The sequence below is a fragment of the Bos grunniens genome, chromosome 8 (assembly GCF_055505025.1).
Source record: "Bos grunniens cultivar Pamir isolate PY7600 chromosome 8, Bosgru_T2T1.0, whole genome shotgun sequence".
NCBI lineage: Eukaryota > Metazoa > Chordata > Mammalia > Artiodactyla > Bovidae > Bos > Bos grunniens.
This window is the reverse complement of record NC_141172.1, coordinates 6,979-151,157: the sequence shown is the minus strand read 5'-3', so window position 1 is coordinate 151,157 and position 144,179 is coordinate 6,979. Positions and strand designations below refer to the sequence as shown.

The 144,179-nt window shown below is 43.9% G+C and overlaps 3 protein-coding genes across 15 annotated transcripts in view; 2 read left to right on the top strand and 1 right to left on the bottom strand.

Moving 5' to 3' along the window:
• The first annotated feature begins 1,708 nt into the window (after positions 1-1,708).
• On the top strand, positions 1,709-27,914 carry HPF1 (histone PARylation factor 1). 3 transcript variants are annotated; one of them, XM_086414185.1, is made up of 9 exons: positions 2,822-2,899; positions 9,450-9,566; positions 13,326-13,485; positions 15,187-15,376; positions 16,670-16,768; positions 23,389-23,539; positions 25,206-25,293; positions 26,608-26,780; positions 27,674-27,914. In XM_086414185.1, exons 1-9 carry the CDS (start codon positions 2,837-2,839, stop codon positions 27,803-27,805), a joined length of 1,173 nt encoding a protein of 390 aa, XP_086270311.1. In that variant the 5' UTR covers positions 2,822-2,836; the 3' UTR covers positions 27,806-27,914. The 3 variants fall into 3 exon arrangements, with proteins under 3 accessions (XP_086270309.1, XP_086270311.1, XP_086270310.1); XM_086414183.1 differs by lacking the exons at positions 2,822-2,899; positions 9,450-9,566 and adding an exon at positions 1,709-1,811; XM_086414184.1 differs by lacking the exons at positions 2,822-2,899; positions 9,450-9,566; positions 13,326-13,485 and adding an exon at positions 14,864-15,003.
• A 2,842-nt stretch (positions 27,915-30,756) lies between these two features.
• CLCN3 (Cl-/H+ antiporter 3) lies at positions 30,757-119,823 on the bottom strand. Of its 11 annotated transcripts, none has more exons than XM_086414174.1 (14): positions 119,275-119,823; positions 108,804-108,979; positions 61,272-61,429; positions 58,181-58,280; positions 56,714-56,901; positions 55,507-55,629; positions 54,220-54,426; positions 52,124-52,204; positions 50,665-51,210; positions 49,044-49,230; positions 45,902-46,300; positions 41,211-41,427; positions 34,741-34,816; positions 30,757-33,389 (listed from the first exon to the last, which is right to left on the bottom strand). In XM_086414174.1, the coding sequence occupies exons 2-14, from the start codon at positions 108,961-108,963 to the stop codon at positions 33,231-33,233; spliced, it is 2,601 nt and encodes an 866-aa protein (XP_086270300.1). In that variant the 5' UTR covers positions 108,964-108,979; positions 119,275-119,823; the 3' UTR covers positions 30,757-33,230. The 11 variants fall into 11 exon arrangements, with proteins under 11 accessions (XP_086270300.1, XP_086270299.1, XP_086270298.1 ...); XM_086414173.1 differs by having other exon boundaries at positions 119,388-119,823; XM_086414172.1 differs by having other exon boundaries at positions 119,600-119,823.
• Positions 119,824-137,505: 17,682 nt separating this feature from the next.
• Positions 137,506-144,179, top strand: part of NEK1 (NIMA related kinase 1) — a 13,632-nt gene continuing 6,958 nt past the window's right edge. Inside the window, exons 1-3 of the mRNA XM_086414186.1 lie at positions 137,506-137,918; positions 141,298-141,446; positions 141,865-141,961. Of these exons, the coding sequence (XP_086270312.1) occupies positions 141,330-141,446; positions 141,865-141,961 (214 nt within the window). The 5' untranslated portion in view covers positions 137,506-137,918; positions 141,298-141,329. The remainder of the gene's footprint in view (positions 137,919-141,297; positions 141,447-141,864; positions 141,962-144,179) is intronic.

Sequence of the window (144,179 nt, the reverse complement as noted above, 5' to 3'; positions counted from 1 at the left end):
TTTGTGTTTGGAGTTAGATTCCCCGAAACTGTAGCAGAAGGAACAGTGGATTTGTGTATCATGCAGTGTAAATGTGAAGACTCAGGAACCTGTGGATTGCTGCAGACTTGTCTTCCAGTGTAAATGTGAAGATTTAGGAATCTGTGGAGCCTTCCTAAGAGGTGTTTGGATCCTCCCACTAGTGATGACTGAAGGTTAGTGGCCCCAGGGCTCCTGATCCTGATTAAGCATAGTTGGGTAGACCAGGCGGAGGTTGGTCACTGTTGAGTCAGGCAGTTTGCCAGGGTCCAGTGGTCACAGATGGGGGCAGGCAGCATGCAGCGTCAAAGGTTCACAGGACAGTGCATCTGCCGCCCATCAGTGTGGCTCCCGGGACCAGCTCTGTCTGAAGCTGCCTCTGACTTTCAGTCTGGAAACTTAGATGAAAGTGGACCCTGCCCACCTCTCCCTGTGCTCTGATGAAACAGAGTCACCTGACTTTCCCTAATTAGGTCCCTTACAATCAACAGATTCTACAAGAAGTCCTTTTTGCCAGGACACACCAGGAATCTGAGTGCCCTAGGGGCAGTGGGCCTTCTCAGCACTGGTGCTATCATCCAGGGTTGGGACATGCCTCGTCAGGGGCTCACTCCTGATTGCTGGAGTCAATAGTTCACACTTCCAGGGCCTCATTCTGCTTCAGTAGGAGTGTGGCGGCATCCCAGGACCTGGAATTCCAAGTACATCCTGTCTTGTCTTGTCTTTTTTATACTATTTATTTAGCTATTTACTTTGACTGCCCCAGGCCTTAGTTGCAGCACATGGATTCTTTGAACTTCTTTAAGACATGCAGGATCATGTTGTAGCATGTGAGGTCTAGTCCCCTGACCAGGTATGGATCCTGGACCCCCTGCATTGGACCACCAGGGAAGCGCCCCCTCCCCGTCTTTTGTCTGCAGCAGCTCAAATAATGGAGTGTTTATTTCAGAGGCTAGATGTGATATCTGTTGTCTTGAAAGCATGAAAAAGATTGGAAATAAATATCTTTTTTAAAATTGTATCTTGGATCAGGAGCTTAAAGTTAGGTGAATCCTAGAATCAATCACTCTCTTCAGGAGTACGTAGGAATTCTTGATCCCATTTCCATTGTCTTTTATTAATCTGTTTCATTAACAATCTATCCCCTAAATAGTAAACCCAGTGACTTTTCGTAACTATTGTTGTTGCAGTATGTGTTTTCTCAACCTGTACTGTGATCAGCTGTACTTTTCTATTGTACTTTTGTTTTCTGTTGTGCTTTTGTTTCTATTGTGCTTTTGTTTCTATTGTACAGGTTTTCTTGAGCTGTACTTTTCTATTGTAGCATTTTATTGGGTCTGAGAACCTTCAAGTATGCAACCCCAACTGCTACAACTGATTTTATGTGTCGCTATATGGTTCTGGTAGTTAATGTGTGAATTCTCATTCTTTAGAATACTACAGAATGAGGCCTATATATTTTCTTTTACATCTAATTTGATAGAAACGTTTTAAAATGCAGTAATTCTTTAAAGGAAAACCAGATGCTCAGGTGGGTCAGCCTGCGGAGGGCGCACCTGCCCGGCAGGCGGAGTAGGCGGGGCCTCGGCCACGCGCGGGCTTGGAGGCGGGCTGGGGGCGGTGCCTTTTCTCTGTTTGTGCGCGCGGCGGCCGGGGGAAACGATTGGTGGCCCTTGAACCGGAAGTGGTTGGCGGCGCGCGGGCTCTCGGCGGGACCGGCTGGCACTGCAGCTTCTTGTTGCAGGATGGTGGGCGGTGGCGCGAAGCGTAGACTCCGCGGAGAGGGGCCGCAGGTACCGCATTGAGGTCCGAGGGCGGCCGTGGGCCCGAGGATCGCGCGGCGCGTTTGTCCTCGGCTGGAGGGCAGGCCGCGCGCTGCGGTCGGAGCGGAGAGCGGCGCCGCGCCTCGTCTCCGGGTCCCTCGGGGGCGCGTTGACAGCTCAAGGCCGGTTACAGTCTCGGGGCCCAGCCCTGGGGCGGCCACAGCCCGGCGTCCTCGGGGTCAGGTTGGCGCGGCCTGGCGAACCTCCCCCGGGGCGCGGGCTGACTTAGCCCACTCCCCCTACACCACCCTCCTTGTCCCACCCGTAGGATGGCGTGTGGGGCCCCTCCCGTGGAGCCGTCCCCGAAGCGGGTGACTCGGGAGATTGGTGTCGGGGCGCAGCGCCGAGCTCGGTCCGGGGCGCTCGGGATAGGGAAGAGGGGCGCTCACTCGGAGGGGCCGTCTGCTTAGGCTTTCTTGCATCTCACGTGAGTCAGCACTGCAAGAACAGGAAAGAGTCCGGCTGTAAAGAGTAAAGGAGGGTTTCCAAAACTTCCTTCAGCCGCGCTGTCAGCTGGGGTGCAGGTGGTGGCGGGGTTGGGGTGAGACGGTGCCGGAGGGCCAAGTTCTGGGCGGCCTTTGCCCCCGTCGCGCTTTCTAGAAATACAAGGGTAAATAAAGGATAAGGGCAGCCCTGAGGGGGACAGGTACTGCATAGTCCTGAACTCTAGTTATTGAGAATTGGGGTATCCTGAACTAGCATGTGAGCTCAGGCAGCGCTGAAACGCTCGTTCCTCCTTTTAAAGGGGCAGTGAACTGCTCTGACAGAGTGTTAGTGTTAGGAAAAAAGTCTCAGAAATGAATAGGAGTCCACAGAGGCTACGGTTAACCTAATATAGGTAGCAGTTATGTATTCTGTGTTAGCACTGTTCTGTCTGTGTCTACAAATAATTTATTGTCACAGCCTTATGATATAGGTACTACATAGACCTTTTTTGTAGCTGAGAAAATAGGGCACAGAGGTTAGATAACTCACCCAAGGTGACAGAGCTGGAAATGGCAAGAGTCAAGAATCTCCCTGAGCAGCCTAACCAGTATGCAAAACTGCCTTTTATCGAGGTATATTTAAAGGCTCTTCTTTATAACATCTTAGATTTGCGCCTGTCTTTGAAAGTCTAACCAAAGGCTGTTACACAAACAGGAGGGACGGTGGATCAGGTCCTGATGAGTTCCTGCTGTTGCCTGTTTACAGTTGGAGAGGCAGCATGCAGTGGTTGAGCACCACCCCGCCCCCCCGCCCCAACCCCGGAGCTGGCCCACCTGGGGTTCAGTGCGGTTCTTCACTTTCTAGGTGGAGACCCAGGGCAAGTCACTTAACCTCGGTTTCCTCCTCTGTAGAGTGTGGCTAATCAGATCAGATCAGATCAGTCGCTCAGTCCTGTCCGACTCTTTGTGACCCCATGAATCGCAGCATGCCAGGCCTCCCTGTCCATCACCAACTCCCTGAGTTGACGGAGACTCACATCCATCGAGTCAGTGATGCCATCCAGCCATCTCATCCTCTGGCATCCCCTTCTCCTCTTGCCCCCAATCCCTCCCAGCATTAGAGTCTTTTCCAGTGAGTCAACTCTTCACATGAGGTGGCCAAAGTACTGGAGTTTCAGCTTTAGCATCACTCCTTCCAAAGAAATCCCAGGGCTGATCTCCTTCAGAATGGACTGGTTGGATTCCCTTGCAGTCCAAGGGACTCTCAAGAGTCTTCTCCAACACCACAGTTCAAAAGCAATTCTCCGACGCTCAGCCTTCTTCACAGTCCAACTCTCACATCCATACATGACCACAGGAAAAACCATAACCTTGACTAGATGAACCTTTGTTGGCAAAGTAATGTCTCTGCTTTTGAATATGCTGTCTAGGTTGGTCATAACTTTCCTTCCAAGGAGTGAGCGTCTTTTAATTTCATGGCTGCAGTCACCATCTGCAGTGATTTTGGACCTCCCCAAAATAAAGTCTGTCACTGTTTCCACTGTTTCCCCATCTATTTCCCATGAAGTGATGGGACCGGATGCCATGATATTCGTTTTCTGAATGTTGAGCTTTAAGCCAACTTTTTCACTCTCCACTTTTACTTTCATCAAGAGGCTTTTTAGTTCCTCTTCACTTTCTGCCATAAGGGTGGTGTCATCTGCATATCTGAGGTTATTGATATTTCTCCCAGCAATCTTGATTCCAGCTTGTGCTTCATCCAGCCCAGCATTTCTCATGATGTACTCTGCATCCTAGGTTAACATCATCATAAGTTAAATAAGCAGGGTGACAATATACAGCCTTGACGTACTCCTTTTCCTATTTGGAACCAGTCTGTTGTTCCATGTCCAGTTCTAACTGTTGCTTCCTGACCTGCATACAGGTTTCTCAAGAGGCAGATCAGGTGGCCTGGTATTCCCATCTCTTTCAGAATTTTCCACAGTTTATTGTGATCCACACAGTCAAAGGCTTTGTCATAGTCAATAAAGTGGAAATAGATGGTTTTCTGGAACTCTCTTGCTTTTTCCATGATCCAGTGGATGTTGGCAATTTGATCTCTGGTTCCTCTGCCTTTTCTAAAACCAGCTTGAACATCAGGAAGTTCACGGTTCACATATTGCTGAAGCCTGACTTGGAGAATTTTGAGCATTACTTTACTAGCATGTGAGATGAGTGCAATTGTGCAGTAGTTTGAGCATTCTTTGGCATTGCCTTTCTTTGGGATTGGAATGAAAACTGACCTTTTCCAGTCCTGTGGCCACTGCTGAGTTTTCCAAATTTGCTGGCATATTGAGTGCAGCACTTGTAGTACCTATTAATAGCTCATGAGGTACTTCTGGGGATTAGATGAGTTCCATCTATAGGTGTTTAGAACAGTGGCAGGCACTGTAGTAAGTGCATAACAAGTACTTATCACTAACAGTGTTTACTGTCATCTTTATTGCTGTTAGTATCACTATTGGGGCTTCCCAGGTGGTGCTAGTGATAAGGAACCAGCCTGCCAATGCAGGAGACTTAGATGCTTCTGGGTTGGGAAGATCCCCTGGAGGAGGAAATGGCAACCCTCTCCAGTGTTCTTGCCTGGAGAATCCCACGGACAGAAGAGCTTGGTGGGATACAGTCCACGGGGTCGCAAAGAGCAGAAACAGCTGAAGTGACTTAGCGTGCACGATGACACCATCAATTTTTTGATCCAATTTGAACAGCCTTTTTGTTCAGTTTAATTTTTTATGACCTATGACACATTGTAATCTTTGGCATAATCCACTGTTATCCTTGATCATGGCCCATTTTGACCTCATTTGTTTAGTTATAGAACAGACACCTGGGAAGCCATTGCCCAGCCCAGGGACTGAAAGGAGAACCACAGCTCTCCATCCTCATGGTCCTCACTTGTCCTTTCTGCCCAGCTCCTTCCTGTCGCCCTTATTCAGTGCAGCTACAATCCTCAACTGTCTGTTTTTCCTTTGTCTTCTTATTTTACCTTTATCACCCATGAGGTTATTATGTCTGTCTGAACTATATTTTGAACTTCATAAAATGGCTGTCATGCTGTATATAATCTTTGGGGATTTTTTTTCTTCATTTAATGTTGTTAACATTGATCCATATTGTGTGTGGCTGTTTCCTTTTCACTAAGTAATACTCCATTTTGAGCCCTCTGAACTCATAATCACAGAAAACTAACCAGTCTGATCACATGGACCACAGCCTTGTCTAACTCAATGAAACTATGAGCCATGCCATGTAGGGTCACCCAAGACGGACGGGTCATGGTAGAGAGTTCTAACAAAACGTGGTCCACTGAAGAAGGGAATGGCAAACCACTTCAGTTTTCTTGCCTTGAGAACCCCGTGAACTGTATGTAAAGACAAAAAGATAAGACATTGAAAGATGAATTCCCCAGGTTGGTAGGTGCCTAATATGCTACCGGACATCAGTGGAGAAATAACTCCAGAAAGAACGAAGAGACGAGGCCAAAGAAAAAACAACACCCAATTGTGGATGTGACTGGTGATGGAAGTAAAGTCCGATGCTGTAAAGAGCAATATTGCATAGGAACCTGGAATGTTAGGTCCGTGAATCGAGGCAAATTGGAAGTGGTCAAACAGGAGATGGCAAGAGTGAACGTCGACATTCTAGGAATCAGCAAACTAAAATGGACTGGAATGGATGAATTTCACTCAGATGACCATATTATCTACTACTGTGGGTAAGAATCCCTTAGAAGAAGTGGAGTGGCCATCATAGTCAACAAGAGTCTGAAATGCAGTACTTGGATGCAGTCTCAAAAATGACAGAATGATCTCTGTTCATTTAAAAGGCAAACCATTCAATATCACAGTAATCCAAATCTATGCCCCAACCAGTAATGCTGAAGAATCTGAACGGTTCTGTGAAGACCTACAAGACCTTCTAGAACTAACACTGAAAAAGGATGTCCTTTTCATTATAGGGGACTGGAATGCAAAAGTAGGAAGTCAAGAAACACCTGGGGTAACAGGCAAATTTGGCCTTGGAGTACAGAATGAAGCAGGACAAAGGCTTATAGAGTTTTGCCAAGAGAATGCACTGGTCATAGTAAACACCCTCTTCCATCAACACAAGAGAAGACTCTATACATGGACATCACCAGATGGTCAACACCGAAATCAGACTGATTATATTCTTTGCAGCCAAAGATGGAGAAGCTCTATACAGTCAGCAAAACAAGACCGGGAGCTGACTGGCACAGACCATGAACTCATTGCAAATTCAGATTTAAATTGAAGAAAGTAGGGAAAACCACTAGACCATTCAGGTATGACCTAAATCAAACCCCTTACGATTATACAGTAGAAGTGAGAAATAGATTTAAGGGTTTAGATCTGATAGACAGTGTGCCTGAAGAACTATGGGTGGATGTTCATGACATTGTACAGGAGGCAGAGATCAAGACCATCCCCAAGAAAAAGAAATGCACATAGGCAAAATGGTTGTCTGAGGAGGCCTTACAGATAGCTGTGAAAAGAAGAGAAGCAAAAGGCAAAGAACAAAAGGAAAGTTATAACCATTTGAATGCAGAGTTCCAAAGAGTAACAAGGAGAGATAAGAAAGCCTTCCTCAGTGATCAGTGCAAAGAAATAGAGGAAAACAATAGAATGGGAAATACTAGAGATCTCTTCAAGAAAATTAGAGATACCAAGGGGACATTTCATGCAAAGATGGGCACAAGAAAGGACAGAAATGATATGCACCTAACAGAAGCAGAAGATATTAAGAAGTGACAAGAATACACAGAAGAACGATACAAAAAAGATCTTCACAACCGAGATAAATCAGGATGGTATGATCACTCACCTAGAGCCAGACATCCTGGAATGCGAAGTCAGGTGGGCCTTAGGAAGCATCACTATGAACAAAGCTAGTGGAGGTGATGGAATTCCAGTTGAACTCTTTCAAATCTTAAAAGATGATGCTGTGAAAGTCCTGCACTTGATATGCCAGCAAATTTGGAAAACTCAGCAATGGCTGCAGTACTGGAAAAGGTCAGTCTTCATTCAAGTCTCAAAGAAAGGCAGTGCCAAAGAATGCTCAAACTACTGCACAGTTGCACTCATCTCACATGGTAGTAAAGTAGTGCTCAAAATTCTCCAAGCCAGGCTTCAACAGTACGTGAACTTCCAGATGTTGAAGCTGGATTTAGAAAAGGCAGAGGAGCCAGAGATCTAATTGCCAACATCTGTTTGATCATCGAAAAATTAAGAGAATTCCAGAAAAACATCTACTTCTGTTTTATTGACTATGCCAAAGCCTTTGACTATGTGGATCACAATAAACTGTGGAAAATTCTGAAAGAGATGGGAATACCAGACCACTTCACCTGCCTCTTGTGAAACCTGTATGCAGGTCAGGAAGCAACAGTTAGAACTGGACATGGAACGACAGACTGGATCCAAAGAGGGAAAGGAGTACGTCAAGGCTGTATATTGCGACCCTGCTTATTTAACTTATATGCAGAGTACATCATGATAAACACTGGGCTTGATGAAGCACAAGCTGGCATCAAGATTGCCAGGAGAAATAGCAATAACCTCAGATATATAAATGACACCACCCTTATGGCAGAAAGTGAAGAAGAACTAAAGAGCCTCTTGATGAAAGTAAAAGAGGAGAGTGAAAAAGTTGACTTAAAACATTCAGAAAACTAAGATCATGGCATCTGGTCACATCACTTCATGGCAAATAGATGGGAAAACAGTGGAAACAGTGAGAGACTTTATTTTGGGGAGCTCCAAAATCACTGCAGATGGTGACTGCAGCCATGAAATTAAAAGACTCTTGCTCTTTGGAAGAAAAGTTAAGCCAACCTAGACAGCATATTAAAAAGCAGAGACATTACTTTACCAACAAAGGTCCATCTAGGCAAGGCTATGGTTTTTCCAGTGGTCATGTATGGATGAGAGAGTTGGACTGAGTGCAGAAGAATTGATGCTTTTGAACTGTGGTGTTGGAGAAGACTCTTGAGAGTCCCTTGGACTGAAAGGAGATCCAACCAGTCCATCCTAAAGGAAATCAGTCCTGAGTATTGATTGGAAGGACTGATGCTGAAGCTGAAACTCCAATACTTTAGCGCTGATGAGGAGAACTTTGAAAAGACCCTGTTGCTGGAAAAGATTGAAGGCAGGAGAAGAAGAGACGATAGAAGATGAGATGGCTTGATGGCATCACCGACTCAATGGGCATGAGTTTGAGTAAACTCTGGGAGTTGGTGATGGACAGGGAGGCCTGGTGTGCTGCAGTTCACGGGGTCGCAAAGAGTTGGATACGACCGAGCAACTGAACTGAAAACTCCAATGTTTGAAAATCCTGTAACCATTCTCCTGTCAATAGGCATTTTCATTTGTCCTATTTTCAACTCATAAAACAGTACCTTTCTATGTATATCATCTGGTTCATAAATGCGCTTTGCAGACTTTAAATGATACCTAAAGTTACAAGGTCAAGTTGATCCTGAAGTTTAGGATTTCTCAGTGTTGGTTCTGTGGACATTTGAGCCAGTTAATTAAGCTTCTCTTAAAGGGCCTCTCCTGTGTTGTAGGACACTTAGCAGCGTCCCTGGCCTCCACCCACCAGAGTGGCAGTAGCACACGCTCCCTCCCAAATTTGTACAACCAACAACGTCTCCAGACACTGCTGAGTGTGTCCCCCTGGAGGCAGGATGGCTCAAGTGGAACAACCCTGATGTAGATGGGAATGGAAGGACAGGAAGGAAAGTTCCTACCACTTCTCAGAGACTGAAGATACGTAACCTTTGACCAGGAATTTTATCTCTGCAGAGATGGGCCGGGTATCTAAGGGGCATTGGAAAGCCTAGCCTACTTACAAAATACACTTATATTGCAGAGATGCTGGAGGGAGTTTTATAACCAATCTGGCATTAAAGGACCTTTTCTGAAATAATTTTTTAACTGTTTTAACCTCTCATATCCAGTTATATCTGACAATTTCCTCCGGTATGATTGCTTAGTCTGTTTAAACAAGAGGCATGATGGCATCCTGTTTACCCAAACAAGGCGAAACCTGCTCTTTTCTTTCTTTCTTTTTTTATTTCATTTTTTATTTTGTATTAGGGTATAGCCAATTAACAATGTTGTGATAGTTTCAGGTGGACAGTGAATGGACTCAGCCACACATATACGTGTATCCGTTCTTCCTGCAAACTCCCCTCCCATCCAGGCTGTCGTGTAACATTGAGCAGAGTTCCCTGTGCTCTACAGTAGGTGCTTGTTGGTTGTCCATTTTAAATGTAGCAGTGTGTTCATGTCCATCCCAAACTCTCTTATTATCCCTTCCCCTGCATCCTTCCCCACCTCAACCCCCCCCACCCCACGGCCAACCATAAGTTCATTCTCTCAAGTCTGTAAGTCTGTTTCTGTTTTGTAAATAAGTTCATTTGTATCATTTCTTTTTAGATTCCACATATAAGGGATGTCAAAGGATATTTCTCCTCTGTCTGACTTCAGTCAGTGTGACAATCTCTAGATCTACTTATGTTGCCACAAATGACATTATTTTATTCTTTTTAATGGTTGAGTAATACTTCATTATATATACACACCACATCTTTATGCATTCCTCTCTTGATGGACTTTCAGGTTGCCTCCATGTTCTGGCTATTGTAAACAGTGCCTCAGTGAACACTGAGGTACATGGATCCTTTCAGATACGTTTTACTCTAGATACATGCCCAAGAGTGGGATTTCTGCATCATATGGTAGCTCTATTTTAGTTTTTTTAAGGAATCTTTATACTGTTCTCCATGGTGGCTATACCAGTTTATATTCCCACCAACAGTGTAGGAGGGTTCCCTTCTGTCCACACTCTGTCCAGCATTTATTGTTTGTGGATTTTTTGAAGGTAGCCATTTTGACTGGTGTGAGATGAGATACCTCATTGTAATCTTGATTTGCATTTCTCTATTTAGCAAAGTTGAACATGTTTTCATGTGCGTCTTGGCCATCTGTATGTCTTCTTTGGAGGAGTGCCTGTTAACTCCTCTGTCCATTTTTTGACTGGGTTGTTTGTTTTGATGTTGTTAAACCTCATGAAGTGTTTGTAAATTTTGAAGACTAGTCCATTATAGCTCCTCCATCCATGGGATTTTCCAGGCAAGAGTACTGGAGTGGGGTGCCATTGCCTTCTCCAATAGGTCATATTACATGCAAGTATTTTCTCCCAGTCAGTGGGTTGTCTTTTCGTTTTTTTTTTATTGTGTCCTTTGCTGTGCCAAAGCTTTTGAGTTTAAGTAGGTCCCATTTGTTTTTGTTTTTGTTTCCATTATTCTGGGAGACAAATCAAAAAAGATATGCTGCAATTTATGTCAGAGAATGTTTATAGTGCCTGGTCTCACATTTAGGTCTTTAATCTATTTGGGTTTATTTTTGTGTGTGGTGTTAAAGAATGATCTAATTTCATTTTCTTACAAGTAGCTGTCCAGTTTTACCAGCATCATTTGTTAAAGAGACTGTCTTTCCAACATTGTGTAGTATTGTTGCCTTTGTTGTAGGTTAATTGGCTATAGTTGCATGGGTTTATTTCTGGGTTTTCTATCCTGTCCCATAGATCTATATTTCTATTTTTGTGCCAGGGCATACTGTTTTGATGACTGTAGCTTTGTAGTATAGTCTGAAGTCAGGGAGCCTGAGTCCTCCAACTCTGTTTCTCTTTTTCAAAACTGCTTTAGCTATTTGGGGTCATTTGTGTCTCCATAGAAATTTTAAGATTTTTTGTTCTAATTCTGTGAGAAATTGGTAATTTGATAGGGATTGCATTGAATCTGTAGATTGCTTTGAGTAATATAGTCATTTTGACAATATTGATTCTTCTAATCCACAATCATGGTATATCTCTCCATCTGTTTATATCTTTTTCAATTTATTTTGTTAGTGTCTTAGTTTCCACAGTATGGGTCTTTTACCTCCTTGGGTAGGTTTATTGCTAGGTACTTTATTCTTTTTGATACAATGATAAGTAGAATTGTTTCTTGAATTTCTCTTTCTGATATTCTGTTGCTAGTGTACAGAAATGCAACAGATTTCTGAGTTAATTTTGCATTCTGCAACTTTAGCAGACACACTGATGAGCTCTGGTAGTTTTCTGGCAGCACCTTTAGGATCTTCTGTGTATATTGTCCTGTCAACTGCAGACAGTGACGGTTTAACTTCTTTTCCAATTTGGATTCCTATTCTTTCCTTCTCTTCTCTGATTGCCGTAGCTAGTACTTCCAAAACCATACTGAATAAAAGTGGCAAGAGTGGACATCCTTGTGGGCATTCTTGTCTTGTTCCTGAGCTTAGATGAATGCCTTCAGCTGTTCATCACTGAGTATGCATGTTGGCTGTAGGTTTGTCATATATGGTCTTTATTATGTTGAGGTGTGTTCCCTCTGTGCTTACTTTCTGTAGAGTCTTTATTGTAAACAGCTGAATTTTGTCAGAGGCTTTTTCTGCATCTGTTGAAATGATCATATGTTTTTATTCTTCAATTTGTTAATATGGTACATAACACTGATTTGCAAATGTTGAAAAATCCTTACTACCCTGGGATGAATTCCACTTGCTCATGGTGTATCATCCTTTTAATGCATTGTTGGGTTTGGTTTGCTGGTATTTTGTTGAAGCTTTTTGCGTCTGTATTCATCAGTGATACTCACCTATAACTGTCTTCTTTTATGTGGTGTCTGTCTGGTTTTGGTCCAGGGCGATGGTGGCCTCATTGAGAGTGTTTGGAAGTGTTCCTTTCTCTACAGTATATGGCGACATAAACTTGGTGAACCTGATCTTGGAATTTACAGAAGTGGAGGGGAAGGTCTTTGGAAGGGGCTGCAGTCTTTCACAATGACAGTTGAATGGGCTGTCAGTAAATTATGAATTGTTTCTCTTTAAAGCTCACACTGGGGTTTCCCAAGTGGCACAGCAGTAAAAAATCCATCTGCAATGCAGAAGATACAGGTCTGATCCCTGGATTGGGAAGATCATTTTGAGTAGGAAATGGCAACCCACTCCAGTATTCTTGCCTGGAAAATGTTGTGGGCAGAGGAGCCTGGTGGGCTATAGTCTATGGGGTCCCAAAGAGTTGGACATGACAGCGCAGCATACACACCTGTGAAGGCATCTGGTCCTGGACTTTTGTTTGTTGGCAGTTTCTTCATAAACATAGTTTCAGTTTCAGAGTTCGTGATTGACCTATTCATATTTTCTGTTTCTTCCTGGTTCAGTTTTGGGAGACTGTGTCTTCCTAAGACTTTGTCCATTTCTTCTAGGTTGTCCATTTTATTGGCGTATTGTTGCTCGTAGTAGTCTCATGATCCTGAGTGTTTCTATGGTGTCCATTGTAACTTCTTCTTTTTCATTTCTCATTGTATTGATTTGATGAATCTGATGATTTTGATGAATTTTTTCCTTGATGAATCTGGCTAAAGGTTTTTCAATTTTGTTTATCTTTTCAAAGAACCAGCTTTTAGTTTTGTTGATCTTTGCTGTTGTTTCCTTTTGTATCTGTTTCGTTTATTTATGCTCTGCTCTCTACGATTTCTTCCCTTATACTAATTTTAGGTTTTGTTCTTTCTCTAGTTGCTTTAGGTGTAAGATTAAGTTGTTTATTTGAGATTTTTCTTGTTTCTTGAAGTAAGATTCTATTGCCATAAATTTCTGTCTTAAAACTGCTTTTGCTGCATGTCATAAAACCCTGCCCTTTTCTTATTCCTCATTTCCTGCTGTTTACCTTTTCTTTTTTCCATTTTGGCTTTTTGCTTTCTATGTTTCCATTATCTTAGAGACATGTGTTTAGATATTTGTTGTGTGTGTCCCTCCTGACCCAATTACTGTTCTTTTTCTCCTTGCCCAAAAGAATCCCCAGATTTTACTCAAATACCATATATAGAGTTTTAAAGAAAATGCATGTATCTCATAGAGTTGGGGGAATAAGATAAGCAAATTACTTTTAGAGAAACTAAGTTTTGTGTGCTTATTTTCAGTGTGAAAAACTGGTCGATGTGAAGAAGAGTAAGTCCTGTGAAGCTGACGTGCCCAGTGACCTTCGAAAAGAGGTGGAAAGCCATTACAGGCTTCCTCTGCCTGAAGATTTCTACCACTTCTGGAGGTTCTGCGAAGGACTTGACCCTGAACAGCCAGCTGGTGAGTGTTCCAGAACCTTCCTCCTGCTGCTGCCAGTGGAAAAGGCAGTAGGAAGCTGGACTCAGGATCTAAACAGTTCACAGAAAAGGAGCTTCCCCAAAGAGGTGTGAAGTCAGAGAAGCAGAAGGTAATGGTGTCACTGTGACCTGTTACACTAGCAGAGGGGCATCACCCCGTAGCGCACTCTGATGAGCGGCTTGGGGGAAAACGGGAGCACACTCTGACCGTGAGCGTGACTTAGCAGCTGCTTCTAGGAGCCTGTTGTACGGACGCAGTGAACCCAAACCTGTGTTCAACAGCAGTGAAACAAGAAGTAGGAAACAGCGTATGTGCTCACAGTCACACATCTGTTCAGTGGACTGTATGTATAGTTTCAGAAGAATCCGGCAGATTTGCAGGCAGTAATAAAGCATCGTGCCTGGAATATTTTAAGTGAAAAAAGAGACCGTGTGTAGCTTTTGCTGCATTAGTATTACGTCAGGAACATACACAGCCACGCACACAGATACACACCACACACAGACAGAAGCACACATCCCTGTATACTTTGTGAGCATACTGTCCCTGGAAGGTACACCAAAAACGGGTCACGTTGCAGCAGTTACTTTTCCCTGTTACCCTTTTGTACTGACGGAGTGTCTTCATGCGGTGCGGGGAAGCACTGCCTGGACTGTAGACAGGAACGTACACTGGGAGAGAGCTGGGCTTGGGCCGTGTTATCCACACATTCAACCATGCAGCAGCAACCTGTCTACAAGTATTCACAGACGTGTACAAGCGTGTTGGCAGAGATGGCCACTGAAGCAGTGTTTAGATTGAAAATGTAACAAACAGTAAATGCCTATCAATAGAGTAGACGTCCTCTTTCTTTAAAGAAACATTTAGTAGCCTGAGAAACTATTCAGAGGATTTAAGTGAGAACAGGATGAAGAACTAAAAAGCAGAGTACAAACAGCAAGATCTCCCTTTATAGCCCTATCTCATATCTGTTCATGGAGGGGGATGTTATTTTCCTCCCTCCAAGTCAACTATCTCCATGCCCTTCTCACTGTTGGCCCTTGCAAGAGTTGTCCCTCCGTGGCATCCTGGGCCCTGGTCCTGCCTCTGCGGGAAGCAGAGGGGCCTGTCTGTCGTAAGCGTGCACACCTGGCGACTCTGATCAGTGACTGGAGAAGGAAGTGGATTCAGCCTGGGTTAGGGTGAGCCAGACTGAGCGCCCAGGAGGCCAGGAATCGAGACTGATCAGTAGTTGAGGGGGGGAGGGAGGAAGTACTTTAATTAAACACATTTGTAGTTAAATTACTTGTCCTCATGGGCTAGCCCTCTTGCCTCTCCCTTGGTCTGGGTGTGCTCAAATATTTGAGGCAACAGCTGCATTGCATAATAATGAGACAAGCTAAACGTCTGCAGCTCTAATAGGCCCCCAGGAACACAGAACTGTCCTGTTTGGGCCAAAGTCAGAAACAGCAGGAGTGTTTGAAAGGTCCTCAGTGGTAAAGTTACGAGGAAATCCTAAATGTAAGGGCCACATCTTCATTGCTCTGATTTCTTTTCCATAGAGTGTTTACAGCAGACATCTTCAAGTGACTGAAGACTTCTTTTACTTTAGAAGCTCTTTTTAAAGACGGTTGCTTAGAAACATTTTTCTGAATGAAAGGTACTATTTTCTGCTTCTTCTAAGTAAACTTGTTTAATTTATAGATTCACTATCTGCAAGCCTTGGACTTCGATTAGTGGGTCCTTATGATATCCTTGCCGGAAAACATAAAATAAAGAAAAAATCAGCAAGCTTGAATTTTAATCTTCACTGGAGATTTTACTATGATCCTCCTGAGTTCCAGACCATTATTATTGGAGACAGTAAAACTCAATTCCACATGGGGTATTTCAGGTAAGGGTCATTTCTTCTAAAATACAGCTTTGTCTTTGTTTAGTCACTAAGTTGTATCTGGGTCTTTGTGACTTCGTGGACTGTAGCCTGCCAGGCTCCTCTGTCCATGGATTGTCCAGGCAAGAATACTGGAGTGGGCTGCCATGCCCTCCTCCAGGGGATCTTCTCAACCCAGGGATTGAATTTGAGTCACCTGCATTGGCAGGCGGATTCTTTAGCATTGAGCCACAAGGGGAGCCCTTACTTCTCCCAAAATACAGCTATTGCCCCTTTTATGAGTGCAAGCAGACATTCACTGGCCTCCCCAAGGCGAAGGGCATGTACCCTCTGTTGGTGGTGTTCTAACTTACTGACCTACCCTGGAATGGATGAACTTGTTAGGCCAACCTCATCAGTTTTTCTGCTGTGCTTATAAACTTTTTTCTTTTCGGTTGAGAAGAGCTCTTTTTGCCCAGGGAAGGTAATTCGGAGCAGCTGCTGTGACTTAAGTTAGGCATGTGCTTCCGAGGGCCGTGGAACTAAGCACGCACTCTGAAGCAGACTGGTCCTCTTGTTTATTGTCTGGGTGGCCCTGTACCAGTCCCCTGTACCCGTGACTTTCTGTGACTCACTTTCATTCCACACACCTAACAAGAATATCTGGGGGTAAATGGATACATGCAAGATGCTCAGACTTTTAGAAATAGAGCCGGTGGAGGTGGGGATCCCTTGTCCACTTGAGAGGTGCTGTCGTTGACGGCGGGGTGAGGGACAGAACATGGAGGGAACGTAGGGGTGCTGTGGGCACCCAGGGCTGGGAGTCGGGCCCTGACCCGCTGGCCTCCCACTGCCCGTCCAGGACCTTAGCTGAGTCACCTGGTCTCTCTGTGTGGTTTCCTAGTCATACAGTGAAGAGACTTGGTGGTCGATATGCTTCCAGTTCTTTCACTGCAAATATTCTGTGGTCCTCCTGTCTCGTTTCTTTTTGCTGCTCCACCTTCTTTCTTTTTCACAGGCTGTAAAACTGGGGTGGGATGATTGTATGTAATTTCACCTCCTTTTGACAAGCTTTATTCCCCCTTTCTTTGTATTTAGGTGTAAAAGTAACTAGGTCCTAAGAATCTTAATTTTAGGTTCTGTTATATAAATGAGATTTGTTGTGGATATTCCTAAGAAGCCTAGAACTTAAACCTAGCAAATTCATTAGCAATTTTTTAAAAGACATGCAGATATAAATTCTTATTTTCAAACCTAAAATCCTCCCTTCTGATAAGTTATGGGCAGCTAAATTTTTACTACCTTTCGTTTAAACAGGGATTCTCCTGATGAACTTCCTGTATTTGTCGGTACAAACGAAGCAAAGAAAAATTGTATAATTGTTCAAAGTGGAGATAATGTGTTTGCTGCAGTCAAGTAAGAAAATATTTCACTACCTCTCCTATTGATATTTGTTTACAATTTTTATACCGTATCAGTCTGTCTCTGATTTTTAGAGCATTTCCATGAATTTTGCAGACTTCCCTTGCATACACACTTCATCTTTTCACCAAACAATAGACTCTTTTCTGACTACTTAATGAAAATATTACTTAAACTTGACCTTATTTGTCCCATGGCAAGGTCACAGGATTTTTAGGCATCTGACTTTAAACAGTCATGGCGAGCTCGTACTGAGCAGCTGCATTATGTGGAATGTGATTCACACAGGAGGTTGAGTGTCATAAAGCAGGCAGTCTGCACATCCTGGGGGCAGGGTGGGAGTGAGGGGCCGGTGGGGGGGTGTTGTTGACTCAGCTCAGTGGTGGGTGATCTCTGACCCCCAGGGAAGAGCTGGGGAGTGGGGCTCCGGGACTACATTGTCTGTCAGGATCTGGGCCAGTGAGAGGAAGCCCCTTGCCCGCCGTCCCTGGACACTGGGGACGGGACAGGACGGTCATGTGCCTCTGCGAGCCAGTGGGGCTGGATCCGGTCTCCACGCTCTGATATCAGGGCCTCGTCTTCAGTAGGGCAGGGGGGCGAGCGGCATGAGCTGAAGCACAGGGTGGGCGTCGCGGGGGCACCTTGCTCTGTCCTGGGCAGCTGCAGGCCCCGTCCGCAGCAGGTGTGCAGTGGACTGTAATAAAATGAAGAAGGCATCTGACTCGCTAAGTAGATCATGTTTGTGTGACATCTTTTAATCACCTGCTTTTAAAAAGACTTTGATTCCCTGTGCTTGCATGGCACAGATTGGCAGTAAACAGGACTCGGACTCAAGTCTGTCGGTGAGCCTGCAGGGCCCCTGCACGTGCAGACCGCTGCGTCTGAAGGGCGGAGGGCTCCTGGCAGGCTCCCTTCTCTCCTGGCAGCTCTGAAGTTACAGAAGGTGTGGCTTGCTCTTCATATTTTATATGGTTCTTCACACCCTTCGTTGTTTGTTTCCTTGTCCGTCTCCTGCGCTGATGTGTGGGTTCATGGGAGAGAGGCTTTTTCCTGTGCGCGGCGCCTGCTCTGTGAGTCAGGCATTCCTTCCACAAACTCTGACAGCAGAACCACCAGGTTTCCTTCAGTCCTACTGGTCTTATTAAAAAGAAAGTTCAGTTGTTATCTAAAATAATACAAGATTGTTCTGGCATTTTTTAGCTTATCAAAGAACACAGAAGAAAGAAAACAAAAATTCACTGGTGATAAATTTATAATTTAGGGGAAGACCACCAAGGATTTGAGTAGCTAACGTTATTCAAAAAATGTTTTGTACTTCGGTAATTTATATCAAACATATGTTTGATAAAGTATTAATAATACTTCTATAGGTTATAATACTTTTCATTTATTATAGATTATAATACTTTGTGTATATTTAGTATAATTTTTGAGACTTTATTGAAATCAGTTAATTAAAATAATTTGTATATCAGCCTGAGTAAGGTGTTTTCAGGCAGACCATTTGTTAAAAACAAATTATTTATGCCTAGGGAAACTAGTTTTCTTTGCGTAAGATTTAATAGTACCCCAAGAAAATGCAAATTCAGCTAACAAAGGTGAGTAAAAATTAAAGAGTGGTAATACCCAGTGGAGATCAGCCCTGGGATTTCTTTGGAAGGAATGATGCTAAAGCTGAAACTCCAGTACTTTGGCCACCTCATGCGAAGAGTTGACTCATTGGAAAAGACTCTGATGCTGGGAGGGATTGGGGGCAGGAGGAGAGGGGGACGACAGAGGATGAGATGGCTGGATGGCATCACTGACTCGATGGACGTGAGTCTGGGTGAACTCCGGGAGTTGGTGATGGACAGGGAGGCCTGGCGTGCTGCGATTCATGGGGTCACAAAGAGACGGACACGACTGAGCGACTGAACTGAACTGAACTGAATGCCCAGTGGTGTTTACGGTGTAAGAAGTCCTTGTGCTCTGTGTTAATTGGTAAAATGTTTATGGAGAGTAGTTGGAATACGGCTGTTTATATATTTTTTCAAAGATTTCTTCACAGATAATGAAGGTTGCCAGGTACTGGGCTGCACCTTAAATTAGCAATTCCATTCCTAGCTCCTTATCTGAAGAAGTTTTGGGTTTGTACACAGATATCTGTATATATTGCAGGTTATTTATAAAAAAGAAAAGTTGGAAAAAATGCACATTTCCAGCAGTAGAGAAAATTAGGTAAGTAAAGAGAGACTATCCATGCAGTGTAGCACCAGGATATTGATCCGTCAGTTTAGGAAGGTGTGGACACATTGCATGAGGAGGTCATGTAACAGAATGGTGTGGAAAGGTCCCCGCTTCACATCCTGGAACACACACAGAAATCCAGGTAGACTGGAGGTTTTAAAATTCGTATCTTTATACAACAAAATTAGAAGTTATTTTCTTTATTCTTTCTTTTCCCTAAAATAATTGTAGCAGTATCTGGTCCTCACATACCTCCTGAAAGGTCTCAGAGACCGTGGGGTACACAGGCTGCTCTGGGCACTGATGCTGAGTTAATGGTTTGAGACTCTCACATGGGAGCTTCACCTCAGCTGCTGTTCCTCAGCTCCTCCAGAGCAGGACTCGGGAACATTTTTTAAAACTACCTATTACAGGTAAATCTGAGTGTAGCCCAGAGGTGCACTTCTGTAACTTTAATTAAACGAACATTCATTTCAGTGGACGTTTAATGGGTGCGTACTTCGATTGGGGCCCAAAGACCATTTAAAATATTTGCTGCTTTCTCTAAATACGGCCAGAGTGTCAGGTCTTGGGTCGAGTTGCACTGTTGAATATCCTCTTCTCTTCTCCCCTGTGCCCGGATGTCCTCTGCCTCCCCGCTTTGCTGTCCTGTGTTGTGCAGACTTATTCTCATAGGCCATGACTTTTCAAGCAGTGGCTCTGAGTAGAATCCTTGAAACTGGGAACCCAGGAGGTTCTGATGCGTGCTCAGCTCCGGAACCTGAACTGAACGGCGGCTATCAGACAGTGGGGTGTGGAGCCTGCCCGCCGGCTCAGGGGCCGTGAGGGGCGCTCTGGGTGGTGGTGGGGGTGTTCTCTCACCCCTCGACGAGCGGGCGGCAGCGGGTGATCGGCGGACGGTGTCGTCACAGCACGGCCACGACGCGAGTGTCAGCACCGTCCCCAGGTTGCCGACGGAGCTGGAAGGACGAATCGGGCCCTGCGGCTGGGCGCCGGGTGGGAAGTGCAAAGGGTCTGTCTCAGTGAGAGAGGCCCTGTGGGACCAAGAGCTGAGCTCAGCTGTTTTCCACTTCCACTGGAGAGAGTGGCCGGCACACAACCGGGTATTCCGACCTGAGTGTTCGGGAGACGTTTTCTCAAATGAACTGATGAAGACAATTGACTGCTGTCATTTCTAAAAATTCAAGATTTGAGAAGCAAATCTTGTAAGTTGTAACCAGCCTTGTGAGCATGGCAGCCGCTCACTTCCTGAAGACTTTGCTACTGTGATGGGTGGTGCTGTGGCGGTGGTCTCCCCCACCGTGACGGGACGGGGAGTCTGGTGTGACGGCGAGCTTCACTCTGCGGGAGCGCTCTATAGCCTAGTGAACTGATCTTTTCCTCACGAGCACCGCAGGAGTCTCCCGAGGTCCAGGCTCACTCACGGCTCGTGGAACACCACAGGACTTCTGGCTCTTTCCGCGGGCACATCTCCGCCCGGAGCGGAGCACCGCAGAGCGGTGTCAGCGCAGGTTTGAAGCTGAGATGGAGCTGGGCAAGCAGGAGCGGAAGTGGTCCTGCCGGGCAGCAGGGCCGCCGGTAGGGGTGGGCCCTGCCCTGAGAGGCCCTCCCCGTGGGCCCGCGGGAGGCAGGGAGGAGGCACGCCGTGGGGAGGGGCAGTGAGGGGAGGGGCCCCAGGCCCGGGCCGAAGTGTGCTGTGCAGTCGTGTTGACAGACCGACCTCCTGACTCACGGCTGCTGAGGCAACACGAGGTGTGCTGGGACTTTGCTGTAATTAGGAGACTCTGATCCTGGTGGTCTCAGCTTTAACCAGCGCACACTCATTCTCTCAGCTTGGGTACGGTGTGGTCCTCTGCCTCAGCTTCCTGATCTGTAAAATGGGGATGAGAACAATGCCCCAGCGGGCACTGCCCAGCGTCAGTGCTGGGCAGGAGCGGCTTCCTCCCGCGAGCCTGGCAGTGGCTGCAGGAAGGGGACTGGGCCAATTCCAGCTTGCTCTTGCACTCTTGACTTTCTGCTCTAGCGGTAGAAGTCTTTTTTAAAAAATTACTGCAGTATAGTTGGTTTACAATGTTGGGTTAGTTTCTGCTGTACAGCGCATGAGTTACACATATATCCCGTTTTTTAGATTCTTTTCCCATGTAGCTCATTACAGACTATTGTGTACAGTTCCCCGTGCTGTATACAGTAGGTCCTTATTAGTTATCTGTTTATATAGTGTGTACATGCCAGTGCCAATCTCCCAATTTATCCTTTACTTCCTGGTAACCATAAGTTTGTTTTCTACATCTATAACTCTATCTTTGTTTTGTAGATAAATTCATTTGTATCCTATTTTTAAGATTCTTTTTTTTTTCTCTTCTTTTTTTTTTTTATTCAATTTTAATTTAAAAAAAAAATTATACATGTGTTCCCCATCCTGAACCCTCCTCCCTCCTCCCTCCCCATACCATCCCTCTGGGTCGTCCCAGTGCACCAACCCCAAGCATCCAGCATCGTGCATTGAACCTGGACTGGCATCTCATTTCATACATGACATTTCACATGTTTCAATGCCATTCTCCCAAATCTTCCCACCCTCTCCCTCTCCCACAGAGTCCATAAGCCTGTTCTATACATCAGTGTCTCTTTTGCTGTCTCATATACAGGGTTATCGTTACCATCTTTCTAAATTCCATATATATGCGTTAGTATACTGTATTGGTGTTTGTCCTTCTGGCTTACTTCACTCTGTATAATAGGCTCCAGTTTCATACACCTCATTAGAACTGATTCAAATGTATTCTTTTAAATGGCTGAGTAATACTCCATTGTGTATATGTACCACAGCTTTCTTATCCATTCATCTGCTGATGGACATCTAGGTTGTTTCCATGTCCTGGCTATTATAAACAGTGCTGCGATGAACATTGGGGTACACGTGTCTCTTTCCCTTCTGGTTTCCTCAGTGTGTATGCCCAGCAGTGGGATTGCTGGATCATAAGGCAGTTCTATTTCCAGTTTTTTAAGGAATCTCCACACTGTTCTCCATAGTGGCTGTACTAGTTTGCATTCCCACCAACAGTGTAAGAGGGTTCCCTTTTCTCCACACCCTCTCCAGCATTTATTATTTGTAGACTTTTGGATCGCAGCCATTCTGACTGGTGTGAAATGGTATCTCATAGTGGTTTTGATTTGCATTTCTCTGATAATGAGTGATGTTGAGCATCTTTTCATGTGTTTGTTAGCCATCTGTATGTCTTCTTTGGAGAAATGTCTATTTTTCCTCACTTCACTTAGTATGATAGTCTCTGGGTTCATCCATGCTGCACAGATGACATCATTTCATTCTTTTATTGCTGAGTAGTATTCCATTGTATGTAGGTACCACATCTTCTTTACAAGTTGTAGGTACAACATCCTCTGTTGATGGACATCTAGGTTGCTTCCATGTCCAGGCTGTTGTGAATAGTGTGCAGTGAACACTGGGGTGCACCGACATGTCTTTTCAGATTATAGTTTTCTCCAGGTGTATGCTCAGGAGTACGGTAGCTCTGTTCTTAGTTTTTTGAGGACCCTCCATACTGTTCCCCATAGTGGCTGCAAGAGTGTAGGAGGGTTCCCTTATCTCCACACCCTCTCATGCATTCTTAAAATTATTTCTGTAACTGGCAATAATGTACTATTTCACATACCTTTAGTATTTATTTTGTATACTTCGCTGGCGGTCTGGTAATTAAGACTCTGTGCTTCTTCTGTTGGGGGGCATGAGTCCAATCCCCTGTGGGGGAACTAAGATCCCACATGCCTTACCATGCAACCAAAAAAATAAAAGTGAAAATTAAGTTACTTTAAAAAAAAGTTATTTTGAATTGTGCTTTTGTATTAGCTTATAAAATAGTTTTGCTTTCCTTTACATTTTTAAAATTTCTTAACACAGATTTGAAGGTAACATTTAAAAGAATTTGCTGATGTTTAAGTATTATAAAGGTCCTCCAGTTCTGCACAAGTGGAAAGTTGTTTTTTGGAGTCTCCACATTCTTTTCTCCTGTTACATCAGACTTCTGCAAGGTTGTATGTCAGATCCTAGCATCAAGTGATGCAACATAAACTTGGCTTAACCTCACTTTTTAAGTACCTTGCGTCTTGGTTGTAGACATCACAGGGATAAACAGATCTTGTTTGCTGTTTCTGTGACTGGTAGGTATTTATTAATACTGCTTTTCTCTTGTCTGAAGAATCTGTTAGGGGCTTTGAGAGAATGTTGGTGGTTATTCTGCCTTCTATTTCTTGGGGTTTGATATCTGTAACTTGGCTCCCCTCAACTTCCCAGGGTCGGTGCACTTAGTACAGTAGGGTACATATGAACGAGGGCTACATACTAATGAGGGCTTTTACTTCTTTTTCAGATTATTTTTGATGAAAAAACTTAAAGAAGTAACAGATAAGAAGAAAAGTAGTCTCTTGAAAACCATAGATGAGAAACTCACAGAAGCAGCCAGAGAACTGGGGTTCTCCCTGGAGCAGAGAACTGTGAGGATGAAGCAGAGAGACAAGAAAGTATGAGTTCCATCTGTCGGTCTCTGTTTGCTGTTTCAGGGTGGGGGGCGGCGGGGGTGGGTTCCCGCTCACCTGCATCTCCTCCCCTCCCCTCCTGAGGAGAGCTGTCCCCGCCTCCCACAGAGCTGGCTCCAGGGTGGTTCGGGGGCTGGACTGGAAGAGTCCTGCAGGTGTGGTGGGCACGAGACAGGGCACCCTCGCTGTGGTTGCAGAGCTCAGGCCAGGCCAGCCCAGTCTGTCTTTAGTCTTGACCTACCAGTCGCTCATCTCATAGTAGAAGAGCGGCTTTGTACCTCACACTTGCTTACATTTCTTTTTTTAATAGCTAAGGCTGGATGGTTTCATGCCAGGTGATTTGGGGTAGATTTGTAAAGGTCTGCCTTACGGGCTTTATATAGTCAGCCCTGAGGGTAGTTGGCATATGGGCGACGTTGTTCCTGAGCTGTGTACTGGGGTGTGCGAATTCCTCCAGGAATTGGTGTGAGAAGTCGTCTCTCCTTGCTTTATTGAGCCCACCAGCCTTCCTTTTGCGCCTGCTGTGTGAGTGGAGTTTCATAAATAGCAGATACCTCTGGGTTTGGGATCCTTCGGGTTTTTCACTTGGCACCTGCCTGGGTAACAGAGAAGCTGAAAGAATTCTGCTTTGGGGCAAATGAGAATTCTGAGTCCGTCCTGATAACCCCTGAGGAGGGACATTTATTACTGGCGTCTGGACACCCAGTCTCCTCCAGCCTCTGAGCAGGGTCTCCTGCATGTGGCTGCTTCATCTGTGCATTCTCAGCCAAATGGAGTACTAGTCAGCCCTGAATAAGCCAGTACTGGTAACTAAGTACTTTAGCTTAGTTATTAAAAATCCTACTCCAGTTCATTTTCTGATCCTGACTCAGCCGCAGGGGTGGGTGACTTTCAGGTAAGTTGTAGTCACTGAGTCCCTGTCTTATCAGCTCTTTTAGTCCTGGAGGTCAGGAAGTAGTTTCTAAAAGTGTCCATGGCATGAAACTCCCTGCATGGGGCATTTCCCTGCTCTAAGATTTCATGCTGCTGTTTTACCTCTCCAGTTTTCACCAGGGGCCTTTTCCCACCTTAGAGTGAGGGGAGGGGAGAGTGTCTCACCCCGCTGTGACATAGCCTGGTAAACACATAAAAAGAAAAAAAAACCTTAGCACCATGATTTCAACCATGGTGATAATGGTTATGTCATTTGCCTCCATAAAGGGTGCCCCCAAACTAGAAGCTGCCTGACTTAGGGGAAGTTTGCTGGCAAGTCTGAATGCTCCTGGGGACCTGTGTTTCGCAGACGGGCAGGAGTTCTGGCCACATCCCCTCCTGCTGGGCGGGCCTCTGGCTCTCTGCGCAGCAGCTGTGGCTGTGGACTGAACTGACACCACCCCCTGCCTCTGTGGCGGGACACACGGGGATGACTTCCCTATGCTGACAGTTAGTAAAGGCCATTCATTGCACTGCTCTGTAATTATTTCAAGTACCTGACTTCTACCTGATTTTAAAGGAAAGAAATAATAGTTAACTTCTGCCCTGGGGTCCAAATTTACTGAAATAAAAGGCACAAATTATATTTTGGCAGAAGTCTTAAGGGTTTGTGTATGAGCTTTATTTGCCCCCTTTGTTGTTTTCATCTATTTTCCATGTTATTTTTGTTTTATTTAAGGTGGTGACAAAGACCTTTCATGGGGCAGGCTTGGTTGTCCCAGTGGATAAAAATGATGTTGGATACAGAGAGCTCCCTGAAACGGATGGTAGGGTATTTATGTGGCCATGAGCATGTGTTAATGTGTGGGGGGAGTTTCCTTGTGTTGAATAGGTGGATACAGTTCCCCACCCACCTGCAGTGACGAAGGGCTCAGGCTCTGGGGTCAGGGAGGCTTGAACTGAAGCTGGGTTTGCAGCTGTGTGGCCTTAACCAGTTGTATAACTTTATTAAACGACATCTTCCATCTGTCACATGGTGAGTGGCGGTGAGTACCGTCCATAGGGGTGTCTGGGAGTAACCCGATACATAAGGTGCTTATTATTAATGCACTGCTTGCCTAACAGCACTTGGAACAGTGTTTTTACAAGTTTAAACAATACGAGCCTATGGTCTAGGTGACTTTTTCTACTATTTCACAACCTTTGACATTACGGTCAACTTACACTATAGTAGTTACTGAAACAGCATGTGTTTGTGGACAGTTTTCCATCTGAATGTAGGTTTTTTTAGCTTTTAGAAGCCCATCCTGAGTTACTTCTTCGGTAAGTATAAGCACTCTTTGCAAATGGACTTTTCATACACAAAATCTAACTGTTGCTTTGTTGAAAAGGAGGATAAAATCTCTCCTGAGCGCTCTGCCTGTCCCCTGCCCTTCCCCTTTCCTTTTATCCTGGGAACACGCCTTCATCTGGCTCCCTTGGGAGGGGAGGAGTGGGGCGTGCAAACAAGAGGGCATCGAGATCAGAAATGTTAAAGCACTGTTTTTTCTAATGTGGATAAATGTTAAGCAGTTTTCTCTATTTTACCTCAAATTGCATTTGTGCTGTGGCCGCACACCCCCAAGTTGGTAAAGGAATTGGTAAAGGTTTAATTCCACAGTGATTTGTCTCTCGTATTTTTCTGTACTGCTTTTTAAAAGTAAGTTAGACAAAGGCAAAAAGAGCAAACTTTACTATTAGGATTTTTTTTTTTTTTTTTTTAACCCAGCTTCTGGTGTGGATGAGCCTAGAGTGGGGCTCTGTGTATGCTCGGTCTCCATACTGTTTTTGATTTTTTTCAACCATTGAAAAATGAAAACACATTCTTATCTTGAGGACAGTTAAAAACAGGTGGGCCAGACTTGTGCACCCTGGACTAGCCCAGGGAAAATCTCTGGAAGCTGGTGTGACTCCTGGTTGTAGTTAGACTCATGGAGAAACCACTTTGCTGGAACAAGAAATGGTTTTTGTTAAGATTCAAGCATAAAAATGGCTAAAGTAAAACGGCTGATGTGTTACAGCACCAAGGCAGGAGGCCCCAGGGACAGTGTCACGGGGAGGCGTGGGTGCTCACAGGTAACGCTGTGGCCCTGTTCTCTCAGCCAGCCTCAGGAGAATCTGCGGGACAATTGTGGAGGCCCCGAGCGACGCCGACAGACTGCAGGCCTTTGCCCCCGTCCAGGAGATGATGACCTACGTGCAGTTTGCTAACGATGAGTGCGACTATGGGATGGGGCTGGAGCTGGGACTGGACCTCTTCTGCCATGGCTCCCACGTGAGTGAGCACCACCCCCACACACACACACACACGCGTGGGGTATGGACTCAGCTGGAATTTCAAAATGAACTTTTTGAAATTATTTTAAGCAGATTCTTGAAAGATTCTTGAGTTCTAAGAATATTTCTTATTTGAGGTTCATCTTATGTTTCTGGCCAAGGTGAACGACCAAGACTTTTTTGCCTTCAGGTATATGTTAACATGGGGCTTCCCAAGTGGCTCAGCGGTAAAGAAACCCGCCTGCCAATGCAGGAGATGCAGGTTTGATCCCTGGGTGGGGAAGATCCCCTGGAGGAGGAAATGGCAACCCACTCCAGTATTCTTGCTTGGAGAATCCCATGAACAGAGGAGCCTGGCGGGCTGCATTCCTCTAAAGAGTTGAACATGGCTTAGAAACTCAACAACAAATGTTCAAGTGATCTATTAGCTACGTATACAGCTTCGGTGTGACACATACACCTTCCTGGGCTCCATCTCATTCTCCATAGGGGATCTGTTCTGTGTTAGATGAAGAGCAAATGCTATTTGGAAATATGCTTTAAAATCTTTAAGACTCAGTGCCGATGTTTTATCATTAACACCTCATTAAACAGGAGACACCCACTCACAGTTCCAGCAGGGGGTACCTCAGCTCTAGTTGTTTCAGGGTCAGGGAGGCAGGTGATACGGTGACTCCGGGGCTGTCACCTGCCTCAAGTCCTGTCTTCCCAGCAGTGGCCGTGGGAGTGTGGGGAGCGCTCCCCGACCCTCTGTCCTGCTTGTGGCTGCAGTCTGTCCTTCCCGGCCACGGCACCTGGAGACAGGTGAAGGGTCTGCATTCGGGACGTGGGCTCTGTTAAACAAGTACCTGCTGCGCTCTCTGGCTGATGTCACCTTCTTTGGTTTTTCAGTATTTTCATAAAGTTGCTGGCCAGCTTTTACCTCTGGCATATAATCTGCTGAAGAGGAATCTCTTTGCGGAAATTATTGAAGCTCATCTAGCAAACAGGAGCCAAGAGGACGTGGACCAGCTCGCAGCATGAGTGGGGCTGCCTCTCTGGTGTACAGGATTGCAGAGCTTTAGTGTGAAACATGTTCTTCTGTTTTTAAGGACTACAGGAAATAAATGAATGGCAACTTTACTTTCCTAAAGCTCTGGTGGCCTGCTTTTCTTTCAGACAGTTGGGTAACCTGCACGGTGATGCCCAGCTCACCTACGGAAGAGGGGGTTCAGCCCCACTGTCCCCTTCAACAGCAGGCCATGCCCAGCGCCTGTGGATGAGCCCGAAGGAGTTGGGTCCCGAGACTAGGGGTTAACACGAGCTGCAGCCACAAGGACAGGGCCTTGGGGCCCACCCCAGGCCCTCCCCAGCTTCAGGTGGACAGCATTTACTCAGCCCCTGGGGTCCATTCCTTCCGGCACTGCTCCCAGGGCTCGGTGTGTCAGTATAGCACAGGATGCAGACACTGTGTGCTCAACACACCAGGAGGGTTTTCCACGACAAAGTATGCACTGGGTCTCCAGTGCAGCCCAAGGGGAGCTGTGTTTCACCAGATGCAGATCCTTTTTAAACCTGACAAAACATCCCTCACCTTACAGACTCAGAGCTCACGGTCAGATGCAAAGCAGCAAGCTGTGGATGGGCCACAGGCCCGTTAGCAGAGCTTCCCCCCTGAGGTCACCTGGCTCACCCCCATCTTGTAGGACCAGCTAGGCCTGCCCACGGAACTCTCCAAAGTTACTGTGTCGCCGCCTCCTGAGTCCCAAGACCTGGAGTCTTCGGGACGGCAGAAGCAGGACACACTCCCGGGGAGGCCCTGGAGTCAGACGAGCCTCCGAATGGATGTGCGCCTGGTGAACACGGTGCCCCTCACTGGGTGCCAGGGGGAGTCTCCCCAGCACTGCTGGAGATGACACGCCCATAAGTCACAGCTCCCCTCAGCTGAAGCCCATGTCCAGCACTGCGCCCCCCCGCCACCCCCTGCCACGGCCACTGAGAAGCAGCACACGGGGCCTCAGTCCCATCCAGGACTGGCCCGTGCTGACAGAGGGCCTCCCGCCACAGCCACTGAGACGCAGCACACGAGGCCTCAGTTCCATCCAGCACTGGCCCGTGCTGACAGAGGGCCCAGGCTGTGATGCAGTCCCTTCCCTGAGCGCTACCTGCAGGGCCCAGGCACGTCCGAATGCCAAGCGATTTGTGTTAAAAAACCGACACAGTACAGTGTGTGTTAAAACAGTCTAACCTTTGAAGCAGCACTTGAGCTCTTTCCACAGATTTGTTTAATTTCTAAGGTCCTTGTTAATATTGCAGAAGTATTTAGAAATAGTTGCTATTGCGTTTACCTTAATCTCAAGTGTACCTTCCATTAAAACCACGCAAGCTGGCTACAAATTCTCGATTCCTTTAACCATGCTGCTTGTTGATACAACCACTTCAAATGTAAGTTTTCTAAATTTGCCTTCTTGTGATTCAGTAATACAGATTTCAACAGGATTGCTTATCAAGGAATAAATGAAAGGGTAAAAAAAAAAAAAGCTTACCATCCATTCCTCACACACCTGTGTGCATATCATCAGAAGGCTTGGTATATCAGAACCAAAACAGGGTTTGTGCACCAGTGCCAAGAACATGGCAGTTACAATGTGAAGACTACAGCTATGAGCAGAGCTTCCTGAGAACAGGCTTGTGAAGACACTTCCAGGCTCCACACCCAGCAGCTGTGTCTGAGGGCTGGTCACACATTTTGGGAGGGGCCAGCCTTCCAAGGACTGAGACTTGTTCGTTCAAGAGCGAGCTCCTGCCAGCCCGACACCAAACCTCCCCTTCTTACCTCCTTCCTGCACTGGAGGCCTGGTCCTTCGAAATCTCACCAGACATTTTCAGGTCCTTTCCAGTGGCTGCTGTGGCTCCCGGATGCCACCTGCCTGCCTGTTCATTTTCACCCAGTACCTGGGTTCTTTCATAAATAAAAGCAGCTTCACCCAATTTAACAAAACCGTTACCCAAATCAGACTTAGCTAAGCTCACACCTGGAGCTTACAAACTGTCTTCCATACAACTTCTCAAGCACGTATAGAATGATCCAGCCAAGAAAAAAGTGGAAGCGGTGAAACCTCACCCAAGACCGTGCTCTCATCTGTGTCCACATGGACTCACCCCGTGTCGCCAGCGCAGAGCTTTCTGCTCCCTGGCACCTGCAGGTCCTGTGTATGCAGACAAGCCAGCTGACACCCCAACCCTGCCAAGCCCCTGCCCTCGTCCCTCCAGCGCCAAGACCTACCTGGTGTTCTCACACCTGGCAGTGGGTCCCACCGGGGTACAGGTGCTCCTGCCCCTCCCACGGGAAGCCTTGTCAGCCCGCTGTGCGCTCACCCCCCTCGTCACCCACGACCAGCATCCCTACCCCCGAGGCCACGTTGTGCCCCTCTCCCCCCAGCTGGGGTATTTCTGCCCGGACACTGACCAGGACAGCATGAGGCTGCCCAGGATCACATAAACACATGTGCTCAACAACCATGACACCAACTCATGACATGTACCAGCATCTGATGCTCGTGCCCAGCAGTCCCAGGAGCACACGTGTGCTCAGTCGTCGAGTGAACAGCACGAGAGCAACAAAACAAGGTGTCCTGGGCGTGTCAGGACCAGGTTCACTCCCAAGACGCCACGGATATGGCTCCACAGACTGTGTGTCTCCCTCCCCGGAGGCAGTTTGCAAACCTCTGTGCTTGTTCCCAGAAACACAGTCTGCAGGTGACTTACCTGTCTCCTTTGAGGTGTGTGGTCCCTGCACCCACACGCGTGCTGCTGCACACACCCTGCTGTCAGCCTGGGGTCTGCCGGGTCCCCACGACTCCTGCTTGCCAAGGACAGCACGGCCTCGCAGCCCGAGAGACGCGGGACACCCCGGGAGGCTGCACGCTACACGACACACAGCGGCCGTGACCCCGGGGCACGCTGACCGAGGGAATCAAAGGCCAAACCACACGTTGTCATAGAGATTTTAATAGGTTTTCTGATTGACTCATCACAGTCACCATTTGTACTGTAATGATATGCAGCTTTACTACACTAGTATAAATAAACAGATAAATACAGCTCTAGGCAACATCGCAGATGAACAAACTAGGCATTCATGAGTCAGAACTGAACACAGTTATTAAGGAGAAGAGATGCTGACACCCTGCCCATTCTCATCATACCTTCTCAGAAAAGGCACTCCAATGAGGCTCCACCTGCGCTCCACTGGGCCGGGCACTTCCACCGCATGGTCTCCAGCTCCCCTCGTCGGGCTGACACGCAGACACCCCACATACCAAAAGGAAAAGTGGAATGGAGTGACAGACACAACCACAAGCGTGCTGGAGGCACAGCCCGCCCCCTGCATCTCAGCAGGAAGGGCACACACTGAGGAGAGAATTGGCATCCGCCCGAGATGTCAGTGTGAAGCAGGACCCAAAATCGGAAAGGAAACGAGGGAGACAAAACACGCCACGTGTGACGCCACGTGCGACGCGGTGCGGCCACGGAGCCCGCACGCTCACTGGGCCTCGGGCAAACGCACGGACGAGAGGTTGAGAGGAGACCAGCTGACCTTGGTTCAGGAAGGGCTGTCTCCACACGCTGGGAAGCAAGTGCGGAGGTGGCCGGAAGGGGGAAACAGGACACAACACTAACTGCAGGCAGAGCAGAGCTCAGGTGTCGTGGAATTCCTAACATCTGCTCACCTCTCAGTGGTCGTTCTCATATGGCTTCGAGATCTTATAAATCCTCAGCATCATAAAATCTTCTGTGATCTCCCAGACCTTACAGGTTTATTAAGAATCAAGAGGTGAACAATCACTTCCAAAATATAAAAACAGCTCATTGCAAGATGTGTTTCAGAAAAATGTCTGTCTCTAAAAATTCATTTTGCCTCCCAAGATGCATAATCCAGAATTTTCAGGCCAGTGCTTCAAGTGAACTGCCTTTGCTGATGTGAACTGAGACCATGATCAAGACAGGTATTTTCCAAAACCCCAAATTCCAAACACATGCGGTACATTTTCAGCCCACTGTGCAAGAAAGTGCAGCGTGGATTCAAAATGTCACTGGACACCTGGACGTGACCTCCACGAAGGTTCACAAGTTCTGTTCAGATCAACATTTTAACTGCTACCTCTGCCATTCTATTGTTTTCTTTTCTGTTTAAGGTTAACATTATTTAACTTTTAATCTGCGAAATGATACATAGTGTTTCAGCTTCCAGTTAATGAGTCAAAATGGACAAGCTGGAAACACAACCCAGAGGATGGCAGTGAGAGATGAGAAAAGGTTTCCATACACGTGTGATCACAAAGAAACAACCACACCACATCTTAGACCCTCGTTCCCACTGTAAACTTTTTTTGTTCATATCTCCATATTTCTAAGTCTGAGTTAGTCTATAAAAATCACATTAAAAAGGTAAAAGTATTTAAGTGTGATATTAACTGATCTGTATTTTATAAATTTTAATCCATAAAAATATAAATAAGAATGGTAAATTTTTAAGAAAGAAATATACATTTAGTGCAAGTTATGAATTACATTTCTTCTTCAGTGTCAGCAGTAAAATACCTTAAGGAAAGGGGGAAAAAAAAAAACAGACTGATCTAATTTCAAGAAAAAGAAAATTTCCAGTGTTTAAACATGCAACTCATAGCAGGTGCAGCTCGACACAACACTTCCTTCTTGTCACTATCAAAGCAGCATCATTTCCTTACGCTCAATGGTACTTGTGTTATAGGAGTTTTAGAAACAGAAAAATCTGCGTTAAGACCAGTTCACATTATCCATCAAGTCAGAGAGGGTGAGAAAAGCAAGAAGAACACTGTCCATCCTTATCAGTCAAGTCCCCTGTGGTGGATGCTGAACCCCTACCCCCGCAGAGCTTCCGCGGCGCCTCGGCCCCGGTTGTGGTACCGGGCTTGCCCCAAGCACCTCGTGTGGGACACAGCACCCACTCCCCTCCCTGTGACGAGACCCCGGTACGACCACGCACATCTCAATATGAGAAAGGACTGCTCCCCACGTGCACACCACTCTCAGAGGCTTGGTGACAGCTCGCAGGGGAGGGGAGAGGAGAGGAAGAAGCTCGTCCGGAATGTAGAAAGGTAATGCTTTACCTGTACAGTTCAGGAGTTAAACACAACAGTTTTGATTTAAAAAACAAAAACAAACAAAAAAAAAAGGGCAAGACCTTACAGTCTTAGAGATGGCTCAATTCAGAGGGATCCCTTCTGACAGGGGGCCTGCCGGCCTCTCTGCAGGGCCAGAGAGGACGGGGTCCGGTCAGGGCCGCCTCCAGCGCTGAGCGCACGGCTGGGACGGCCCCACGCGGCTCGCCGGCGCCGGCGGGGAGGCCCGGCCGCCTCCACCGCCCCTCCCCGCACCACCGCAGCAGCCGCAGGAGCCCGCCGCCGCCGGTCCTGCTGCCTCCGGGTCAGAGCGAGCTGCTGCTGAGCAGGCAGGCCTCCTCCCCGGCCTCCTCCCCGTCCTCCGCCGCGGAGCTCAGTTGAACATGATGGAGGCGGGGTCTTGGTTTGCCGTCTGGGCCATATGACGGAGGATGTCTTTTTTTGTGATGATACCAAGGAGGCGTCTGAAAAGGACAAGCAGAAGGTTGCCGTTAAAAGGAAGGGAAAGGAGAAGTTAAACCCACAGCTAAATCCTTTCGGCTGACAGAAGGAGAGCAAAGCAATCAGCCCGAGTCTGTATTTTCAAACAGTATCTTGGTCAAGTAACTCAACATCCAGCAGCCATGCTCGGAGGTATCGAGCATGACGCCCCTAACCGCTCAGCGTCCCTGCCCTGAGACTGAGAACCGGACTGCGGAGGCAGAGCCTCTGAGTCACGTGAGCCAGCGCGTGAGAGAGCAGAATGCAGAACAAGAAGGGGCGCTGAGCCCGCCTGAGGAGAACAGCTCCTTCCCACCAGGCTGAGAGAGAAGAAAACATAATGACCAAGTCCCCTTTAGAGTGCACTTTTCTTTAAAGCCAAAATTAACTGTCTTTAAAAAAACTGACTTAAAGAGTGCCCAGCTGTATGCCAAATCTTCATGAAAGCACATACAATTCAGGTAAAATGCACTTAAAATGGTCAACACAGAATTTCAATCCCAAACTTCAGAACCCAAAGAATAAATCTCTAGGATGACCCGAGTTTCTACTACAGTCATCAATGTCTTCCTTTTCTGATTTTAGTCAAAAAAGGTACAGTGCTTTTATGAAAGTCTGAGTTGTTAACGCTTACATTAAAAGATAGGTGAAAAAAAAAAATCAAGAAGCAGTCCTAGAAGATTATTACAGACGAAGCAGAAAGCAGAAGGGATGAGTAGTTACTTATTTTTCTGGCCAGTGGTTTCTTCAAAAAGGATGCATGGAGATCAGTGCTAGATTGAAGTCTACAGGGACAGGCCTCATGGAGGGGTGACAACCAGGCAAAAGAGCCCAGCGTGAGACTGCCAGAGCCAGACAACTTATCAGAGAACTCGAAATCCTCTTTAGTCACGACCCCACTGGGACCCATGGCCACACGTGACCCTCAGCTGCTGCTCACACTCTAGAAACAGCCTACAGAGGGTGCTGGAGCCCAGGCCCCAGGATATGAGGGTGTATGGGGCGGGCGGGCTGCTGAGCTGGGTAACACCACGTGTGCACACGTGGGCTGACTCCCCACGACACAGCCAAGACCAGGGAAGAAAGACAGGGACGGGCTTGGGGGAGCTCCTGGGTGGAGTGGGGGTATCTGCTGTAGGATTGTACAGACCACACTGCCTACAGTCCTAAAGCCAAGGAGAGGCTCTGGTGGCCAGGAGGTGGGCCTGCTGCTTCCCAGGGCAGGGTGTGCACACACCCCCATGTGAGGAGGAGGAAAGGTCTAACAAAGCTGACGGGGGAGGCAAGGGCACGGAGCCACCCCCCGCCCGGTCTGGGGAGCAGCCGCGTGATCACCAGGGGCTCGGCGCGCCGCGTCAGCTCCTCCAGGTGTGCTACCATGTTCTTCTTGGTGATGATCCCCAAGAGGCTCCTGCAACAGACCACGTGATGCTAATGACTGCGAGGGACTTGGGCAGGGGTCCTACCATCATGATACAGAGGGCTAGAAAGAGCTAAAACGTGATGGGCTTCAGAAAAATACACACAGAAGTGCTCTGAAACCCCAGGTACCACTGCATTACCTCTACTGGCTTTTGCATGTGACGCAATCCTACTTTAAATACTGGTAGGTAGCTGTCCTTCTTAAATTAAAAATCAAGATTATAAAAGCTCAAAATGAAAATGACTGAAAAAAAAGTACAAAGAAACACCATCAATATAGAGCTGCACAACTCTGAACTACAGCTTCAAGTTCTCTCCACAGAGGAAAGTGCTTCTCATTCCTCAAGGGCCAGCCCCCGGCCCTCCTCACTGCATCCACCTTTATAATGGAAGTCAATGAATTCAGGGGGTATACACAATGGATGTTGAGAACCTTAAAAAGCTTTCATCTTTAAATTCTGGAAGCCCCTCCAGCACACTCCGCAGGGTGATTGGACACCCTGCCATCTGGCTAGGTCAGTTCTGTGTCGCACTGCCTCAGACCACCCCGGCTTCCTGAAGAACGAACTTCAGCAGGGGACCTGCTCAGTCAAGGGCTCTGGGCCCCCGGGAGGCTGCTTATACAGCGGTCAGTCACGGGGCAGGGAAGGCCCCCGGGGAGGGATGGGCAGGAAGCAGGCAGGGAAGCGCCTGGGAGAGGCAAAAACCGCTTCTTTGCAAATGTCTTCTCATCTTTTACAACAATGCACTTATCCTTAAGAACAAAGACAAGCTGAACAATTCTCAGAGCGTGGGAGCACCTCTCCCTCCAATAGCTCAGAACATGCCCCACATAAAATAAGCACCCACTCAGTTCTAAGAGAAACAATCACCAGTTCACCTGCATATATAGTTGGAATCAAGAAAACTGAGCATCTTGACATTAAGTAAAAGAACCCCAGTTTAATTCTTACTCGTTCTTCTCTACCTGATTACATACAATGATTAATTTCAGTTAGTAAGTTATTAAGCTCTGCCAAACCTCAAGGTACGTACGCAATGAGGTCAGTCATGAATTTATTAAGGACATAATGGCAAACTTATACATTTATAAAGTAATCTTTGTATTTACAAAGTAACAGCCATAAAGGGAGGAAATACATATGTTTCCTCTCTTTAGTTACTGGAGAAAAGCGATTTCAGAGTAATAAGGACAAACTCAGTACCGCTTTATTAATTTCAGAAGTCTGGGGAAAATCAATGCAAAATCTGACTCCCGTAAAAGATGATTTTGTTCCTTGAGGCGCACAACTCTGTAAGAGCAATAACAGCTCGACCAGCACCCTGCCCCAAGGTATCTGTGTCCAGAAACACCAGGCCCAGGAGCCCCTCTGCCCCCCGGCTTCCTCCCCCAAAGGTGCACGTTTGGAAAACCATGTTTACTGTCCGCCCCGTGTGCGAAGCTCCACAGTAAAGAAACCTCTACAGCATCTGATCCAACACTTTCCTGACCCACACGGCCACAGAACTCGTTCTGAGCAGTTCCTGTGAACTTCCTGCTGGTTCCACCAAAGCTGTAGGATTCTGAGAGATTCTGCTTATCAGAACACGAAACGTGGGCAAGACCCTCCCCCCAACCTCATTTTCTCCTTTCATATGCACGTCTGGATTCCTCAAGTCTTCTTCCCCCAAACACACAGCTGTTTTCCACCTCTAAGGACTCAGTAAGAAACCCTAACATGTTGACCACTAGACTCGCCACTAAATGCAGAAGATACGCGCTCTCTTCTTATATCAACCTATTTTCCTTAAAGGACAAAAATAAAGGAAATGTAATCACGGCACCTCCCACCCCAAGCTCTCTTGTGAAAAGGCAGGCTCAAGCGAGAACCTGAGCTGTCCACCCTGACCAGCGCCCTCCACTCACTCCTCTCTAGCGCCTGTGCCGCTCAACAACCTGGCACTATCAGCACAGTGCACGGTGGTAACGAACGCCAGGGCCTGGGACATGCTTCACCAGGACTGCGCAAGGACACGCCCACTGTCACGACTGGGGAGGACCAGCCACGGGGGGCACAGAGAGCAGCACGGAGCAGGTCAGAGTTGAGGATGACCCGGCCTGGCTTCCAACTGAGCCGTGCATTACTAAAGGGACCCCCACCCGTAAAGCTTTCGAAAAGGTACTCCATTTAGCATCTATTTATTAAGCTTTTAAACAATGATGCTTGGTACCATTATTCTTTAAACAACCCTAAACAAAAGAAAACAGCTATTCTGCTGACATACATCTCTTCTCCCATCAGTATCTGTGATATCTGATCATCCAACGCCCTGCCCATCACTGAAGATAAGCCTGAGGGTAAAACCGCCTTGCACACCAGTTATAAACCTGGAGGCTCACACCAAATAGACTTGTTTGGTCGATCACCATTTATCTCTCATTAGTTGTAAAATAATGTAACGTAAAATCCAGATTTCTGACGACATATCAGTAACTACAAGATACGCCCCACATAAACAAACCCAGGTTTACACTGTCCCCTGACAGCCAACATGCAGTTCACCCCAGTTCCCAACCTTCCTGTCCCAGCCTTTCTGGAGCCACTGCTACTCTCAACCCCAGTCCAGCTGATGCCCATTAACTGGAGGAAACCACAAAGTGGGAGGATTTCCCCCTACTTTCTCATTTCCCTATGGTTACACTAAAATAAATGGAACAAAAATAATCCTTAGAAAACCTCAAAAAGTCTCATTTTAGGGAAGGGATGTAAGAGGAAAGCTGTGAGAATCTGCTTTTCTCCCCCACAGGGAGTTGGAGAGGAGAAAAACCTTAATTTGAAGTAACTAATCATGAACATGAAAAGTACAATCAACTAATATTTGCAAAAAACCAACCATGTGCAAAATTTAGTGCCAAATAGCCTAGGAGGCCAAACCACATGCCTGCAGCTACATAAGCTCATGGTCTGGTGCCATGACTCCTCAAGTATGAGGCACATAAACCAACCTTAGCAGTCCACTCAGTCATATTTGACAACTAGTTACTAAGTCAAAATGAGTCAACTCAGTCATCGTATATATACATGCACAAACATGGCTTTGCAAACATGGGATGCTGGTTTAAAAACTAAAATTCAAACATTCAAATGCAGCAATATCACTATGTGATAAACAACAGAAACTGTAAGTGTCATCATGTCACACATGGGACCAAGAGATTCTTTATACTGAAAACAGACACTTGAGCACTTTAACATTGAAGGTAAATTATTTTATAGGATAATGTGAAAATATCTATTAAATTTTCAATGCATTAACTTTCAAATTTTTCACTTTTAGGACTTTATTCTTCAGATCAGTTTTGTTCAGTCACTCAGTCGTGTTGATTCTTTGCGACTCCATGGACTACAACATGCCAGGCTTCCCTGTCCATCACCAACTCCCGGAGCTTGCTCATGCCCATCAAGTCGGTGATGCCATCCAACCATCTCATCAACTGTCATGCCCTTCTCCTCCTGCCCTCAATCTTTCCCAGCATCAGGGTCTTTTCCAGTGAGTCAGTTCTTCATATCAGGAGGCCAAAGTATTTGAGCTTCAGCTTCAGCATCAGTCCTTCCAATGAATATTCAGGACTGATTTCCTTTAGGATGGACTGGTTGGATCTCCTTGCAGTCCAAGGGACTCTCAAGAGTCTTCTCCAACACCACAGTTCAAAAGCATCAATTCTTCGGCGCTCAGACTTCTTTATAATCCAACTCTCACATCCATGCACGACTACTGGAAAAACCATAGCTTTGACTAGACAGACCTTTGTTGGCAAAGTAATGTCTCTGCTTTTTAATATGCTGTCTAGGTTGGTCATAGCTTTTCTTCCAAGGAGCAAGCTTCTTTTAATTTCATGGCTGCAGTCACCATCTGCAGTGATTTTGGAGTCCAAGAAAATAAAGTCTATCACTATTTCCATTGTTTCCCCATCTATTTGCCATGAACTGATGGGACCAGATGCCATGATCTTAGTTTTTTTAATGCTGAGTTTTAAGCCAGCTTTTTCACTCTCCTCTCACTTTCATCAAGAGGCTCTTTAGTTCTTCGCCATAAGGGTGGTGTTATCTGCATATCTGAGGTTATTGATATTTCTCTCAGCTATTTCTCCCTGCATATTCTTCAGATATGCATATGTAAATCAGTACATACGAATGTTCACTGAATATTCTTTGTAACAGTATAATTCAAGAGAATGGATACAGTCAACTAGAAGGCAGGACAATGAACTGATCATAACCCTTGGCAAAGCTGTAAGCTCTCGGCATCCTGCCCACCATCATTTGCTCACTGTTACCACACTGACTACTACCTATTTCCTGTTCTCCCCTTTCGTGAGCAGTATTATTGTGGTTGTTTTGTTATTTCTCATCAATGCAGTCTGAGGGCATTTGAACCAGAAAACTTGCCCTTTGGTTTCCAGAACGGTGAACATTCCTTCAAGGCTAAAGACACTGTGGACTGTGAACATCAAGCCAGGTGCAGTGGCTGAGGAAGACCATGGAGCTCTTTCATAAGAAGGATAAGGGTTACGATGTGGCCGGAAGAGTGTGCACAGATGAGTATTTTAGTAGCCCAAGGAGTCTAGACTACCCGATGTCAATTCTCAGCCTTTCTATTATTAGCATACTCTGAGAGTTTTAAATATTAAATTATGCGACGACGCTGGCATCTGGAGGCCACGCAGCACCATTCTGGGGGGGCGATATGTATGCAGAAGTTGCAGGGTAGATCTCTGTGGAGAACTCCTCAGAGGAAGAGCCGACAGAGACGGCACCGGTAAGCCTGAAACGCCCTGAGCTGACCAGCCGTCCTGCAAGCTCAGAGCAACCACAGAGAGCCAAGGAAGCCCCGGGACTCTGTTCTGGACACCCTGAACCCACCACCACTCCCAGCAACTACCTTGCTGGGCTTGGCAAGAGTACCTGGACTCTATCATATAATAAAAAGAAAACGCTTATCTTGGGAAAAAACAAAAAGAGAACTCCCTGCCTTGATCAAGAGCTCATCCCTCCATCGACTCCTCCCTGCTTCCTGGAGTTACCTTCAGTGGCTAGCACAGTGCAAATGCTAGCCGTGAGTCACACTCTCTAGCTTCTATTTGTATTCCAGACCCTTACGGGCTAACACATTGTCCAAGAAATCACGGCACTTCCCTGGTGGTCCAGTGTTGACGACTCTACTGCCAGTGCAGGGGCATGGGTCCCGTCCCTGGTTGGGAACTGAGATCTCACATACCACACGGTATGGCCAAAAACAAACGAAAAAAGAAATCACCAAGAAAGAGACAGACTCTACTGGTCAACAATCACATCAAACAGCAAGAGGCAGGACTTCTGAGCTGGGAGGCTACTGTTCCCTGGACTACCTGTGCTGACCACGGGCCTGGGCACAGCTTCCCACATAGATGACCACCTCCATCCAGAGGGGCCGCAGGAGGGCTGCAGCCAGAGGTGCCCACCTCCTGCCGTCCCCTAGAGAGGGCCTGCCTGTCCTGTCTGCACAGGACGGCTGTGGGGCCGCCGGGGCCTCCCGTGCGCAGGCCTCCAGCAGGCTCACATGGTGTGGGCCAACCGCCCCTCCTACTCCCCCCAGCCTCACTGTCCTCAGCCTTCAGGTGCGGGCTCTGAGCACAAAGAGCAGCGTGGTAGGAACCAGGGGGCCGGAGAGAAAGGGCGGCAGGGAGGCACGCTGCAGGCCCGGGAGCAGGGAGCAGCGCCAGGCAGCAGGCTGGCGTCAGGGCCAGAGGCGCAGTGTCTCCCTGCTCCCCAACTCCCATCAGACCATACTTCCCCAAACCCCCACGTGGAGAAACACGGCCAGGTTATGTGCAAAGGGCAGAAAACCAATGTGTGCATTTTAAATACATAAGTGTTTATCTGCCAGACTGTATCCACAGGATTTGCAGATGGAGACTGTAGGAAAATGGAAACAGAGCATTTGCAAAAGGCTTTCAGCTAATCCACCAACTTTGTCTAATTATACACAATTTCCCTCACCACACAATTAATCAAACAGTAAACAGCCAGCTATTCAGAAAGTTGTTACTGTCCCAGAGACAGACACTCTGACCATGAAATATCTACAAGAACAGGCCGCTGCAGTGCTCCATGCAGTGGGGTCCACTGCTCTCCAAGAGTGACCCGTCAGCTTGGAGGCCCCCCCAGTCCCTTTGCAACCCCCTAGGACACATCACCTCCCTGCAGCCCTGAAGCGCTCCTGGTTCAGCAGAGACCTGGCAGTCAACACTTTGCCCACCCTTGGTAAGTGGGACTCTGAGGGGCTAATCCTGAACGGCAGACCTCCCCCGGGGGCCCCCCACCTGACCCCAAGGGCCCCGCACCTGAGGGGGACACACCCACCCGTTGTGCGTGACGAGGCACTGCCGCAGGCCCAGCTTCCGGAAGATGTCCACCACGATCTCCATGGGTGTGTGGTCTGTCACCGTGAACGGGCTCATGTCCAGGATGCTGCGGAGCTTCAGCGGCCGGGGGCTCTCGGCCGGCAGGGACGGGGTGTGCTGCGCAAAGCACACACGCGAGCTGCCCACAATCCCCTCCTGCTTTTTCCGGGCACTTTCTGCAGAGACAGAGAAGACCACCCATTACACACTGACAGGGCTCCTTCTGTTTTAATGGCGACCTGCTTATTCACAGACTTAAAACGATAAACAAACATATCCTTTTGACCTCTTCATTTTTTCCTCTCTTCCTAACCAAGAAAAAAACCCACTGAAAAGCTATTTCATGATCTCCTGTACTCAAAAGAATCAGAATCCACTAATAACAAATCGTCTTTGTGCAAATAAAATATTTTTGGTGTAGTCATTAGCATGGCATGATTTTTGTTGCTGCTGTCTAACACTGACGGACCAGGAAGCGTGCTGGGACCATGGGACCTGACACCTGCACAAGCAATGGGACAGCCCTCACTAAGGGAGCCTCCCCACCAGGGCCCGCCTGCGCCAGATCCACAGAGAACTCCAGCCTCCTGACAGGACTGCACTGTCTGTCCTCCACTGTGAACCAGCTAGTTCGTTCTGACATTCAAGCTTAATGTTCCCAGTGAGCCGTGAGGTGGGGTGAAACTATTCATACAGTCACGTTCCTGAAGGACACCGGCCAACTTTCATGGCTTATCTGTGAAGGCCGTGAAATCCTGCTCCTGGGGCCCCGCTGCCGGTGCTCCGGCCTTGTGTCTGCTTCCTCTGCCACCTCTCAATGTGCGAGACAGGACGTGGCCAGGAGGCAGAGCACTGCCGAGGAAGAACGCAGGCCACGGGGCGGGAGGAGGAAACCCACAAAAGGGAGAGCATACACAGGGAAAATGAAAACGCTCGTGTTCCTGCTGCTGAGTCAGTGTGAATTCAAAACTGCATACACATTTGGTATCTGTCATACTGAACATTATTTTGCACAGAAATTTTGCTACAAAAACATCTAAACAAACATACTAAGCATCAGTCCTGCATGAAGAGTGAGCACAGCTCGTAGACACAAGCTGCAACCCTTTCCACTCTTTCCGATCACTAAGGCCCGGCTTCACCGTGCGGTAACGCCCAGTGGGGTTCTAACACTGGGACTCCCGAGCACACTTCGAAAGCATGAGGAAGACAGGGGAGAAGAAAGCCCCTCAGCAACTGACATAAATGACTTCTGAAAACTGCTTGTTGAGCTGTTGTCAGCCCAAGGAAGCATCAGGTTACTGGCCCACCATGAATGACAGTCATTTGAGTGCTTTTAGAAAGCTAACCCCAATGGTCAACCTGAAACCTTAACTGAGCACATATTATACCATCAGTGCAACAAGCAGAAAGACTGCTTAAATATACATCCAACGATAAAACAATCCCAGAAGAGTCTAGAAAAACGCTATTGATGACTGTAACTCATTTACTTTTTTCCTGGAACTATGGGCCTTTACACCTGCACAAGCAAGGAGACAGCCCTTACTACGGGACAGAGGCACATGCCTAGGGAGTCCATCTGGGACTCTAATGTGTTGTCTGAAGAACACCACTTTTATATGAAGGCCGGCATTACTGACACAAGGACATTTACTGAACACGTACTAAGTGCCAGGACATCTCCTAGATTTGGTTTTTGGAAAAAAATAAATTGTTTTTGAATGTCATTCAAAGGCCTTTGAAGCAGAAATCATCATCTGAGTTTTGACATGATTCACTTTTTTTTAAGGAGTGCATGCAGATGAAGAGTTATACTTCTAGGAGAAGGGCTTACTTGTATTAATTTAGGAAACAAACAGGTCTCTATATTCACCGCATGGTGTTTCAACTACCTGAGCAGGTACAAGGCTCATTTTAACTCCTACAAAGAGATACACGAGAGACTGGTCCAGGGACCAGCGTTTGGATTCCTGAGTAAGCACCCTTTCACAGTCTGGGGTTGGTAACCCTGCTGTGGGGAGAGCCTGAGCAGGGTCTCCCCCAGGTGCGCTAAAGCTTTACTCGGCACAGAAGCTCCTGAGGGGGCAGGAGAGCCATGCGGCGAGGGGGAAGCCTGCCCCTGTGCCCCACCTTTCTGACCCTGGTCACTCTGTCCACGGCATTCAAGTTCTCACACATGAACAGTCTCCCTGTAAAACCCACAGTTCCTAGTACACAAACGGAAAGGAGCAGGTCTACTTTTACACCCTAAGGTGGAAAACAGAAAAGACAATTCCATTCACACTATGCTGCTGCTGCTGCTGCTAAGTCACTTCAGTCGTGTCTGACTCTGTGCGACCCCATAGACGGCAGCCCACCAGGCTCCCCCGTCCCTGGGATTCTCCAGGCAAGAACACTGGAGTGGGTTGCCATTTCCTCCTCCAATGCATGAAAGTGAAAACAGTTTGCTTTTTATTTACTTCTTTATTAGTATTTTGGTCACACCACAGGGTATGTGGGATCTAGTTCCCTGACCAGGGACCGAACCCGGGCCCCCTGAATTGGCAGCATGCAGTCTTAACCACTGGGCCACCAGAGAAGTCCTGTGCTTCATTTTAAAGAAACACACAACATCATGCCTAACTAATACATCTGGACCCAGAAAGGCAGGAGGCGTGTCTCTCCATTTGGACTAGACATAGACTTAAAAAAAGTTTTAATGAAAATAACATAAAAATGGGGAATTTATAAACAAATCTGGGGAAAAGTGGTCTTTTGAATCTTGAGTTTTCCCATCTCCAGACACAAGACAGCTCATGACTGACTTCAGCATTCTTTCTTGCTAATATCTTTTCAGAAGTACCTTATGTAAATATATATAGACAATATATTATATCTTATATAAATATATTAAACTACATACTATATCTTACATAAATATAAACTACATACTATGGTTTATATAAATATACATAAACTACATATTATATCATATATAATATGTTGTTTATAACATAAAAAACCTAGTGCACAGGTCTATGTTTCCCATTCAAAAACTAAAACTTCAGCAAAATATATGTGCATGAATATTTAAGGTATGGTACAACAGACCACAATGTAACCAAGCTTTCTGACAACAGGGTTTGATAACTCACCCAACCTAAGGCCCCTCGAGTCCCTGAAACCTGTCATGCCAATATTTTATTTCCCAAGACAGTAATAAAAAATATTTTAAAATATATCCACAGAATCAATGGGAGTACAAATAATTCTTAACTTTACCACCGTCTTATCTTTTAAAAACCTGAGCTTTTTCCTTTAAATTTCTAACACCAAAATTCTGACCCTTTTATTCTTCATTTACTATTACAGCTTACAGTGTAAAAAAGTAAAGAAGGAAGCTCTTCTCTGGTGGCACGTCAGCCGTGGTGGCGGCCCGGAGGTGGACGCACCTGTGCGTAGCCCTGATGCCACACACATTGGAACCCGCACTCCGTGGCCTCCAGCAGAGCTCGCAGCGCCAGGACCGCTGGGCTGTGGAGGCCTCCAGGCTCTATCTCCGCAGCTGAACTGGCTGATCTGAAGACTTGCTCTCCTGTCTCTGCGTGAATAGCTTTTGTAGCTGACAGCTTCCAGTCTGACTTGAAAAATACTGCTCATCCCACCATCCAGCCTTCCCTCGTAAATGGTGCAAGAACTCAAATACTTTACAACCCTTCTGCAGCAGCCAGAGAGGTCAGCTGGAGGGAGGCACCAGGTTCACAGGAATGACCTTTGGGGACAGGCTGAATGGTCTGCGTGTTCAGCTCCAAGTCCTCTATTGAACACTGGGAGTGAGTATCAAAGCAACAGCTGGACGAAAATACCCTCTGTCACCTCTGGGGTTTTGGGAAGAGCAGTCAGACTGTAGAAAAGGAGTCAGATTATGCAGAAGTCTTACCAGCCTCATCAATACTGCAGGACTACAAGGAAAGGGGATAAATACATTTTGGAAGAACAAAATTGGCTTCCTCCTCAGAAATGGTTTATCTCCAAAAAATAACACAGATGGCTAATAAACTACCAATACATTTTCAAGAATGTCAGCACAGAATACAGAAGGACTTCCTTTTTTATCCTGGCACTTAACCAATAATAAAATCTCAATTATCTTTTTCACTTGAAACTATACATTACAAATTAGTAGTATAAATCTAAATTCCAAAATCAAAAAAAGCAACACCCTGTGGATTGGATATGAAACAGACCAAAGATGATGGGATTTTCAATAACTTGCATTCAAAATGAGAATGTATTTAGCTGAATACCTCAACACTTACTAAAGCCTCATAGTGCTAGTTCATGTTATTATGAAAGCTGTCAACAAAACTTTTCTGGTCAAGTAGAGTCTGACTCTACTTGAAATAATACCAAATCAAAAGTTCAAATAATATTTAGGTGGGAAACAACCCAGGGAAGCATAAATGCCTTTCCTAAAAAAATCCTAAGAGATTAAGAGATACACAATATACCACTTGCCCCCACAAACTCAACAGATTATATTTTCCAGTTTCCCTTTCTTTCAGAAATCTATTATATATTTATATCTGGCCACCTAGGTACCCAGATACCGACAGCCAGTCAGAGATGGGCGTGTGTCTGTGTGTGTGGGTTTCTTTAAAAGGGTACCTATGGCAATGGTCAGGTCTCTCCTGAGGGCAAAGCCCACGAGTCTCTGCGACTCCCTGGACATGATGACAGGAAAACCGTTGTAGCTGGTCTCATTGATCATGTTCTCTATGTCGTCCACCGTCATGTTGTCCTGGGTCAGCACGGCCAGCGGGGGGTCGCTCCTCCGAGGTCTCATGACATCGGCAGCCAGGGTGGTGTGGGTGAACTCTTCTTTGGCATCCAGGAAGGGGTACCCATTCAGCCGGATGTGGGCTTCATAGATGCCTTCCCTCCCGAAGGCGTCGCCCACCCATTTGCTGGTCATCACGGCAGCCATGAGGGGCACGATGTACTCCAGGCCTCCCGTGAGCTCAAAGACGATAACCACCAGGGACACGGTCATCCTCGTCACACCGCCTGAAAAACAGGAAGGGCCCGCGTCAGGGAGCACAGGCCCCACCAACCCACGGCGGCAGAACTGCTCCACGAGGCGGGTGAGCCCAAACTATGAACACAACTTAGTGAAGAGAACCAGGACTATTGCGGTAAGATCCCGAGAAACGCACACCTTCTTTATAACATTTCAAACCTGGTATACTTCAGATAAAAAAAAAAACCACAGCTGACCAGCTAAAACGGTCTGCTGTTTTGGTTTATAGCGACATAATCTCACCCCTATGAAAGCTGATGGTTAATTCTTAAAACAGTTTAGTGAAGCATATCATAGCTAACTTATTTACCACCCACTTACAAATTAAACTCCTGTGGGTAGAATATTAAATTAATGCATCTGTCCTCTAAATCTCTTCAAGATGAGTGAAAACGTTTGGACACCTTGTGAGTTCTGTTAATACTGTAATACCCCCTTAGAAAGCCCTTCTGAACCATTCTCCGTGTCCACAAGACCACCACAGGGACCCACCCTTCCCTGACCCAGGCCTCTCCACCCACTGAGCTGTCTGCCCCCCATCTCCAGCTACTCATACCTTATCTTATTACAGTCCTGCTTGACTCATTTCCAACTGTGAAGACCTCAGGTGACCCCTTAGTGCAGAAACCACCACACACTCAAAACTAAACTCCTCCTCTTCTCCAAAGAGCTCACCATGCAACCTCCCTGATGCCAACACCAGGCACCACGTCGCTCCTGACAACCGAGTGGCCACTCCTGATTCATCCCTTTACTCGGGCACCAAGACTCTCAATTCGTCCACTCAGATTTGCTCTGCAAATCTCTGTGCAGGGGTCCTTTTCACAGTATCTTCACTCCTACCAGCCTAGTCAGCCCTCAGGACTCTGTTCCTCAACCTGAGTCGTTTTGTCTTCCCTTGCTGACTGCAGCCCCCATTACCTTCCACCCACCTGACCGGCCGCATTCCCAGGTTAGCCTCTCCTCAGCGCTACTTCTACCACGCTGCTTCTCTGCTCAACACCCTACCAGGGGATCGCAGTCTATACAGTATCAAGCTTAACCTCACTCTTTTTGTTATTAGCCTAAGAACAGAAGGCAGAAAGAACCCACTATATATGATGTATCTGCATTACGCTATGGATGCCCCAAGCAGTTTACAAAAGCTTCTATTATTTTTAACTACACGCACATTTTATCAGGTATTATGCTAACAGTTTTATATGCGTACCATTGTATATAACCCCCAACAGCAAGAGACAAGTAGTTACTACTTCCATTTTGAAGAAAATAAAAAATCAAGAAGTAAAGGAACTTTCCCAGAGTCTTCATGTTGAAAGTGGCAAAGCCACAACCCTGCTACAGACCTGACCGATTCCAAACACAAACTCGTCCTGATGAGAATCACGCTCCTCCTCACCAACACAACTCCACTTCCTGAGGTGCCCGCAGTGCTCTCTCCTGCAACACGGCCAGTTTCTTCCGCCCCCACGAGCGCCAGGCCCAGCATCCCAGTTTTGCTGTCTGCACATTCCTGGCCTCGTGAACGAAGTCGCCCTTTGCCAAGCCCGCGCCTCTCTCGGCACAAAGGGAACGCCCACCCGGGCCGAGCCCCTGCCACCCGCTCACCTCGCGGCTCTGCTGCCCCCGTGGCAGGAGGGCCTGCGTTCACACTTCTTTCTGTGTCATTCCTCACTTCCCCATGGCACGGATGAGTACCTGCTTCTCTAGAGAGAACCACTCTCTCTGTCACTTTCATCTACAACACACCTGAAGATCAGTAACTACACAATTTTAACTCACTGAACAGAACTAAGTCAAAATACCAAGTATAACTAAATATAGCCAAAATTATGCTGACATTTTAAATATAAAATAAGTAACAATTTTTCATGTTTAAGAGGATAAGAAATAGATTCTTAGGAATTTAATGCCAGTATTTTGCTTTTCTTTTCATTAAAACAGAAGCTATCTTTTCCCCTTCTGCTATTGACGCACCTTAAGCAGAAGCAGCCTGGTAAAGAAATCTTTTAGTACGGCTCACAGTCATCACCGCAGAGCTGGGGCGAAGGTGCTCGGAGCTCTGCTGGAGTGTGGACCCAGGAACCATGCCAGAGGTCACAGGTAAGCCTAGCAAAGAGTAAGCAACTCCTCGGACAGGACTAGACAAGCCTATGTTATCCGAGATGTTTGCTGTCATAAAGTAGTACACGATATTGAAATGAAGTTAACCACACCTACAGTTTTGCACTAATGCGTGCTCCGCTGCTGCTGCTAAGCTGCATCAGTCGTGTCCAACTCTGTGCAACCCCATAGACGGCAGCCCGCCAGGCTCCACCGTCCCTGGGATTCTTTAGGCAAGAACACTGGAGTGGGTTGCCATTTCCTTCTCCAATGCATGAAAGTGAAAAGTGAAAGTGAAGTCGCTCAGTTGTGCCCGACTCTTAGCAACCCCATGGACGGCAGCCTACCAGGCTCCTCCGTCCATGGGATTTTCCAGGCAAGAGTACTGGAGTGGGGTGCCATTGCCTTCTCCAAACGCGTGCTCAGGGACAGGTAAAGTGAAAACTAGCTCTACACAGGCTGATGTCCCCGCTGGGCCCTTCTCCCTGACCCCACTCCTCTCCAAGCCACACACACACATACACACACACATACACACACACACACCCCAGTCTCATTACCTAGGCATGCAGCCACCCACACACACACACACACACACACACACCCCTCCCCGCCCAGTCTTATTACCTAGGCATGCAGCCGCACCGACCATGGCATACAGGCCGGGGGTGATGCAGTCAGCGCCGACCTCACACCACTCCTTAAAGATGAACCAGTCGTGGTGATAGTAGGCCAGCTGCTCCACCGCGATGCCCACGATGCGGCCGGCGATGGCGCCAATGGCCATGCTGGGGATGAACAGGCCAGACGGGACCTGCGACAGGGCAGATGCTCAGTGAGACGGGTTCTCTGCGCACCTGCCCTGCATAAGTAGTGGGACTCTCCTCTCACAGGGCAAAAATAAAGCTGCAGCAAACCCTGGCAACAGTCTCCCTAACAATCCCAACTGAGTTACAGAGTAACAAACCACCTTCTCCAGCCCAAAGAGATGGTAACAAAACGTCTCCTTAGAAGGGACCAAACAGGCATCTCATTCTCCTGCATGTTAGAGCTTCAGCCAGGGTGGAGGAGGATGGGGGGTCTTAGTGGCCTGCTCTGCAGTGACACAGGAGGCCGAGCTGGGGCTCCCCACACTGGGCAGCCACACCCTATTCCCTGGGAATCTGGTCTGCAGTACACAACGAGGAATTCAGGGTGTTAATCAGCTGACCTTAAAACAGATTATCCAGGATGATGGGGATGGGCCTGAAGTATCACAAAGGCTTTTTAAAGGTGAAAGAAAAATTTAGAAGCGTTGTGTCAGAATGCAGAGATAAAACGAGATATGACCAGACACACTGGTTCTGAAGAGAAGGAAGGGGGCCATGAGCCAAGGCTCCTGGAGGCTGGAAAAGGCATTAAAACTGATTTTCCCCAGAACCTCCGTCACTCACGTGTACATGGTAACTTCAGCCCAGCGAGATCCAATTTGGAGTTCTGATCTCTGTGATTGTATTAAATGTGTGTGATTTTGTGGTGATTTGTCACAGCAGCAATAGGAAGCTAATATAAGTGGCTTTAACACATAATCACAACTCTGACACCACCCCCGAAGTAGAGAGTATGTCCTCCCAAGAACCCAGGACCTTGGTGACCATATGCAGAGAAAAAAACACAGCAGGCGGCATATGCAGGAGACAGCTTGGGCTGGGCTAGAAACGGTCCTCTTAGGACCCTCGCTGTGGGGACCCTGAGCTGCCACGAGAGGCACCTACCAGCCTCACCCACCCACACCCCACCCAGGCCACCATGTAGGAAAAGCCAGAGACAGGAGAGAGACAGACAGAGGGACAGATAGGGCAGGAGCCCTGGCGGTCCATCCCAGCTGTCAGAACCTGCTCAGCCCTGCTGCCTGACATACAGGTGGCTCTGAGATGCCCGGCCCGCACCATGTCTGCGGACAGCCGCAGAGCTGACCACACACAGCCTCGCTGCTAAGTACCCCTCCTGCTGACCCAACAGCGAGAGCACAGCGAGCAGCTCTCTTAAGCTGCTGGGCTTGGGGTCAGCTGCTATACAGCAACAGACACCATGCTCAACAAGACATCCTAACAAAGTCTTTTTCCCACAACTAAAAATTAAACCCCAAAGACAGCTTTCTCTGTCTGTATTTGTGACTCATCTTCAGATAAAACCTTCGTTTCTCTTGCCATGTACAAGTCTTGGACCCGCCACGGTTACCTCAGGATCCCCTCACATGGACACTTACCTTGATACCAAAAGTGAACACAGTCATTATGATCTTAAATATGAGAGCCAAGCACAGCTGCCATATGGCGGAGTACACCCCTAGGCCCGCAGGACGGTCGGGGATGTCGTCCACGATCTTGCTGGCGTTCATGTCGTTCCTGTAGTCGCACAGGGAGGAGGACTCCAGAGGCCCGCAGTCCGTGAACAGCTCTTTGATCAGCTCGCTGGTGTTGAGCCGCGTGTACGGGTTGGGGAAGGCGACCACAGCGGTGATGGCCGCCACCACGATGACCTCGAGGACCGGGTACTTCCCGAACTTGGTGGACTTGCGGCGGCGACACCAGGCAATGTTGGCCCTGATAAAGAAGGCTCCCCAGAGCCCGCCGAACACCCCCAGGAGGATAAAGGGAAACAGTTCAAACAGGTACCATGGAGTGTGATACTCCACGTAGAAGAGGACCAGGCGGCTGTTACCGAACGGATTGATGGATCTCAGAACAAAGGCAGCCACCAAAGCAGCAAAGAACGACCTCCACAGAGTCTTCAGAGGAAAGTAATAGCTGACCTAGGAAACCAAGGGAGAAATTAATGCTGTGATTTTAGAAAACTGTTCTGACAGGTTATAACTTGAGCAGTAAATATCAACGCTCTAAATTTTTCTGCAGCTAGAATTTATACATAATGGATTTTAATGCAGTAAGAAAAACACCACTATCTTAGTAACCTTGGCTATCACACCATTACAAATTCACAATATCGACTGATTATAAATGTCTAATAACCATTTAAAATACCTAGCATTGTGTTATTTTCAAAATGAGCTTCACCCCAGTTCAGTCGTGTTAGTTAAGAATAAATGTACCATTGCCGCTCCTGTTAGTTCACAAAAAAAGGATTAAATTTCCCTCCTCTCTACTGAAGCAAAAAAACGTAAACAACTCGGGGAGAAAAGTAAATTTTAAACCATTTCTGAGTCACAATTTTGTGTAAAAACTCTTAAGCACCAATGAGAGAACAAAAACAAAATATCCCCCTTAAGTGACTAGAATTATTTCCTTAAACATCAATAAGGGCCACAGAAGTAATCACACACAAAAGCTAAAAAGATGACTAAGAAACTGATTAAAAATCTTAAATAAAAACAAAGCTATAATTTAGCAAATAAGGACTGTTTCAAATATTTTCTATTAAATCTAATTCATTTGTGCTTACTTTTAATCATATCAAAAAGGTTAAATTTTAAATAACCACATACATGGATAATATTTTTTAAGACTTCTCAATAAAGAACATACATATTACTTTTTTTGACTTTTTAATAGAAGAAAGAGTGAAAAGCAACTATGAAACAAATTTGAAAACTCAAAAACAAAGTATCTATCACACCAGCTAACAAGACTGAGAAGTGCGCCAAAATACACACGTCATGGTGCTTGTGCTTCACTTTATTGCTGCTGGCGGCTGTGGTCTTAACCCACCTCTTCCAGACTGAACAGCACTCCTCCGATCGGTGCGCCGAAAGCCACAGAGACGCCTGCAGCGGAGGCAGCCGACAGCACCTACGAAGAAGATGCAGCCGTTTCATACGCTTACAGACTCAGCAGGCCAAACTCAGTGTCTGCGTGTACTCAAGACTGTCTACATCCCCAGCCAAATTTAACTCACATGTCACCTTCCTCTCCAAGCAAACACAAAATATTTCTTCTAAAAACACTTTTTTCTCTTCTGCTTTAAAAGTCATTCAAATACTCAATACTCAGTCAAAACACATTTGCATGAGATATACCAACATAAACAGGATGTAAAGGAGAAAAGGCAATGAATTCAAGCATCAAGATGCCTGCATGAGAAGACCAGCAAGCCAGGACTGGGGCTCAGGGAGAGCCGTTTGTTTTTAAGTAGGATATCATTTCTTCAGATTTCAGGGCTCACTGCTTCATCACTATCATTACTTCAGTCCACATCCTAGTGAAATGACCAGAGAACTGCAAACCCATCCCGTTTCCCTACATTTTTAGTCAACTGAGTCCTCTGAAGAGATGGCTGCTGCCACCACGGGAGCCTCATGTGAAGGTGCAAACCCCAGCTGCCCCAAGGGCCCAGGCTGACCGCCCCAAACCCCAGCACACAGGCCACGGGAAGGAAGGAACAGAACTCAGGGTCCCCCTCCAGCTCCCACCAGCATGAAGCCAAACACACACAAAGTCACTGGGCATCTACTCATAATTAACCACTTTTCTGAAGAGTCTTTATTCCTTCTACTACTTGACTCCAGCAAATATCTGAGGCTACCAATGCATTTCCTCAAATGCTGAATTTGTACATCTTTGAAAGAGAAATCTGAAATAATAAAAAATTAAATTCTAAGTGTTATGAGCATGAACTCCATAGTCAGGTTGCTAGTTGGTAAATTAAAAATGAACAGATACTTGTTTTACTTAAACTGTACCTGGCCTCAGAATGCAGACTCTGACACGGAGGAGCAAGTCTAACCTACCATTTCAGTGTTTTTTTCCCACCAACACAACTGTAGACAACACACCTTACAGAATTTTCTGATTCTACCTTTAACAGAATTTATAATCAAGCTAGCACCTATGTATCTACAACTCACAGATGTTTTACTTTGTTCCATATAAGTATCTAAGAATCATTTAAACATATCAAAAGAAGTGGGCAAAGGAAGAAAATCAAAATATGAGGCCTAAATGCTTTCAATTAACGTGAAAGCCAGCCATGTAGATCCCAAGGTGTCAGAATTAAGTTATGTCATAAACATCACAATGTGTCTACACCAAAATCCAGGTAAAGTTAATTTCTATAATATTACCTAATAAGGTAATTTTTGCACTTATAATGAACAAATAACAAATCTTCCCCTACAATGTCAAGGTCCAACAGCAAGTAATGGAAGGGAACTGACAAATGCAGACTAGACAGGGAAGTACGAAGGGATGGGGCTCCCACAGTCCGGAGCTAATAAGAAGGTGCAAGGAGCCCACTTTTCTTCTAGAAAATATCCACAGCAACCTGGAAACATCAGGTTTCAATGTCTCCACGATCTCAGGATGACCTAAACAAAAGGGCAAAGGAAGCTGCCCTAAAAAAACGAGTAAAGAGCGGGTGCTACATGCCCTTCACTGTGAACCAGTATCAACTTCAGGTGGTTTGACGCCCTCTGGGTTCCCTAAGGAGCCGCAAGCTCCCTGAGGTGGCACCCCTCCTCCAAAGGAAAACAGCTGGTGAGATGCCCCACCCCAGAAGAAACTCTGACGGGGAGAACCAGGAGAGAAAGCGATGCAACATTTGGGAAACACGTCAGAGAAGGAAAGGTGTAAGGTAAAGCAAAAGCAAAGGAAAATATTTCTGAAATCCTACTGAAACCAACAGACACCAGGCCAACTCCAGAGGCCATTCAGAAAGGGGGAAGGAGTACAAGGAAGTCTCATGTTACAATTTGAATCTGAGTACAGAACTTACCCAAAAAGTAGACAGTAAAATATGTGAAACTGTTCACGGACTAAGTGTATGTAATGGATATTCACCTGTTAAATAAATGACAGAATACACTTACCTCTCTTTTTTTAGCTTCATTTGTGCTGTACTTCGGAAAGAGGTAGGAAAAGATGTTTCCACAGCAACAGGCAACATGGACCAAGGGCCCTTCTTTTCCTAAACTCAAGCCTGATGCCACAGCCAGTACTAATGTGACGGTTTTAATCATTAAAGTCCATTTTCCCAAGTAGCCTCGGATGATGAATCCACTCAAAATAGTTTTAATCTACAAAGGAAAGATCAAAGCAGCTTAATTTCCTTTAAGAAACTGCAAATTTCAGTGGGCAATGGGAAGACTCACAATTCATTTTCTGAAAGTCTGAACTATTATGCTCTATATAATAAATCTGTAACGTATTCTAACTCTCTTCCCCTGCAAGGGTAGGAGGCAGCCCTAGCTCATGAACAAAACTGAAATACCAGGCCATGATAAGGGGCTACAGGCTTCAGTACAGGGGGTACAATTACATAACCAGTTAATGGTAAATCACAATATTTCTACTAGAGAAATATAATACAGTTAGATACATTTCAGACACTCTGTGTCAGAAATAAAGGTATTTTGCCTTTAAAGATGTTATATCTTCTCAGAGTAGAATGTGTAATTACGTGTAATATTTTCTTATATATTAAGAAGGATGTGTGACAACTGGTGAATACTGTATGGTATTGTTCCGTATTAAAGATGTTCTTAATACAGCTTTACGATCACAAACACTGCTTTTAAAAGCTATGCACTAGAAAAAGTAACTTATTAAAGACAGAAAAATAATAATGGGGAGGAAAAAGAAGTAAGTTCATGTTCAATCCTACATGTATTCTTGACATTATTACTGATAAAATATAAAACCTCAACCTTTATACTATGATCAAATATTTAAAGTATAAAATCATTATAAATATTATTTGCCAAATTCAAGGATTATCTTATCTAATTAAAAAAGTTATAAAAAGAGAATATATTCAAATCCAATTCATAAGAGAAAAACATCAACTAATTCACCAAAGAATTTTAGGCTGACTTTTTCCAAGTTCTTGGTGTTTAACTGAGTGCTGATATTTGTTTAGTTATGTACTACATTAGAGTGAGAAGAAAAAAAAAATTGACCTCTCCAGAAAACAATGAAACGACTATGGGGAAGGATTTCTTTCAACAAAGTCTACTATCAGTGGACATTTTAAAAATTTTCTTTCTTGTATGACAGACCAACTGTTTCCCCAGCAAAACCATTATCGCGCCTCCCACGGGCAAAAACCTAAGCATCAGGATCACAAAATGTTAAGACACTGAGCACTGCAGGCTTACCTCTGGGATCCCAGAGCCACAGGCGTACGGTGCGAACACCTTCACCAGGGAGACGGCAAGAAAGGCGAAACTCAAGGCCCAGAAGATGTACATCATGTAGTTCATGATGTACGAGCCAGGACCCTGAAACCAAAGGGTCAACAGAACGAACTCACTAACTACTGACGGGCACTGCTAATCCCAGTGCATGCCACCTAAGCAACTTGCGGCAAACTCTGCAAAGGCTTGTGGTTTACTGCCACAACTGTAACAGCTTTACGGAGCACACTATTTAAGTAGAACCTAAAACATATTTGTATACATAGAAGGAGACAATCTATTTAATATTTTCCCTAGCTGCTTTCTGATCCCCAAAGTCCTGTTGCCAAGAATCTCAGCTGCACTTCAATCTCTGCCAACCCACAAACCAGTTTTTGAAAACAGTTGGTGAAGACAAAACTGCCTTCACACTCAGCTTTCATCTGTAGCAATTCTGGAGACAAAGTGGGAGACAGTAACTGCTCATGTCATTCTTTCCAGCTCTAAGATTCAACTACAAGAAAATTCTAAAAACATATCCATAGCTCCTCAAAAACATATATATATAAAATATATATATACTATTTTAACTTCTAAAATGTTCTTCATATATATATTATATATGACATTCTGACTTTTAAATGTTCTTTATAAAATATCATCAACAGTAAAATAATCATGTAAACGCTGTAACGCCACAAGGAAAAATCTTAAGGATTTCTATAAAATTATCTCCAGTTAAGAGACTTACTTTACAATTCCTGAAAAATCTAAGGATTTCTATAAAATTATCTCCAGTTACAAGACTTATTTTACAATTCTTGATAACCTATACTCCCCAAACAGTTGTGATATAACAATGTTAATGAGCAGTTTTGATAACTTGGCTTCATATTAACCTCTGTGTTTATACAGCTCCTACTGCACTTCATTTCCACAATAAAAACACAGTTTACATCATAATGCAGTAGACTTGTTAGTGATTATGCAGTTAACTAATACCAGAGCTTTTGAAACAATACTTAAATTCTACTCACAGCAATGCAGTCTCATATTTTCCATTCTACCGTGTTCATACACTTCTCTATTCCCCTTTAGGACAGGTGCAGTCCTCTAGCTTGTTAAGTGAACTAGAGACCAGCTTCACTGTACTGACTGTTAACCCACTCGGACACAGGGCAGGACTCACCTCAGCCTGGCCTATGATCAACTCTGCCCACGTTTTCCACTGTGGACACTTGTCCCTCTCTTCGAACGTGGTTTCATTGGACCCCCAGCAGCACTGCTCGTGGTTGTACCAGAGTGCACTCAGGCAGATACCTTCCTTTAGGTCCGTCATCCAGTCAGCCGCAATGTCTATTAACCCAGCCAGTGCCCCTGCAAAAGATGTTGGAGACACTGAAGACGGTCCACTTCTGGGGCATCCAAAACTGTCAACTTACCGGGTCAAAGACAGCTGGGGACGCCCTACAATAAATGGTCATATGGGAAATACTGCACAAACCTATGAACCTAAGGTTTTCAAATCTTACTATATGTACGTTTACACTACTTCTTAACAACCGTAAATAGCTATTCTTAGAATTGTTCTTCTTTGAAATTAAAACTAGTTAACGTCACTGAAATTGACTGTAACTTTTTAAATGTGTCTGACTCTTTCAAAGGCTGTCCCTTGGCAGAAGAGCCTCATCTCTGGCTGTGACATCAGAGTTTTTACTGGTGTTTTTTAATTGGAAACCCAATTCATAGACTTACAAAGGATCTTAAGCTCACTATAATGGAATAACCACTAGATTTAGTGAAACTCAAGGCAGGAATGAATTACTGTGACAAATAATCAGGTTTTTTCTTTTAACAGAAAAATAAAACATCTCAAGATCATATTACAAACAGAATACAAAGAATACACAAATTGATGGTCAAATCTAAGTCCTTCTCATATAAAGTGAACGGGTCACATAAACACCTCAGAATCTCAGGACTTCCCTCTATCCTCTCCACAACTGGGTATTTTTCTGTCACGCTCTTCAGGACACACCCTTCCATGGTGGAAGCCCAAACGTCAGTAAAGCAGCCCTCCTGCTGGTTTGTACATCTTCCACTGCTCCTCCAGTCGCGCCCAGGGCTACTGAGCACTCTGCGGCCCCCTGGAGCCTAAAGTCCGGCCCTAGCCGTGGCCTGCCCACTCGCGAGCTGTGACACCTCGTCAAGTCGCTTAACCTCTCTGTGCTCAGCCCCCCATCTGCACGAGTCAGACCATGGAACTGCCATGAGGTCTACACACACACACAGCTTTTGGGACAGGGCATGACCCACAGGAAGCACTCAATAAATATTACCTATTTATTATGATGTAAACACTAAAATACACTTTACCGACCATCTGGTGCAGACTAGGTATTTTACAGATAAAGACAATGAGTGAGAAAGATCAAACTGGACACTTAAGGTGATCGAGCCAAGCCCAGAGCTCTGAGCCTCCTGCCTCCCACTCTTACATTTAAGGATATTTTTTTGAAGGAAAGAAACAAAACAAATGCTTCTAAAAATCCGAAAGTTTCTGGGAAAAAAAAAAAACAAAAAACTGCAGGTAGGAGGGGAGAACTATTTATCGTCCTGCTAACCAGAGCAGCATTGCATGAACAGTCCTCTTTACCTGATGCCAACCCTGTGAGCGTCACCACGAGCCACCCTGACCACGCATCGTACAGGCTTTTTGTCATCTCCCATGCTGATTCTTTCTTTTTGCTGTTGATCTGAAATTAGAAACGGTCATGCTTCATTCTTCAAACTGTGAGTAGCAGCCACAATTCTAGAATCCAACAATTTCCTCAGTTACTATACATGGAACAGTACTTTCTCAACTAAACAATAGAGTGAGTGAGTTTGGGGCAGAAACAGCAGGTCAGACGGCTGCCGCGCCTGTGAACCAGATGACAAGCATCGACCCAGAGCCTCAGAATGAGAGCAAGGGCCCCACCATCCACACAGACGCTGACCCAGATTGCTTCAGACTGCACCGAAGTTAGCTGGCATACACCTTTTATGTGACAGAAATAAGACATTACAGCTCAAAGCGGCTGTCACTCCCTGCTCTTTCTCTGGTTCTAGCAGTTAAGTGGCATGTAGTGGTCCTAAAAGGCAAGGGCAGTGACGAACAGTACTGTGCCCGTAAACGCAGTACCACACAATCCTGTGAATAAAGGGGCTGCTGAAGCATTCAGGCCTGTAGCGTGCCAGTGTGCCGATGCCACAGGCGGGGTGCTGTCGCTGTGTGAGGCAGAGGATGCTGACAGACGTGACGCCAGCTCTCACCCGTAGACGCCCAGGGCCAGTCTGCTCTCTCAGTCAGCATGCACTTCACAAGAAGCCCCCGGAACCGCCCACCCCTCCCTGTCCTGCTGCCTGGCTGCTCCATGTGCCACACTCTCAGGCCAGGCATTCCCTGCCCCACCGTCCCATGAGAGGGCTACAGCCAGAATTCAATGATCTGATCCCTTTCAAACATCTGGTCTATTTCAAGCCACAAGGCCACATTCAAAAGGCTGAATGAGGCAATTTTACTCCTCCTATGTTATAAGCAACCAATTCCAGATATTCACCTTGCTTTAGGGTTGAAGGTAGATCATTCCTTTCAAAAATAATAAACCTCGCATTGCTTTTTCTTAATAACTGTAATGTTTAATAAAATACAATATTAAGCAGAAATTTGAAAGTCATCTAAACATTCATCAATACAGTATTGGTCCAAAAAACTGCAGTTACATCTATGTCATGAGAAACTCTGTAGTCATTAAAAAAGAATGAGATAAATGCAGTATCATGTGGGGGAGAAAAGCAAGGCCTCCATGTGTATAGGATGCTACCATTTATCTAAGAAAAGTCTATAAATATATATGATTGTATTTTTAAAAAATAAAGGGACAACGTGACACTGGAAGCGCAACTCCTGAAGACTATGTGTAAAGACTGCACACAGCGCTTCTCACACGCCGCGAAGGAGGAGGCCTGAGGAAAAGCCTCTGTGTGGTCTCTCTGAGCTGCAGCATAAGCCACTTTCACGGAGCGCCATTCTTACTTGAGCAAAAAATACTGCAACTATGGTTTTTCAGACTTGGAAATCTTTTGAGGTATTTTTCTCAAAAAACGAACCAAGTAAGCCTGTCATTTAAAGTAAAATGTGTATTTGGTTCCAATGACAGATTTTGAGCTTCAAAATAAAAATGAGAATTTTAAAGAACTTATATCCATTACTGTAAGAATGACAGATACCAACAGTTAAAGACTTTTCCGAGGAGATTAGTGTTGACATTAACGAATGTGGCTTTTTTTGATACTGTATACTGATACGGTACAATGAACATGTCAACTATTCAGAGAACTGCATGAATCAGTGAATCAGTATTTGCCAAATGATCACAGCATAATGTTACAAAATCGTTCACTCAAAGTTCAAGGGGAACCAAAGGATTTTAATGTGACCAAAGACAAGAACTTCGCTGATACAGTTTTAGGTCACACACTGCAGCTAGCCTTTAAGAAACTAACCACATGTCCCTGTCACTATCTTGCAGTATCAAAGAAGAAAATCCACAATGACCTGAAAAGGTTATTAAAATACTCCTGGCTTTTCCAACTACGCGGCTGTGAGGTTGGATTTTCTTCATGTACTTCAATCGAAACGCCCAGCAGTCTGCAGCAGCAGGTAAGAAAACCCAGCAGCTCTCAGGAGACCAGACAGTAATGAGTGAGGTTCATGAAGATGCAGTCCAGCGCCGCTCTCTCACTGAGCATTTTTTATCTCGGAAAATAGCTATTTTTCATACAAACATTGTTTGTGTTAACACGTAATGAGCTTGTTATTGCTACTTTTAAGTGTATGTTTTGGAAATTTCTCAGTTTTATCATCTAATATGGTGTCATGTCTTATTTCCAGAAAGGGTGAATACTGACTAATGAATCTGAGAAGCAGTACTTTGCATAAACAATATAATCTAAGTCCAATTTCAGGTTTAATAGATATATAAACATTATTATGAAAGGTAGTAACTCATTTGTACAAGCAATTATTACATCTATGAGTTAACTTCAGAGCTCAAATTTGCAAATGGCCTTTTAGAATTTGGAATTTTATTTTCAAGAGATTTTTTTCTCTTAAAATTTTTGAATGACACTATCAATAAACCACAAACAACAACAAAAAAGATAACATATGTTGTAGTTTCTAAGCAAAAGCCATTCTTTTATTATTAGTACTTTACACCAACATTCCATATGTCCACACAGGACTCAATTTGAGAAATAGCTCAGGATTTAAAACCAAGAAAGGAGATAAAATAGCAAAGCCCCAGGAAACTATCTCCCCAGTAAGCTGCTTCTTTTTCCAACAACTGAAATTATGTAACACATTTCTTCTTTGGCCTGATGCTCAAAGTCAAGAGCCATGCTGACTGCTACCTCCTGAACTTGGCTTGATCTTCCTCAACTCTAAGCCTTTGCCTTTCCCTCCTATTCTGTCTTCCTCTACTTCTTTGATTGTAAGCTGCTTCAAATCCCTTCCAGAAAGAAAAAGGATATAAATAAACTTTTAAAACCTATAGAGAAAAAACTGTATTACTTATAATACGTGGAACCTTACTTAAGTGTACTTGTAACATTTTGGCAGCCTGAGATCACTGGCAGAAAGACAACATTATTCAAGGATCTCTCTGTGCGCTGCTGTTGTAAAGATTACTGAGCAAACGTACCCGTCGATGCCTTTCTCTGTCTTTACACTTCTCTCGCACCCAGTCGATGGTATGGAAGTCATCATAGGTGCCAACCCCGGGGATGGGCTCGTCCAGAAGATCCAGCAAGTGCGTGGAGCTGCTGATGCTGCCCCCGTTGGTCATTGTGTAGTGAGTTCCTGCAGAGCCAACAAGGAACAATGAGCGTGTTCTGTGACCGACAATGGAGAGCTATGCGGCTCATTAGTAATTCCTAAAGAAATAGGATCACTTGAAGTAATTACAATCAACAGAGGAAGGAAAGCATTAAAAAAATGCATCTGAAACTTGGAAGTAAGGAAAAGGACTAGGGCACATCCTGCCCCACTCACATGAGAGCATGAAAAGCCACCTTCCTAAGTCATCTGAGGGAGGCCCTGGGGAAGGGCGCTCTGCAGGACTTCCTGGTTACCACCCACCAGGGCACAGAGTCCACAAAGTGAGAACATGGGGCAGAGGATGGATACACTGAAATGTATGGATACACCGAAGGATACATTGAAGATGGATACATTGAAGATGAAGATGGATACGTTGAAGATGAAGATGGATACATTGAAGATGAAGGTGGATACATTGAAGAAAATTACAACTGCCCTAGCAAAAAGGCAACTGTATTCTGTCCAGGAGAAAAGACAATGCTCAGTGGAGGTGTGGGTTGTGCGGTCAAGATTCTGTCCCAGGAAGAAGTTCTTCCTCTCCCTGACAATGTCTCTCTCCCTCTTGAAAAGCCTCCTCTACATCAGCTGTGTCAGCAAGCAGGTTCCCTCGCTAGAACTCAATATATACTATTTGACCAGCGTCCACTATGCAACAGACTTGAGGGTATAAGGAAGGGGACTGAAAGACAATTCACAAAAACACAACTGGCTCTTAAATTTGAAAAGAAATTCAATCTAACACAAAAAAGAAACGCAGAGCAAAACTACAGTATCATTCTCCTCTATCAGACTGGTAAAGATTTAAAAAGTTGGCCAATGCACTGAGTTGGCAAAGATACAGGGAAAAGAGGTCCTGGAACAAAATCATTAGGTTCAGTATCAACTGCTGCAACCTCGTTGAGAAGGGAAAGCTGCACACATGCTGTCCAACCCAGCAAGCAAAGTCCGGGAACTCTTCCTGCACTTGTACTTGTGTAAGCCCGTAAATTGTGCCGTGTGGGCACAGAACCGCACTAGAGCTCTAGGAAGAAAGCGAAGCAAACGAATGCCAAAGTGCTCACAGTCTAAAACTGGGGTCAGCAAAAGAGCCTAAGAGTCTATCTGCTAGGCTTTGGAGGCCGAGCAGTCATAACTATGCAGCTCTGCCATGCTGAGTCCAAGTCTGCCATGTCAGTGCAAAAGAAGTCCCAACAACACACAGATGAGTGAATATGGCTGTGTTTCAGTAACAGTTTATTTACAGGAGAAGAGCAAGATTTCACCTAATGCCTGACCCTATTTTCAAAGGCAGTGTAGCAAGTTTAACTGGAAAATTATTTGGTTCAATTTATTTTGGGATAAATGTTATGGTATATTTAAATACAGAGAAAATACTATGAAGCAAAATGAACCAACATGTTAATAATGGTTACCTCTGGGAAGTAGATTTGTTAGAAAAGGCAGAGAAGGGAACTTTAATTTTCTGCATAGCTGTCACAGGTGTATCTATACCCAAATATACATATGTGCACGTGCTCAGTTGTGTCTGGCTCTTTACAGCCCCAAGGACTGTAGCCTGCCAGGATCCTCAGCCCACAGAATTTTCCAGGCAAGAATACTATAGTGGGTTGCCATGCCCTCCTCCAGGGGATCTTCCCAACCCAGGGATCAAATCCGGGTCTCCTGCACTGCAGGCGGATTCTTTTTCATCTGAGGCCCCATAATTTCAAACAGGTGATCTTAACATAATTGATTACAGATTACATCTTCAAATTATGCAGCAGTAATAGATTTTATGCCAAAAAATAAACATCTAAAACTATGTTGGTTTAAAATAAATGTACGAATTGATACAGAATATAAGGAGTAGCACTATACTCATGTTTAAACAAACACCATAAAAAGAGACTCAAGAAACCCATTTAGTTTATTTTGTGGTTTTATGGAAAACCAAAATTCCAAACAGCAGAATTCTCAGACTACTCTTGCAGTCTGATGGTTTAAACGAACTTGTCCTCTTTTGTTTACAAAGAAACTATCGGAAATGTTCAGTCATTCACAAAAAACGACCCTGGCAAAGCCAGAACCTGCACTTTGCCCAGCACTGTGAACAATGCCAGGCTAGAGCAGGAGAGGCTCCTCAATCAGCCAGGAGCGGGAGGGAGAGGCGCTTGGAGCCCCCACGTCCGTACAAGGACTCGTTTTTATTACCGTCCAGATAGAAGGAAATAAACTATACCCGGCTGCAAGTTCTGTTCTTTGATCATTCAAAGAGGCAGTTGAAACAAGCATTATCACAGAAAGGGTTATTTGTATTTCAAATGATATAATACTGAATACTGGGCTTCCCTGGTGGCTCAGCAGTAAAGAATCTGTTTGGAGACATGGATTTGATCTGTAGGTTGGGAAGATCCCTGAAAGAGGAAATGGTAACCCACTCCAGTAATGTTGCCTGGAGAATTCCATGGACAGAGGAGCCTGGCAGGGCTCCAGATGGGGTCGCAGAAGAGTCAGACACAACTGAGCCACTCAACAACAACAAATACTGAATATTCTACAATGAACTTAGCATTTCTTTACTTCTACCAGATAGAACAAAGTCCCTCTTTCCTCTCCACTTACAACATTTGAATGCTCGGCCTGGAAAGGTATAAGATTCTAACAGGAGAGTGAGTAGCGTACTGACTTCAGAGTTTTGGCAGAAGCACTCCAGGATAAATAATTTCTCATTCTGGCTAAGGTTTAAAGGCCCAGTTCCTCAATGGCCCATGCCTGCTCACGTAAAACACAAGCCCTAAACCCTCCACGGCAACCTTGACATGCTCCAGGTCCCCCTCCCCTGATTTTATTCAGTAGTTTCCACTTTGTCAAAACTAACTGAAAGGCCATAAATTTTCTTAAGAAAAAGCGACTGGAGAGTAAAAACAATGACAGCATTTATATTGCCTTGACAAATTTCCGCATCTCTGGCTCCACCTTCGGTATGATAATATTAAAAATGGTCGTTTTGAAGATATTTTTGGAGGGAAGCATCAAAGCCTCTGTGATACCACTCAGGAAGACGTCTGGGGTAGTCTGCTCCAAAAGCATAAGCAAAACAAACTGAGGGAAATTCTACAAGGTAAGTGGCTTGCGATCTTTAAAAATGTCAGTCACGAAAGACTAGCTGCACTAGATAAAAGGAGACCACAGAGACGCGCAACCGAACTCAGTCTGTGCCTGGGATGGGCAGCGCAGGACCGGGACAGCCAGGGCAACACTCAGTACACTGGAGAACCGTCGGAATAATGACTGAATAACATGATCAGCGCCAACTTTCTGACTTTGAAAACTGTACTGAAGCTATGGACGAGCTATATATCCTTTCATAAGGAAACACACACTGAAGTATTTAGCGGTTGCAGGGCATCACATCTGTATGTGCGCAGGCTCGGTCGCGTCCGACATTTTGTGACCCCAAAGAGAGCCCTCCAGGCTCCTCTGTCCATGGGATTCTCCAGGCGAGAGTGCTGCAGTGGGTTGCCAGGCCCTCCACCGGGCGATCTTCCTGACCCAGGCATCAAACCCACGTCTCCTACATTGCAGCCAGATTCTTTACCATGGAGCCACCTGAGAAGCCCCATCGCGTCTGCATCTTACCCTTACAGGGTTCAGGGAAGAAGAACATGGTGCATCCCATATGTACAATTAACAGTGTGTGCAGTGTGTGACAGGGAACGGCACACATGACAGAAAGAGACAGGATGAAAGCATGAGGTAAAACGCTAACACTCAGGAATCTAGGGGGAGGGCATATGAGACTCTCTGCACTATTTTTCAACATCTCTAAGTCTGAAATTAAAAAGAATTTTTAAGACTACTGTGATATATTTTGCAAACTTCAAACTTTGTCCTATTCACTCTTATCTGGGTAGAGATGGAGACACGCATTACTGATCTTAATTATTACTATTCTACACAAAAAATCAAAAGCAAAATTTCTGTACCACCTAACATGCACTGACACAGTAAATTAGCAGCTGCTAAGAATTCCCAGCTGCCTGCAGCATGAAGATACTAAGCAAATGAAGCGTGTATCCCCAACAGGCTTCTGAACTAGGGAGGAGAGAGCAGAGACCAGTGTTCTTATTTTCAGGGGCAGCACAGGCCTAGTCCCCCACACATTCACAGAAGCCGTGTGTCCTGCCTCAGTGACTTTCCAGTCACTAGTCTGTAGAAACTACCCCAACATCGAACATACAGAACTGCACAGTAATTAAAAATTCCTGAAAATCAGAAATAAAGCATTCAAGCGTTTCACACCAGGGCACCCCACGTACCAACATTTCATGTCTGGGCATCCCTTGACACTTCAAAGAATTGGCCTGTCAGTCTGTGTGCCCAGCAGACTTCCGGGAGGTCAGCCTGTCCCCTCAGGCCTATTTGCTTCCGCCGGACACAGTGACAGTGTACAGAAGAATTGATGGGTCTTCCTGCTTTAGGGTAGCCCACACGTTTATCTATTCAGATTCACTGTCTGCCCTCTAATTATTCCTAAAATAAGTCTGAGTCCTTCTGTGACTCTTGACATCAAATTGGTTTTGGAATTAACAAAGATCGGTTTTGGTATGAAAATAAAAACTTTTTGCTAGTTGATTAGAGTATTTCTTTGGCTCTGATAAACATGATGAAAAGGCATCTGCAGAGAAAGGCAGACAGTCCAATCTGGCTTTAACCTGTCTCCTTGCATTCTGCTTCTTACTGGGCTGTAACTGACAACTGAAAAAAAAAAAAAATCTATCATATTCAATGCAAAATCAATCAACGTAGTTTTACAATTTAAAGTCTGCTTTAGGATTGCTAGATAAAATTCAAGAATCACCTGGCTATTAAAAAACAAGGGGGGGGGGTTCAAACTTTTACTTCAGTATGTGTGTGACATCATTTCACATATTTTCTTTTATACTTTGTTCTACCAAACATGGAAATCTGAGTACTTCAAAGAAGAAAAGGAAAGCCTAGGTCCTACTCCAAACTGGATAGGAACATTCGTTCTCACAGGATCATAGAAATGCCTACGCATCATTGCATGTTAGCAGTAATTTCAAAGACATTATGTTTCCTAACAGTAACAATGATGTTTAAATATTCGTAATTATTATTTGTGTACAGTTCACTGCAATCTATATTTCACTTAAAGTTTACCTTACAAAGGATAAAATGAGACAAACACAAATGACTTACATCTCTGTTAATAAAATCCTTGTAAGCAGGAGTGTAAGTTACCCAGCGCCATCACTCCACTCCATTTCATGCGTGACACAGCACACACCTCAGAGGCGATGCCACAAGCACAAGTGAAAGCTCTCTCACAGGCAAAGTGCATCTCCTTTTCTTTCCTAAAATACTATTTCAAGGACCGAGAAATTAGCAAATTATAACAGGGCTTTCGAAATCAAGTGGTGAGGCCGCACTCCCTCATAAGACCTCTCCCTGCCCTCCTTGACAAATCCTCTTAGAGCTGGGGGATACAAAGTGACACCATTTACTTGGACTTCTCTCCAAGAACGTGCAGCGCTCACTGACGCAGACACCCCAGGACACCTTTTGGAAATCATCAGACCTCTGTCCAACAGTATCTCCTCATCCTCGGTGCACATGCTTCCCACCAATTCAGGAAACGCCCTCCGCCACAGGGAAAATCAGAGTACAAGATTCAGCACTATAGCTCCTCAGTTTCAAACTCAGGCTTCTGAAACCGAAAAGAACAGGCAAAATCTTAAACGGCAATACATCTGAGTTGTAAGCAATGGGATTCTGGGTTTCAAAATGTTTTAAGTAAAAAGGAGTTTCTGCAATAAGCCTTGGACTGAAAAGAGAACAGATGAGAAGCAAGTCTATACAGTTACGTAAGGTTTGCGGGGGAAGCAAGGAGAGGGAACTGAGTAAAGAAGAGAGTTAAAACAGTTAAACTGGCAACTGGCTTCACCTTTCCACATTTTCTACAAGAAAAAAAAGGTAAAATCAAACTAGCCACATGTATTTATAAGCTTTCCATTACTTAGCATATTTTTACTACTCAACACAGTTCGTAAAAACCATTTCAGGTCATTAAATGCATCGGCACATCATTTTCAATGGACTTCAAACAGCTGTATTTAATTGCTATGATGCACTATCATTTAGGTTAGTTTGCATTACAAACAGCATATATAATGAACATATGTGTACCTACTTAGTCATCCACTTTCCTAACTAATTTTTAAAATTTTAACCTTTTTCTTGTTCTTAACTTTCTTTCCCAACCCTATGTCCAGATATTCAACAACCAGATGTACCTCCAAACTGAAAATAACTACATTATTTCCAAACTGAAAATAACTACATTACCCACTATTGTCCTCAGGTTAGATTAGTATCTATGTGATGGAGCTTCATTGTCTCTGCCTACCTCGAAACCCTTCCCCCTTCTTTCTGAAACAGAACACATTATTTTTAGGAAACTTCTATTCCTCAGGGCATGTAGACTTGGTGGGAGAGTCAGTCAAAGCATCTTTACACTTCCCTCCCCGCCCCAACCCCAGCTCACCATTCTCATCAGAATTGACCTCCTGAAGAAATAAACCATAGCCATCACCGTCAACAAAAGAGTCCGAAATGCAGTACTTGAATGAATGCAATCTTAAAAACGACAGAGTGATCTGTTTGTTTCCAAGGCAAACCATTAAACATAACAGTAATCCAAATCTATGCCCCAACCAGGAATGCTGAAAAAGCTGAAGTTGAACAGTTCTATGAAGACCTACGTGACCTTCTAGAATTAACACACGAAAAAGATGTCCTTTTCATTATAGGGGACTGGAATTCAAAAGTAGGAAGTTAAGAAACACCTGGAGTAACAGGCAAATTTGGCCTTGGAGTACAGAATGAAGCAGGACAATGGCTAATAGAGTTTTGCCAAGGGAACGCACTGGTCATTGCAAACACCCTCTTCCAACAACACAAGAGAAGACTCTACACATGGACGTCACCAGATAGTCAACACCAAAATCAGACTGATTATATTCTCAGCAGCCAAAGATGGAGAAGCTCTACACAGTCAGTAAAAACAAGACTGGGAGCTGACTGTGGCTCAGATCATGAACTCCTTATTGCCAAATTCAGACTTAAATTGAGGAAAGTTGGGAAAACCACTAGACCATTCAGGTGTGACCTAAATCAAATCCCTTATGATTATACAGTGGAAGTGACAGATTCAAGGGATTAGATCTGATAGAGTGCTTGATGAACTATGGACAGAGGTTCATGACATTGTACAGGAGACAGTGATCAAGACCATCCCCAAGAGAAAGAAATGCAAAAAAGCATAATGGCTGTCTGAGGAGGCCTTACAAATAGTTGTGAAAAGAGAAGCAAAAAGCAAAGGAGAAAAGGAAAGATATACCCATTTGAATGCAGAGTTCCAAAGAACAGCAAGGAGAGATAAGAAAGCCTTCCTCAGTGATCAATGCAAAGAAATAGAGGAAAACAATAGAATGGGAAAGACTAAAGATCTCTTCAAGAAAATTAGATACACCAAGGGTACATTTCATGCAAAGACGGGCACAATAAAGGACAGAAATGGTATGGCCCTAACACAAGCAGAAGATATTAAGAAGAGGTGGCAAGAATACAAAAAAGATCTTCATGACCCAGATAATCACGATGGTGTGATCACTGACCTAGAGCCAGGTATCCTGGAATGTGAAGTCAAGTGGGCCTTAGAAAGCATCACTACGAACAAACCTAGTGGAGGTGATGGAATTCCAGTTGAGCTATTCCAAATCCTAAAAGATGATGCTGTGAAAGTTCTGCACTCAATATGCCAGCAAATTCGGAAAACCCAGCAGTGGCCACAGGCATGGAAAAGTCTTCATTGCCATCCCAAAGAAAGGCAATGCCAAATGCTCAAACTATCACACAATTGCACTCATCTCACACACTAGCAAAGTAATGCTCAAAATTCAAGCCAGGCTTCAACAGTACATGAACCGTGAACTCCCAGATGTTCAAACTGGTTTTAGAAAAGGCAGAGGAACCAGAGGTCAAATTGCCAACATCCCTTGGATTATGGAAAAAGCAAGACAGTTCCAGAAAAACATCTATTTCTGCTTTATTGATTATACCAAAGCCTTTGACTGTGTGGATCACCAAAAACTGGAAAATTCTGAAAGAGATGGTAGTACCAGGGCACCTGACCTGCCTCTTGAGAAATCTGTATGCAGGTCAAGAAGCAACAGTTAGAACTGGACATGGAACAACAGACTGGTTCCAAATAGGAAAAGGAGTTGTATATTGTCACCCTGCTTATTTAACTTATATGCAGAGTACATCATGAGAAACGCTGGACTGGATGAAGCACAAACTAGAATCAAGATAGCTGGGAGAAATATCAATAACCTCAGATATGCAGATGACACCACCCATATGGCACAAAGTGAAGAAGAACTAGAGCCTCTTGATTAAAGTTAAAGAGGAGAATGAAAACATTGGCTTAAAATGTAATATTCAGAAAACTAAGATCATGGCATCCAGTCCCATCATTTTATGACAAATAGATGGGGAAACAGTGGAAACAGTGGAAATAGTGACAGATTTTATTTTTTGCAGCTCCAAAATCACTGCAGATGGTGACTGCAGCCATGAAATTAAAAGACCCTTGCTCCTTGGAAGAAAAGTTATGACCAAGCTAGACAGCATATTAAAAAGCAGAGACATTACTTTGCCAACAGAGGTCCATCTAGTCAAGGCTGTGGTTTCTCCAGTGGTCATGTATGCATGTGAGAGTTGGACTACAAAGAAAGCTGAGCGCCAAAGAATTGATGCTTTTGAACTATGGTGTTGGAGAAGACTGTTGAGAGTCCCTTGGACTGCAAGGAGATCCAACTAGTCCATCCTAAAGGAAATCAGTCCCGAATATTCATTGGAAGGACTGATGTTGAAGCTGAAACTCTAATACTTTGGCCACCTGATGCAAAGAACTGACTCATTTGAAAAGACCCTGATGCTGGGAAAGATTGAAGGCAGGAGAAGGGGATAACAGAGGATGAGATGGTTCTGTGACATTACCGACTCAATGCAAATGAGTCTGAGTAAACTTCGGGAGTTGGTGTTGAACAGGGAGGCCCAGCGTGTTGTGGTCCATGGGGTCGCAAAGAGTCAGACACGACTGAGCGGCTGAACTGACTGTTGACTGACTGACAGTGATATACAGACAGAAGAGTCTATTTTTTTTTTTTGACACCTGAACTTCAAAAGGATAACAGGACACAGGACAGTCCCAGATCTTAGAGTGTATAAGAAAGCATGATCTGAAAGCAGGAGCTCCCAGATTTAACACAAAAACCTTCCTGGGGGTCTGATGTCAGATGCCGTGACCATCCGTCTACTGCCCATGGCTGGAAAACAATGAAACTAGAGAAAAGATCACTTTCTCTGCAGCATGGCCCATTAGAGAAATCCCAGGACCTAATGCACTCTGAGGTCAGAAAGACCTAGATTCAAATCCCAGGGCTGCCACATAAGCCAGCAGGAACTACCTACTAATCTCTCAGGTACCTAGGCAATGTCACCTACCTGTAGGCTGTGGTATGTGAACTGCAGATAAGCCGTGTAAGATACCTACTATTATATACTATATCTGACAAACAGTAGGAAATCAATAAACACAAGTTACTGTTTCTGCTCAAATATTTTGGAACTTAAAATGGGCTTATTATATTACTCACATGGTATTAATATTAACCAAAAGACTGACAATATGACGAACAGAAGAAAAAAATTGTATTACAAATACGAGCAATGACTTCTTCTTAGAACTATATACTGAGCAAAATCCTATAGATTTTTAACATAACTTAATTCATTATACCTGGTATGGCCAAAAAAACAAATCTCTAAAATGCACAGTAAATGACCAACCTTTCCATAAAACAGACATCTTATAATTTAAATATCACCAGCAATATTTCATAGTTCAAGTATCAGCAAGTACGATGTGTTTTAGTGTTACTGATTCTAATTAGTGAGTGAGCTTTCTTGCATAATGAGTGAGCTTTCTTGCAAAAATAACTTTATTTATAAGAGGACTTTTGTCTTTTTTCCCCAGACACAATAGTTTATAATATTCATGCATTCCGATGTAAACACGTTTTATTAATACCTGTAACCTAAACAAAGAGTTTTAAAATTATCTGCAGGAAAATTCCACTTTCAATTTATGTTATTTATGTTGTTTTGTTTTTTGTGCTGAAACGTTGTTGATTTACAATGCTGTGTCAGTTTCAGGTGCACGGCAAAGTGGTACAGTTATACGTGTGTATCTGTTCTTTTTCAGAGTCTTTTCTCTTACAGGTTATTACAAAACATTGAGTATAGTTTCCTGTGCTATACAGTAGGTCCTTGTTGGTTATCTATTTTATATATTTATACATACATACATATATATATATATATAGTAGTGTGTATATATTAATCTCAAATTCTTAATTTATCGTTCTCCACCCCTTTCCCCTTTGGTAATCATAACTTTTGTTTTCTATGTCTGTGGGTCTATTTCTGCTTAGTATGTAAGTTCATTTGTATGACTTTACTTTGTGTGTGTGTGTGTGTGTGTGTGTGTGTGTGTGTGTGTGTGTGTGTGTGTGCTCAGTTATGGCTGACTCTTTGTGATCCCAGGGTCTGTAGCCCACCAAACTGCTCTGTCTAAGGGATTCTCCAGGCAACAATACTGGAGTGGGTTGCTATTTCTTTCTCCAGGGGATCTTCAAGACCCAGGGACTGAACACGTGTCTCCTGCTTTGGCAGGCAGATTCTTTACCAGAGTCACCAGGGAAGCCCCATTTTATTTTTTTATAGTCTACATATAAGTGATACCATATATTTGTCTTTCTCTGTCCATAATGCTTCACTATGATGATCTCTATGTCCATCCATGTTGCTGAAAATGATACTATTTCATTTTTATGGCTAAGTAATATTCCACTGTATGTATGTACATTGTCTTTCTCCATTCATCTGTTTATGGACACTGAGGTTACTTCCATATCTCGTCTATTGTAAATAGTGCTGTTATGAACCTGGAGGTACATGGATCTTTTCGAATAATGGTTTTTTCCAGAAATATGCCCAAGAATGGGACTGTAACATCATTTGGTAGCTCTACCTTCAGTTTTCTAAGGAACTTCCATACTCCAGAGTGGCTGTGCCAATTTACATTCCCATCAGCAGTGTAGGGTTCCCTTTTCTCTATATCCTCTCCAGCATTTATTGTTTGTAGATTTTTTGATGATGACCATTCTGACTGGTCTGAGGTGATAGCTCATTGTAGTTTTGATTTACATTTCTCTATTAATTAGTGATGTTGAGCACATTTTCATGTGCTTTTTGGCTATTTGTATGTCTTCTTTGGAGAAATGTCAAATTTTTTATTAAGTTGTTTCTTTTGATATTGAGCTACATAAGCTGTGTATTTGAGATTAATCCCTTGTCAGTCGTGTCAATTGTAAATGTTTTCTCCCATTTCATAAGCTGTCTTTACGTTTTGTTTACAGTCTCCTTTATTCAGCAAAAAGCTTCTAAGTTTAAATAGCCTCCATTTGTTTATTTTCATTTCCATCACTCTAGGAGGTGGATTCAAAAAGACAGTGCTGTGACAGTTGTCAGAGTGTCTGTCTACATTTTCCTCTAGAAGTTCCTAGGCACTGTGAGTTTACTTTTGTGTTAGGTGTTAGAGAATGTTCTAATATCATTACTTCACATGTGGCTGGCTGTCCAGTGTACCCAGCACCACTTATTGAAGAGACTGTCTTTTCTCTTTTGGTTATTCTTGCCTCCTCTGTCAAAGATAAATGCCCTTATGTGAGTGGGTTTATCTCCGGGCTTTCTTTCCTTACTTCTGATCTGTATTTCTGTTCTTGTGTCATGATTACTGTAGCTGTGTGATATGCTCTGAAGTCAGGGAGCCTCATTCCACCAGTTCCATTTTTCTTTCTCAAGACTGCTTCAGCTATTTGGCGTGGGGGTGGGGGCTGGGAGTCTTTCCATACAAATTGTAAAATATTTTGTTCTAGGTCGGAGAAAAATGCCACTGGTAATTTGATAGGAATTGCACTGAATCTGTACATTGCCTTGGGTAATATGCGCATGGAAAAGCAAATGAAAAGATGCTCACAAACTGGAAAAGACCGAAGGCACAAGGAGAAGGTGGTGGCAGATGGTTAGATAGCATCACCGATTCAATGGACATGAATCTGAGCAAACTCTGGGAGAAAGTGGAGGACAGAGGAGTGTGGTGTGCTGCAGGCCACGGGGTTGCCAAGAGAAGGACATGACTTAGCCAATGAACAACAAAAATCACTAATTATTAGAGGAATGCAAATTGAAACTTCAGTGAGGATCACTTTACACTGGTCAGGATGGCCATCATCAAAATCTATGTCATTCTGACAGTACTGATTCTTCCAATCCAAGAACACAGTATACCTTTCTATTTCTTTGTGTCATCTTCAATTTCCTTCATCAGAGTCTTATAGTTTTTGGAATACAGTTTTTTGTGTGTCCTCATGTAGGTTTATTATTTTTAATGTAATAGTAAATGGGACTGTTTTCTTAATTTCTCTTCCTGATCTTTCATTGTTAGTGTAGAGAAATGCAACAGATTTCTGCATGTTAATTTCGCATCCTGCAACTTTACCAAGTTCATTAATGAGCTCTAGTAGTTTTCTGGTTATATTATTATTTAAATAAATATTTTCACCAATGGGAAAAGAACAGTCTTCAACAAATGATGCTGCAACAACAGGCTACCTACATGTAAAAGAATGAAGTTGGACCCTACCTACCTCACACCATAAATGAAACTTAACTCAAAAAGGATCACAGGCCCAAATGTAAGGGCTACAATTATTAAACTCTTTTAAAAAAGGGAGAAGAGTAAGTCCTTGTGACCTTGGATGTGGTAATAGCTTTGCAGATAAAATTCCAACGCACAGGTGGAAAAGAAAAAAACATAAATGAGACTACAACAGAAATAAAATAGTCTTTCCCACCTAGAGGCCATTAAGACTGTTGATGGTGCCTTCTCCCAAAACATGCATGTGCACTGAGCTCAGACAATTAACAGGACTTCACGTCACCAGCCCTCTTTGCCTCTGGCTCCAGACCAAGGTGGCTGCAACAGTTGTCACAGGCCCTGCTTTGGTCCTGCCACTCAAATCCCCGTGCTTAAGCAGAGATCAACGACAATAACACATCCCATTCTCATCCTCAGATTGCTCCAGACTCATCTGAGGCACAGGAAGCCAAGCCAACTGACCCTCCACAGGGACTTACTCATAACCCGGTTACCACACTATTTTTCTTGGTCACAGCTACAAACATTTCTGACATAGTGTACAGATATGTACCCTAAGTAAAAACAAAGTTTAGCATATTTACTAGTTGGCATATACTCTGATACTTTTACTATTTGCTTCCTTCTTTTTTTTTTTTTTCTTTTTTTAAATACTGGTCACAACCCAACATGTTGAAACTTGTAATTTGACAAAAAATAAACAATAGAAATACAGACATTTATTATTATCTGGTTTCCCACCAATAGAAACGTTTATATTCCCACCCACTAGTCCTCAATATGTATTTGCTGAACTGAGCTAAAAATGGTATGTAATTGTTACATCTTAAACTGAACTAATTAACCAGTAAATTTCACCGTCATACACCTTTAGCAGTCTAAAAGGAACATCCAAATACCATGCATCATCGCTCAGTCGTGTCTAACTCTTTAGTGACCCCGGGGACTGTACCGCCAGGCTCCTCTGTCCCTTGGGGATTCTCCAGGCAAGAATACTGGAGCGGGTAGCCATTCACTTCTCCAGGGGATCTTCCTGACCCAGAGATCAAACCTGGGTGTCCTGCATTGCAGGCAGATTCTTTACTGTCTGAGCCACCAAGGAAGCCCATCCAAATAATAGCCCTGCATGCTGAAGCAGGTATATGCTTGCTTACTAAGACTAGTACTTATTATCTCTGGAGTCAATCTCAAAATGGGAGAGCAGTGACCCTTGCCATTTAACCTCAGAGGCAGATTACTATCCATCACACACACACATAAAACATATGCATTGTTATTGTAAATTATGAAAGAAGGCAGACAGAAATCTAAAATTCTGCACGTTTCCTACAACCCAGTATCATGTGTCCCTTAAATAAGAGCAGGAAGTCTAGTCCCAATACATTTTTTTTCTTCCCTCTGTGACATTACTGATAAAAAACGGTCACTTTGGTGAGGGAAGGGAAAGTGAATGCTCTAAGTTGATAGTGGAAGTTCCAGAATCTTAACAGACTTCCAAACGAAAGATTAAAGACGTAATGGTAAGCACAACGCTAGTACTTAATAGGTGGTCAATTAAACATCCGCTGGATAAATATGATCAAGTATTTGCTCTTTACATTTGTTCTGCCATCCAGTCATATTTAGCTGCCATCTGTTTGAACTGCAAAAACCTGGAAATTAAAACCAAATCCCAAAGAAACTGACAGAAGATACAACCAGTCAGTAGAGATGCTACATTACTCAGTTCACTGTTTCCTTCTCAGTTCTACTGACACCTCAAAATAAAAAGCCAAGTTCTTGAAGGTAGGGATGATGAAGTGGGGATTAAGACATCTGTATGACTGGAAAAGTTCTGTGTTCATTTATTCTCTGTGTGTAAGATATGTGCATATCATGTGAATAATAAAATCCACGAAATCTGCTCTCTCCAATGGCAAAGAATAAACTGACAAACTAAAGTGAATCTCCATTCTTGATCTATTAAGGTTTTAAAGGACTACCAAAAAACTATAAATTAAACATGTTTATTAAAAAACAGACACAAAACTTTAAAATACAATTTAAGCCACCAGTCTCCTGTGGCTTCATGTCAGCACAAAACAGTAATCTCAATGCTGGTAAACCAGCCAAAACCATAAACCTAAAGTATGGGGCCAGAGACTTGCTCACATTTTAATATCTAGAAATACAAAGCATTTTTAATTTACAAGTCATGAGATGGAATAAAATTAATCATACCAAGTGTCAGTTTTAGAGAACAGAGCCAGACACAGTAATATGAAATACATTTACTGATGATTTTAAATTCATATACTGTGTGCAAAATAAACTTAAAGGCAGGCTTTGTTTCATACTATTATTTTATAACAGAAACACTTTTTGACATCAGGAAAAGAATCTCTGGGCTTTCCCAGGTGGCGCAGTGGTAGAGAATATGCCTTTCAGTGCAGGGGACGAAAAGATGCAGGGCCAATCCCTGGGTCAGGAAGATTCCCGAAGTAGGAAATGGCAGTAGGAGTCAGTAGGAAATGGAGTAGGAAATGGCAACCCACTCCAGTATTTTTGCCTGGAGAATCCCATGGACAGAGGAGCCTGGTGGGCTAGAGTCCATGGGGTCACAAAAAGTCAGCAATTGAGTGAGTGAGCACAAACACACACAAACAATCTCTATTTGTTTCTGTAATTTACACTCCAATGAACCAATCTGTTAGAAGAGATTTAATTTTCCAGTTGGCTAGAAGATTAAAGGCAATAGACATATAATAAGGATTTGAATTCTAAAATCATTTTTACAAAAGAACCTACAGAACACCCCTGTGGCAATAAGAGCATCATCCAGAACATGAATATTCAAATAATGAGCAAAGAATGTAACTACTGATACTTTCAGGAGGGAATAAAAATGGACAAATTCATCTGTTACAAAAGGAAGGAAAAAAGCTTTACTTAAATTTGTCTCTGAGCTAATAGATGTCAAGAAACAACTTCAGTTACAAACTAAAAAAACTAACTTGGGAATCCCCCTGCTCCAGTGATAAGGACTCAGCACTTTCACTACTGTGGGCCCGGTCTTCAATCCTCGGTCAGGAAACTAAGATCCTACATGCCACAAGATGCACCCCACCCCCGCCTAAAAAAAAAACACTCAAACTTATAAAGGAAAGGTATACCTCTTACTGTTTAAAACTGGTTCGTCTGGCATTCAAGGTCCACTGGGACCCAGCATCCCACCACCTTCCTATAGGACCCTATGACTGACCCCATGACACCACAGCACTAACCAGCACTCAGTCCCACTGGGTCACTTACTAGCCTACCTACCACTTACTAGCCTATCCTCCTACATCAAATCCCCTGTGGACGTGCCAACTTTGACAACACTCGTCAAAAGGAGACTCATCTCTTCCCTCACTGCCACGTGTGAACAGATTCACAGAACATGCAGTCTGTATCATTCATGAGAAGTGTGTTAACTCCCTTGGGTTTTGTGTTTTTAAAAACTGGGAAGCCTTCCTATGTCCCTACCAGGCTGCACATGCCAAGCTACTGCAGGGACGTACACAACGCAAAGCAGTGTTTCTATGACCAGAGTATGAATCCCATCATCTGCTTCGAACCCTGACTCTTCTTGCACATTTCTGTACCTCAGTCTCATCAACAGGAAAATGAGGATTATAACAGTTCCTACTCCACAGTCTGTGAAGATTAAAATGGCTTGTTACACATCAAGGAACTGGTAAAGATAAAGCACTTAAGTCGCTTCAGTCGTGTCCGACTCTCTGTGACCCCATGGACTGTAGCCCGCCAGGCTCCTCTGTCCATGGGATTCTCCAGGCAAGAATGACTGCAGTGGGCTGCCATTTCCTCCTCCAGGGCATCTTTCGGATGCAGGGACTGAACCTGCATCTCTTGTGTCTCCTGCATCGCAGGCGGGTTCTTCACCACCAGCACGGCAACAGTACACCTCTCAGTTATTAGGTGTATCACTAAGCCGACCACCTCCAGTTCTCCAGCACCCAGGAGTGCTTTACACACACACACACACACACACACACACACACACACACACACGAGCTCAACAAAAACTCTGAATGAAACAGTATTCAAATAATGCTAAAAATCCCAAAGATCAAATCCACTATAAGGGCCTGTTAGAATAAACAAGAATTCTACCTCCAAATTACCAAAACTTCAAGAAGTCAAGAGTATAAAACTAGCAGTCCAAATCCAAATCAAAAAATCAAAAAAAACTAAAGATTTTTTTTTCCCCCTGATAAAAGACGGAAGAGGGCTTCCCTGGTGGCTCAGAGGTTACAGCGTCTGCCTGCAATGCGGGAGACCCAGGTTCAATCTCTGGGTTGGGAAGATCCCCTGAAGGAAATGGCAACCCACTCCAGTATTCTTGCCTGGGGAATCCCATGGAGGGAGGAACCTGGTAGGCTATAGTCCACGGGGTTGCAAAGAGTCCAACACGACTAAGCAACTTCACTTTCACTTTCAAAGATGGAAGAGACATTTTATGAAAGAACTTAATAGTGTCTGTATAGGAAGGCAATATACCCCAAAAGATAACTATTTCTAAAATGTCATCTTAATTTCTAATCCATCAAAAATACATTAACTAATTGTATTTTTATATCTTCATACATTTCTAGCCTCTATATTATTCATTTAAGTTGGAACCTTCATCATTTACCATCTCACCTTGACAAGGAACATTAAATTTAATTTACTCCACACAGGTAATTCCTAATTCCAGCACTCAGTAATTCAGTAAACAGTCACATTTGCTTTATTGATATCCTTCACAATTTTATACTTTGGTTATCTGCCTCTTCACTCTTTCCCAGCCCCAAGAGATCTTTCCGGTCATTGCCATTTTGTCCTCCTAGAGTAGCTGACTCTTTTCTTGATTTATATTTCTCCACTTCCAGTTCCTTTGTTTGACCCAGGGTTAGAAAAGATCATAAATTAAGGAAAACCTCGTATCCATAGATACTAGGATACTGCAGAACAGTCAAGCAAGCCTAATAACCAACTGATTTGTACTACAATGACACGATGTTACTTCGAAAACATTGGCTTAGGTTAGCTGGGAAAGGTCTCCTTAAGGGACTAGGAACCCATCTGTGATGCAAACAGTGGAAGAGACTTAGACTTTAGGCAAGATTTCTAAAGGACTATTTGTGAAAACATAATAGAAACAAAAAGCTTCTCTTTTAGTAACCACGCCTACTTGCACATAAGCTTTGGCTGACTTATTATTACTTGCATATCTTATACAGAGGTGAGGTCCATACCTAAGCCACGGTAAAGACTGTCAAGCCTATCATGGGGAATTTAAATTTCCCAAAACCGCATGTCTCCTGGTTTATTATAAATTATAAATCAACAAATGGATGTTGAAACAGCTCAAAGAAAACACAGTTTAATTGCTGATTAGCAAATACTGTGACAGTTGAGCAGTCACATTCATTCACATCCTTTCCTGTTTAAAGAAATTCCTACCAGAAAAGGGATGATGAGAGCATAGGAAAAAGGAGAGCAGAAGGAACATGTTAGAACTGGAAAAACAATCCCAACAATTCCGGGTGCAAAGACCATGAGAAAATTTAATTTTCTTCTTTATGCTTTTAGGTATTTCCCCAAATGTTCTAAAATAATTTATATATATATATATATATATATATAAATATGTATATACACACATAAACATATACATACTTTACTAAAAAGGTAACTGAGAGAAAAGCACAATATATGTAACATGATCTTCATGTTCTCAAGCATGCTTTTATTAACAACAGAATACCACAGGATGTTACAACTGTTCAGAGCCTAAAATATTGTCTAGAAGACACAATTCAATAAATTTGTTAAATATATTACCTTTTTTTAATCCTAATGGAACTTAATACCAAAAGAAGGCGTTATCAGAATAAAAACTATATTTTATACGCTCAGGAAAATCATGACTTCCTTACTTTAAAAAGTGAGTTTATAATATGAAGTTTATAAATTCAAACTAATACGGCTCAGGTCATCTAGCTCAGAGATTTTTTTTGAGGTTCAATTTTTTTTCTAAATAGAACAATCAGTTTAAGGAAAATGAAAAAAGGGCAGTTTAATTAACATGTAATCTGTTCTGGCAGTGCCTGCCGAAAGATTTACTTGAATGCTGGGCGCTTTTCTGGTTTTTACAAACTACTATTATTTTTTCTGATGTGTGACAATGATTCCATATGTTGGTATCATTCCATTAATTTTTACCAGATACCTATGGAAGACAATGTAGTCACTCAGCTGAAAGCACACTAAATAAAAAATATTGACATGAAAATGTGTTTCTCTTTAAGCAGGTAGAGCTTCTCCTAGGAACTGACTTCGGGGTGCAGAGCTCCACGGTAAGCGACAGCAGCTGAAACCCAGTGGCACCTGAATTAAGGAGAAGCACCGCCGCCCGCGCCCCCCGACAGGACCTGTGCGCGCAGTGACGGCGGCCGCGCTGCGCACGGAGGGAACCGCCGACCAGGATCTCCATCGGCCTCACCGCGGCCGGGACCAGCCCCACAGCCCGCGTTACCTCGCTTGTGCAGCTCCCGCAGGGGGATGCAGTCTCCGCCCCCGTCGTAGGGCAGGTAGGGGTCGGAGGGAGCGTCCATGGCCGAGGTCCGCAGAAGCCGAGGGAAAGCTCGCGAGCTCACCGCCCGCGCGCGCCCCGGAACCCCGCCGCAGCAGGTTGGGTAGTCGCCATGCCCGACCTGTCGGCGCGCGCAGCCTCGCGGGCTGACGTCACCCAGGCGCCACGGTTGCCAGGGCGACGGGCTCGCCTCCCCATCAATCAGGCCCCGCTACGTATGATGGTGACTAAGCCCAGGGGTGACAGACCAAACAGCCTCCACAGCAAGGGGGCAACTACAGCAAGGCGACAGAAACCTACTTCTCGATTTCTGAATACAGAGCTGTGCAAAGAAATTATACGTGTACACAAGGAATGAACCTTTTCATTCCCAATGTAGGTAAGTGGGAATGACATGCTAAAAAGGCCACGTGATTTTACCGTATAAATACACAAATTTATATGTAACCACGTCACGTGAATCATAAAGATAAAGAAACAGAAGATACCAAAGTCTTTAAGACACTTGGCTTTAAAGTCTATGCTTAAGTATCTAAAACGTACTAATGCATACTTCTACTGTGGCTTCAACACTTCAGTAACTGGACCATTACTAATCCCCTTCAGCAGCCTCCTTTCTTCAGGAACCAGCTAGTTAAGAAAGACATCGAGGTTTAAGAAAGAAACTTAACATCCTAGGTAACTTTGCTAGTTGTCAAACTATTCAAAAAGAGACTACTAGCTGGGAGATTTTCCTCTCTCCTGACTTCTACTTTTCCTATCTCACAAAGATTTTCGTTGTGCTTTGTAAAAGTGGGGGGATGGGGCTTTAGTGAAATATGTCTCAACGTGTTCTCTAATGGTCTCTTTACTAGACATTTTATGAAATTTAGAAATAAGAGAACTCAGGCTACAGAACATTTCAAAATGTATCATTTTTATTTTCAAAGTGTATCGTTTTTATTTTTCATTGTATGACCAAGTTGTAAATCAGGACAAACAAGTTAAGAGAGTGCCCCCAAATACCAGGAAAACTTGCAGAAAGCTTTTCATCTTATAAAAAGGCAGGGAGGAATGTAAGTAGTATAAAACTAAATTATTTATAAATGCCATATAGAATGCATTTTTTAAAAGTCTTTTAAGAGTAGAACTTAACATACCAAAGTATGTTTCATTTCAAACTGTCATTCCAAAAGAAAAAAAAGCTCACACTCATTTAAGCCGAGTTCAAATTTTTACAGCTGCCTCTCAGGTGATTCCTCCCCAGACTACAAGATTCTTTTTATGAAATAGCTATGATAGGGCAATGCCACTAAACAAAAATTCATTAGAAGCTGTTCCACAGGGCTCGGGGGTTTTGTAAAATGTATTTTTGTAAGCACTGAATGTGCCAACCCTAAGGTCTACTCCAATTCAATGATTTCATATGAGAATTGCAGGCACGAAAAGAAAGAAAGGACTCAGAAGGCAGTAAAGATAGAAAAGAGATATTCAGCTTGTCTAGTTGTTGCTCATTCGCTTCTGACTCTTTGCAACCCCGTGGACTGCAGCATGCCAGGCCTCCCTGTCCTTCACTACCTCCCAGAGCTTGCTCAAACTCGTGTCCATTGAATTGGTGATTCCAACCAACCATCTCATCCTCTGTTGTCCCCTTCTCCTCCTGCCTTCCATCTTTCCCAGCATCAGGGTCTCTTCCAATTAGTTGGCTCTTCACATTAGATGGCCGAAGTATTGGAGCTTCAGCTTCAGCATCCGTCCTTCCAGTGAATATTCAGGGTTGATTTCCTTTAGAATTGACTGGTTTGATCTCCTTTCTGTCCAGGGGACTCTCAAGAGTCTTCTCCAGGACCAGAGTTCAAAAGCATCAATTCTTTGGTGCTCAGCCTTTTTTACTGTCCAGCTCTCACATCTGTACATGACTACTAGAAAAACCATTTGTCTAGTACATCTTAGTTATTATTAGTAATTTGGGAACTTTTTAAAAGTTAGATTAAATCAGTTTTTTTATTTCAAAAAGTTTGAACCTCAGAAAGACATACCTTCTTATAAAACCCCACCTGGGATTTGTGAGTAAAAGCGTTCTGGGAAAGGAATATAGACAAGTTACTGCCACAGGAAAGTTCTATCTAATATTCTCTGGTTCTGGTATTAGCATTGATGATATGACTATGGGTGGCTTTTTCTTTCTGTTTTCTTGGAAATGATTTTTTTTCCCCTTTTTTCCTCATGGAGAAAGGCATGAGAGCCTAGCCCACCCACCACCCTACTCCCCCTCCACGATCCTGTCCTGTCCCAGCCCACAACCTCTGAAATGATTTTTTTAAACAAGGAAATCTAACTTTTAAACAAAGAGCCAACTTTGCTAAATTAACCAAGAGTAAATTTGGTCCTTTTTGGTACTTTGGTATGTCAAGTTCTACTATTACAAGACTTTTAAAAATGCATTCTATATGGCATTTAGAAATAATTTTGTTTTATACTACTTATATTCTTCCCTGACTTGTTATAAGATGAAAAGCTATCTACAAGTTTTCCTGGTATTTGGAGGCACTCTCTTAATCTGTTTCTTCTGATTTACAACTTAGTCACACAGGAGAACTAAAAATGACAGCTAGCCAGCAGTAACTAAAGGGGGGAGAATACTTTCCCTATAAAATACACTGATGGCGTTGCATAGGTAAACATTTTTGTAGCCTGAGTAAAATGAATATTTTTAAATGATGGTACATTCAGTTTTTACTGTATATAGCTCTACATTGTGGAAAATTTTAAAAACAAATACATTACTCATTAATTTTGAAATAAATCTTTTAAAATAATCTGAAAATTTAAAGAATTTCAGAAGTAAACAAATTTGTTATGCTTATGGGGTCCATGGCTGCCACATTTTCTTCCAGTAAAAGCATTATTTAGGCTCAGGTGCTTTCTAATTATACTTTAGAAAAAAGGACAAGGTAAACTGGAAGGTGTGGCCAAAGAGGACTTTGGCACAGATTAGGTATTATCAGACTAAGAACCTGAATTACAGTTAAAGAGAGAAGACACATTCAAGAATTCCAAGGCACTGGGGTGGGGTGGGGGGATGCCTAGATCAGCTACAAACTGCCACTTGCCATCTGCCTCTACGTGAGATCAAATTCTGAGCCGCTGCAGCTGCTGACCTTCAATACCCCCTGAAAAGAGTTCAGGGTGGAGAGCAGGAACGGAGCACTCTGTGCTCTGGGAAAACTGGCAGGACAGGTCTTCAGAAGGTTAGGTATTTTCAGAAGCCAAATTTATGAGCCCATTTCTCACATCTCTTCTTATCTAGAAAAGCACTGAAATCCTCCATGGTGACCTCTGCTCCTCATGACCAACCATGAGCCTGCTGATGACCCTCACCCGTCCTCCCACCCTCACCACCACAATCACATACTCACCTCCCTGCCTCCCACCTCTTTGGAGCAGTTTCTCAGAGCTATCTGAGGTGCTGTCTCCCTGACTATAGTCATCATTTTGCCCCAGATAAAGTTTAACCCACAATTCTCACACTGTGCATTTTAAGTCAACACTCGGGACAAAACCTCTGAAGAACCAAAACCAAGAATTAAGAGCACATAAAAGGACTTAAAACTTCAAAGGGAGAAGGTGTCTCTACTTCCAAACGCGCCCTGATTCTACCCTCAAACTGATGTGGGAGTCTGGAGGTATGTGAATCAGGGAGGCAGGTGTACACAGGATAGTGTGTAACCGTATACTATAACTACACATATATAGCTATATATGATCTTTCAGCCCCTCCTAACCCACAGGACCCAAAAAATCTACATTAGAAGTACTTTAAAAATAAAAGTATTTTTTGCCTTTAGATCTAACTACCAATTTACCAGAAACAAAAAAACATAGAAACATGTTAAGTGAGAGCTCAGGAACACAATAAGGAGAACCAAAATGGGAAACAAATGACCAGATTTCTTCATCAACAAATGAATGAAAAATAAATAACAGGGGCCTGGGGGAGGGACCTGTAGAAATTTTTTTAAAAAGATTTAAAGGATTTATCAACCAGTTTCAATGTAACAACTGTGAAACAATTGGGAAAATGTGAAATAGACAAGATCACTAATTATAAGGAATTACTTATTTTTTAGATGTCATAGCCTTTAAAAGAATCATCTTTTACACATACATAATGCAATATATACAGAACCACCACCACCACTACCTAGAGCAGTAGTTAAAACAGACCTCAGTGCAGAGGTTGGCTCGATTTTCCACTACTAACCAATGATATGACTGTATTGTCAAGACTTCATAAATAAGTCATTAGAATTAGAGTTAAAGTGGATAAATTTTTAAAAATCAATATTCAACGAACAACTGAACTTCAAAATATACCAGCAGTTAGCATGTTAAATTTTAAAATAAAAATTGCATTAAATAGCAATAGCATTTAAAAATTACCTAGAAACAAGTGTAACAAAGAATGAAGACAAAAGTCAATAGGAAGACTAAAGGCATTTAAAAAGACAAGTATATGGAGAAGTATATCATGTTCATGAACTGAAAGATTCAAACCTATCTACAGACTTAATAAAATGACAGTCAAAATCCCAACAGGAACTAACAACACTGTGTATCAACTATATTTTTAAAAAAAATAAGATTTCTTTGTGGCAAACTCTGCTAAAACTTACATGGAAATAAAAAGGCCTGGGAATAATTAAGACACTCTTAAAGAACAGGGGAGACTTGCTTTATTTACCAGGCACTGAGACTATTTATAGACTTATAGTGATTTAAACAGAGTGCTTTTGACATAAAGCTATGAAAATAACCAAAAGTACATAATAGGGAATCTAGAAATAGATCCTCCTTTATATGTGATCCTTGATATATAGCAGAGGTGGCACTATAAAAGACTGTGTAAGCAGTGGTTTTCTTAAATATTTGGACCACTGGCTATTTCCATGAAAAAAAAAAATTATATATACCCTAATCCACACACATTTACAAAAATTGCTCAGATGATTATAGACCTGAATGTGGAAGGCCAATGAAGCTCTCACAAAATAACAGGGAGAAATATCTTCATGACTTGAGGGCAGGGAAATTTTTCATAAAGACACAAAAACCATTAGTCATAACACAAAACATTATTATCCAGGACCATATTACAATTAAGAACATCTGATGAACAGGGTCTGTCGATTAGGAGAATGTTACAACTGAATGTATTTATCCCACCAAAATGTATACAGAGAGAAATAATCACCAGGGTGGTGCCATCTGGAGGTGGGGCCTTTGGGAGGTGATTAGGTCATGAGGGTGGAGCCCTCATGAATAGGATTAGTGCCCTTATAACAGAGCTCCCTGGAGGTCACAGAGAAGATGGCAGACCAGGAACCAGAAGTGACCCCTCTTCACCAGACAAGGAGTCTGCTGGCCTCTAGAGCTGTTAGAGCCACCCAGACTGTCCTATTTCTGTTCAGATCAGATCAGATCAGTCGCTCAGTCGTGTCTGACTTTTTGCAACCCCATGAATCGCAGCACGCCAGGCCTCCCTGTCCATCATCAACCCCCGGAGTTCACTGAGACTCATGTCCATCGAGTCAGTGATGCCATCTAGCCATCTCATCCTCTGTCGTCCCCTTCTCCTCTTGCCCCCAATCCTCCCAGCATCAGAGTCTTTTCCAATGAGTCAACTCTTCGCATGAGGTGGCCAAAGTACTGGAGTTTCAGCTTCAGCATCATTCCTTCCAAAGAAATCCCAGGGCTAATCTCCTTCAGAATGGACTGGTTGGATCTCCTTGCGGTCCAAGGGACTCTCAACAGTCTTCTCCAACACCACAGTTCAAAAGCATCAATTCTTTGGTGCTCAGCCTTCTTCACAGTCCAACTCTCACATCCATACATGACCACAGGAAAAACCATAGCCTTGACTAGACAGACCTTTGTTGGCAAAGTAATGTCTCTGCTTTTGAATATGCTATCTAGGGTGGCCATAACTTTCCTTCCAAGGAGTAAGCGTCTTTTAATTTCATGGCTGAAGTCACCATCCGCAGTGATTTTGGAGCCCAGAAAAATAAAGTCTGACACTGTTTCCCCATCTATTTCCCATGAAGTGATGGGACTGGATGCCATGATCTTTGTTTTCTGAATGTTGAGCTTTACGCCAACTTTTTCACTCTCCACTTTCACTTTCATCAAGAGGCTTTTTAGTTCCTCTTCACTTTCTGCCATAAGAGTGGTGTCATCTGCATATCTGAGGTTATTGATATTTCTCCCGGCAATCTTGATTCCAGCTTGTGTTTCTTCCAGTCCAGGGTTTCTCATGATGTACTCCGCATATAAGTTAAATGAACAGGGTGACAATATACAGCCTTGACGTACTCCTTTTCCTATCTGGAACTCAGCAGTGGCCACAGGACTGGAAAAGGTCAGTTTTCATTTCAGTCCCAAAGAAAGACAATGCCAAAGAATACTCAAACTACTGCACAATTGCACTCATCTCACACTCTGGTAAAGTAATGCTCAAAATTCTCCAAGCCAGGCTTCACAATATGTGAACCGTGAACTTCCTGATGTTCAAGCTGGTTTTAGAAAAGGCAGAGGAAACAGAGATCAAATTGCCAACATCTGCTGGATCATGGAAAAAGCAAGAGAGTTCCAGAAAAACATATATTTCTGCTTTATTGACTATGCCAAAGCCTTTGACTGTGTGGATCACAATAAACTGTGGAAAATTCTGAGAGAGATGGGAATACCAGACCACCTGATCTGCCTCTTGAGAAATCTGTATGCAGGTCAGGAAGCAACAGTTAGACCTGGACATGGAACAACAGACTTAGAGCAGGCCAAACAGACTAAGACAGAGAATGAGACACCACCCACAGAATAAAAGATACTTACACTCATGTAATGGGAAGCCTGTATATATAAAACGACTAACGTTTACATATCTCTAAGACACACAGGTCGATCGAAAAATCAGCAACTTGAATAGGTACTTCAAAAAAATTTTTTCAAATAGTCCATCAACATGAAAAGATGCCAAGGAAATGCAAATTAAAGCCACAATCAGAATCCATGACACAGTCAGCAGATGGACAACAGCAAAAGTCAGACAACCCCAAGCAGTTGATAAAGGTGGAGCTGTCATACATCCTGACCTGAGTGTAAACTGAATCAACACTATAAAAAATAAAGCCTACAACCTGAAAAGTTCACACCCAGGCCAATGAAACTTGTGCACATACCCACCAGGCTACATGGATTGTATTTAAAACAGCAGTGTCTGTACCCACCAGAAACAGTTAAGAAGTAGCAGACCCATCAGTAGCAGAATGAATATCTATACTGTGGTATATTGACAACAAAGAGTGACATAGTCTTGAGCAATGTCACAACAGCTACTCCCTGCAACAAAGAAGATTCTTGAAAATCATGCTTTGTAAAAGCAAGAAACAAAGGAATATGTACTGTATGATTCAATTTATTTAATCTTCAAAAGCCGGGTATGCTACATGACAATCCCGATGATGCATACCTAGATGATCAAACCATAAAGGAAAGCAACAAAGTGACCAAAGAGATAATAGTATTTATCTCTAGGGAAAGGGAAAGGGGTGTGGTCAGGAAGCTGCTAGAGTGCAATCATGCTTATTTCCTTAATCTGAGCAGGTTGCAAAAGTGCTTGCTGTGTAGTAACTCATTCTGTACAAGTATGCTTTACGCATCTTTATGATGTGTGTTATAAGTCACAATTCAAAAGTCTTTGAGTTAGAAATTTATCCTGCCATTTCTGAGTCTATTAGAATTTAGTGTGAATTTATTATTCTTTTTTCTTCCCTATCCTAACCCCCTCTAATCCAATCTTATTTACAGTCTCAAACAAGTTACAAGTAACAGGTTCATAATGATCTACACTGACAGGTTCATAATAATCTATTCTGACTTTCATTTGTTCTAAGCATAGATTCTTTCAAGGAATTTCCTCTAAATGCTAGTGTTTTAGAACTGTTTAAACAAGTCCACTGACTCCCTATGATTTTAGTTATTAATATTTACCTCAACTGATGATTTTATAGGTTTACTTCATAACTACTGAAGCCTTTTTCAATTCTTAACTGGAGCCACTGCACAAACAGGATTTAACTGACTGTTTTCTCAATTCTCCCAAGAACAGTTCATAAGTAATGGTCTCCATGCACAGAGCAATAATTCATTATATCATGACATTAGGGTAAGGAGGTAGAGTATGCTGCTGCTGCTGCTGCTGCTGCTGCTAAGTTGCTTCAGTCGCATCCGACTCCGTGTGACCCCACAGACAGCAGCCCACCAGGCTCCCTCATCCCTGGGATTCTCCAGGCAAGAATACTGGAATGGGTTGCCATTTCCTTCTCCAATGCATGAAAGTGAAAAGTCAAAGTGAAGTCGCTCAGGTGTCCGACTCTTAGTGACCTCATGGACTGCAGCCTACTAGGCTCCTCCGTCCATGGGATTTTCCAGGCAAGAGTACTAGAGTGGGGTGCCACTGCCCTCTCCAGGTAGAGTATCAGTTCAGTTCAGTTCAGTTGCTCAGTCATGTCCAACTCTCTGCGACCCCATGAATAGTAGCACGCCAGGCTTCGCTGTCCATCACCAACTCCCGGAGTTCACTCAGACTCATGTCTATCGAGTCAGTGATGCCTTCCAGCCATCTCATCCTCTGTCGTCCCCTTCTCCTCCTGCCCCCAATCCCTCCCAGCATCAGTCTTTTCCAATGAGAGGTAGAGTATAATACTAAACAATTATTTATTGACCTAGTAATTTCAGTAACTTTCAATGGACTTCTTTCTGTAGAACAATTTACAATAATTACAGGTGACATCTGAGATAAATACCATCAGGTTCTATAGATGATAATCAAAACTAAGCTCACATCTTCCCAATGATCTTTCTGAGAATACCCAACCACCATTTGATTGCCATTGCTATAACAGACTAATTTCATTAAGGCACCCCTTTAGCAGACCAACTTCTTTTTCCTAGTTTGTTAGTAACATCTTGAATTACAGCACTTCATAAACTTAGTATGGGTTAGCTCTCCCTAAACACGTGACCTTACCTATATCCGTGCACATAAATTCAGCAAGTCCCCTACTCCACGTATATTAGGTAGGAGATTCAGGTGCAGAGAAAATCTACAAGTTGGTTGGCAACAGAATCTGAAGGGTGTCATATGTATTAAGAACATGACAGTGCTTAGAATGAGTATCAGATGAACCCTAGAATTATTTGCTCATTTCTAAAAATAATTCGGAGCGGAGTGTTTGAAAGAGGTTTGACCTTCTCCCGACAGACAGCCATTAAATGATAGTGGCCTTGTTTTATTATGAACTTTAAGAATTTCTAAAAACCCTTTTACTGAGGACTCATGATATAGCCATTTCATGTTCTTTTAAAGGTTTGAGCCTATGTTGCCAAATTCAACTTTAAAGGCAAACACCTCACTCATTAGAACAATGCCACCAATGTTATTGGGAGATGCCGGATGAAATTAAAATCAACTTGTCACCTGCTGAAGACCTCAAGCACAAACATAACCTCTGAAAAGCTGTAGCACAGTCAAATTATTCTAACTCAGATTACATTTCTTAGATTGCTGAGCTGTACCATAATCTTACACCGTCAGTAATTTGTTTCTGCTTACAAATTGCCAGGCGAGGATACCGAGTTTACTAAAAAATTACTGTTCGATTATGTTATTAACATGTTTTCCCTGCAGCTGATACCAAATAAACTTCATTATTCTTATTCACAGAAACTGACCAACTCCAATCATCTTAGCAGCATTTAGAGTTTTTAGCAACAATTCTACCATCCATTTTCAAAATGTATTCACTATACATTAACTAATGTTAATAAATGCCATTCTCCCAATATTTTTTTTCCAGAAATTTAGAACACATTCATGTATTCAAATATTATGCAACCATTAAAGCTAAGGTATGCTTTTGTAACATAAGGCAATGTTTTTAACATTAACTGAAAAAGGTCCCAGGTTCCACCTTGTACATGGCACTACCAGCTTCACATACTAATAACGCAGAACTCTCCCTTGCACCCCCAGCCCCCATCCCGTCAGCACATCTGGCTTGATTCACCAGGGATTCTCTATTGACTCCATCTGCTCTGCAGGTCACTCTGCCCATCAGAGAACCCATCAGCTCCCTTCTGACCTACGACACTCACCTCCCTGCTCTCACTACCTTCCAATCCACATGGCAGCTGAACAATCTTCTAAAATTACTATCACCATACTACTCCCCCATCACTCTTCAGGGAAAAGGCCCAACACCTTAAAATGCAGAGTTTCAACCTTGCCTAACCACCCCTCCAGCCACAGTCCCTTCCCACTCTAGCCCCTAACTCCATCCTCCCCAAGGATCTCCCGACTGTACCCACACTTGTACCCCAACTCCCAGCACCCCACTCCTTGCTCCCATCACCTGCTCGACTCCTCATTTTTCACTTCTCACCTCCAATGATGCATCTTAGATTCCCTCATTTATATGTCCTCACAACCATACTGCTTCTTGACAGCATTCACCTTAACACCACTGTCACTGTTTCCTGTGGGGTTACTATTTATTTCAGCGGTGCTCTCTCTCTCAGCAGAGCCCAGACTCCATGAGAGAGACTCGCATCACTCTTGTTCACTGCTCCATCTCCAGCACCTGGTGTGGTGCCTGGCCCATAAAGGAGCCTAACAATTACTTGCTGGATGGAAAATACATAGAAGTCTAAAAAAAATACACCAAAACTGTCAGTTACCTGTGGGTAGCAGGATTATGAGGGATCTTAATTTAGCATGCTTAATTTCTATCAATCGCATTTTCTACAATAAGCACATTTTGCTTTTATTATTTATAAGTTAATGCTTTTGGACTCATTTTTTTTTAATAAACATTACTTTGGACTAATTCTAGATGTGTAAGACAGTGGCAAAGACTGTACAAAGAGGTCCTGAGTATCTCTCACTCAGCTTCCCAGACTACCATCCAAAATATTCATTCTCAGTTAATATCCTATGTGGGCTTCCCTCATAGCTCAGTTGGTAAAGAATCTTCCTGCAATGCAGGAGACCCTGGTTTGATTCCTAAGTAGGGAAGATACGCTGGAGAAGGGATAGGCTACCCACTGCAATATTCTTGGGCTTCCCTTGTGGCTCAGCTGGTAAAGAATCTGACTGCAATGCACACCTGGATTGAGTCCCTGGGTTGGGAAGATCCCCTGGAGAACGGAAAGGCTACCCTCTCCAGTATTCTGGCCTGGAGAATTGCATGGACTGGATAGTCCATGGGGTTGCAAAGAGTCAGACACGACTGAACAATTTTCACTTTCCCTTCACTTTCACAATGTCCTGTGTGTTCAGGGCATGTTTTTCTCAGCTAAGAAACTGACATCGGCACACTTCCACTAAGGAAAGCCCAGACATTCTCTGGCTTCACCAGCCTCTGCCACTGTCCTCTCTCTACCCCAGGGTCCCATCCAGGACACCACACTGCATTTAGGCAATGCATCTCTCAACTCGTCTGGTCTTGACAGTTTCTCAGTCTCTCCTTCTTTGTCATGACCTTGTCCCCATCAGTCTGGCTTTGTCTACAGTTCCTCCTGTGCTTAGACTGGGGTTATGAGTCTTTGGAAAGGCAAGTGTCACCAAGGCAAGTGGTCTTCTTGTCACATGCTGGGGGTATGCGATGTCCACACGGCCTCACTGGCAGTGGCACCTCCAGTATCCGGTATGACGGTGTTGGCCAGCTCCCTCCACTGCGGAGTTCCTAGCATCCCAGGCTCTAGTCTTGGGAGGCAGCCACCACATGCAGCCCATCATCAAGGGAGGAGGGTAGAAGGCAGCTCCTCCTCCTCAAGGATGGACAACTACAGAAATTATCCAGGAGACTTGTCTTTTCTCCCCCACTTATAAAATGTTCAGTCATATATATCAGTTCCTATCATTTACATTGCATAAATGAACTCATTTAAATTGATCTTACACTTTGGATATAATCTGCTGCTGCTGCTAAGTCACTTCAGTTGTGTCCAACTCTGTGCGACCCCATAGATGGCAGCCCACCAGGCTGCCCTGTCCCTGGGATTCTCCAGGCAAGAACACTGGAGTGGGTTGCCATTTCCTTCTGCCTTATTTTTGTGCTCAAGTGGTTCCAGGTTTGGCCACAAGGTGCTCTCTCAGGTTCCTTCAGTGTTCCTTTGACCGTCCTGATCTTTTTGTTTCTGAGCATTTCCTTCCTTCTCATACTACACCCCTTGTATCTTCCCTGCCCCAGGTCTAGAATCAGCACTTCTCCAAGGCAACCCAAGTCATCACTAAACCCTGCAGTTAACTGTATGAGATTATTATGAATCCAGGATAACCTATGTGAATGTCATGATGTAATCTGTTTGACTAAGTACAGATAGCCTTTGAGAACCCAGGCCAAAACTGCCACAAAGGACTCACACGTTAACAGTAACATTTCCACAATGTCTTCTACTATATTGTTCTATTTTGTTTCCAAGATTAATCTGAGTTGGGTGAGTAGACTAGATATTTCACATTCATTTTTTAGATTAGAAAGATGACAAACGCAAGTGCTGGCACGACTAACCCCAGGGCGCTGGATATACCGTAGCCCACCTCTTCTATCCTGTGGCTTTTCCCTCCTGATGACTCTTCATTTGGGGCCCCCGTGTGATACCGTTGTGACAACGTGGGTGTGTGACAGTTCCTGCCACTCCACTGGCGCCTTATGTGTCCAGTTAAACCAAAACTTTTCTCAATACACCTATATTAGTTCAATAAATAAAAAAGGAAAAAACAAGACTCCTAAACATTATAAAGTAAACCTAGCTAATATGTTAAACAGGATGAATATTTTATAAAGCAGTAAACTTTTAACAAGTTTCTACTGGAATGTATGCCAATATATTAGACATTTTGAGAAGGGAGAAATAAACCACACCCATGGCTGACCATGGTTGACTAACACCCCAGTGCCACAAAGTTTAGAAATAAAGAAAATAAGATTGCTCATCAAGAGTTAAGAAATGCCATTAGTACATAATGGATCAGCCCTAAATAGAACAAAGCAGACAGAAAAACAAAGGATAAATATACTGAAAGATGGCAAGCTTAGTCCAGGAAGAAGGCAAGGTACAACCAAAATAAATAAGAAAAGCCAAGAAAGCAAACACAACAGAAGCAACGTAGCTCACGACACAGGAGGGTCTAACCCACACCTGAGAAGTCAGGGAAGGCTTTCCAGGGGCGTGAGGGAAAACCTGAGGAGCAAGGCACAGGTAATGACAGGCGTTACAGGCAGAGGAAAGGTGTGCAGAGACCTGGAGTTCAGCCAGCCAGGCACAAGCTCAACTTTAACATTCGCAAGGCCCAGCGAGAGAACGTCACAGAATGTTTGCCATATGGCTAAACATTTCAGTTATAACGCAAGTTAAACTGTTCAGAAAACACTTTCGATCTTTCTATATGGACAAATACACCTTACAGTCAGTTGGAAGTTTTGGCTCACCGTTTTATAAATCTGCAGACAAATTGGTGACAATTTGCAAAACAACAGAAAGCATTAACAAGGGGCTTCCCTGGTGGTTCAATGGATAAAGAATCTTCCTGTTAATGCAGGAGACGAAGGTTTGATCCCTGATCTGGGAAGATCCCACACACCACGGTGAAACTCAGTCAGCGCTGCAACTTCCGAAGCCTACACGCCTAGGGAAAGCGTGTGCTCCACAGTAAGGGGAGTCACCGCAGTGGGAAACCCGTACCTTCACAACCAGAGCCCCCGCAGCAATAAAGACTCAGCACAGCCAAAAATAAACAAACAAAAATAATTGTAAAGCATTAAAAAAAATTCCATCATCCAGAGAAAAATCACTATTTTGGTTTATCTCCCACCAAATGTGTGCAGGGTGTGTGTACGTGTGTGTATTCAGTATTTTGAGAACTGGGATCACATTATACACGCAGATTTTGCCCTTTTTATATAAGCCCTTCCATTCACATAGCTTATAAAATACCAGACAGCAAGGCGCTGTACTCAGTTCCCCATGTGCATTTTGCAGCTGGCTTATCTCAAGTCAGAACTCCCACAGTGCGGTCACAGAGCCCTGGAGACCTCAAGGTCCGCAGCATTTTTCCTGAGATGAGACTTCTGCGCAGGCCACCTACCACAACGGTGACAGACGAGCACAGGTTCGGTGGTCTGAAAGGACACGATGTGTTCTCTTCCGCTTGTGGAAGTCAGAAGTACACAGTCCAGGTGTCTGCGGGGGCGCCCCTTCTGGAGGCCCCAAGGGAGAATCACCTCCACGCTGTTCTCGGCTTCCTTCCCTGGCCGGTGGCCCCTTCCTCTTGTTACTGAGTCCAGGCTCCCTCTGCTCGCCACGTGACAGGCCAATGAATCTGAGACGTGCTGAGGCAAGGAAGAGCCAGCAGCCCAAGAAGATGGCAGGCTAGTGCCTCAAAATAACCATCTCATTGGGGTGTGGAAGCCAGGTTCTTGTATAGATTAGAGAGAAAGAAGCAATGAGGAACTAAAGTCAAAAGGCAGGAACGGGAGATGCAGTGGGGAAGTACAGTGAAAGGGTCTTCAGTCTAGCAAAACATCTTCAAGGGAGCAGCCAGCCTTTGGAAGGGGTGTGTTTATCTCATCTATTCACAGGTGGGCAGGGACAAACTCTCTCCGTGAGCTGAACAAAGGCGCTTTAGTTTACAGCCAAGCAGAGGGGCAGGGTTCTCCAGGCAAGCCATTGAGTATGATGAAAGCAAGTCAAAGAAACAGTTTCCAACATGGGGTCAGAACTGGCTTTCTCCTGCAACTCTCTCAGCTGGCCAGCCCCGGTTTCAGACTCATCCTCGTGCCCCTTCCATTTAAGGATGCTTGGGATTTCAATGGAGCTACCCAGATAATCCTGGATAATGGCTCCATTTCAAGATTCTTTACTTATTCAAATTGCAGAGTCCCTTCTATCATGTAAAGTAACATATTAACAGGCTCCAGGAATCAATCACAGGGGTGGGGGAGGGAGATTATTCAGCCTCCACAAGACTCTCTTTCTCACTCTATTCATAGCGCGAGAGCAACGTGTAGTAGGTAGTGGCTGGCGTTCAGCACAAATCCCAGTAGCACCAGAACCTCCCTGCTGGCTCAACTGGTAAAGAATCCACCTGCAATGCGGGAGACCTGGGTTCGATCCCTGGGTTGGGAAGATCCCCTGGAGAAGGAAAAGGCTACCCACGCCAGTATTCTGGCCTGAATTCCATGGACTGTATAGTCCATGGGTCACAAAGAGTCGGACACGACTGAGTGACTTTCACTTTCACAAGTGGCACCAACACAGACTGGCGGGCACTGAATTCTCTACCACCACATTACCATTAGACAATAAAAGCCTGATTCCCTTTCAAATGCCCCTCAGGAAACAGGAGGTTATTCAGTTTATGAAAGTGCAACTCTTGAGTGGACATCCTTTTAATGGAAAGAACACACAAAACCCTTTTGCATAGACTGTTCAGCAATGGTGTCATCTTGAGGAAAAGCAGATATTAAATTTTGGGAAAGATGTATTCACCAGTAGGGGCCTGACACATTCCCAACAGATGAAGACTTCTGATAGGATTGTGGGATTATTGGTGGCCACACTGAAAAACATGACTCACTGGTTTTGTGTAATAAAATAATGTGAACATTATTAGCAAGATCTAAAGAAATCTGTTATGGGCTGAACTATGCCCCACCAAATGGGTACAAAAACACCCTGCCCCGCCCCCCGCCCCGCCCCCCGCCACAGCACCTCAGAATGTGACCTTTATAACAGTAATTCAGGTTAAGTAAGGTCACTGGGGCGGGGCCTAATCCAGGAGGATTAGTAAACTCAAGCCATCAGGCCACAGATATACACAGACCATATGAGGACACCACCAGGAGACAGACGCTTACAAGCCAAGGACAGAGGCCTCAGAAGAAGCCAACAGCCCCGCCAATACCTCCGTCTCAGGCCTTCAGTCTCTAGAACTGTGGGGAAGTTCCCAGGTCTGTGAGGAAATTAATTTCTGTTGTTGAAGGCACCCAGTCTGTGTTAAGGCAGCCCTAGCAAACTAATAAACTAGTGACAACTTCCAAGTGATTAACGCATGTTACAGGGGTTTCCCAGGCGGCTCAGTGGTAAAGACTCCACCTGCCGATGCAGGAGATGCAGGAGACTCGGGCTTGATCCCTGGGTCAGGGAGATCCCCGGAGAAGGAAAAGACAACCCAGTCCAGCATTTGTTTTTATTTATTTGGCTTCACCGGATCTTAGTTGCAGCACAGGGGATCTAGTTCCCTGACCGTGGACCAGACTCAGGCCCCCTGCACTGGGAGCTCAGAGTCTGAGCCACTGGCCCACCAGGGAGGTTCCAGCACTCCAGTGTCCTTGGCTGGATAATCCCACGGACAGAGGACCCCGGCCGGCCACAGTCCACGGGCTCACCGAGTCAGACACGACTGAGCGCTACGCAGATTACAAATGCATGCATGGGTGACAGAGTCACTCAAAGCACAAGATGGGCTCATGGATTTTAATTAACACAATGCAAAACTTTCATCACTATGGGTTCAGTTGCCATACTGCAATTAACCTTTAGGAAATTATCATCTGTTGAGTTTGGGTGTAGTATCAAAGAAGGAGATCCACAATGATCTGAAAAGGCTATTAAATGATTTCTTTTTTATCTAACTATATATTGGGTTGGCAAAAAAAAAATTGTTTGAGTTTTTCCATAAAATGTAATGGAAAAATCTGCATGAATTTTTCAGCCAACTCAATATTTGTATAAGGCCAAATTTTCTTAAATATTTCTCAGATGTTTCAACCAAACAACACATCACAAGGCTTAGTGGGGAAACAGATCTAAGAATCTAGATGTTTTGTTTCCTATGAAACAGACATTAGACATAGTTGTAAAAACATGAAACGTCACTCTTCTCAGTTTATTTTTACTTTTGAACATACAGCTAATTTTTAGCTTAAAAAAGTTATTAATGTACTTTTGCTATTTTTTAATGAATTTAAGAGGATTGATACTTTTATTTTAATTCTTAATATGGTAAATATTGATATTGTAATCATCTGGCCCCATCACTTCATGGCAAATAGATGGGGAAATCAGTGGAAACAGTGGCTGACTTTATTTTGGGGGCTCCAAAATCACTGCAGATGGTGACTGCAGCCATGAAATTAAAAGATGCTTACTTCTTGGAAGGAAAGTTATGACCAACCTGTCAGTTTTAATATGACAGCATATTAAAAAGCAGAGACATTACTTTGCCAACAAAGGTCCATCTAGTCAAGGCTATGGTTTTTCCAGTGGTCATGTATGGATGTGAGAGTTGGACTATAAAGAAAGCTGAGCGCTGAAGAATTGATGCTTTTGAACTGTGGTGTTGGAGGAGACTCTTGAGAGTCCCTTGGACTGCAAGGAGATCCAACCAGTCCATCCTAAAGGAGATCAGTCCTGAGTGTTCATTGGAAGGACTGATGTTGAAGCTGAAACTCTTATACTTTGGCCACCTGATGCAAAGAGCTGACTCATTTGAAAATACCCTGATTCTGGGAAAGGTTGAGGGCAGGAGGAAAAGGGGACAACAGAGGATGAGATGGTTGGATGGCATCACCGACTCAATGGACGTGAGTTTGGGTAAACTCCGGGATGGACAGGGAGGCCTGGCGTGCTGCAGTCCATGGGGTTGCAAAGAGTCGGACACGACTGAGCAACTGAACTGAACCTATATTAAAATTAAAAAACAAAAAAAAACACCTTGTTAGAGTCCTCAGTAATCTTTTAAGAATAGAAAAAGATCTTGAAAACAAAAGATCTGAGGACTACTGCCTTAAGAGACATACTTGAGTAAATTAGTCAAAGCCAGGCATTTTGTGGATACATGAGACAATGTTTTGTTTTAGCTTTTTTCTTTTTAAAATGTCTATGGGTAGCTACTTCCTTTCAAATTTATCATAGCTGCAATCATTGTGACCTTGTCACATGGAATATAAGTTCTGGACCTTCTGTTCATCATGTACTTGTATCTTCCGGTAGATACAAAATGATTTTCAAGAAAGGCCCCTGACCCTGCCCATGAGTACAGCCTCCATTTTTCATTAAGGGGACTTCTAGTGCCTTCTATTCAGTCTTAGGTTGTGTTAGGCTCTTCAAATGCTTAAGGAAAATGAGCTGAATATAAGTACATAGCTGTTATAATTCCAAAACATAATTCTAAAATCACTGCTATGTAATGTTATATAAAACCTTCCAGCAAAAAAAATAAAATGACAATAGTGATACAGTTTGATGACTTCTGAAACTCCATGCTGTCCACCTGTTTCAAAACAGTCTGAATTATATCTATGGATCCTGCCAGAACACCATAAATAATCAATGCTTGTACCATATAGTAACAGGGCCCTCGTGGAATCAGGCCTTGGGATTCAAGCTGGTGATGTTAATGGATGTTATTACAAAAGAAAGCCCTGTGAAAACCACTGCTGTTTACTGCAATGACAGTCCTGAAAACCAGCCTAGAGCGTAGAAAGGAATCGTTTCATCATGTCGCTCAAAAACGGATTATCTTAAAATCAGTAACAGGGAATCCGCTGAGAAACCGATTGAGTTTTTCTCTCATAAACACCAAGAATCACTTAACTAAACAGGTTTCCTAGTTTCACTCACCACTACAAAGCTTAGAGCCAAATCCCCAGTCTCCCCTCAGCAAGTACGTAGCCGTGAAGCTTTCACCAACACTCATCTCTAGGTTTCCTGCATCGCAACCTGTTTTCCTTTTGCTCCATCCTTCTCAAAACATAGTTAAGCCCTGAATTCTGTGTGTCCTTACATGCTGCTTTACGTCTTTTCTCTCAAAAGACGTAAAACATCAGTGATTAATGTATTTACTCATTGTAAATACATTCGCAGTTTTCATCTAACAAGATCTAAGATCCTGGTTAATATGAATCCACTTCTAAGCAACAGCTCAGTTGGCGGGGCTAATGCCCTGCTTCCAGGTTTGCAGGACTAAGGCCTGGACCCTGGACTGTGAGGTCTGCCAAACCCTGAGAGGCATCCAAGGAGAAGGCCAGCCAGCTTCTGGCCTGGCCCCTCAGCCTCCACTTCCCAGGCCTCCTGCCCTGAAATCCCTCGTGTAGACAGTACTGGTGAACGTGCCACCCAGAGGGACATGAGACCCAAACACAAACATTCTGAATAAAGCTACATCTATTCAAATGAAATGCTGGACTCTCTGTAAGAGCTCAGAAGGGAAGGGAAGTTCCAGCAGAGGTGGTCAGGTCACAAGACCAGGACAGACAGTCCACCCTGCAGTCCCGTGCGCTATGTGGCTCTCCGAGTCCTGAAGCTCAGCTTGTGGTATACACGTGAAAGAGAACACAACAATCTGTTAACATGTGGTGTCTCTGCATTTCAGACCCTGTGATTATGTGCCCCATGGTCTTGGGAAAAAAAAAAAAACAGCTTACGTTTGAATCTAGTATTTCCAAATGTTTAAGGTTCTTTATATCCACGGGGTGGCAAAGCATCAGACATGCCTTAGCGACCACACAACAACAGACATGGAGGGGTCAGGAGTGAGCCCTCTGGATGCTTCTGCTCCTGGCACACTTTCCCTTGGACTGTGACGCTGCTGCTGCTGCTGCTAAGTCACTTCAGTCATGTCCAACTCTGTGCGACCCCATAGACGGCAGCCCACCAGGCTCCCCCATCCCTGGGATTCTCCAGGCAAGAACACTGGAGTGGGTTGCCATTTCCTTCTCCAATGCATGAAAGTGAAAAGTGAAAGGGAAGTCGCTCAGTCATGTCCGACTCTTAGCGACCCCATGGACTGCAGCCTACCAGGCTCCTCCGTCCATGGGATTTTCCAGGCAAGAGTACTGGAGTGGGGAGCCATCGCCTTCTCTGGACTGTGACACTACCATTCACAAACAATCTAGAAACATGGAAGGGACTCCTGACACAGCAAGTAAGCTGCACTATTCACATTTCATGTGTGATATAAAAAGGGACATAAGAAACTAAACTTTAAACTCATTACCATCATCAACACAAACTAATCATTGAGAGTTACTTTGCTGAACAGTGGCTGACTCTAGTTTTCAGTTTTCTTACTCCCAGTGAGGCCAGTACATTTAAGAATAACGTGCCGTTGTGCAGAGGAACGCATGTGTGTTTCATTTTCAACGAATCAAGAACCATATGGCTTTCTTTAATGAATACAACTCAGACAACAAAATCTTGGCCCTTTCTTCCTGCTACTTGTAATGAAAAATTTTGCATTCTCCACAGAATTTGAATTACAGACTAAAGTGACTCACTCAATATATTTAAACACATATCAAGTCTAATTTTTCAGCTTTTCACTAGTTTATAGACTTTTGATACTACCAATTAGTCATCATTATCATTATGGATAAGCTCTATTTTTTAATCACAGCATATTCTGTATCATTTAGGATTCACTCTGAGCAGATAAGGCTGATCTCATCTTTGAGATCCATGGGTCCATCTTTTTAAGCTATTTTCAAAACAAGAGCTAAGCAACATGTAAGTAACTCGATTATTCACTGGAGTCAGGGGACTCCACAGTGGTTTATCTCTGCAACCTAAATCCTAGTCCAGTGTCATATTCCAGTTTTAAATAGGGCTACATTTCTTTTTGATACTACCAGGAATGTTCCCAACATCTTACCTGAATGCTAAATTAAAAGGAAACTGGTCAAGTTGGGGGATAGAGCCTAAGGCACCCAAAGGGGAAGGAACACAGAAGAGAGAAGAACCACTATGAGTTACAGAGGAAAGCTCTACGGCAAAGCGACTGGCTGGGGTTCCACAGCTAATAACTGGCAGAGCCATGATGTAAGTGCAGGTCTGCAACTGGAGAGCCAATGAACATGAGGTTTCTATCCAACACAAGCCAAACACCAACAGTTCTCTCTAGTGATTGATGACTTTTTGGTGTTCTAAAGAGAAATTAAGTCAAAGACTATTTAACACTCAACCGCGTGTCCCACTGTCCACTTCCATGCTCCAGACTCAGAGATGACCTCTGCCCTCAGAAACCTGTCCCGGCCCAGATGGGGAGGTCTCCCTGGGGCAGACCAGGACTTCCTCCAGACAGCCCTCCCCAGCTACTGTGAAGAGAACCACGTCCGCTCTGCTGAGAGAAGAGCTAGCACCAATCCTACCAGCTACATTCGCTGTCTCACAACATAATCCCTTTTCTCCCAACTGGGCCTTCATGCATTATCTCCCGTTCTAGAACACTCTTCACAATTCTAAACAGGTATCAAAATAATATCCTTTTGGAGACTTCTGCAGCCCAGTGGCTAGGACTTCGCCTTCCAATGCAGGACGTGTGGGTTCGATCCTTGGTTGGGAAGCTAAGATCCCACATGACTCACGGCCGAAAAACAAAAACATAAAACAGAAGCAATGTTGTAATGAATTCAATAAAGACTGGAAAATAGTCCACGTCAAAAAGCTTCTAAAAATTAATAGTAATATGCTTTCTTCAAGATGTAACATTTAGAACCTGTAACCCCCGAAGTTTACACTGACACAGCTGTTGCCAACTGCTGTTCCACAACCTGCACGTTCAACCAGGCACTTCTGAGCACAGACTCTCGTGGAAAACAGATAGCCGCTCACCCCAGGTCGTTCCAGCTTTTCCCGCTGACAGAACCTTCATTTTGTGTGGCTGGTAATGTGCCTAACCGCAGGGAACAAATAAAGATTGTTCTAACCAGTCAGCAATCCTCCTAGTCAGTGATCAGTCTAGGTGTGGGCATGTAACTCAGTTCTGGCCAGTGACGGAAGAGGAAGTCTACTGATGGGGTTTTTGAGAAATATCCTTCCTGGTTAAAAAAAATAATAATAACAAAAGAAAATTCTTCTTTGTTCCCTTGTTCCTTCCTTCTGACTTGACACACTCTCCTGTGGAAAACTATAAATGAAGACATCACCAATCCTGGGAAGATGCAAAGAGCTGGTCCTCCTATGTCTTTCTACGACCCTCAGTTTCTAAAGCGCTTCATATAAAGGGCCAGGGAGCTACTTAAACACAGAAAAATGGGTATGTTCTCAAATTATGAATACATGTGTTTATCTGGTTTGTAACTTTGTAATTAAAATTAGGGTAAAAAAAATCCACCAACAAGGAAGAGAGCAAATGACCAATAACAGCAAAACACTGTTGTTGCTTTTCTAAATCAAACATTCAAGATACAAGGCAGCGAGAACCTGAACTGCCAACACTGTGAAAAGAAGTCAAACAGGTACTCCCGGACAGCCTCATCTATTTACCCTGAGCCATTTCCGGTTCACAGCAGCACCATGACGGTGCCCTCCAGCTGAGAGCTCTCACCCATCTCCTGGGGCCACAGAGACAAAAGCACTCGGGAGTGGACTCGAAGGGGCCAGCATCCTGGAGAAATGAGACACAACACTTCATACCAGGATACCTTTCTCTTCAGTTTAGTTCAGTTGCTCAGTCGTGTCCAACTCTTTGCGACCCCATGAATCACAGCACACCAGGCCTCCCTGTCCATCACCAACTGACCTTTCTCTTCAAACAGCTACAATTCCTAGACTTCAGGAGAGAGAGGCTGAGAAACCAAGCACAGAGCAGCGGTTTGGAGCCTGAAGCGGCGAGCAGAGCCGCCATCAGTCTCAGCCAGGCACACAGAGACCGAGAGCCTTCATGAACATGCCAGGCTTTCTCCTAGACCCTCAGGGGCTCTGCCCTAAAACTAAAGTGAGCCAAAAACAGACTAAACCTCAGGAAGCCTGAAACCAGGCTGCAAATTCTCTCCATCTTTGATGGGATCATTGCAATTGGCTCCCAGACCACCCATCTGCCAGACACTCTAAATACACTCTGGTGAAGATGTCACCTTCACCAGAGCACCTGTAAGTATTTGCATACAACATTCAGCATTCAATAAGAATTACAGAACCCATCTGCTGCTGCTGCTAAGTCGCTTCAGTCGTGTCCGACTCTATGCGACCCATAGACGGCAGCCCACCAGGCTCCACCGTCCCTGGGATTCTCCAGGCAAGAACGCTGGAGTGGTTGCCATTTCCTTCTCCAATGCATGAAAGTGAAAAGTGAAAGTGAAGTCGCTCAGTCGTGTCCGACTCTTAGCGACCCCATGGACTGCAGCCCACCAGGCTCCTCCATCCATGGGATTTTCCAGGCAAGAGTACTGGAGTGGGGTGCCATTGCCTTCTCCAACCCATCTGCAGTCAAGGTCAAAAGACAGAAACCAAGAGGAAAAGAGCAAGAGATATAGACTCACAGGTGACCTCGACATGAGAAGACTCAGACATGAACTTTTAAACAAGTGATTAATACAGAGGTGAAAAAAAGCACACGCATACATAAAAACCACAGAGAATTTCTCCCAGAGTACAGAAGTCTATTTAAAAACAATCAAGTGGGAATTCTATGGCTGATAAATAACTGAAATTCAAAACCTGACAAAAAATAATGAGACAGTGCTACACACCTGTGACAAAAGCCAGCCTCCAGAGCACGGACACAGCATCAAACACCAACAAGAACGGGCGCAGCAGGAGCTCTCAGTCACGGAGAGTGGGAGAGCAAACAGGTGTAGCCACTTTTGGCTGCTGCTTATAAAACCACACACAATACTTGATCCAGCTATCTATCACGTTCCTTGCTATTTACCCCAATGAAGTGAAACATCCAAATTAAAAAAAGAAAATATAGAAGAAAGCATAAGAGACACAAGTGAAAAGATGTAACAAATGTGATTGGCGTCTTAAAACGAAAGCAAAGGGGGAATACTAGAAACAATACTTGAGGGCACCAGGTCAGAATTATCGAAAAATGAAATTAAAAAAAAAAAAACAGGTGACAATTCAGGAAGTGCTAAACCCCAGCCAGGATAAACAATAAGAAAACTACACTTAGGCACACTATGACTAAGCTTAAGTTTCAGAAAAACCAAAGACAAAGTAAAAGGCATAAAAGAAGCCAGAGTGGGGGGAAAATACAACTGACAACTGACTTTTCAACAGAAGGCAAATGCCATGAGAATTGTATCTTCGAAGTGTTCAAAAAAGATCAATGTAAATCTGGAATACAGGTGCAAAAATATCCTTCAGAAATAAAGATGAAACAAAGGCTTGTACAAAAACTAAGTGAACTTACTGCTGCTGCTGCTAAGTCACTTCAGTCGTGTCCGACTCTGTGCGACCCCATAGATGGCAGCCCACCAGGCTCCCCCATCCCTGGGATTCTCCAGGCAAGAACACTGGAGTGGGTGAACTTACTGCTAGCAGATTGCAATTAAAAGAAATACTAATGAGAGTTCTTCAGGCAGAAAAATAATTATCCCAGATAAAAACACGAAAATGCAGGACAGAATCAAGAGCACTAGAAAAAGTAAAGTTGCGAAACCTAAACAGGTATCAACATAATACAACAACAATGTCTTGTGCAGTTTAAAATATATAAAGAATTAAAAGACAACAACAGCACAAAAAACAGGAGGGGAGAAAAGGGGCTAAAATATCCTAAGGCCCTTACATTCCCCGTAAACTGGTAAAAGCACTCATTTATGCCACCCCAACCATGAAAACTGGAAGGGATCCACTAACTTCAAGTTCCACCCTAATTCTCCCACTGTTTTGACTCTGTCAAATGACTTCTATGACCCTTCAGCTGTCATGAATGAAATGAAGGCATATAACCAAGCCTGATGACTCATTTTACTTGTGATTAATTCACTCACTCAATAAATAAGTACCAACGATATGTCCAAAGGGCTTCCCTGGTGGCTCGGTGGCAAAGAATCTGCCTGCCAATGCAGGAGATGTGGGTTCGATCCCTGGGTCAGGAAGATTCCCTGGAGAAAGGCATAGCAATCCACTCCAGTATTCTTGCCTGGGAAATCCCATGGACAGAGGAGCCTGGAAGGTTATAGGCCATGGAGTCACAAAGAGTCAGACACGACTTTGCGACTGAATAACAACAACAAATATGTCAAGAAAGAAAAGTACTAATTTATAGTAGAACTAATAAGAATACATGTTTTAATCTCTAGAGTAACCCATCAAACAAAATATAAGGGAATGCATAACTAACAGTATTGGAGGGAAGAGAAAGGAAGCAAGGTGGGGAAAAAAAAGCCAACTGTGACAAATAGAACAGAAATGGAAAGACAGTAGACTTGAACCTAAATATATCAGTGGTTACATTAAATGTAAACGGACCACATTTACATAAAACCAATGCGAGAAACGAAACTCATATATATGCTGGGTTTCGGTACGTCCATGCGTGCTCAGTCCCTTCAATTGTGTCCAACTCTTTGCGACCCCAAGGATGTAGGCCGCCAGGCCCCTCTGTCCATGGGGATTCTCCAGGCAAGAATACTGGAGTGGGTAGCCATGCCCGCCTCCAGGGGATCTTCCCAACCCAGGGATCAAACTCATGTCCCCTGCATTGGCAGATCTTTACCACTAGCACCACCTGGGTTGTGGTACAAAGACAGCCAAATATTCAACGTAACAGAGGAAAAAGTCCAGAAACAGACCTACAGAAATACATCCACTTGATAGATGAGAAACAGGTCACTCCAATGCACTGGAAAATGGAAGATTTTCCAATATATGGGCCGAATAGTTATTCATATAGGAAAAAATGAATCTGAACACTTATATCACATATAAAAGCTAACTGCAGTTAGATTATAAAACTAAATGCAAGAGACACACAAAAAATAAAACTTGTAGGAGACAAGGAGAGAATACCTTCTTGACCTTGAGGTATGTATGGGAAGCTATCTTAACACAGAACAGGAAAAGTATAAAGAATAAAGGAAAACATTAACTGGGTTTCATTAAAATTGACAGTATCTTCATCAAAAGATTCTATTAAGAGCAAGAGAAGACATCTGCAATACATAAATCTAACAAAGGACTCAATCAGAATGCATAAAGACCTCTTAGGCAAAATGACTGAACAGGCACTTCAAAAGACGCTATCTAAAAAGCCAAACAACACACAAAAGGCATTTAAACTCATAAGCCATTAGGCAACTGTAAATCAAACCCAAAATTTGAGACTACTGCACCCACATCAAAAGAGCCAAAATTTTTAAACCGACATCAAGTATTAGTGAAGACGTGACGCAAGCAGAGCTCACACACTGCTGACACAATGTCCAGACTGTGACCGCCTTTCACAGGATCTGACATTCACACACCTGTCATCCAAGAGACCATCCTGAGGGATAAATCCCACACAACTGCGTACATGATATGCACTAAAATACATGGACCTGAAAATTCTCAGCACCATGATTGTTAATAGCCAAAATCTAAGAAAAATTAATTTAAAAAACCTAAATGTGTTTCACAACATATGACGGATAGAACAGATAAACTGAAGTGTATTTACAAATGGCATACTACATGGCAATGAAAATAAATTAACTACTGCTATATTCAACAACATACATGAATCAAAACACAAGTAAATGGCACCAGACTCAAAAGAGTATATATAGTATAAATCCTTTTATATAAAGTTTAAATACCTGCAAATGTAATCTGTGGTGACAGAAATCAAAATAACAGTTACCTCTGAAATTGGAAGGGGGAATGCGGGCGGATTGCTGGGAAACTGGTCACGTTTTATTTCTTAATTGAGGTATATGAGTGTAACTACTTTGTAGAAATTCATTCATTTCCATGCTTGTGACATGGTGATTATTGTGCTGGCTAAATTTATGTATCAACGAGGCTGGGCAAAGAGATGCCCAGATAGCCAGTGTGTCTGCGAGGGCCTTTCCGGAAGAGATGAGCATTTGAACTGGCAGACTGAAAACTCTGCTCTTGCTGGAGCGGCCCTTGGACATCAGCACCATGGGGCCTGGGCCCTCAGGTACGGACTGGGCCTCAACTCACTGGCTCCCCTGGTTCCCAGGCCTTTGGATCTGGACTGGAACCACACCACCAACTCTCTTGAGCTCCCACTATGCAGCTGGCAGCTGGTGGGACTTCTCAGCCTCTGCCATCACATGAGCCAATCTTTCATAATAAATCTGTTTCTATATGTCTCTGTCTCTCTCTATATATAATATATACCCCATAAGTTTTGCTTTTCTGCTTCAACTACAGTTGTGTACCTCTCTGCAGTATATTATACTGAAATTTTTAAGTTTATCCATATATGAGATTTTCTTTTGGGCTTCCCTGGTGGCTCAGTGGTAAAGAATCCACCTGTACTGCACGCAACTCAGGTTTTATCCCCAGGTTGGGGAAGATCCCTTAGAGAAGAATATGGCAACCCATTCCAGTATTCTTGCCTGGGAAATTCCATGGACAGAGTAGCCTGGTGGGCTACAGTCCATGGAGCTGCAAAAGAGTTGGACAGAACTGAGTGACGAAACAACAAATGAAAAGCAGACACCAGTGGTAGCTGTACAACAGCGTGAATGGACTAAATTCCAATGAATTGTGCACTTTAAAATGGTTACATGAATCACTGCAATTAAAATAAAAAAAGGGACTTCCCCGGTGGTCCAATGGCTAAGACTCCACGCTCCCAATGCAGGGGGCTCAAGGTTCAACCCCTGGTCAGGGAACTGAATCCCATATGCCACAACCAAGAGTTCACATGCCACAGCTAAAGATTCCACATGCTGCAACTAAGACCCAGCACAGCCAAAGAAATAAGTAAAAATTAAAACAACAAAAAAGCCATCCCAAAACTTAACCTCAATAAAACAATGCCTAAAACAATTCATGATGACAAATATTAAGAGCTATAATGTCAAACTTACCCACTGCTGTGTCACCATCTAACAAATTGTCATCTTCAGAAGTCTGGAAGTCCATAATAACACCTGCCCCGTCTAAAAGCTCCTCATCACTACTCACACTGGTTATACTGTTGTAGCTGTTTCTACAGTAGCCTCTATGGAACAGCTGCTCAGACTCCATTTAGCTGTCTGGTTATCTGAAAAAAAAAAAAGTGGGGGGGCGGAGAAATGGCTTTAACATTTTCCCAACATATAATAAAAACCATCTACTTTAACAATGTAAAGAAAACTTCTGATCTCATATTAAAAAAAAATACTAACTTCATTACTGTAACAATAGCTAACTCTATTGGGTTAAGTCTTTGGGGATCATTTAATAATTCTATTCTCACTAAGCAGTTGTAAAAAGGAATGAAGAACTTCTTCAGGTAATGGTATAAAGTAGTCTCTCAGATCCATTGTTTCAAAATACAAAGTACAGAGAAGTGTTTACAATATACTATAGTATACGAAAGGGCTTCCCTGGTGGCTCAGATGGCAAAGAATCCACCTGCAATGCAGGAGACCAGAGTTCAATCCCTGGGTCAGGAAGATGCCCTGGAGAAGGGAATGGCAACCCACTCCAGTATTCTTGCCTGGAAAATCCCATGGACAGAGGAGCCTGGCAGGCTACAGTCCATGGGGTTACAAGAGTTGGACACGACTTAGCAACTAAGTGACAACCACAGTATGTGTGGGGCTTCCACCCAAAGAAAGGGGGCTGTGGTAGAGGCTGACCTGCAGCACATAGCTGGCTGTGTGTGCACAGACCACCTCTGGAGAGAGTTCTAAGAAAATTGCCCACAGGAGAAAGGGACAGTGGCTGACACACCAGGTATGAACGGGAGACACTACGTACCTTTTGGATATCTCACCAGGTGCCAATACTAATGTTAAAGTAATGTCATTTAAACATCTGTAAAATTCCATTCTCCTTTCAACACTTTAAAATTTAAAGCTTCAAAGCCCATAGTCAAATATCAGCCATGAAAATACGGTAACAGGTCACTATTTGCATTTCTTTCCATAAGAAAATTAACAAGCAAGAACATGTTTTCAAGGCTCTTACTCCGTGCTTTAAGAACAATGTAACTCCTGAATAGCTTGGTGTTGTAAATCCATCTACCTACGTGCTCAACATCAAAACAAGTGAGCAAGATACCAGCAAGAGGTTCAAAAGGTTTAGGGGTGGGATTTGAAAGCTATAATCGCAGGAGCAGTTCATCCAGTAAGCCTGGTAAAACGAGATTTGTCAGCTCTGTCACGATGAGCACACACGAGTAAAGGCGAGTGGACTACGCATGGTCCGCTTTCAGTGCTGGAATCTAGCGCACAAGACTTGAAGGTCAAAACACTCTCCAGTCCTCAGGATATTTTCCTCTGGCCAGGTGGGGTGGGGTGGGGGAGAAGTAACCTCTAATTAAAAATTATGGGGTCGCAAAGAGTCAGACATGACTGGGCAACTGAACAACAACAACTTTTAAAAAGATGTATCAATTACCTAATTTAAAGAGAAGTTAAGAGAAGGTGGAGCTGGAGAGCTCTGGTCTGAACATCTTACGCAGTAAGTAGAACATAATACACAGATAACAGTGATCAGACTGTTGACTTAATCAAGCAGGTAAAAAGAGAGATGTATTCAGTGTTCAATAAACAAGGCCTTTCGACAACAGTGCTAATCTGGTCGTGGTAAAATAACCAAAAACTAGCACCTAAGTTACAAAGAAAATCTTAAATATTTACTGCTTTTCAACTTTACTGATGTTTCATGATTACCTCTACCAAAAATGGTCTATTATACAGAGATCTGTTAGAATATATTAATTAAAACAAGAGTTTTATTTCAAGGTAAATGTTAAAATAGTATGAATATAACTGTTCATACTAAGAACTTTGCAGTGTCCACAAAGGTGATAAAATTAAATATTGTGGCTCTTGAGTAAAGAACTAAAAGTTTTTTTTTAAAGAAAAAGCATTAACAATTCAAAAGTCATTTTCATTTTGATGTAGCAAAGCACGTCCACTAAGGGTTTGCAAAGAACACAGACACTATTCTTCACTTCTTTACGTGATGGTCACACTGGAAGCGCTTAATACTTGTGATAACACGCGTCAATGGACATTAATTTGCTAGAGGCTGTACAACACCAAGAAATCCCGCTCAAGTAAAACTGTGTCCTGAACCCTCCATTAGCAAGTTCCAACACAGCTCCTCCATTTTGTCCCTGGAAGTCTCTCAAAAACTGTTAGTGATAACTTGTAACTTAACCCTTTCGCAGTGTTTAAAAAACTTCATTTCATGAACACCTCTGATACATCTAAACTTCACAGCTTTCTTTGTAACAAGAGCAACCAACTCTGTTTCAAAGTTTGTAAAATCAGGTCTGTGTGGGTTCTTATTTCTATAAATTCAATAACTTTAAAAAACTATTCTTATTAACCCAGAAACCTGTAGAGCTGAACTGTCTGACCAGCAGCCACTAGCCCTGAAATATGGTTCTAAGGAGAAGTATCTACTGGATTCCTGTGATTTCATAAAAAAAGGAATGCCAAATATTTCATTAATAATTTTATATTGATTCCGTGATGAAACAAATGGGCTTTCCCTAGTGGCTCAGCAGTAAAGAATCTGCCCGCAATGCAGGAGACACAGGTTCCATCCCTAGGTCAGGCAGACCCCCTGGAGGAGGAAATGGCAACCCACTCCAGTATTGTTTTCTTTTTCCCTACTCCAATATTCTTGCCTGGGCAATCCCATGGACAGAGGAGCCTGGCAGGCCACAGTCCATGGGGTTGCAAAGAGTCATATAAGATTAAGCACACACGTGTCTGCTGAAATAATACTTTACATATAATGGGTTAAATAAAATATATCATTAAAATTAATCTCACCATTTTCTTTTTAATACGGTTACTAAGAAATTGAAAGTTATACATGTGGCTTGATTTGCAGCACAGGTGTTTTTATTGCACAACACCGCTATAAAATAGTCAAGAATCTATGAAAGCATAAAGTAAGTACACAGAAGGAATCTGGACACCAGTGTTTAACCGCTTCAGGTTCTAAACTCCATCCCTAGGCTTGATCACAAAAGGGTATTTAAACCGTAATACAGCAACTGAAATTCTGCATATAAAAAAAAATGATTACTACAGTCTTATTTTTCCTTTTAAACTGTTAAAAACATATTCAAAACCATTTCAAATCATTTTAACAGACACAGTGACTTGCGAGTATACTCCTATAGAGCTATGAAGAGTAGAGCTAATCCGAGAAAAGTCCCCAGGGAGAAAACTGGTTCGCTGCAGTGACTTCCTCAGTGATCTGTGCACCGTCACCCTGGCCCTTCGCATCTCTTCTCTACCCTGCAGCCAGCATGATCTTTTCCCAGGGCAGGCCTGATGCTCACCTCTCCCCATGCCATGCATTAAGGCCTTAATCACTTCTCACCACGTTTTGCCAGCAAAGTAATCAACACAGCAGACAAGCCTGTGCAGCCAGGCCTCTCCCGCCTCTCCCAGACATACACCCTCCTCTGGGCCCTACGAGGCTGCCCCGGTGCCTGCCCAGGCTCAGCTGCTCCCTGGGCGTGGAAAGGGCCCTCCCCTCTTCATGGAGGTGACAGTCCCATGTATCCTTCAGCTCTTACCTCAAGAACCCTCTAGTCAGTGAACAAACTCTCCAGCAGAGTTTATATGTCAGGCACCACCCTAAGCACATTACAAACTCATTTAGTATCTGTACTAACCACAACCACAGCCCCGAAGGCTCTACTGTCATCCCCATTTCACAGGTGAGGACACTGACACACGAAGAGCTGCAGTAACCACTGCAAAGTCGTGTGCTGTAACGAAAGCTGCCTCAGCACCCGTCCACCTGGGCTGGCTGCCCCAACCAGGCCCAGTGCACACGGTGAGTCCCCCGCCTCCCCTGACGGCACACGCCCCAGATGCAGTGTCACCCTGCTTCGTGGGATAACTGACGGCTGTCTGCCCCCCGAAAGGCGGCACAAGGCCTGGCCGCGCCCATTTCTGCACAGCACCATGTGCTTAAGAGGGCTTCACTTTTTTAAACTTTTTACTTGGAGACAATGGAGATGAGATGGCTGGGCAACATCACCAATGCAATGAACATGAACTTGGGCAAACTCTGGGAGATGGCGAGGGACAGGCAGGTCGGCCTGCTGTGGCCCATGGGTCGCAAGGAGTCGGACACGACTGGGCGACAGAACGGCAACGGTGATTTCGCACGCAGCTGCGGTAAGGAATTCAAAGAGCTCCTGCGTCGCCTCCCCTGAGCATCCCCAACGGTCACGCTGTGACACTGACACAGGGCCTTCCCTCACAAGGACCCTCCTGCTGCCTCTACAGCCACAGCACTCTCCTCCAGTCCCCCAGCACCGCCTCCTAACCCCTGGTGACCTACAGCCCGCTCTCTATTTCTGTAACTCTGCCGCGTCAACAGCACTGCACGAATGGAGTCGTGTGGTCCACGCCTTTGGGGACGGGTCCACTCGGCACCCGGCAGGGCTCTGCAGAGCCGTCCGGGGCTGGGGTCTGTCAGCAGTCCGCCCCTCTTTATGGCGGAGTCGTGCTCCGTGACACACACACCACGTATGTTTGTTTAGCCATTCACCTGTGGAAGAACATCTGGCTCTTTTCCAGGTTTGGGCTATCACAAACAAAGCCACAATAAATACCCATGTACAGATTTCTTTGTGAACTTAAAGTCTTCATTTCTCCGGGATAAAAGCCAAGGACTGCTATTACTGTGCCATATGTTAACTGCATGTCTGGCTCCTAAAGAAACCGTCAATTTAACATCCCTCCCTACGATGTCTGGGTGAGCCTGGTTTTCCACATCCAAGCCGGCACTCGGTGGTATATATGTTTCACCATTCTGACAGGTGTGTTTTGGTATCTCATGGTTCTTTTAACGTGGTTTCCCTAACAGCTAATGTTGAACATATTTTAAGTGCTTACTTGCTACCTGCATATCCTCCTCAGCGATATGACTCTTCATATCTTTTGCCAATTCTAACTGAATTGTTTTCCTTCTGAGTTTCATATTTTAGAATATGTATCTTAGATACTAGTCCTTTGTCAGATGTGTTGTTTGCAAATATTTTCTCCCACTCTGTAGCTTGGTCTTCTTCTTTCTAACAGGGTCTTGTTTGTTGTTTAGTTGCTAAGTTGTGTCTATTCTTTTGTTACCTCATGGACTGTAGCTCACCAGGCTCCTCTGTCCATGGATTTCCCAGGCAAGAATAGTGGAGTGGGTTGCCATTTCCTCCTCCAGGGGATCTTCCTGACCCAGGAATCGAACCTGTATCTCCTACATTGGCTGGTCTATTCTTTACCACTGAGCCATCAGGGAAGCCCTTTAACAGGGTCTATCATGAAGCCAAAGTTTGATGAAGTTCAATTTATCAATATTTCCCTGAAGGATTATGCTTTGGCATCAACTCTAGGAAATCTACTACCAAAGATTTCTCCCAAATTTTTTTCCTAAAATTTTTATAATTTTACATTTTATACTTAACTCTAGTCCAGAGGACAAGATGGTTGGATAGCACCACTGACTCAATGGACATGAGTTTGAGCAAGCTCCACGAGATGCTGAAGGATAGGGAAGCCTGGCATGCTGCAGTCCATGGGGCTGCAAAGAGTCGAACACAACGGAGTGACTGAACTACAACTGTAGTCCACGTTGAGTGAATTTCTGTATAAGCTGTAAGACACAGGCTGAAGCTTGTTTCTGGATGTGTGGATGTCCAGTTGCTCCAATGCCATTTGCCAAAAAAGTTATCTTCCTCCTACTGAATTGTTCTGGGGCCTCTGTTAAAAATTAGTTGGGCTTATTTGTGTGAATCTGTTTCAAAGATTTCAAAAAACTCTGGTCTGTTTCAGAGTTCTCTGTTCTGTTTTGTTGATCTGTGTTTCTACACCTACAGCAATAACACACAGTATTGACTACTGGAGCTCCTGACATTGGAGAGATTGATTTCTCACACCTGATTCTTACTTTCCGAAATTGTTTTTGTTATTCTAGTTCCTTTGCTTTCCCATATTTATTTTAGAATAGTCTATCTGTATCTACAGAATTTTCCTGGATCAGTTAACTATGGTGTGAATAACAAACTGATCTATCTGTACTTGGATGATGTATGAGAACTGAAATTCAACGAGACCTAAGCTGAACACAAACCCACTTGTCCTCCCCCTCTCACTATCTCAGTTTACAGCACCACCATTTACCTAGTAGGCAAAGTCAGTTTTCCGAGTTACTGATTAATGTATTTGACAAACTTTTTGCTGAGCGCCCAGCATGTGCTGGGGGGTCCTGAGTAAGAAGAGGTCCCTATTCCCAAGGTGGTGAAGGTGCAAGACACACATGTAACTGCACACGGTATGAGAGGCACACAGGAGAGGGGCACAGCAAGTCCACGCGATGCCAGGAACAAGCTGCTGCCTGGGAGAGTCTGCAAACACCAAAAGAGGACACAGTGCTGCAGGGTTAGGATGGGTTAGCTAGGCCGACCATGCGGCGACAAGCTGATGAGGGGGAAAAGCAACATAATACAAACTGCTCGGGCAGCTCAGTAAGAGGTGGGGACTAGAGAGTAGCTGGGGAGGCGCCCAGAAGCAGGAAGAGGCTCTTGGGTTCTGCTGAGGAACCAATTCACTCACTCATGTCAACACATGGTAAACCACAAAGTCTTTAAGAGAAGTCACCTGATCGGAAGCGAACTTTAACAAGCCAACCTCGGCGGCAGTGTGGAGGACAGACAAGAAGGGCAGGAGACTGAAGACCAGCTCTGGGGAGGGGTCCGGGGGCCCTTACTCCAGGAGACCCTTCACAACCTTGAGTATAACACAATGAGGGCATCACTGCACTGAGTCACAGTGACATGACAGCGCAGAAAGGGCTGTAAGGACCGCGGAGGAGGCCATGTAACCAACAACACGTGAGGAAGGGAGCAGGGAAATCTAGATTCCCGCTTGGTTTCTGACTTTATTAACTGATTCAAAAGAGCTGGAAGAAGCAAAGCGTCGTCTCCTGAAGCTTACAGGACTGAACACCAGAGCGTGCTTTCCAAACGTAGGATCAAGGCCAGACTAGAGAAGGGGGTGGTGACTCTGAGCACCAGTGTGGTCCCCAGACTGCACACACTGAGCAGTGCGGCCCAGAACGGGGGGCTGGGGAGCAGAACAAGGGAGACTGGACATGCGGCTCAGGGGCCCAGAGCTGAGGGAGGCACACTGAGTCTTCAGAATTCCAACAAGGCTCTGGGTTCTCATCAAGGGAACTGGGTAGGGCTGAGGACCACGGCTAAGCTTCCAAGGCATGTCTGTCAGCTGTCTGAGAACAGCAGGCACAATCAGAGAGGGGCAAAGGAAATTCCGGGTGTCCGCAACCAGAGAGATGAACGAGAGTCTCAGGATTGATGACAGCGGCGAGGGGGGATTCCTGAGTGATCTATCACTTGGCCCCAAGGAGCTTTCTGGAAGAAACATCGCAGGAGCTAAATGAGCAAGATACTAGTCCAAGATTAAAATGTGACCATGAATTTCAACAGAATCACTTATTCCTTTACTGAAGCAACTGTAAAAAAATAAAATATAATACAAATAAAATTTTTATTGATTGATGGCATAAATTACATTTCCTACTGTCCTCAGGGATATGACAACTTTTTCCTACAAATTTGTAAGTTTGTAAATGTAACAAAAGGGGACACACGTAGACACCAGAACTGTTTGAAGAGTTCAGAGAGAAGACCACATCCCACTGAAGCTGATGATGACAAGCATTCTTTGGAAGAGATACATGACCTGGATCTTAAAAATGGGGGGAGAGGGCATTCCCTGGCGGTCCAGAGGTTAGGACTCAGAGCTTCCAGTGCTGGTGGGGACCTGGGTTCAAACCCTGGGCGGTGAACTAATGTCTCACAAGCCACCATGACACAGCTGGATGAAAAAAAAAAGGTCGGACCTCCCTGGGGCAGAGATGAGAGAAGAGGTTAGTCAGGTGAAGCAAAAGCACTAGCATGAATCAAGCTATGGAGTCAAGAAGGTAACAAAGACATTTACGAAAGAGAGTTATGCACAGAACACAGGTCCAGCCCAAGGTTCATGGGCAAATAAGTTTGGGTAATAAAACACACCCCCTAGAAATGTCAAGGCTAAGAGCATGAGCAAGGTTCTTGAGAAAACAAAACTTATTAACAGTTTCTCAAATCTATTTTACAAAGGATCGGTTCCTCCATCCCTTACAACATCATGAAACGTAGATCACATCAAAACATCACCGGATTAAAGAATGTATCCTGATACAAATAGTCAGTACTTACAAGAAACGATGATAATTAAACTGATTTCTTCCCAATGTAACATTTGTTGATATTTTATCCTACTGTCCATTAAGATAGCTGCATGTCTAAATCACTGCACCTTTACTAAATGCATAACCTGCTAGAGGAAGTGGCTATCTATTCTGAAGAAAATTTCCTAGATTCAAAATATTTTTTAGATCCAGTAAAAAAGTTAAACGCCAGATGATTTTAAAAGGAAAAACACACATACAAGTATAAAGCTCAGACTATCACAAGCAAAAAGGTAAACAACCCAACAATAAGATGCTGTGGAAGACGTACACTTTGAAAGCTAATTTTCATGACTTTATAAGACAGAAACTGTTCAACTACTTCCCATGAGGGCAAGAAATATGTTTACCTGACTTCATCCAATCAAAGCTGCAGATCAAATCTCTCTATATTTCAGCAATGCAAATGGACAGTTTCCCCATGTAGATTCACCTTTCATTTTATTCTTAACTGAAGAACAATGATCTCTAAGAATCAAAATGTATCATAGCTACTATGTTTAAATACACATGTGAAAGTATAATTTTAAAAAAAACAACAGTTTATTGAGTCATGGAAGAAGAATTTTAAAAAAGGATACTCCAGAGCTTCTATGATTTTATATTACTTTTATATTGAAGAATGAATGGACCTATGATACCATCTCTCACCCTACCTTTTCTTCCAGAATTTTGTTGAGTCTTACTTGCCTTGAAGGGCAGCAAAGTACCAACTCCAAGGAGCTGACATGAGAACTCAGATAATATACAGAACCACTTCAGAAAGATTCTGAACCACAGAATTTGCTCAGTAAATGCTAACCCTTATCATATTTTAGGTCCCTGCTGAAAAGTTTGACTAGAAACTAAGCTGAAAGTTCCACAAAGCAGTGACAGTGGCCCAGCTTCCCAGGACACTGCTCTAGCAGCTGACCCACCACAGAGATCAAACCCGGCTTCCTGAGCAGTCTGAAAATTATTACCAACAGGTCACAACAGGAAATGGAAAGCCTATCACCAACATGAGCTGGAAAACTGCCAACTCACTAACACAAAACCATAATGCGAGCAAATCTTTCCCCTGAACTGGATCTATTCAAAGCTAGGACATTTGCATATGATTGAAAATATATGCTAAAACACAAGTTCCAACTAAAGATGTAGGTACTATACATTCATATTGACCTCTTAAAATAATTTCAGGTGTTTTTCAAATAAAGAATCAGTCTTTGAAGAGTGTGGGGGGTAAGGTGTGGGAGGAGATGCGATCTGTTCTGGGTTCTGCCAATAATAGGCTGTTCCTATCAACCAGAGGTCATAAACTGCAGGCTTAATCTGAGTAAATATCTGCACGGCACACACCTGGCTTTTAAGCCCTATTGTGTAACAAAAAAACAATCAGCACTGGCACCTTTTAAGGTGAAAATCAACCATCTATACAGGAGCATTTTAACTCCTGCATGTCCTCCCCTGCTACACAGCATTTTCTAGTGACTCACAAAGCAAGTAAAATAGACTGACATCAAATTATTTATGTAAAGACTCAACAATCCTTTGATTGTTGAATAAACCACATAAACCACAATGATGCTGCAGGAACTGAAATGCATGGCTCAAAAAGTTTATAGTTTGCAGAACTGAACTTCTGAATTATCAAAAAAAAAACAATAAAGTGTAGTCACTCATAAAAAAATTTATCTCATAAAAAAGAATTTTCTTCCAAAGGAAACACAAATTCCAGCCCCTAATATGCATAAGGTGTACTTAATTGTCTTCTATGAGCTCCAGTTTTAAAATGCTGTGCAAATAAACCACATTATATAGAAAGTCAATTTCTGTGTCTACGGTGGTTTCCAGTCCAAGTTTAAGATCAAAACACAAATGCTATGTATACACACAAACTATGGTTTGATATACACATAAATCTTTTAAAAAGTGACACTGAACAGTAAGTTTATATTTGGGCAAATTTCACCAAAGTGAAACCCACAATCTCTTCCTGGCAACTACGTCCACTCTGTTCAAAGGTCTTTTGGCAGTTCCTGAAGAAAGCAGGCGCAAGCTTAAAAGAACGGTCTCGGGCCTCACCTGCCGCTGGCGGGGTCAGCGTCCCGCAGGCCAACCCGTCCCAAGATCTGGATGGCGAGGCAAGCGACGCCGGCCCCGCCGGCTCCCGGCCCCCGCCCGCCACCGCCACTCACCTCGCCGCTCAGAGGCAGAGCAGCCCCGGGGCCGCGTCCTGCGCCGCCGGCGGGCTCCGCATTTGAGGGCGGCCGGAGCGCCCAGCCCCACAGCGACCGCGACCCACGGGCTCAGCCAGGCGGGAGCCGCATCAGGTTGGAGCCGCCGGCTCTGGAGCCCTGGACTCGACCCGCTGCTGCCCCGAATCAAACACGACCGCCTTAAAGCTCACCTCCCTCTGGAGGGACCACAGCTGCAGCCATGCTCCAACTCGGAGAGAAACTGGAGCGGCCGGCCGCCAGCACCCCTCCTCGGCACCCGGCCCAACTCCGGCCACAGGCTGACGGTACCGCAGGAAGCGCTGCGGTTCCGAATCGTCCAGTCCGACCCACCGACCCCGGGAAGCGGACAGGGGCGGCTAGAGCAGGGCCGACAGGTGCGTCGGCGCCTGACGTCACCGCGTAGCCGTGAACGGCCGTTCAGCGCCCAGCCCGGTTGGAACCGCGTCGGTGCCCATTGGGCCGTGAGGGAGCAGGGGGCGGGACTTGTGGAAATAGTGGGCGGGGCTTGTGGAGGCAGGGGGCGGACTTTGTGGGAGCAGTGGGCGGGTCGTGAGGGAGTGGGAGAATCAGGTGGGAACAAGGGCGGACCTGTTGGGAACAGGGGGCTGGAGTGCAGCTGCAGGGGCGGGCCTTAGGGGTGGTGGGCGGGCCGTGTGGAGTCAGGAGGCGGGGCTCGGGCGCCTTGGGGCGGGGCCGATTGAGGTGTGACCTTTCCGAGGTGGTTGGTCACGTCCCGCAGGCGGTAGGGTCCTCCTGGTGGTGACCTCGCGAGAGGACAGAGGCGGCACCTGACTGCACGCGCCGAAGGGCGCTGCGCGAGCCCCGGGCTGGGGGACCTTGCGGCCCCCGCAGGCGAGCCTGCAGTGGCCAGAGCGCTGGTTCTGGAGACAGCCAGCCTGCCAGCCCATACAGGTGGCCCCGATACCGCGTCGGCACCCGGTTAGCCGTTGCGAATTCTCAAAAATGCTTGGAAAGTGACTATTTTGGAAAAAACACGCAACCTGAGGAGGATTTGAATGGCAGAGCTGAATGGACTTCCTCTCGGCAAACGGTTGAGGAACTCCTAGGTGTGCCAGTGCGGATTCCAAGAGCAGGGAGGGCCGCTCAAGGACAGGCCGGTATGGGGCTCTACGGAGTAGGGATGGCCTGAATCTCAAAGGGTGACCTCTGACCTGGAGCTGGGGAGAGGGGATGGTCAACAGCACCTGGTGGCAAAGAAAGGTAGAAGGGTAAAGGCGAATGATACCCTGGTGTTACCTGATTGTAGGTAGGAGGGGGATAGGAGGGGAGATGCAGGAGTCAGCCATTGTGCCCACGATTTTTGTGTTTTATCCCAGATAACTGGCAGCTGTTGGAAACCTTTGTTGTTGTTGTTGTTGTTGAGTAGTTTTTCTTCCCAAAATTTTTCTATGAAAAGTTTCAAACCCAGAAAACCTGACAGATGAAATGAGTTCATTGAAAACTCATAAATGGTTTTTCACTTATTTAAGGTATATGATAAATACTCTAAGATTTTATGTTTTAGAAGTCTAAAGTCAACTTACAGTAACTGCATATAACAGGGAAATGTTTTAATCGTGGGCATGACAGGATCAGTCACCTAGATTCAAAAATTCTGCTGTGTTAGCTTCATTTGTATTGAGGTGTAATTTTTTTCCCCTGAAGTTTGTGACAGTAGGATGTGGACATTATAAAACTCTACCCAGAGTTTCATCTCCTGAGAATAACAACCTCTGGGCTTCTGTGGTGGTCCAGTGGTTAAGAATCAGCCTTGCGATGCAGGGAACAGCCATTCCATCCCTGGTCCAGGAAGATCCCACGTGGCTCTCAGCAGCTAAGCCCATCAGTTCAGGTAGTCACTCAGTCACGTCCAACTCTTTGCGACCCCATGGACTGCAGCACACCAGGCCTCCCTGTCCATCACCAACTCCCGGAGTTTACACACAGTCATGTCCTTTGAGTCGGTGATGCCATCCAACCATCTTATGCTCTGTTGTCCCCTTCTCCCGCCTTCAATCTTTCCCAGCATCAGGGTCTTTTCAAACAACTCAGTTCTTCCAATCAGATGGCCAAAATATTGGAATTTCAGCTTCAGCATCAGTCGTTCCAATGAATATTCAGGACTGATTTCCTTTAGGATGAACTGGTTGGATCTCTTTGCAGTCCAAGGGACTCTTAAGATTCTTCTCCAAAACCACAGTTCAAAGGTGTCAATTCTTCCACACTCAGCTTTATTTATAGTTCAACTCTCACATCCATACATGACTACTGGAAAAACCATAGCCTTGACTAAATGCACCTTTGTTGGCAAAGTAATGTCTCTGCTTTTGAATATGCTGTCTAGGTTGGTCATAACTTTTCTTCCAAGGAGCAAGCGTCTTTTAATTTCATGGCTGCAATCACCATCTTCAGTGATTTTGGAGCCCAGAAAAATAAAGTCAGCCACTGTTTCCACTGTTTCCCCATCTATTTCCCATGAAGTGATGGGACCAGATGCCATGATCTTAGTTTTCTGAATGTTGAGCTTTAAGCCAACTTTTTCACTCTCCTCTTTCACTTTCATCAAGAGGCTCTTTAGTTCTTCGTCATAAGGGTGGTGTCATCTGCATATCTGAGGTTCTTGATATTTCTCCTAGCAATCTTGATTCTAGCTTGTGCTTCATCTAGCCCAGCGTTTCTCATGACGTACTCTGCATATAAGTTCAATAAGCAGGGTGACAATAGACAGCATTCACGTACTCCTTTCCTGATTTGGAACCAGTCTGTTGTTCCATGTCTAGTTCTAACTGTTGTTTCCTTACCTGCAAACAGATTTCTCAAGAGGAAGGTCAGGTGGTCTGGTATTCCTATCTCTTTAAGAATTTTCCAGTTTGCAGTGATCCAAACGGTCAAAGGCTTTGGCATAGTCAATAAAGCAGAAGTAGATGTTTTTCTGGAACTCTCTTGCTTTTTCTATGATTCAATGGATGTTGGCAATTTAATCTCTGGTTCCTCTGCCTTTTCTAAATCCAGCTTGAACATCTGGAAGTTCACGGTAAACGTACTGTTGAAGGCTGACTTGAAGAATTTTGAGCAGTGTGTGTGTGTGTGTGTGTGTTAGTCGCTTAGTCGTGTCCGACTCTTTGCAACCCCATAGACCCACCAGACCCCTCCATCCATGGGATTCTCCAGGCAAGAACACTGGAGTGGGTTGCCATTTCCTTCTCCAAAAGGAACTATAGAAAGAAAGAAAGTGAAATCGCTCAGTCGTGTCTGATTCTTTGCAACCCCATGGACTGTAACCTTAGGCTCCTCCATCCACGGAATTTTCCAGGCAAGAGTACTGACTTGAGTTGCCATTTCCTTCTCCATTTTGAGCATTATTTTGCTAGCATGTGAGATAAGTGCAACTGTGTAGTAGTTTGAATATTCTTTGGCATTGCCTTTCTTTGGGATTGGAATGAAAACTGATCTTTTCCAGTCCTGTGGCCACTGCCGAGTTTTCCAAATTTGCTGGCATGTTGAGTGCAGCACTTTCACAGCACCACCTTTTAGGATTTGAAACAGCTCAACTGGAATTCCATCACCTTCCACTAGCTTATTTCGTAGTGATGCTTCCTAAGGCCCACTTCACTTTGCACTCCAGGATGTCTGGCTCTAGGTGAGTGATCACACCATCGTGATTATCTGGGTCGTGAAGATCTTTTTTGTACAGTTCTTCTGTGTATTCTTGCCACCTCTTCTTAATATATTCTGCTTCTGTTAGGTCCATACCATTTCTGTCCTTTATCGAGCCCATCTTTGCATGAAATGTCCCCTTGGTATCTCTAATTTTCTTGAAGAGATCTCTAGTCTTTCCCATTCTGTTGTTTTCCTCTATTTCTTTGCACTGATCACTGAGGAAGGCTTTCTTGTCTCTCCTTCCCATTCTTTGGAATTCTGCATTCAAATGGGTATATCTTTCCTTTTCTCCTTTGCTTTTCGCTTCTCTTCTTTTCACAGATATTTGTAAGGCCTCCTCAGACAGCCATATTGCTTTTTTGGATTTCTTTTTCTTGGGGATGGTGTTGATCACTGCCTCCCATACAATGTCATGAACCTCTGTCCATAGTTCATCAGGCACTCTATCAGATCTAATCCCTTTAATCTATTTGTCACTTCCACTGTATAATCATAAGGGATTTGATTTAGGTCACACCTGAATGGTCTAGTGGTTTTCCCTACTTTCTTCAATTTAAGTCTGAATTTGGCAATAAGGAGTTCATGATCAGAGCCACAGTCAGCTCCCTGTCTTGTTTTTACTGACTGTATAGAGCTTCTCCATCTTTGGCTGCAAAATATATAATCAATCTGATTTCTGTGTTGACCATCTGGTGATGTCTATGTGTAGAGTCTTCTCTTGTGTTGTTGGAAGCTAAGTCCATGCTCCACAACTATTGGATCTGTGCTCTAGGACCAGGTAGCACAGCTACTAAGTCCATGTGCCACACTACTGAAGCCGGTGTGCCCCAGAACCTGTGTTCTTCAACAAGAAAACCCACAACATCAAGAAGCCCGTGTGTCAAAACTGGAGAGTTGCCCCCATTCACAACAACTACAGAAAGTCCACAAGCAACAAGGAAGACCCAGTGCAGCCAAAAAATAATTAATTAATTAATTTAGAAAAGAGTAACAACTTCTCCTGGAGAAGGCAATGGCACCCCACTCCAGTACTCTTGCCTGGAGAATCCCAGGGACGGGGGAGCCTGGTGGGCTGCTGTCTATGGAGTCACACAGAGTCGGACACAACTGAAGTGACTTAACAGCAGCAGCAGCAGCAGCAGCAACAACCTCCTCTGGAGAAGGAACTGGCAACCCACTCCAGTACTCTTGCCTGGAAAATCCCATAGACGGAGGAGCCTGGTAGGCTACGGTCCATGGGGTCTCTAAGAGTCAGACACAACTGAACAACTTCACTTTCAATTTTCACTTTCATGCATTGGGGAAGGAAATGGCAACCCACTCCAGTGTTCTTGCCTGGAAGATCCCAGGGACAGGGGAGCCTGGTGGGTTGCCGTCTATGGGGTGTCTAGGAGTCGGACAGGACTGACGCGACTTGGCAGCAGCAGCAGCAACAACCTTTCCAACACAATCACAATATCACAGCTAGGAAATTAACAGTAAATCCCTAATATTATCTGATAGCTAGGCTATATTTAAATTTCACCAGTTGTCAACAAGAAAAGAGTCTTTTACAGATTTTTTTTCAAACCAGGATCCAATCAAGTTTCAAACATTGCATTTTGGTTATGTTTCTTAAATCTCTTTTATTCTTCAACAGTCCCCTGCAATTTTTCATAACACTGATGTTTTAAAGAGACCAGACAAATTGCCTAAAGAATGTTGCAAGATGAACAGTTTGGTTTTTCAATAGTAATAGTAATCGTGGTGTGTATAGATTGACCATGTCCCCAAAGAAGATCCTCCCACATCCCACCCCACCCTTTATTTGGGAATAGGGTCTTTACAAGTGTGTTCAAGGTGATGGGCCCTAATCCAACATGCGTGACGTCATCAAAAGAAAAGAGACACAGAGAAGATGGGCACGTGAAGATGAGGTCGAGACTGGGCTTATGCAGTCCAGACAAAGAAGTTCCTGGGGCACCAGAAGCTGGAAGAAGGAAGGACTCTTCTCCAGAGCCTGATTTCAAACTTCTGGGCTCCAGAAAGGTGCAAGAATAAATTTCTATTGTTATAAGACCCCCAGTTTATGGTAATTTGTTACAACAATCTTAGGAAACTAATATTGGATTGACCAAAAAGTTCATTCAGATGTTTCATACGATGTTATGGAAAAACCCAACCGAACTTTTTGGCCAACTTAATGCAATGGCTTGAAACATTTGGAAACAATACAGAAAGTCTAAAATTATGCAAGCTAACTTAGTCCTTGTACAACCGGACCAACCTCAGTGCTCAAAAACATACTATTAAATATATCTTGCCTGTCTTTTCAGGGACATTTTAGGCACTACAAAGATGCTGTTGATACATACGTCAAATGATGGAGGAAACTATTCACCAGAAGCCCTGTTAAGAGAACTGGCTTGGTCAGACTTTTTGCAGTGTTTAGAGGGTGCCGGCAGGCTAAGTCGCTTCAGTTGTGTCCTACTCTGTGTGACCCTATGGACTTGTAGCCCACCAGGTTCCTCTGTCCATGGGATTTCCCAGGCAAGAATACTGGAGTGGGCTGCCATTTCCTCCTCCAGGGGATCTTCCCGACCCAGGGATTGAACCTTGGTCTTTTACATCTGCATTGACAGGTAGGTTCTTTACCACTAGCGCCACCTGTAGGAAATCCTAGATGTGTCTCAGCTGGTTCCTAGAAGAGGAGTTTGTTTTCCTTTTGAGAGAAGAAAGGGAGGGGAAGGAGCAAGTTGACCAGGAAAAGGTGGGGGTAAGTGCTGGAGGAGAGTTAGCTGTCAAGCTTTGTACAACAGGCTCTGCAAGAGAGGCTGCTTTGCTTCCAGACCAAGTTGCATCAAACTCTGTATCACACACTGGTTTTGGTTACATACACTTTGGGGGCCCTCTAGGGAAAGCACAAGAGTAATGAATACCTGATCGGAGTGTATTTTTCTGTATCTTATCCGGAGATTACCTGCATAGTGTGGTATAGGAGGTTACCTCGATGCAGTGGTGGTGGTTTAGTTGCTAAGTCGTGTCCAACTCGCGACCCTATGGACTGTAGCCTGCCAGGCTCCTCCATCCATGGGATTCTCCAGGCAAGAATACTGGAGTGGGTTGCCATTTCCCTCTTCTCAATGCAGTGGTACCCTCAAAATGCACAGGAAGACAAGCTGTCCCAGAGGTCAGGGAAAGCCAACACACCCTGAGAAGCCAGGGGGGAAGAAAGAAACACACTCAGGATATAGGCTGCAACTGGAATGGAAAGATTTAAGGCTGTGGTCATGCAGCATACATATGTCTTATCTGTCTTTGTGGCCTCCCATGGATTGTGGGGTAGTTAGAACTAGAAGTGAGCTTTGAGAAAGAGTCCAGAAATGGAAGGTGCTTCAGGCCCATGACACATGCCATCGGAGAGAAGCAAGAGCTAGAGTGCCTGAACATAGCCCAGGTTGCCGGTTAACCTGTTGAGCCGTTCTGGGGCAGGACACGTGCGACACAGAGTGTTACCGCTGGGTGGCAGGATTAAGACCCGTGTATGCCGGTGTCTTGTGGATATTTAGTGTGCCATGAATATATGGGGCTTGATACATGTCTGATGGGTCTTGTGTGTTTAGTGCCTTGAGAACATGTCACATCTCCTGGTCCTTCCAACTTTTTCAATCTCAGCTCTCAAGTCTAGGTAGGCCCTAATGACCTGTCCACCATGCCTCACAGCTGAGTAATTTGCGTCATCTGTGCTTTGTCCACGAGCTTAGTCTGTCCTATTTCTTTTCTCCAAGGCAGAATTGAATATTCTCAAACGACACAGTCCTGGGTTTCAGGGCTTGTATGGTGCCCCTGTGGTGATGGGAGTGCCCACAACACAGTCCAACTTCTCAGGACTCTTTCATTGCTGGTATCATGATAGAATGCGTGAAACCATGGTTATATCTAAGCACATGCATCCATGCATGCTCAGGCACTCAGTCGTGCATGACTCTGCAACCCCATGGACTGTAGTCCACCAGCCTCCTCTGTCCATGGGATTTTCCAGGCAAGAGTGCTGGAGTCGGTTGCCATTTCCTCCTCCAGGGGATCTTCCTGACCCAGGGATCGAATTTAAGTCTCCTGCATTGCAGGTGGATTCTTTACCACTGAGCCACGTAGGAAGCCCATATCTAAGCACAGTTTTCTCTTATTTTACTTGGGACTCTTTTGGACAAGTTTTGTAGGTTCTTTTTTCAGAAAAAATGTTGGAAAGTAATCGAAAACTTTTCTAAACTAAGTGGGTTTTTTCAAGAGATTTACAGACATATGTTTTCTTTTCTCACTGCAGATAATGGTGCCTAATATGGGGAGAGGTGCTCAGATTTGAGCCTAGACAATAGTCTGAGCCATATAACTGTGGTATCATATCCACCCTGAGGAACTGTAGTTACCACTATAGTTAATTGTATGGTATATTTGAATATTATTCAGACACCAGATACTAAGAGTTCTCATCACAAGGGGAAAAAAAACCAAAACATGGTTTTCCTTTTTTCTTGGTATCTACATGAGATGGCAGATGTTAACTAAGCATTGTGGTAATGATTTCACAATATATGTGAGTTAAATCATTACACTGTACACTTTGAAGTTATGCAGTGCTGTACATCAGTTACATTTCAGTAAACTGGACAAACCCAAACCAAGGAATAAAAACTGACAAAAGCCTATCAGTCCACAGGAAGTACTTGGAGGCAGAGCAGAATACGTTGCGTGAATAAAGCCAGGCTCCTGTACATTAAATCATAGTTTCTAGTGAGAACTGAGCTGAAGCACTAATAAAAAGAGCTCTACCAAGACTTCTATTAGCTCTATTCCTCTGCCACTGACCAACCAACACAACCTTTAAGCTCCCAAGGAAAGTGAAAGAGTAACTCGCAGTGCTAAGAGTGTACTTACTCCAGCCACGTCTGGTGCCCTGGTATATCCAGGGCAGTGTAGGCATCGCCAGCCAGTGGCTGTGATGGCAGCCAGTCCTTCCTGCCAGGACTTCTGTCCTTCTGGAAGAGGCAGTTTGGAACGTACTATTTTATAGGATTAGCAAGAGAAGTCAGAAAAACACTGGGGAATCCTATTTCAGTTCTTCCTAGATTCTTGCTCTCTGGCCCCAGTCAAATTGCTCTGAGCTTTTCCTGAAGTAAAAAAACCTGAAGATATGATTGTTTGCCATAAAGACATTAAAAATACATTAGAAAAAATGTTCCACAGAAAATCAGAGATATGAACAAGGTCGTATAGATGTACCTCATACGTTTGTGAGCTCTCTCAGAAAAGGAACTTTGATTTTATCGCCTACGTTTCAGGCACGTGGGCAAGAGGGAGAGAAAGAAGCTGAGATGTTCTATTAGGAAAATGGAGGTGTGGTTCTAGTCTGGAAATTCTTGATATCACCAGTATCGGGGAACTAGTTGAAAAATGGCCTTTTCTTGTCTTTGGCCTTTTCCCTAAGGAAGAACGTGAAATGAATAGATTTGCAGTCTTAATTACATTTTGAAGGCTTTGGCTTTGCTGACAGTCTTCCAGTTTCATGATTTTTTTCCTGTGCTTATCTATGCTCAGGTCATGTCCAACTCTTTTGCAACCCCATAGACTGTAGCTCACCAGGTTTCTCTTGCCTGGGATTCTCCAGGCAAGAATACTGGCATGGGTTGACATTTCTTCCTCCAGGGGATCTTCGAGCCCAGGGATCAAACCCATACCTCCTGTGTCTCCTGCATTGGCAAGTGGGTTCTTTACACTGAGCCACCAGAGAAGCCCAAGATTCTTTCCTACAGATCCCCTAGCTAAGCCTCCCTGGAACTTGACACTGTTGAGTTAGGAAAAAATGCAGTGTGAGAGTTGTGAGTTAAATTTTATTTGAGGCAAAATGAGGACTGCAGCCCAGGAGACAGCACCTCAGACAGCTCAGAGAGACTGCTCCAAAGCAGCAGGGGAGGTCAGTATATACATGATTATGGTGAAGGGGGGAACACGTGCAATGAAGCACATATTTTTCCAGAAAGTTTCTGCTGGTCTCATGAAGATTTGCCAGCCACAGGGAGCAGACGTCACCATGAAGGATTTTAGTGCTGTTCTAGATATGAGGAGATACAAGAATTGGGTTCATAAAGTCGGCTCCTGAGACTAACTCTCTGAAGACCTGTCTTGCCAGTTTTTCTCCCCTGGGCACCCAGCGTGTCATTCATGCTCTCCCCCTGGAACTCCTTTTCAGGGAGTGCTGAAGGTCAGCAGCGGCAGCAGCATGTGACTTAACCTTTGGAGAGGCAGATGGCGAGCGCCCATGGCAAGTGTCCTTGTGTAATTGACAGTATTCTCTGAGCTAGTCAACCAAGCCCGTCCCCGGTTCAGTCTCATGGTGAGACTCCTCTCTCAGGTGCTGCATGGCTCAGGGCTCAGTGTTTTATTTTACTCTTCCTAGAAATGACTGTGATCTCCCTTCTCAGAGCTCCCCCTTTTCCAACCCAGAAAGCAAGAAACCCAAGACCTGACTGGATGTTTCCTCTTTGCATATCGAGCTAGGCCTTCTAGACTAAGACCCGCACGTGCAGCAGGCTGCTGCCATTTCACTCCGAGCACCCTCCAGCTAACGCTTAGTTCACGCCGCACACCCAGCACAAGGCCAGAGTAGGCCTTTAGGAGTGCGGCTCAGAACTGAGAGCTCCCACCTTAGAATACAGAAAAACGGAGTGTGCAGACACTGACCTTTTTTTCCTCTCAGATTTGAGCGTCACATGTTTTCAATTTTAGAGACTGTGTTTGCTCCTATTTAAGGCTTTAGGTCTCTCTTCCCCAACAAAAGATGGCTGGTGTGTCAGGATAGTTTGATCCAGTACATACACCTACATAAACACATGACCTTTTAATAAACTCCCAAAGGGAAGGTACTCAGTGTAAGTGGACCGCCGGCCACCTGCTCTGATTTGTTGTCGGATTGTTTCACTGCTGCCTGCTTTCTGGAAAGAATGAACCACAATACCCCATCATCTGGCATGGCACTTAAATCACTGTGTATGAATGACTGGGTGTATTTCTGAAAAACCTCAATAGAAGAGAACTTTGGAAAGCGCCCCCTTTCCCCTTGCCTTGTTAGATGTTGTTTAGTCACCCAGTCATGTCTGATGCTTTTGCAACCCCACAGACTGTAGCCTGCCAGGGATATACCACTATTAATAAAGGTGGAAAGAATTTTCATTTTTTTTTCCTACCAGAAAGAGATCTACAAGTATAACTTTATAACTCTATTTAAGATAGAAGTTTTGTTTATTATCATAATTTTAAAAAATTAATTTAGGAATTCCCTGGCAGTCCAGTGGCTAGGACTTGGCGCTTTCATTGCCATGGGCCCAGGTTCAATCTCCACGGTCAGGGAACTAAGATCCCACAAGCTGTATGGCAGGGTTAAAAAAAAGTGAATTTAGTGTTGGCATTTCTTTTTTTTTTCTTCAAATGGAAATATTGTTGAAACCAAGCAGGATACTGTGGGGTCTTCCTGGGGACAGACCCCCTGCTTCCCCAAACCATGTCCCCTGCCTCTTGTTTGTAGAAAAACTTCAGCCTCCTAGGCCTTTCCCAAGTTCCAAAAAGCCAATTTAATCAGATAAGTTAGAAAATACACAAAGGAAAATACTCAAACAAGATGGAAAAATAAGAGTTTACCCATAAAATAAAGTCAAGGACTTTTACTTCCTCCTCAGTGGCTAGAGGTAATTTCCTAGAGATAATCTCTAGCAGGGAGATCAAATCAGCCCATCCTAAAGGAAATCAACCCTGAATACTCACGGGAAGGACTGATGCTGAAGCTCCAACACTGTGCCACCTGATGTGAAGAGCTGACTCTTTGGAAAAGACCCTGATGCTGGGAATGATTCAGGGCAGGAGAAGAAGGGGGCGGCAGAGGATGAGATGGTTAGATAGCATCACCGACTCAATGGACATGGGTTTCAGCAAACTCTGGAAGATAGTGAAGGGCAGAGAGGCCTGGTGTGCTGCAGTCCATGTGGTCACAAAGAGTCAGCTTAGCGACCGAACAACAACGGCTGAAGATGATTTCCTAAGCCATACCCTTGAACTGTTTTGCAGTACTAAAACCCCTTCCTGTCAGAAGTTAACTGTGTGCTGATCACGAGCATCAGACCCCAGACTGGTCGGAGCCAGAAAACTGATAATTGAGTTTCCTGGAATACTACCACGTCAGCTCAGCATCAACCAGTCTGTACATAAGCTGATCACACTGTCTTCAACCCCCTCCTTCCCCTGGCCTTTCAAAACCCTCCTGAAGGCCAGGCCGGCAGGGAGATCAGGTCTTTGAATCACTAGCTACCCCTCCTCCTGGCTCCATGTCCTGGGATGAACTCTGCACTCTCCCTCCTCGCACCCTGGCTTCACAGAGCAAGGGTGTCCAGACCCTAGTTTGGTTTGGTAATGTTGTTATAGAATTTTTTGATTACTAAAACAACTGATTCTTTCTAAAACAGACACATTGAATGACAAATCAATAGTTAAATGGAAAAGAAATCCACCAATGGATACAGATACAGATAGAAAATGTAATATATTATAAAGTTGACATTTGAAATCAGTGGAAAAGGAAATCACATTTAATGAATAATTCTGGCATTATTAGATTTCCTCCAAACGAATACAAAGTCATTCTCCCTATGTTACTCATATATAAAAATAAATTTCAAATGCATTAAATCTATTAGACAATTGAAATACAAGAACACTGAGATTATTCAGCTAACTTTGGGGTGAAGGAATACTGGCTTGGCAAGATGAAAAACGTGAATGACAAATAAAAAGACTGATAGATCTTGGGGGCACAGGGCCCCCCAATTTGACTACAAATTGACAAATTTCTGTATGGTCAAAGATACCATAAAAACTATCAAAACACCAGTGAGAAACTGCCAGAAATATTTGTTTCAGACCATAATAAATGGTTAATTTCCACATTTTACAAATATCACCTATAAATTGATAAAAAGATACTCAAATAGAAAAAGGGGCAAGTGGTATGAAAGGCAGACCCATGGAGGAAATTTTAAAAATTTGCAAAATTAAGAAACATCCAGAGGAAGTGGTAGATGGTCTGCAAACACAGCCACTTTTGACTCCCTGCCTTCTTATAAATTGTGACTGGCCTTGAGCCTCCTTTTCACCAGGAATGTGCAGAAGTGACACCTCGCCCTTTCCTGGCCTCACCTTTAAAAGGACTGGCAGAGTCTATTTCTAACTTATGGGCTTCTCTGGTGGTTCAGTGGTAAAGAATCTGCCTGTCAAAGCAAGAGACATGGGTTCAATCTCTGGTTGGGAAATCCCCTGGAGGAGGACATGGCAACCCACTCCAGTATTCTTTCCTGGAGAATGCCATGGACAGAGGAGCCTGGCGGGATACAGTCCATGGTGTGCATAGAGTGGGACACGACTGAGCACACGGTTTACTTCTCCCTTACTGTGAGGGCAGCTGTTCTGAAAGGGGTGTGGCTCTCCTGAGACTGCAGGGCTGTGTGTGTCCTGCGCCCCACATAGGGGAGCAGCAGAGCTGCCAGGCAGCACGGTCTGCAGTTGCAGGAAACTGAGTGAGTGGTTCTAGCTGGAACCACAAAGAGCAAAAGCACCACCCACAAGAACCCTGTTTGACTTCCTGGCCTCAGAATTGTGAGAAAAAAGAAATCACTGTTGAGCCTTTGGCCACTAAGCTTTAGGGTGGCTTGTTGCACAGAGAAATATGACCAAAGCACAGGAGTACCTATTAAAGTGAGGTTTTTTTTTTTTAAAGCATACTTTTTGACCCAGCAAGCTCACTTTTCAGAGTCTATGAAGATAAAGAACAGTGCCACTGGAAACCATCTCTAAGTCTGTTGAGTGGGATCTAATTAAATAGATTTCAGTACATCCATCTCATGGAGTATTGATACCATAAACAAGAATTAGTTGATCTCTGCAGAAATGTCCATGATGTACTGTTAAAAAGTTCAGGTTACAAAAAAAAAAAAAAATTCAGGTTGCAAAATAATGTTTATACTATAATCTCGTTTGTTAAAAGATTAAAACTAATCATTTTGATATTTGGCAAAACTAATACAATTATGTAAGGTTTAAAAATAAAATAAAATTAATTAAAAAAAAAAAGAAGGAAAAAAAAAAAAAGAAAAAGTGAGACTAAACTGAAATGAATGTCGCATGCTTGGCATCCACCTTCATGGAGCAGACAGCTTTTTCTGCTGACCCTCTTCATCACTGTACCCCGGAAAAAAAAAAACAAAACTAATATATATGCACATGAGTTCATTTATGTTTTCATGAATTTAGAGAAAAATGTAGATTATATGCATGAAAATTAACAATTTTCATTGTTCTGGGGAGTTCTGGAAACAGACTGCATGTGGACTTTACCTTGCATGTTTATGTCTAGAGGTTGTTGCAGAGAACAAAGACTTTTTGGTTGTTTGAAAGAAAAAAAACCAATAAAAATTTTAAATAAAAAGAATCAAAGAAACTCAGACACATTCTCGTTGTCAAAGAAATAAAAATTACAGAGGTATGTAAATCAGAAAGGGAAATAATCAGATAATCCTTCTAACTCAGGTTATGAAAACAAGTCCCCCTAAAACCGAGTTCCCTTAACCAAGTTTATGATTTATCTCTCTACCCCAAATTTTATCCCCCTTCTTGTCTCCTCTGACCTCAGTTCCGTGCCCACCAAACACTCATCAGCCAGATGACTCAAACTGCTGTTGAGAACATCGTTCAAATACTAGTGAGAGTCACTCAGTCATGTCTGACTCTTTGCCACCCCCATGGACTATACAGCCCAAGGAATTCTCCAGACCAGAATACTGGAGTGGGTGGCCTTTCCTTTTTCCAAGGGATCTTCCCAAACCAGGGATCGAATTCAGGTCTCCCACATTGCAGGCGGATTCTTTACCAGCTGAGCCACAAGGGAAGTTCAAGCACTAACACTGCTATTATAGACACCATCTTTAACTACAACTCAGGTGCTTGCTCCAGGGAAAGATGAGCTCACAGACCCCCTAGCCATGGACCACCTGGCTAGAAAATGATAAACCAGAGACGTCTTGACTCCTGAAACCACGATTAAGAAATGTCACAAGACAATGGTTGACCCCAGCGTCTTTGTCCTTCCCGTTTAAAAAACCGAACTCAGACAGCAAGGGGGCGTGGCTCTAAGGCTGGTCTCCACCCGCTTGCTTGGAGTCAGTCCTCCAATAAAGCCTCCTTTGCTGCAAACTCCTGCCTTTCTGTGCCTCCGGAGTTCGAGTTCAGCTTTCTGTGCCGCGAGAGCCTGATCTTCATCCCATCATTGTAAAGACTAAACTGCTTTATTTACTCAACAATACATCAAGGGCAAATAACAGGGGAAGAAGTGGAAACAAAAACTGGTCTTTAAAATCACTGTGGATGGTGACGACAGCAATGAGATTAAAAGATGCTTGCTCCTAGACAGCATATTAAAAAGCAGAGACATCACTTTGCTGACAAAGGTCCATACAGTCAAAGCTGTGGTTTTACCAGTAGTCATATACGCATGTGATAGCTGGACCACAAAGAAGGCTGAGCACCAAGAATTGATGCTTTCAAATTGTAGTGCTGGAGAAGACTCTTGAGAGTTCCTTGGACTGCGAGGAGATCAAACCAGTCAACCCTAAAGGAAATCAACCCTGAATATTCATTAGAAGGACTGATGTTGAAGCTGAAGCTCCAATACTTTGGTCACCTGATATGAAGAGCCATGCCTGAGTGTGTGCTACGTTGCTTCAGTCGTGTCCGACTCTTTGTGACCCCATGGACTATAGTCCACCAGGACCCTCTGTCCATGGGATTCTCCAGGCAAGAATACTGGAGTGGGTTGCTCTGCCCTCCTCCAGGGGATCTTCCCCACCCAGGGATTGAACCCGTGTCTCTTATGCCTTCTGCATTGGCAGGCGGGTCCTTTACCACTAGCACCACCTGGGAAGCCCCTATGAAGAGCCAGATTATTGGAAAAGACCCTGACGCTGGGAAAGATTGATGACAAAAGGAGAAGCGGGCGGCAGAGGATGAGATGGTTGGATGGCATCACCGACTCAGTGCATGTGAATTTGAGCAAACTCCAGGAGATAGTGGAGGACAGAGGAGTATGGCATACCACAGTCCGTGGGATTGTAGAGTTGGACTTAGTGACTGAATAACAACAACATCAAGGGCAACTTTCTGTGTCAAAAAATTCTCAGTCACTCTTTTAATATTTTCAGAATACTCCTTTGTTTGACTTCATTGTAATGTATTGTCAATTTCATACTGTTAGACATCTACATTCCTCTTAGTTTTTCTGGTTATAAACAATGGTTGCTTTGTCTTAGAAGTGAACTTGCTGTCTAGGGTATGCCTATAGCTAGCATGCCTTCTGCAAAGACTCTAGCAGTTTATGTTCTCACCAATAGTTTATGACAGAAGTCTAAAGAAGGAGCTGACTAAGCATTCTTTATGAAAACGACAAAATGAATTTACTTATGTTAGTAATTGGCAATGTTTTCATATTGTTTGCTGAACAAAGGGATGTGGGTAGAGCCAGAGTCACTGTGCATTCAGACACCAAAATTCCTACTGACTGGGGGTGGGAGGGGTCACAGGAGGTTAGCTGAAAAGTTCAGAAATGAGGAAAACAAGTGTTTCACATGGAGATGGAAGAGAGGAGATAGACCAATGGTGACTTGCCTAGCTTGCCAGGTTGGATGACTTGCAGTGCCATCTTCTGGCAAAGAAGCCAAAAAACGTTCAATTTCCATGCTAGCAATAGAGTGCTTCTTTAATACAAGCAGGGCTCAATCACACTGAAGGAGAACCCAGAGAGGCTTAGACTTTGGTGTGCTGTGGAGGACATGAGGGGAAGAAAACTGATTTCTTGGAAGCAAATATATGAATCATTTACATGTGAGGTCTCTGGCAAAATCTGTGGTGTCTCTGCCAGCTACACACAGCACGTATGAAAGGTACAACCTGGAGAGGAATTAAGACAGCCACACCACCATCCTCCTTCAGCTTCAAGTTTGGATTCTCCAGTATCCTGGGCTACTCTCAGAAAGGCAAGTTAGCCAAAGGGCTATTCAGGACTACACCAAACCTGATCCCTTATTACAGAAAAATCTGTCTCCATCTTTGAAACTCCTGCAATGGAGGAGGGTACTTAGACCACTGAACCTTTCAGTGTACCAGTAAGAAACACATACACTCAGCAGATGTAAAGGTGTGGAAAAGCACGTTATACTTATTTGTTTTTTCTTTGTTTCTTAATTTTCTCTTTAAACCATGTTATATTAAAAATTCAAGACTTAAAAATACTCTTTTGCTTTAATCATCCAAAATATAGTAGGATTAGTCTTGCTTTTTAAAAACATTCTATTTATTTATTGAGGTACAGCCAGTGTACAATATTACATATGTTTCAGGTGTACAACATATTGATTAAAATTTTTTACAGGTTACATTTCGGTTATAGTTTTAACCAACAATATCTATGTTTCCCTGTGCTGTATAATATGTATCTTTTACTATTTATTGTATACATAGTAGTTGTACATCTTAATCCCATATCCCTCTCGTGCCCCACTTCTCTCCCCACTGATAACTAGTATGAATAGTTTGTTTTCATCAGTTTCCTTTCTTTTATATTATCTAGTTTACATTATTTTCTAGATTCCACATGTGACATCATTACAGTATATGTCTTTGATTTATTTCACTTGTCTTGCTTTTTAAAGCAAAATCAGTTTTCAAAATGTGGCATCCCTGGGCTTCCTTGGTGGTTTAATGGTAAAGAATCCGCCTACCAGTGCAGGAGATAGGTCCTTGGTGAGGAACGGATCCAACAAGCCACGGAGTAACTGGGCCCTGTGTCACAACTACTAAAGCTCGTCCTCCCCAGCAAGAGAAACCCCCGCAATGAGAAGGCTGCACACTGCACCTGGAGAGTAGCCCCCGCTCTCTCTCTCAGAAAAGCCCATGCAGCAAGAAATACTCAAAACAGCCAAATAATTATTAAAAATGTGACATCTCTAACAAAGCTAAATAAGTCCCTTTTCCCTTGCATATGTGTGGGACGATAACAGGCTTTACTCCACATCACCTTGCGTAGCGGTCCCGTTGCCGCCTGGCCTCACTCCTGTGAATGAGGACGCTCCTGTCCCTCTGCGCCTCCCTCCCCTCCTCCCGCAGCCTGCGGCACCTGCAGCGCCCACACCTCCGGAGCCCGGCCCCGCCTTGGCCCCGCCTTGGCCCCGCCTTGGCCCCGCCCTGGCCCCGCCCTGGCCCCGCCCTGGCCCCGCCCCCGAGGTCCTTCCCGGCCGCCTCCGCTCAGCGCCCGCGTCCGCGCGCTGACGTCACATGCCCGCGCCGAGGCGCCCCGCCCGCTGCTCTGCCTCCTGTGAGGTATTGGGGCGTCCTGTGAGGAGTCCTGAGGCGGGACTTCTAAGCGCTTCTCCACGTCGCCCGAGTATCAGGTGTCCGCGTGGCGAGGCGGGGGCACGAACCGTCAAGGAGCCCCCAGACCCAATGCGCCCGCCCCACAAGGCCGCTGGCAGCCGCCGCTGAGAAGTTGGGGGCGGCGCCCGGGGCACTCCCCCTGCCGCCGTTGCCAGGGGCTCGGAAACCGGTTGGTTCGGTCCGGAGACGCGGAGTCGTGTCCCGGGGCGTTGGCCCGGGCGGCGCAGGCTGCGGCCCGATGCGCTTTCTGGACCGCGGAAGGTCGGCTCTGCCTCGCTGAGCCCTGGGGGAGGCGGCGGCCCGGAAGGTGCCCACGGCCTGAGTCCTGAGGTGAGCGGCGCTCTGGGAGGCGTGACGTGCAGAACTGAGAGGTTGTTCTCTTGCGGGAGACCTCGCCCTGACTTCCTTCTGGGGAGGCTGCGGACTCCTGCCCTGAGGTGCACGGAAATAGCCTCATCTCACTGAGATGATAATTCTCTAAGGAACAGCATTACTAAGCAATCCTTGGACGTTATTAATAGGCGATATAAAAAAGAAAAGCGATAGTGAGCATGAAATTAAAGTAATATTATAAGTGTTGTTATCGATAGCAAGTCATTTACGTTGCTTATCTCTTGTCTCCAGTCTTAAATTGCATACACGGTTTAATTAGAAAACGAGTAGCAGTTAACTGGTTAGCTCGTAATCTTACATTCCACTTCCCGTAGTTTCAAACAGTCTACATGTATGGCATTGAAAGTTCTAATACTTTTAGAGTTCATAAGGCTTTTAAAAAAAAATATATAGGCCTAATTTTTATTCTCTATTGTAAGATCCGCCCCAAAACATAGAGATTTTTTTTGTTGTTCTTGCCATGGTAAATTACATCGGAGATACCTTGAAGGATTAAAAATAATTGGCAATCTCTGCCAGCAATGGGCTTTTCTTATGATGCAGCAGTATTATAGAGACCATGGAGGGAAGCCATATGTGGAGAGAGTAGTTCTTTGTTTCTGTTTTAGATTTGTCTGAAATTAGAGGATCCACAGATCTGTTTCAAGATTGTGCACTTTTTTTTTTTCCTTTGGTGAGAGATAAGGAGCCTATTTTGTGGAAAAATAGGTTTTTGTACATTAAGAGTCACCAATTGGGAGTTTCGTAAAGGTTATGGAACTTGGCCAGGGGAGTTCTTTTGAGGTCATTTTCATAATGCATTGATACTGTGTTCCAGGTAAATCTTAACTGTAATCCCGTGGACATGGCATCATCTCATGAATATAAACCATTTACATGTTCATACTTTCCACTAGGGAAACTGTTTATTGTCTGAATAGTCTTACAGAGAGGACTAGACTTCAGAGAAGGAGATTATTTTGAACCAGCTCTAGTAGGAATCCCATTTTTGTCTTCAGCTTTTTTGAATTATGAGAAATGAGACAGGGCCTTTCCTCATTGAGGAGTTAAATTGACCTTCTCCTTCAGTCTAAAATGGGATTTATTATTTTGGGAGAACTATATGTGTGGATCATAGTTGCAGTTAGTACCGTAAGTTCTTGAAAGCTGTTGACATTTCTTCACCAGTGTTTCCCTTTAGGACAACTTGCTTGTCCGTCAAATAGCTGAAGCAGCTGAAAAGGCTTGATTCAAGTTCCATATTATTGAGGATACAGTTTTTCATCATATACTGTTAACATTTTTCACATTTGGTGCACATCATTTTATTAAACATTCATGACTTAAAGATGTTCTTGTAACATGTGAGGAAAGATGTCTAACTTAACTAACAGACTGCTTTTTCTGGAACATAGTTGACATACTTAAAAAGAGTGATGTCATATAGAAAAATTTGAGGGACATTTAACTTTTATCATCTGAAGTTTGTGTTGGTATAAAGTGAAGAAAATGGATTTAATTTTTTTTTTTTTGCCACATGGTTCCCTAGTTTTTAAAATACTGTTTGTTTCAAAATCCATCTTTTGCTTTCAGATTTAAAATGTAACCATGGTCATCCACCAAATTAAAAAAAAATTTTTTTTAATGTATTTCTAGACTCCCTGTGATTTGCCTCTTTCATAATTAGCTTTCTAATGTCTCTTGATATCAGGTAAACAAGTCTTCCTTCATTGTTCTTTTTTTTTTTTTTTTTCAGTATTTCCATGGCTGTGGTGGTGGTGGTTTAGTAGCTAAGTCATGTCCAGCTCTTTTGACCCCATGGACTGTAGCCTGCCAGGCTCCTCTGTCCATGGGATTCTCCAGGCAAGAATACTAGAGTCCGTAGCCATTTCCTTCTCCGGAGGAACTTCCTGACCCAGGAATCAAACCTGGGTCTCCTGCATTGCAGTCAGATTCTTGACTGAGTCATGAGGGGAGCCCTTAAGTTTTCTATGGCTATTCTTGCTCTTTTTTTCATGTTAACTTTAAAAATCAGCTTGTCTGATCACCCTCACACCCAGAGCTTATGTTTATATTAGGGAAGCATTAAATTTAAAGATTAAGAATTAAAATCTTTCTGATATTGAATCTTCTTTTCCTTCCATGTCTTTTTGTTTCTTCTGTATTTTTTCTGTCCTCAATATTTTTTGATGGTTTGTTTTCCAGATTACTTAATCCTGCTGGCTGTAATGGCTGTAACACCCATGCAATGAGTTCTTAATTCCTGATATTTTATATTTTACTTTTAGGAGTTCATTTAGTAAAGATACATTTCAGGTCTTCATTGAAATTCTCCTTTTTTAAAAAAAATCACTTATCCATTGTTCCCTCTTATTTTCTTGAACATATTAATCAAGGTTATTTGAAGTCTCCTGCTGATAACTCCATTTTTGAGTCATTTGTGAGGACTAATCTGTTTTGGTCTTGCCTTGTGTTGCATAGCTTAGGAGTGGGCTGTCTAACAGGAGAGGCATTTACATGCACATTTTTGGACTAGTTCTGTTCTTTTTCCTCCTCCTCAGGATTTTTGCAGCCCTAAACTTTGACCGCTTTCTCCTTAGCGCCTAAGGCTGTTGTTTTATATTCAGGCTTTGTTCTGTTGCAGAAATTTAATCTGAAGTTCTTTTATAAGAGCAAACACTGGAAACAAATGTCTAATGAGAGGGGATTAGACAAATAAGTTTAGGAAGTAGTCTTATTAAACTTATATTCTTATTGCAGGGAGTAAAGTAATCCTGACAATAATTACTGTAGGAAAAAGTCAGCTTCTTTCTCCATATGTGACAAGTCTATGTAGTATTTGACTTTTCAAAGTATTCTTATAGAATTTAAATATCACAAGTTTTATCCTTTTAGCTATTCCTACATTGCATGAGTAAAAGTGAGGTAAGGTTTATTTAACTTCAAGTAGATTTTATATATATATATTTTTAAAGAAAAATAGTCACTGAGGCATTAGAATTTGAATTAAACATTATAATTGTTATAGATGTCATGGTTTATCTCTATTCAGATCAATTCAGTTCAGTTCAGTCGCTCAGTCGTGTCCGACTCTTTGCGACCCCATGAATCGCAGCATGCCAGGCCTCCCTATCCATCACCAACTCCTGGAGTTCACTCAGACTCACGTCCATCGAGTCAGTGATGCCATCCAGCCATCTCATCCTCTTTTGTCCCCTTCTCCTCCTGCCCCCAATCCCTCCCAGCATCAGAGTCTTTTCCAGTGAGTCAACTCTTCGCATGAGGTGGCCAAAGTACTGGAGTATTAACTGATACTATTTTTATTTTGTATGTCTAGCATATCTGTTAAGATGCCTTAGAAAAAGAACCATGGAGAAATACATTAGAGTACAGAAGATTGGAGAAGGTTCATTCGGAAAAGCCATTCTTGTCAGATCTACAGAAGATGGCAGACAATATGTCATCAAAGAAATTAATATCTCAAGGGTAAGTGTATTTTTTTGTTTGGTTATCCAAGCAGAAGTCTGGTTACAAACAGATTCATTATTAGAGACAAAAAAAAAAAAAAGTATGGCAACATATGACATAAAGAGAGACTGTTGTAGTTGCAGAGAAAAACACTCACTTCAGAAGAGTCTATGAACCCTTTTAGACTTTTTTCTGTGACATGTGCTGGTGTTTATGTGTTTAAAAAAGATACATCATGTACTGCTCTGTAACTTAATCTGATTTGAACATCTTAAAATGTATCTTTTTGTGCATTCAACTCATTCTTTTTAACTTCTGGCTATATTTTATTACTTGGGGTGTGATTTATGGTAACATTATTTTTAACCACTCTCTTTCGGTTGGACTTTTGTATCATTTATTTACTTAATTTACTATTTTTCCCCTTCTATTTCAGATGTCCAATAAAGAGAGGGAAGAATCAAGGAGAGAAGTTGCAGTGCTAGCAAACATGCGGCATCCAAACATTGTCCAGTATAGAGAATCATTTGAAGGTCAGATACAGACTCCTAAGCCTTGTGACGACTGCTGCCTACTTTCCTTTTAAGGATCTTTTTGTGAATTATTCTCAGAAAGAAAAGTATATTATTTCTGCTTGAATACACATGCATATGAGTGTCAGCCTTCTTCTCCGATAGTACTAATGCCACCCTGTCCCTTTGTAGCTTAGTACTGAGTCACATCACTGAGGTTGCTTGTAAAGAGGCAGTGTGGTAAGTACAGAAATTTAGACACAGCAGGAACAGTCATCTTCACCTTTTAAAACTAAACTCCCTTTAAGTGCTGCCACCACTGCCACTGAGAAAATGTTGTCATTTTAGAAAGTACCCCGCTTGTTAGTGTTCTCCTGTATACATCATTATTATAATATTGAGATACTGTATTAAATACACCTTGTATATAATATATATGTGTATTATATATAAAGTATTCTCAGGTTCTTAAAATACTATAAAATATTGCCATTTTGGAAATATCTACCATTATATTTGGTAATGCAGGAACTAAGGTAAGACAAAGCTTCTCTAAAGGGAGGTCACGGTGGTTTATTCATTCCCATTATTGTCAGAAATTTCTGTCAGTTGCAAAATAAAAAAATAGTCTAGATTGAAAGTAGAAGATAGTTTAAATGACCATTTCAGGCTCTTATTACATACAAGTTTCAGCATCTGAATTAGAGTATCCTTGTTCCCAAATAAAGTTATCTACTAAAGTAGAATATACTTTAAAAAATACATGAATCAGTTAACACCTTATGTCATAAAGTACTCAGTTTATTTTATGATGACAGTGAAGTAAGGCTTTATAGCTCATGGTAAAGAGTACAATGTTAACCATCTCTTCCTTCCCAGGGCCTTGAATTTCCTTTATCTTTCCCCTAGTATCTACCTTTTAGTTTCTTTTTGCTTTCATCACCAGGATCTTAGTATTTCAAGAGAAAAGGTTTAAATGTATGTCAACAAATATTCTCTCAGACGTTTTACTTAGAAACATCTGAATGGTTCAGAAGGGATGGCACAGCCTTTAAATAAGGTTATATTACTACCGCCATTTAGCTTTAAAGGAGTAAATGCTCATGGGAAGTGTATTCAGGAGTAGACACGTGCATGGACCCCAAGCTCCGTGTTCCTTCCACTCTGCTCATTCTCATTCCTTAAGGATAAGCTTTGAAAATAATCCCATGTTGATTCCTTACTGTGTTTTCTGTGCCTTTGTGGAACAAACAAGTATGTAGCTTTTGATGTTTAAGAACAGGTGGAATAAAAAAAAAAAAAGCAACAGGTGGGATCATATGTATGTATGTCTGCTTCTAGTTCTTTTCACTTAATATCTCGTGGGCGTTTTCCCATGTCACTGTGTATTGTTGTGCCCATTCTTTACAACTTTCTTGTAACATTGCAGCATTTCTCATTGTGTGCACTTTATGGCTGTGTCACAATTTGTTTAGCCCATTTCCTGTTATGAATACTTAGGTTGTGTTTAGAGTTTTACTGTCACAGGCAGAATTATACTGGACATTCTTGTCTAGGTATCTGTCCTGTGGCTGTATTTTAGGAATGGAATTGCTAGACTACAAGGAGTGAGAGTTCCTGTGTCTCACAGAATCTCCAGCCTTGGCTTATCAAATTTATAAGATGTAATTTTATCTGGTGAGTCTATTCATTTGGTCACAGTTCCTTTTTTCTACCTCATCTGAACCATCTTCTCATTTTATCATGGGCCTCTTTGATTTCTTACAGACCTTGTGGGAGCCCTGAAACAACAAATTTTTCATTTTTCTCTAAAATGGTAAAAAAAAAAAAAAAAAATGAACATTTTAAACCTTGAGCAAGTTGTTTAAAAAATGAGCAAGTTGTTTAAAAAAGTAGAATTCTGATGTTGTTTTGAATGGCTGTTATGAAAGATGAGGAAATTACTATCTTTGGAGTTCTTCCCCACTGATTTTTGTTCATCTTGACAGAGTAAAAATCATCACATCAGTTCAGTTACTCAGTTGTGTCCGACTCTTTGCGACCCCATGGACTGCAGCATGCCAGGCCTCCCTGTCCATCACCAACTCCTGGAGTTTACTCAGACTCATGTCCATTGAGTCAGTGATGCCATCCAACCATCTCATTCTCTGTCATCCCATCTCCTCCCACCTTCAATCTTTCCCAGCATCAGGGTCTTTTTCAGATGAGTCAGTTCTTCACATCAGGTAGCCAAAGTATT

Excerpts from the sequence above, each read along its gene's own strand:
- CLCN3 (XM_086414174.1), bottom strand. The coding sequence starts at position 108,963 with ATGGAGTCTGAGCAGCTGTTCCATAGAGGCTACTGTAGAAACAGCTAC. Across the intron at positions 56,902-58,180 it reads GCTCACAGGGTTGGCATCAG|GGGCACTGGCTGGGTTAATA; the intron begins GTAAAGAGGACT and ends CATCTTTTGCAG. Across the intron at positions 54,427-55,506 it reads GTGGCTCTGGGATCCCAGAG|ATTAAAACTATTTTGAGTGG; the intron begins GTAAGCCTGCAG and ends TTTCCTTTGTAG.
- HPF1 (XM_086414185.1), top strand. The coding sequence starts at position 2,837 with ATGGCAAGAGTCAAGAATCTCCCTGAGCAGCCTAACCAGTATGCAAAA. Across the intron at positions 25,294-26,607 it reads AGAGCTCCCTGAAACGGATG|CCAGCCTCAGGAGAATCTGC; the intron begins GTAGGGTATTTA and ends CTGTTCTCTCAG. Across the intron at positions 26,781-27,673 it reads TCTTCTGCCATGGCTCCCAC|TATTTTCATAAAGTTGCTGG; the intron begins GTGAGTGAGCAC and ends TTGGTTTTTCAG.